This window comes from Ochlerotatus camptorhynchus, unplaced genomic scaffold, assembly GCF_037179485.1.
Source record: "Ochlerotatus camptorhynchus isolate MF236.1 unplaced genomic scaffold, CSIRO-AGI_Acam_v1.1 ptg000135l, whole genome shotgun sequence".
In the NCBI taxonomy this organism is placed as follows: Eukaryota; Metazoa; Arthropoda; class Insecta; order Diptera; family Culicidae; genus Ochlerotatus; species Ochlerotatus camptorhynchus.
This window is the reverse complement of record NW_027040625.1, coordinates 434,292-578,470: the sequence shown is the minus strand read 5'-3', so window position 1 is coordinate 578,470 and position 144,179 is coordinate 434,292. Positions and strand designations below refer to the sequence as shown.

Here is a 144,179-nt window from a genome sequence, read left to right as displayed (position 1 = left end):
CAGCTTTCGATACTTTTCGTTTCTGTTTTTTAATTTCTTTTATTTCTCTCACGGCCATTGATGTTTTCAGCATTTTTTGATGGGAGTTGGATGTGATAACTGTAGCTTTTTCTTTCCTCATAGAACGGGATTTATTCCTGGACACTATCTTCGGGACTGGCTTCAACTCCGATGGTAATGTTATGACCACTACATTCGAACATGAAGCCAGCTCACTGCTTGGGAGATGATCAACCGAGGTATTTATGCGGTTGAATGACTTTGGCTCCTTCTCAGAGTCACCAAACCCATAAAAGGGAGGCTCATCATCCACAGTTTGAGGAACATCCGAAACGTTGTTGAATGCAGCAAAATCGTCTTCACCGAAGATAAATTTGTTCAGTGGAACTATTCCTGTTTTCCTGAAGCCATTAATAGCGGTGGAAGGGGTCGCGATGCCATGAACGCTTTTCCAAAGAGGGAGCTAATCTCATTTAAAGTCACGACTTTTCCAGGGTTGGCTTTTAAAAATAACTCCACAGCCTGAGAGAATGTGACTTCAGAGATGTCATGTAGCTAACATCGAGAGGCTGCATTTTATGAGTGCAGTGTGGTGGGAACGATATAACAGTAACGTTGGCCGATCTGGCCATTTCTACAAAGGCCAAATTTTTCGTGTGCGAGCTATGGCCATCCAGCAATAAGAGGATAGGGCTCTCCGGTGTTGGTCTGGTATGTTGGATGAAATGTTGGAGCCATTTACAGAAATCTTTACCAGTCATCCAACCACTTGGATTACAACTACATAGGGTTTCAGGTGGAGCTCCGATTTTGAGCTGCTCCGTCATTCTTACCCTCGGAAAGATCAGCATGGGTGGCACGTAATATCCCGTTGCAGAGGTACAAATAGCTGCTGTTGTTAATACGCCTCTTTCTGTCGATGTAACGCAGCCAATTTGCCGCTTGCCTCGAAGTGCCAGAATCTTACTTTTATTTTTCGTTTGAATCTAAAATAAAATAGAAGGCAACAATGTAGATTTAAAATTAAAAAAGGAAACATCAACTTACCGTAAGAACCGACGTTTCATCCACATTATAGATCCGGGTTTGCGAAAATTTTCCTATTGTGTTGGTTTCCTCTAGCATCAAGTAAAACCGCTCAACAGCCACTTTATTGAAACCCTGAGCTCTTGCAACCGATGTAGCTTCCGGAGTTCGCAAAGTTATCTCAGGATGTCGCTTTTGGAATCCGGCCAACTAATCTTGTCCCGCAAACCCTATGGACTTGTGGAACGGATGAGGAATGTGGTTTTTTTTTCCGCAAAATCAAAAGCCAATTGACGAATTTCTTTGGTCGTAAGGCCGTAGAACGATTTTTCCATGTTTAACACATGCAGTACAAGCTCGTTCTCCTGTTGTTCCGTAAAAACGGTGCAGTACCGACCCAACTGACTCACTTTCTCACTACGTTTAAGATGCCGCGTTAGCGTTTACCGAGGAATGCCATACTCGGATGCAGCTCTGTTAACGGAAAATCCTTCCGAGACAACAGCTTCAACCGCAGCATGAAGATTTGCTGTGGCCCAAGTTTTTCTACAGGAAACGCGTTTATAATTTCGGACCATTTTGTAGATTTCAGATTTATTCACCGCACTGTTGTTTTGAAAATTTAACTTTGACAGCTGCTTTTGAGGTTAGGACACTGAGTAGTGATGTGGCGATCTTACCCCGGAGATAGGTGCTCGTTCCACCCCGTTTGGAGAACATTTATTAAAGTGTTTGTTTGGCTAATTAAATTGTTAAATAGTTAAAAATGAATTACACACACACACATCAAGTAAAGCGGACTTACCATGCTGGTGATTTGTTTGTGGTGCAATAAAACCTAATTTAATGGCAATAGTAGTAGTTTCTTATAGAAAATAGAGTATTTTTGTCGGTTTTCACATTTTTATTTATTTTTCAATAACGTGTGTATTTGATATTTATTTTTGAAATGATGTAGGTATCTATGAATCATCTTTGATGGATAAAGGTATGCATTTTTAAGAAAAATACCAATTTGGATGTATACATCAAGGGTGTTCATCTTGCCCCGTATGGCGATCTTGCCCCATCTTACCCTACTATCAAAGTTACCCGCATTATCAAAGATACCCTGTTTTAGGGTAACCATAAAACCTTCCCGATCTACCTCTAGCTGCGATTTTTACTACTGACCAATTCTCAGAATCGTTTCTCGAACGTACTTGCAGCCATTTCAGCGATGAACTCCCGGAAAAATTTTGCCCACATATTTTTCCCCAAGTTTGCATTGTCCCACTCATACAGCCGAACAATCACCGACACGCTTTCTGACGCATGCGTTGTTCCTGAAAAGTTCTAATTTTCATATCGCTTTCCACCGCAAACGCGATGCCAAAGCTCGATTTCTTTTTCCTGTCCATATTGTGGTGGCGAACGAATATCTGAACGTAGCTATATATCTACTCTCAGCCGACGAAGCTTATCACCCCTCGGGAAGTCACTCCGGAGGTAGTATCTTTTCGGTCCTTCAGTAAGTCGCAGCAAGTTCTACGGACGCGTCAAAGGTCAGTTTTTCAGTGTCGTGTTGAATTTAATTTAGAAATTTGAGGAGGATAATTCCATTCACCTTCCATGACCAGCATTGATTTAGGTAGCAAATAATACACGTTTTTTTTTCAATTGGTAATGGGTATCGCACTTTTTTTTTCACATTGATGACGTGGACGAAACTTGGTAATACCAGCCACAGATGGCATGCACAGGCAATGGCGAATTAGAAAAAAAAGCTGCTTTACTACAATAAATATATCACTTGTCAACAGTATTGGTTTACTGAATTGTTAAAGGTGAAATCACTAGCATTTGGTGAGAAAATCCAACAGTTAGTATGTAGAAAACTGCTTGTGCTATAAATAGTCTATATCTATGACAGCTGCGTTGATTATATGTTGGAATCCAAAGTGCATCCGCAGTGGTGGAGGGATTAAACTTCCCATACTTCCTGACGCAGCTGGTATGATGAAAACGATGCTGACGTCATCACATCTTGTACGATATTGATTGACTGCCACCCACAACAAGTGGGACGAACGGATATTTGGTTTCTGATTTAATGTCATACCTTGTGAAATGTAGCTTTTCCAGGAAGTTTTTCGAATCAAATTTCAATAAAATTGTAAATATAGATTTTTTTGTAATAACCTGGTGGTGGTCCGATGCGCATGAGAGTGCTCCATTAAGGATTAGTGTGAGCATTGGCATTTCATTCATAAGGTTCCAGCAATGTGGGATACTGCAACGTCATCAACGCAGCAACGTGTTACACTGAGATCTATGCTCCAGATGTTGTGTTTTTTGTTCTTCATAATTTAGTGCAGTGTGCTTGGGAGTGAATTGATTTGAAATTTTCCTCGTTTCAGGACTAACCCCGGTGCTTCTCCGTGTGTGAGCACCAGCAGATGTACTTGTTTTTTGTTTTGGCCTCGCTGATGGTTGCTAGTGCACCGGCACTGGCATACCTATCAGCGGGCTTGAAAGATCAGCTACTGTCGGATGTGCTGCTGCGAGAGATAGTGGATCGCATGGGCAAGGACATAGCCGAGGCGGCGGATTCCTACATCGATCCGATGGACGAGTTTCCCGGTCGCCTAGCGATGATGGCCCGTGCCAGCAAGGATCTAGAATCGGAACAACTGGACTACGATGCACTGCTCGATGGTAATCCGAACCCGTCACCCCGGGACCAAGAATTCCTACAGCATAGTTCACTCTGGGGTCACCAGTACGTATCCGGTGGGGCGGGCGAAGGCCCCCACATGCCAAAGCCGCAAGTGAAAACCGATGCCAGTCTACCGGCTTACTGCAATCCACCAAACCCATGCCCGGTGGACTATTCGGAAGATCAAGGTTGCACGATGGATTTCGAGAATACGGCCGCATTCAGCCGGGAGTATCAAGGGGCCCAAGATTGTATGTGCGATGGGGAACATATGTTCAACTGCCCGACCCAACAGCAGAACGAACAGGGAACGCAAATGGATTCGGATTTGGAAAACTTCATTGCCCGACAGTTCCACACCCAGGAGCACAAGAGCCTGGTTGCGAAGAAGTTCCACGCGAAGAAGGTGAGTAGATGGTATGATAGGTAGGGTTTTTGATCTAATTTCCATCCTACTAAGCACAACCCACGTTTTACCTCTCGTTTTTTAACGGGTCTGAACAAAAAATGGAATATTTCTGTCAAAGATGACTTCTAAATGTTATTCACCTTTCCATACACACTTATAGCGAATTCGTTTATTATCGGGGTTGGAACCAGTTCCAACCCAGTGCGAAACCGAACTTTTTGTCAGTGCGAACCTCAACCTGAGCTAGGTTTTAAAAACAAACGAGCAAACTGACGTTTGTCAGAAAACAAGCAGATCCAATCTTGATACCCGATCCAGGTTGGAACTGAATAATAAACGAATTCGCTATTAGAAATACCTAATTTTACACGTGACGGAATCCATCTTTGACATAAAGGATAAGACGTAAACAAACATGTCATGTAAAATTAAGTGCTCCGAGACTGAAAAGTTCGTTACTCGACGAAAAGTACGATTGATTGAGCTGAATTTCGCGTCTATTATGAATCAATTTTGTGTCATAATTGACGCTCGTATATGTCAGTCTCAGAGCACCTAAATTTACATGAATTTTTCTAGGTGTGTACGTACCGTTGGATTTGATAAAGAGTCACAAATTTTTGAGGTATTGCTTAAAATCTAATACTGCTTCTTAATTCTAATTCCGTCCAAACGCATTGAAACGTCATTAGATATTCTTCGTCCTGAGGATAAACGTCGAAAAATGGGATTCGCTAGGAGCGCTTCTTTTGTTTTGAGAACAATGAGCGTAAATATTCATACAATGCGCTCTAATAGCATTTATGTTGTAGCTAATGAACTAACGCATCGGAACAAAGCTAGGGGAAATGGCTCTAATGTTGGTCTATGGATCTAACATTGGAATCATCGCTAAAAATCTGCTATTGATCAATTTTATTTAGATGAACGCATCATTGGGACGGTACTAATGGATATTTTTGGTTGCTACTGAAAATTTAGTCGATCGCTGAATTTATGTATGGGCCCAAATTAGGGACACTTAGGCCCAAATTAGGGACATTGCCCCTATAATTGATTTGTGCACGGTGAAATCATTGATATTATTGATCTTTGCTGATCGATAGTACGGAAATGGGTAATTTCGACGAAGTAACGCTCTACCACAGACAAACAGATGTAACTCTTTGAAAAAGTTGTTCTTGAAAAGATAGTATCTCAAAACATAGGACCTCAGTAACGACATCTCTCTGGCTTCTCGCGGAAAATAAGCTTGCTCGCTAACTCGCAAAGAATATTGCATAAAAGTTCTATTGAATGTATAGAAACGTCAAAGTGATCCGATGCCAGCGCTGCGGCGAGTCGTTCGCGCAACTGATAATGTTCAAATCAACAGTTAAATGCGTGAACGAAGATACACAATGAAGAGTTACGTCTGTTTGTCTGTGGCTCTACCCTATTTTATTATTAATTATCCGTAGTTCTACGAAATTGAAACTTGATTTATAATTCTTTATCAAATCAAACGGTACGCATGGATAAAAATAATTTATTAGAAAATATCAATTCATGGGACGACACTTTACAATCGGGTAGCGAATTCAACCCAATTTTTTATGTCAAATCCCAGCCAGTTGCTGATCAAGGGAGGGAGGTGACTGTCAAATACGAACAATCATCGCCTACCTCGCATGACTGGTTTTAAACGAAAAAAAGTCATAAGAAACGATGGTTTGTTGATTTTTGGAACCAAATTCACGTATGGAAAATCAATGAGCATGAACAAGTGAGTCCAGTAAATCTGTCGACTCATTCGCTCTTCGGCCCATTAAATGGATGATGGAGTTTGACGCCACACTCCTTCAACCGTTTAAACAGCGGGAGAATGAAAGAGATGTCAAATTCATTGGGTCTTACCTGAGTACTGCGGACTCACTCAAGGTGCTTGTCACTTGGGAGCCAGTGTGAACTGTCAAGCGGGAGCCAAACATTCAGAAGCAGCAAATGCAGTTACTGTTCTTATCTACCGTCAAGCATTGTAATCTCATAAAAATGCTCTATACTTTTTCATAACACATTCTTAATTTTAAGCTCAAAGATAAAAACTAACAAGCTTAGTGATGAAAGTATAAAAACCAGCATAGTTTTTATGAGGCAGCTGAGTTTTCAATTACAGTAAAACATACTTTGGCGAAACATGTATGTAAACAAACTTTGATAGAATCATGGGGGCTCGAGCACTCCTGGCTTAGAGCTTTTGGCGGGAATCAACTGAGAAATAGCAAATCAATTTTAAACTTGAGAAAATTTTCAAGCAGTTTTCCATTGGCTTGCAAAATAAAATTGGTCGACTCCGCAGTACCCAGGGTCTTACATATTTACATCTCCTCCCTTTTTACGGCACAAACCAGTTGGTCCATTTTAAATATTTACATCTCATTGATGCATTTTCAGTAGGCCGATTTGACAGCACATCCCGCCACTGTTGCTGCTTGGCTGATTTGACAGTAGCAATAATAGAATAAAAAGGACAAAGGGATCACAGCAACCTGACTGGTAAAGAGACTAAATTGGGCATATACGCGACATCTTATACCCCGTTCACATTACAGCCTATATCACGTAATATAGGCTGTCTTGTAATGAGAACTCATACTCACTTCCAGTGAAAACTAGATGTATGAGTGCTCATTACAAGACAGTGTATATCACATGATATACGCTGTAATGTGAACGGGGTATTATCAACAATCAATACGAAATTATCGATTTTAAATTGGCTCACTACTTGACTAGCCTATTGGTCCCAAGCAAACGATTAACGTATCCCATTCTAATCAAAATTCTAGTACTACGCAATGTTTGTTTTGATTCGCTATGAATTTTGACAGATAAAATGAGGGGTTATTGGTTTTTCTTATGTTTCGAGGGGTGAATCGATTAGCTTGGGACCGAAGAGAGTACCAGAGCTGAGCCATAAAGTTGAGCACGTTATTTCGGGACCTTCTTGTCTTAGAGTTACCTCTATGGTATTATCTTTTTGATAGATCTTCTGCTCGATTGGAATAACTTTTCCTATGACTTTGACAGATAATCGATTGTTTCATATTTGACATGTCGTCTCTTTTTAAATTCAGTTCTATATAGAGATTTTCAAGTCCGTGTGATCGTGTAAGTAAAAATCAGAGGAAAATACATAACAAATCGCTGTCAAACTCATTTTGACAAATCTAATTTCATACATCATCAAAAATAATAAACAACATTACACGGCAATGTACCCGCTAGTGTATGTGCGTTAAACGTCACTAATCTCCTAAGAGGAAGAGGTGACAATTGGCTTCTTCCTCTTTTATTTCTATCTCTATCTCTATCTTTATCTATCTCTATCTCTATCTTACGCACATGAAATCGACCAATCAGGAAGTGGTTCGCGTTTGACAGAAAAGTGGTTTTTTTTCGCCCCCGTATTGTCACCTCTTCTCTTAGCTAATCTCTATAATGACTGGAAGTGATGCCGGAATCAATGATAACGCCAATGGCGTTGTTAACTGTTTACATTTGCGAAGGGAAAGTTGAAAATTTGAGTGCATTGCGTGTTTGTTTATGGTTGATTTTATTGTGTTGAGCAAAAATGATATACAAAGTGCTATACTGCGGTAGAAACTCCGATTCAAATCAAAATTAGATTAGAAAAATCATTCTGCAAACCTGGTATTATTGGTCAACTCCGTCAAACACCACGCACAAATTTTCGAAGGGCATTCATTAAGAAGAGTGCGAAGCTCGATTGTCAAGTTCCATGCTGGATCCATTCCATTGTTGCCTTTCTCGTACACCTATAGTGGTAAGCTCCATCGAGGATAATACATCAATCTCGAACTGTCCTTGATTTTGCAAAGCACCATGCCGTATTATCCTCAATTTTAATCTTGGTATAACTTTAATACGCCGATTGCGGCGTATTATAGAAAATCTCTCACTGCTCTCTCACACACATATGCACGAACATGTCATTTTTCTGCGAAATCTGATTCGCTGCAGCTGTTCCGACCACAGCTATCAGAAAGATTATTACGGCTTGGTCCCAATTAGAACGTCCTTGCGCGAGTACTGTTTTTCATCATCTTCGTGGACAATCCGATAGACTGAAGCAAATTAATTAGGAAAATTTATGCGCATCTTATTCGGAAGATAGTAGGGAGTGTTTGAATGTGTCGGCAACAATATGAAATCCGGACTTTTGCGCAACATAATATTTCCCCTAGTTCATGTTCTATGTTTGCCAACAAGCCTATTCAAGCTTCTGATTATTCTGCTCTTCTGGATGAACTTATCGTCGAAAGCAATATGAATTTCTAGTAGGAAGTTCTGACAATTAAGTAGTTCTTAGAATTTCTCCTTGGAAGTTCTCTGTACCTCTCCTCGGAATTTCTGCGGACTTCTCATAAGAGATTCTGTGAATTTCTCCTCGGAAATTTTGTGAAGTTGTCGTCGAAAGTTCTCTGAATTTTTCGTCGCATGTTTTCAGAACTTGTGTGATTTCGTTCTCATTACTCAATTTGGTGTAAATTAAACCTTTTCTGATAAGAAATTTTATTACTAGGTTATTTTCAGAATTCACACAAGCACAACATCAGCAGCTCTTATAATGAGAATAAATTAAAATACATACATTCATGATGGTCTTAGGCGACAATGTCGTATGAAAGAGCCTGTCATATGACATTTTAGCTTGGTACTGTACTATGATAGCTTGTTTTGCAAATGTCGGAGGCAAAGGCAGTCGATTATCACAGAAAATGTGTCAACTACCGTGACTGCTAACAAGACTGAAATAAACATCTCCTCCAAATTTGGTTCAAATCAGAAGAGGTCAATTACACTTTAGTATTTTTTCCCGGTCGTGGATTTTCTGAGCGCAGCTGATCGACATCATATACCTACCAACGAATATTGTAATCTAATTATATATGTTTCCATCTCTCCCCAAAAAACAAGAGCTCCAATCCCTTCCTGGAAGGGGAAAAGCTTCCCATCGCCGCCAAGAAAGGCTTCAACGTCCAGCTCTAAGCCTTTGGATCCACAATCTCGCGCCAGCAGTGAGTAGTGGCCAGAACATAATGGTGACGATGATGGCCACTACCCCGTTCGGCAGAGCACTATGGGGCACGGAAACCAATCAAACCGATGACGAACAACCGGCACACGCGAAAAACGGACTACGGCACAAGTACATCTAGGCATACATCTTAAAACAAAAATCAATATTTATAATGCATATAGCTGTAAATTACAAAACCGATAGTTGCTACAGGCAGATGAATATTAGCAATCGTAATTCGGGAGATGAAAGGCAACTTTTAGTCATAGCTCTGATTTCCCGCGCACGAACACAAATCTTCAAATGTTCCCATAAATCAACTGAATATTTCCTCTATTTCATACGCTTGATGCGTACTTGAGCAGTGCAGGAGCATTCCTTCAAATTTTTTCCTAGAATCCTTGCCAAAAAACCCAAACCTTTGAGATTGATGTTAATAATGTTAAGTAATCGAGAAGCGAACGCAGAGGGCGGTATTTCTACAATTTCAAGTGATATGTTCATCCAATCAATAGTAACTACGTCACAGTCACAGCATCAGATGATAGAGATAATTGTACTTAGTGAATACTAACTATTGTCTATTACTCGACGATCGGCCATTCACAAATGGAGCTGATTATGTAATTTTTGAAAGGAGGACAGGAGTTTGTGCGAGATCGACCAGTAGCACTGTGTATTTAGGGATGCCCCAAATTCCGTGATCTTTATGTGAAGGCAATCCGCATCGAAGAGGTAGGCGGACCTGTTGGCTGATCTGTGAAATCTGTGTAGTTCCGTTTTTGTTTTCATTTCAAGAAAGGTGTATTTTAGTTTGAAAATGGACAAAAATCGAAGTGTTGATAACAGTTTAACTTTGGAACTCACAGGCCGCTGAACATCTGGCGATTCCGGATTGAGGCATAGGGGCCGCAAGCTCTCGATTCGGGGTGCGTAGTGGTGAAAGCTCTACGCGCTCAGCAAAGAAGCAGCTTTTTCCTCTGAGGTATGCAGGAAGCTCTCCGTTCGATATGAACTGTAGACATATCATGGATCGTAAAGCTTCGTTTATGAAATAGTTAAATGATGTGAGTCAATATCTAAGCGTAGGCCAGTGAGTTGGAGTGATTTTGAGCTGTTGATGCTTTTTGGAAGCTGCTAAAAGGCCTTGGCACTGAAAATTGCGACCTCGCTTGCAATTACTGTATGATAAAACCAGTTTTACATTGAAACTTGGGAAATAAATAATATTTTTCGTAACATTGACTTCGAGCTAGAGAAAGCTTTAAGGAACGATTTGCCATAAAAAAAAAATCGATAAATATATACAAGATGAGGCATTTATTTTATCAAAGATACTTAAATCTATATGTAGTGTATATGAAATATAAGTCATATTGTTTAAAAACTTTATAATTACCAAATAACATCATCTTCAATTCGCAGACACAGATAACAAAGAGAACAATTAGTATTAAAGAAACATCGGGTGAAAATTACGCTCGATTACCAACAGAGTATAACGACCAGAACTAAACCAGACTAGAAATTTGACTATAACTTCTTCGCGCGAGTGTGTACGTTGAGGAATGGAAAAATTAGTTTTTGGTTCGCATTCGCCTAGCAAAGCAATCAACATCGAGCTCTTTCCGTTGGAATTTCATTCCTGGATGCATCAGAGTCGAACCAAAAGCTAGTCGAAAACGTACGGAATAAAAAAAAACAACATCCGAAAATATACTTAACCTTATCCAAACTTAACCAGAACATTAAAAAGTGTTTATAATCAAAAAGATAAAATGAGTCATTCAAGAACAAAACAAAGTAATGAACGCAAGGACAATATTCAGTGCAGCCCAAGGTGGGTTAAATAATTAAAAAAAAAGTAATGAAATTAACATCTTTGCTACAGAAACTTTTGAAACAATCAAAATAAATGCTGCAAATGAAAATTATGAAAGCTTAACACGTCTCCTTACTTATCACGATCTTCATCGTCAGAGGACGTTAAATTGAAGGCTTATGAGAAAATAACTGTGCATCGGTAACATCTAGAGAAAAAAAAAGCCATGAAATTACAATACATAATTAAAGAGAGCAACAACTACGTTATTGGTGTAATAAACAATATAATCCCAAATAAAAAAGTAAATAAATCCTTTTTGTGTTCTATCTCTCATCATTTGTGTTGCTTAAAAAAACGAAAACAATGATTGTTTAACATATATTTAGTTTGGTTCCTTGAAAACACATAACCCATTGCAACGCGTATAATCGTTGAATAAATGAATATGTATTGTAAACATACGCAAGTATTCTTATAACAATGCAAACAATCTCACATTTGAATATGTATAGGCCAAAAAAAAAAAAGTACCATATAATGGAGGTATATACATATATTTATTGAAACCCCCCTTTGTCACACAACACAAAGTTTTAACATCAACAAACCAATAAGAAAACAAATCAACTCTATTGTATTCCATAAATCTATGAGAAATAAAAAAAAAATGAGTGTAGTATTTCTGCAAAAAACATGACTGTCTTTAATTTACTTGTTTTATTAAGCCTCATATTGTTCTGAGTGTTCTGTTGCGATATCATGTGGGTGGGGATTAGAGTGATGCAAAATTTGAAATTTTCGTTCCACAATACTTAAACGATTCCAAATCGGATCCAGACTAACCTCTCAAAATTTGAACCCATTTGGTGAGAAACTGTGATGGCACAAACCATTTGAAGTTTGTATGGGAATTACTATGGTAAAACTAAGATTTTTGTTCATGTCTATCTAATAATTCACCATATCGGTCTGCTTCAAAAGCTTTCAACTTTACTTGTAGGAAATTTTCCCAGCTACAACTTTGCCCAAGACCACTTTTTGATTAAATGCAAGGATCGAAAGTTATTAATGGTTCAATGCACTGAAGTCTTATGATCATGCTCAATCAACTGCTCAGCAGGCAACATTGGTGTTTCTGGGGCGTTGAATAGGACACAAAAATTATGGCTACTATGTCACACTGCAAAATACAGTGTTGCCTACAGAGCAGCTGCTTGATCATGTCATAAGTTTACCAATCTCTTAAATAATTAATAACTATTTCCTGTCTCGTTTTACATAGAAACGATTTTCAGCAAAGTTGTAGCTGAGAAAATTTTCTATAAGAATAGCTAACGAGCTGTTTTGTAGCTTAATATAGAAAAAGACTAGAAGGCAATGAACAAAAATTTGAGATTTCCCATAATAATTTACATGTAAACTTCAAATGGTTTGTGCGAAGTCTGTTTCTAACCAAATGAGTTGTAACTTTTGCAGGCTAATCACGACCCGATTTGAAACCATTTAAGCACTGTGGAGCGAAAAAGTCAAATTTTGCATCAGTCTAGTGGGGATTCCCGTGAATCATGAAACAATGCCTAAGGAACTTTATTTAATGAAAGAGCATCGTGGTTGTGCGGCTGGAATTCAAAAGCCAGTTCAATGGTAGTAATAATCAGAGCACAGGATTATACTGGCCACATCTGGCCATGTTCCGGGAACCACGATCTTAGTTTTTAGCAACTCAGGACCAAACTCACTCATGCGTTACTTTAAATCAAGCACTTTAGTCGAAATTTCTATTAGTAAGAAGGGTCAGATTTTATCATTGTGTGTGTTTTTTTTTGGCTAGAAGGAAACCTTTAAAAGGCCATCATGCCACCGCTTGATGACCGGGTGCACGGTCGCGGTGACACGGTGTGTGGGATTCTTGCCGCACTAAAACCTCCTTGCGCCTTGCCCTTTTCCCCCAGGAACCACTTGTCGTATTACTTGGGGGGGGAGCGACCTGAATTTTGTTCCTGTGATTCCCACACCGGAGCTGCGTAGAGGATCGCAGGTGCTATGATTTGTTTGTAGACAGCTAGTTTGTTCACCCTTGAGAAGCGGGATCTGCGGCAAATCAGCGGAAACAGACACCTAACCAAGGTAGAACACTTGACTACTGTTTTCTCTACAAGCGAACGGAAGAGGAGCTTTTCATCGAACAACATCCCGAGATAGGTTACTTCGGCAGACCACTCAACCCTTGTGCCATCCATGATTACAGTACAAGATGGAGCCGGTTTCAGTTTGGTCGATTGCCGATGTAGGAACATGATCGCTTGTGTTTTGGAGGGATTGATTTTAATTTTCCACGTGGTGGCATAATCAGCAAAGGCGTTAAGGCATCGTTGAAGTTTGTTCGTTATTTCGCGAGGCATCCTTCCTTTGACGGCTATTGCGGTATCATCTGCGAACAGGAAAAACACGCAACCGTCTCCGAGGGGAGGAATGTCGGAAGTGTAAATGCTGTAAAGCAAGGGGCCCAGCAGACTGCCTTGCGGGACTCCTGCTGGGATGGAAAACGTGTCGGAAAGACAACCATTCAACGATACCTTAAACGACCTTTGCTGAAGGTAGTTACGGGTGATTTTAACCAGATGCAATGGAAAGTTGAAGTTACAAAGCTTGTACACAAGTCCGTCATGCCAAACATTGTCAAACGCCTTTTCAACGTCTAATAACGCCATGGCTGTGGACTTGGATGCAGCTTTGTTACTTCGGATGTTATTCATCATCCGTACTAGCTAGCGGTGGAGTGCCCCTTTATGAATCCAAACTGTTCCGGAAGGAGAATGTTATTTTGCTCGACAAACTTGAGCAAACGATTGAGAATGAGTTTCTCGAACAATTTGCTCAGCGTTGAAAGGAGGCTGATTGGTCTGTAGCTTGAAGGCAATGTTGGATCCTTACTGGGCTTGCGGATTGGTATGATTTTTGCTACTTTCCAGATGCTTGGAAAGTAGTGCAGTTCCAAGCATCTGTTGAAGATAGCGGTTAGAAGAGACTGCACTTTCATGCTGAGTCTCTTCAAGATCAAGTGGAATAAATCGTCAAACCCGGGAGCCTTCATGTTCTTGGTGCATTTCAGCGCTGGGCAAATCTGTTGTACTGTAATCATATCCGCCGGAGGCACGACACAAGGGGAGGTATCTAGGTTTTGAACGCATTGCGCAACCTGATCATTGAGCGGACTTTGGATAGTCGAGCCAAGCAAATGCGATGAAGCGACATGCTTGCCGATCGCATTTGCTTTCTCCTGTGAGGTGATTAAAAGCCGATCGTCATCATTTTCGACTTTGAGAGGTGGAACGGGTTTGGGATGATTTTTCAGGACCTTGGCTACCTTCCAGAATGGTCTGGAGCGGTCGTCCAGATTCTGGACAACACGCCCGAAACTTTCATTTCGGAGTGAGTCCATTCTGGAAGCAATCTGCCTGTTCAGATCGGCCATTTCACGTTTTTTGCCCAGATCTCCAGTCCTCTGAAACTGGCGTCTACGAACATTTCTCAGGCGAATTAAGAGTTGGGTGTGGGAATCAATGGCAATAAACTTACCCCTCACAGGAACTCGTCGGATGCACGCCTCGTCAGCCATGGTCATGGCTTGTTGGAGTCCCTCCAACGCTCGGTCGATGTCCTCCACGGTGTCAAGCGGCGGGTTGTCGATGATGTGCCTGTCTACCACGCGTCCAAACTGGGCCCAGTTAATGCGATGGTAGTCCTTGCGCAGGCTTGAAGCAGGAGCCACGTTGCAGCCCAGTTCAGCCACCACCGGTTGGTGGTCGGAGCTGAGTTCGTTCAAGGCTACCGGCTTGGACAAGCCGATATATGTCAGGAACAGGTCTAGCGTCGATGGGTTGCCCGCCGGTGAGATGAATGTTGGTTCATCCGAAAACCAAACGGAGTACAGCCCATGCTGTGAGTGGTCGAACAGGAGACGACCGTTTTGGTTCTGCTGGTAGTTCCGCCAGGCCTCATGGCGAGCATTTAGATCTCCTCCGATTACGAAGCGGGAACCGGTACGGGTGATGGTGGTCAGGTCCTTCTTGAATTTAGCCGCTAGTCCACTGCTGGCGGCACACTGTCGAGGGCAGTAGACGGCGATGAACTGGACGTATCCAGTCGACGACTCCACCTCCACACCAAGGGCCTCGATGATAGAGGTGCGGATATGGGACAGAGTGTGGTATTTTATTCCTTTCTTGACGACGACCGCAATACCACCCCCCCTGGAGCTGGTGCGATCAAGCCGGATAATGTTGTGGTCAGGCAACCAGAAGCTGTCGCCGGACTTTAGATGGGTCTCGGTTAGAAGACCCACGTCGATGCTGTGCTTGCGGAGGAAGTCGGCAAACTCAATCCTTTTTGCTCTTACGGAGCAAGCATTCCAGGTGACGATAGTTAGCGGTTTAGACGCCATACTGGATGATGAACTTACCGAGCACTTGGATCTGTTCGGGCTTATTTGCGGCACTTACGAAGAGCACCGGACATGTTGACGAAAATTTCCATCAGTGCATCCGCTGAGAACAGATCGGGGTTGTTGTTTTGCGCTGTTGGTTGTCTCCAGAATCCAGGGGGAGATGGAGAGCTTTGACCAGCAGAATCACCGGAAGCTGCTTGAGTGGGATGCACCTGTGAATTCGCTTGCCTTTGCTGAGGAGCACGAAGAGGCGGGAAATCCTCCGTCCGAAATGCCGGGACTTTGTCCTTCTTGCGTCCTGGTTGATTGTTAGTTGCCACCTGTTTTCGGATGCGTTTGAAGTCCTTGCGTTTGGAGCACTGTCTGTCGAAACCGTGATGAGCACCACCACAGTTGGCGCATTTTAACGCCACGGCTCCATCCGCAGGGCAGTTGGAAGTGGCGTGTTCTTAAGCGCAGTTGCTGCAGCGTGGCTTGAAGTTGCAGTTGCGGGTACCGTGTCCAAAATTGAGGCACCGCTGGCACTGCGTTACGTCACGATGGTCGCCACAGTATGGTTCCCATCGTACGATGATGGAGTAGATCGATCGGATGGCTTGCAGCGCATTGAGAGTCGTCGTCCCTTTCTGGAAGTGCACCAGGAAGAGACAATCCGGGTACGTCTTCACGTTTTCGTCTCTCCTTGTCATTCGGAAGACAGCGATTGGGGCTAGCTTGTACCGGTTGATTTCAGCTTCGACCATCTTGGGGTCGAAGTTTGGTAAACCCCTGATGACTACCTTGAAGGGCTTCTCACCGGGGATGTCGTGCGTGAAGAATTCCGCCTTAGAATCCTTCATATATTTCACGGCCACTTCGTACTCCGCTTTTGTTCGCAGCATCACCTTGGTGCCGATCCTGCCGAGCTTAAACTCAGCTGCAATGCCCAGCGATGAGAGATCGCCAATCAGCGTGTTGAGTGGTACTTGCTTCACCACCAGTGGAGGAAGCTTGATTTTCGCCGCACTCGGGCCGGTAGAATTCTCGGTTTCGACGGCGTCGCCGAAATCACCGATGTCGCTGGCGTTCGTCACGGTAACATCGCCGCGTCCGCTCGTACCATCGGACTGTCCTTGGTTCTTCTTCCTCTTTTTCGTCCGCTTCACCGGGACTGGGTTGGTATTTCCAACATCGGTGGGCAGAGTAGCGTACCTATTTGAGGTAGGTACCGAGCTACCCTCACCACTGTTTTTCTTCTCCGCTTGGTCACGAAGTCTGCTCCGGGAGCGCTGTCTTCCCATAACGCGATGCGACCGACGCTACTGACGACGCAACGTGCGGTATATCTGCGAACGTTTGTAACAAACTATAGGTTAATCGAACAACTCGACAGAGCGAGCAAAGACCGAAATGTACTGCTTGACGTTCAAGCAAAGAATGATCTTAAGCTGCGAAACAGTTCGATAGCCATTCTTATAGAAAATTTTCTCAACTACAACTTTGCTTTCTATGTAAAACGAGACAGGAAAAAGTTATTAATTATTTAAGAGGTTGGTAAGCTTATGACATGATCAAGCACCTGCTCTGTAGGCAGCACTGTATTTTGCAGTGTGATATAGTAGCCATGATTTTTGTGTCCTATTCAACGCCCCAGAAACACCAATGTTGCCTGCTGAGCAGTTGATTGAGCATGATCATAAGACATTAGCGCATTGAACCATTGATAACTTTCAATCCTTGAATTTAATCAAAAAGTGGTCTTCAGCTGTTGTAGCTGGAAAAATTTCCTACAAGTATAGTTGAAAGCTTTTGAAGCAGACCGATATGGTGAATTATTAGATAGACGTGGACAAAAATCTTGGTTTTACCATAGTAATTCCCATACAAACTTCAAATGGTTTGTGTCATCTCAGTTTCTCATCAAATGGGTCCAAATTTTGAGAGGTTTGTCAGGATCCGATTTTGAATCGTTTAAGTACTGTGGAGCGAAAATTTCTAATTTTGCATCAGTCTAGTGAGCATCTCCTCTCGCACAGCATCAAATCTAGCACATTCAAAGACCACGTGCTCTGGTGATTCTTCCACATTCCCACACTCCGGACAGAAGGGTGACATTGTGTGTCCGAACCGATGCAGGTACTTCCTGAAGCAGCCATGACCAGACAGGAACTGCGTCAAGTGGAAGTTGACTTCTCCATGCTTTCTGTTCACCCAGGTCGAAAGAATCGGTATTAGCCTGTGTGTCCATCTACCGTTCTCTGCTGCATCCCACTCCTGCTGCCACTTAGCCATCGACACCGTTCTCACCATTTTTCGTACTCCTCTGGTTTCTCTCGTTATATTGCACTCGTAGTCCTCCGCCAAGGTGATGCCGATTGGGATCATAATGGCGATAACGCATACTACCTCCATCGAAATGGTTCTGTACGCACTCACGACTTGCATGGCCATGAGCCGGAACGTACTGCTCAATTCCCTTTGGTTCTGCTTCGTTTTCAGCGCTCCAATCCAGGCTGGACCTCCGTACCATAATATCGATGAGGACACACTGTCCAGAAGACGTCTCTTGTTGCTGCTTGGATCAGAATTGTTCGGCATGATTCTGACTATTGCGTTGATGACCTTCGCCGCCTTCTCGCCAGCATATTCGATGTGGCTGTTAAAGTTTAGCCGGTCGTCGATCATCACTCCCAGATACTTCAGCACGCGCTTCGAAACAATGGTGTGCTCTCCAACGGTGATTTATGCCCGCTGCACTGCTTTGCAGTTACTGACCAACATCACTTCTGTTTTGTGGTGGGCTATCAGCAGCTTCGCTCCTTGCATCCAGTTACCAATCGTATCTATCGCCTCGGACGCCAGCATTTCCACTTCTTCCAGCGTCTCACCGGTTACCGTCAAGACGACATCGTCCGCAAAGCCAACGATCTCAACTCCTTTGGGCGCCATTAATCATTCCATTCCACAGCGTGGGACATAGAATGGAACCTTGTGGAACTCCCACCGTGAGCACTTGACACGTCGACGTGAGCCTTCTCACCGAGACCCACCTCAAGATCGGTGACAGCTTCTGGCTGCCCGACCACAGCATTGTCCGGCTTTATCACAGCAGCTCCAGGGGGGCGGTGTCGCGGTTATCATCAAGAAAGGCATCATGTACTGCACCCTACCCCACTACCGCACTTCCATCATCGAGGCCGTCGGCGTAGAGGTGGAAACATCGACCGGAAACGTCCGGTTCATCGCCGCCTACTGCCCCCGGCAATGTACCGTTAGCAATGGTACAGCACGGCAGTTCAAGAACGACCTTGCCATCATAACCCGCACCAATGCCCGCTTCGTAATCGGAGGGGACCTGAACGCCCGGCACGAGCCCTGGCGGAACTACCAGCAGAACCAGAACGGCCGCCTAGTATTCGACCATTCCCAGCATGGTCTCTATTCCGTCTGGTTTCCGGACGAACCAACCTTCCCATCACCGGCGGGCAACCCATCGACGCTGGACCTGTTCTTGGCAAACACCGGATTAGCCAAGCCGGTTGCCGTCAACGACCTGAATTCGGACCACCAACCGGTACTGACCGAGCTGGGCTGCAACGTGGCCCCTGCACCGTGCCTGCTGAAGGACTACCATCGAGTCAACTGGTTCCAGTTTCGGCTCGTGGTCGACCGCCACATCGATGACAACCCACCGCTCGACACAGTGGAGGACATCGACTGGGCCCTGGAGGGTCTCCATCAAGCCATATCCGTGGCTGACGAAGAGTGCGTCCGACGAGTTCCTGTGAGAGGTAAGTATCAAGCAAATGATTACCACACCAAACTCTTGATTTGGCTCAGAAATGTTCGTAGACGCCAGTTTCAGCGGACTGGGGATCTGCAGCGTAAATACGAAATGGTCGATCTGAATGGGCAGATCACTTCCAGAATGGTCTCAATCCGGAACGAGAGTTTCGGGCGGCTCGTTCAGAACCTGGACGACCGTTCCAGACCATTCTGGAAGGTTGCCAAGGTGCTGAAGTCTCACCCCAAGCCCATTCCACCACTTAGAGTCAATGACGAACGGCTTATCACCAACAAAGAGAAGGCCAATGCGATTGGGGAGCACATTACCCAGTCGCATTTGCTTGGCTCCACAATCCCAAGTCCACTCGAGAACCAGGTTGCGCAGTGCGTCGAGACGTTAGATGCCTCCCCTTGTGCCGTCCCTCCAGAAGAACGGATTACAAAAGAACAAATTTGCTCAGCGCTGAAATACAGTAAGAACATGAAGGCTCCCGGATTTGACGGAATATTCAATCTAGCGTTGAAAAATCTCAGCCCGAGGGTGCACTCGCTGCTGGCTGCCATCCTCAACAGATGCTTGGAGCTGCACTACTTTCCAAGCATCTGGAAGGTGGCAAAAATCATCCCGATCCACAAACCTGGGAAAGACCCTTCACTACCGTCAAGCTACAGACCGATTAGCCTGCTCTCAGCGCTGAGCAAGCTGTTCGAAAAATTGATTCTCAGCCGACTGAACAAGTTTGTGGAGGAACATGACATTCTTCTTCCGGAACAGTTCGGGTTCCGTAAGGGGCATTCCACCAATCATCAGCTAGTGAGGGTGATGAATAACATCCGAAGTAACAAAACTGTATCCAAGTCCACAGCCATGGCCTTGTAAGACTTATATACAAGCTTTGTAACTCCAACTTTCCACCATACCTTGTGAAAATCACCCGTAACTACCTCCAGCAAAGGTCGTTCAGGGTGTCGTTGAATAGTTCCCTTTCGGGACAATTTCCGATCCCAGCAGGTGTTCCGCAAGGGAGTCTGCTGGGACCACTCCTTTATAGCATCTACACGTCGGACATCCCTCCTCTAGGAGACGGTTGCGTGTTCTTCCTGTTCACAGATGACACCGCGATAGTCGTTAAGGGTAGGATGCCTCGTGAAACTACGAACAAGCTCCAACGATGCCTTGACACCTTTACTGATTATGCCACCACGTGGAAAATCAAAATCAACGCCTCGAAAACCCAAGCGATCATGTTCCTTCACAGACAATCGCCAAAACTTAAACCGTCTCCCTCCTGTACCGTAATAATGGATGGTACAAGGGTCGAGTGGTCCACTGATGTTACTTATCTCGGGATGTTGTTCGATGAGAAGCTCCTGTTCCGCTCGCATATAGAGAAAACCCTAGTTAAGTGCTCCGCCTTGGCTAGGTGTTTGTATCCGCTCATTTGCCGCAGATCCCGCATCTCAAGGCAAAACAAACAGGCTGTCTACAAACAGATCATACCCCCCGCGATCTTCTACGCCGCCCCGGTGTGGGAATCGTGCGCTCAGACCCACAGGAACAAAATCCAGGTCAAACAGAATAGAGTGTTGAGGATGACCTAGATCGTCCATTCGACACAAGAATAGCAGACCTCCATCAATAGGCAGAAATTCCCAAAGTAGATTCCAAAATTGAGGATATGACAACCAAATTTATCCAAAAATGCAATCTTTCTGAACATGCTTTAATAAGCAATTTGTACATAGTAGGTTAAGTGTATATAGTAGAGTAGGTTAGTTTTAAGCTGTAAATAGTAGTATTAAGTAGGGGAAATGACGGCTTCGGCATGCCAGACTATTTTCGGCAACCCAAATTGAAACACTATTTTCACTGGATTTTCTTACGAAAACACTTCGCTGAATGCATGCAAACGATTCTTTATGCTTTCAGCTTCAATTTGACTATATTTTTACCACTGAGAAAAAGCAATCTAGCAGGGTTTTCTTGAAATGAAACACACGCACTATAAATTGTAGCTGATTTCGAGTTGCCGATAATAGAACAGCAGATTTACATGCAGTTCAAATGGAACGGTTGCCGAAGAAAAACTGGTTGCCGACAATACTCGCTCTCACTAGAGAAGATTAGAGCTTTGTAAAAGCGTTTCAAAACAGTTTTTGACAATTCTTTCGACTGAAATTGTTAGAGCAGCTGGCAGCAGAAGATTGTAAACAAACCAATACTGCATATGTGTGCGTTCCTTAGAGAAAAAGGCTATAGAAAGAAGGTCGCTGCTTAGGTTGCCGAGAATACGTAAATTCCCCTAGTTTCTCTTCAAATTCTAAAAACAAAACGAACCAATCCCACCAAGGTGGTCGACCTTGTACTAAGTGTGGGACTAATTCTGTAAAAAAAACTTTTAATTTTGCCCATACCTAAAGATGAAGAAAGCAATTAAATCACTTAGAAAAATGTATATCGTAATCATCCAAGTTGAACTGAAATCATTTAAATCATTTTAAAAAAAGAGGTGATTTCGACGACACAGCTGATCCGTTTGATACAGCCTTCCATTCATCGGGAAATGATTTATTTTGCACTCTTCGAATGAGGACTCCTTCAGCTCTGCGCATTTCTGTTGTCGTTAAAGATTCCGGTTTCTTCCTCCTTTCTTTTGGTAGTTTGAGAAGATCCATTAGGCGCAGCCAATAAGCAGTACGACGGATCAGATCATAATATGAATCAAATTTAGATATGTACCAAACATTAAACTCTTCGTCGCAACGGCAACGCTCCTCTTCTCCTTCTTCGCTAGTTTCTGGACTTTGCCTTGGCCACTGTTCGCGATTGTTTTGTAACCAATTCGGACCGCTCCACCATATTTGACTGTCAATGATGTTGTCTGGATTCAATCCGCGTGATATGAGGTCTGCTGGATTTTCGATTCCTCTTACATGGCCCCAATGACATCCTTCCGACAAACCTTGAATTTTGGACACCCTGTTGGCCACAAAGATCGTCCATGTAGCAGGAATAGCCTTGATCCAACATAACACGCACGTAGAGTCTGTACAAAAGTAGACCTGAGCGTCGATGCGAATCGCCTTTCTCACCTTTTGGCAGAGTTGAGTTGCTAAGAGGGCGCCACAAAGTTAAAGCCTTGGAAGGGATTGTGTTTTCAAAGGTGCTACTTTTGATCGTGACGCTAACAATCGAACAAGGGTATGTCCTGATGCATCCTCGCTCCGTAGGTATAAACAGGTTCCGTAGGCCTTCAAGGAAGCGTCAGAGAAACAGTGAATTTGCAGGGATACTGCAGAAGGAATAACTATACAACGATCAACTTCAATCTCCTGCAATTCTCACTAACCTTCGAAGGCACCGGATCATCCCAATCTAGTTTTTCACCGTTTCCACAAGCGTTGCATAAAATTTTTGGCTTCAACGATAACAGCTCCAATCAGCCCGGTTGGCTCAAACAGTGTAGCGATAATCGAGAGAATCCTTCGTTTCGTGAGTTGTTCAATAGGAACCAGCTTGGGGATTTGGAACTTAAATTTCAACTTATCCGTTCCGGGAATCCAAACCAAACCTAAGGTGGGAATGGCTAAGTTTTCCTGTGGAATTCCTTCCAAAACCTTCGAACAATTCGATGCCCATTTCCGTAGATGAAAGCCTCCTGCTTCCATCATACCCTGCAGTTCCGCTCTTAGCCTCGACGCCCTTTCAATGTCATCTGTCCCTGTTATTACATCATCCATGATCCATGTATGTATCCTCTGCCACAGCAACGGCCGCTAAAGGAAATCGGTGACCTTCATCGATTGCTAGTTGTTTCAAGGTTACAGTAGCTAGGAATGGTGCCGGTTTAGTTCCGTAGGTGACCGTACATAGTTCGTAGGGTTTGATCTCATCCATGGGTGAAGCACGCCAGAATATACTTAAGAATCGAAGATCCGTAAGGCAAGACCAAATTTGCCGGAACATTTTTTCCACATCAGCAACAACCATGATCTGTCTAGTTCGTCCACGGATGATAATCGCTCGCAAATCCTCCTGAATCACCGGTCCTGCGTAGAGATTGAAGGTCATTTGTTTTTCTGACAGCAAATTATGCAAGAAATTATTAAAAATACCGTGTAATCTACTACTGTGCAGACTGTCTGATAGTATGTCTACGGAAACTGAATCAAATGCGCCCTTAACATCCAGAAAGACTGAGGCCAATTGCTCCTTGTGCACAAAGGCCAGTTGAACCGTTGAACTTTGAAAAATGTACTCGTTTCGATCAACAGCCGATGAACATCAAATTAATTCAAATTACATTTAACCTACACTTCGTGATTCGACTCTTTGAAGCATGATAATATCACCTGTAAAGGATTGTCATCTGGAAATAAACCATCATCAACAGTGTTATGTATTTACAAATTTTTCGTTTATTCCGTTATCTACATCTAAAAGTTTTGTTTTTATTTTTTATTTCTAGTGTCAGCTTCGCTTGACTATATCATATATGAAAAAGTTCGCTACCATAGTACATAGAATTACCTATCGTTGGAAATGAATTCAATAAATTTACAGACCATTTCAGTAGCAATGAAATACCCCTGCGTTTCTGAGTTATGTTTCCGCTCAAAATCCTCCCGAATGGATTGCACCGGTGATTATCGTAGCACCGAACGTATAACTGTGCAGTCATCATTGCTTTGCTCTAAAGGTACACGTGATTGTTTTCCACTTTTCTCTAAAATAAATACATAATGCTCTTGACCGCTCTGCCCTAGCTAAAATATAACATCATGAACTCGCTGTAATTCGCTCTCATCTCCCCACCTAGTAAACTCTTCTGCCATCCAGTACCAGTACCTATTATCAGTGGCGGCGACAAGCAGACAGTGGACCGGTAATAATTTATCATAATAGTAGGGTGTAAAAAAAACTAACGTACTTGTTGAAAATGTAGGACTAAATGGGAGTCTATCCGCCACATATGACAACAAATAAAATAATGACAACGATTACCGCTCTCTTCGGGTTCATCCACACGACTCTAATTAACATTCCTGCAACAGGTTACTTCTTTCATTACACAACACACAAAACTCATCTCGGTTCATGGTTTCGAAACAGTGCGAGATGTCAGTGTTGCCAAATCATCAGGATGAAATGAGTATTATTATAACTAAAATAAAGGTGTTTGCTTAGGTACAGAATTGGAGAGTTTGGCAACACTGACAGCTGTCGGCAGTTTCCAGCTGAAATTATTGGATTAGCAATGGATGTGGTAAATTGGATTACCCCTTCCCCCCAGCTGCACCCATGACCGAGTCAGTTCTCACACTCCACAACACAACAAAAAAATTGATCTGATATCGCATACATCATCACTCTCACACGTATCACCAATTTACCGACGCGATAGTTGAACTCGACTCGCACGCAAACAACCCATTCTCGGACACTCTCACTGCTCAATCATCATCAACGCCCAACATCTCGCACTCAACAGCTCACGCGCTCACTTTCTTCACCTGTGGAAAGAACGCCTCGATTGGCAAAATGGGATCTTCGGTCGCTAGGGTAAAGTACCCGGGGACCCGCCTCGACAGTAGGCCCTTGTTGACCGACTTGAACCCCTTGTCCTTGCTAGCCGAGAGCGTTAGCTCGACGACTCGTTTGGAGTAATCGGACGAGGCGCTGTTCAGATCCCAATCTCCATCGTTGTTGTTGTTATTGTAACCGTTGGGCGACGACGAGTCTTTGGGGGAGATTTTCATAATTGCCGTCTCCGGATGCCGGTAGCCTTCAGTCGTGGTAGTACTGGTGCTGGTTGACGACGGCGCTGGGTTACTACTGTCTTCGTAACGATTCTGCGTGTCGATCGTGCCCAACGTCGAAAGGTCGTCGGCGGATTTGACTTCGTCTGATGAGTACAGCAGGGTGTTGCTTTCCTGTTCCTGGTCCTTGAGGACGGCATCCGAGTCCTTCTTGCGGTTGTAGTTTTGAATTCGCTGCCGAAGACTGATCTTTGCCGGGCGACGGTTTGCCAGGGTGCTGCTGTTCAGGGTCCCTGGGATGGAGGTGCGGTTCGGTGTCTGGGTTAAAGGGAGAAGTGGAATTTTGTTTGATTATATTGATTTTTCGGTCACAAGGATAGGGTAAATGCCGGCTTCGGCACCAATAGACTGTTTTCGGCCACAAAAAATAAAACGTAAATTTCACTGTATTTTTCCTTCAAATTCTATGGAGATGCCGTTTGCCTTAAGTAACAGCACTGAGAAACCCGTGAAAAGTGTACTTTCGTCGTTTCGCTTTCTCATTATTAAAGTGAATAAATCGAACTGTTTGTTGCTAAGATGATTTCGGCGGTACTGAAATGATGAATGGGCTGCACGTAAGGAGACGTAATTGATAATTCTCCCGAATATCCTGGTAAATACACTTTGACTTAAGTAACAATAGGGGCCACCAAACGACGTATAATAACTTTTGACTCAAAAACCAGTATTTTTTAGCATGAAAGCTAGCGATTTGCATTTGTATGATTAAAACCCTGCTAAATATGTTAAACATTGCTATCACTATGAGATTATATGTGTTTACTTGGAAATAGGAATAACTTTTCGGTCATCAAAACAAAACTTTATTTTTCTCGGATTGGTGCGAATGTTACTTACGACATAATGAAAATTTGCTCTTGATTTGTCTTTGTATGAAATTTCCGATAATAGAACAGCTGAAGTTCAAATGGAAAGTTTGCCAAAGACAAAAAGGGTGCTGACAATAGTCACACTCACGTTGTAAAAACGCTTTCAAACAGTTTTGGACAATTCTGTCGAATTGATGGATAGAAGCAAGCAGCGAATAAATGTAAACACACAAACACGTCATATGTGAGCGTGATCCTGAGGAAATGCTAATAGAAGTGCGGGCGCTGCTTAGATTGACGAGAAGACGTAAATTCCCCTATTCTAAACCTGGGTTTCTTTGCAAACATGTTCAAAAAAATATACGATCAAAAAGTTCAGATAGGGGAAATGGCTCTAATGTTGGCCTATGGATCTAAGCAGCATAGAGCTCTCAAGGACTGTGTTTGTTTGGACGATAATAGAATAAGGTATTGCCGAAGCCGTCATTTACCATACCTAAAACTGACGGTTTGGACGCAAACATTTTTGTCTCCCTGAAATACCGCTTTGGAACCATTGTGCACTGTGCAGTGGGCAAACAATCTTGACAACATTCTCAGAACTTACCGCTTGAGTGGTGGTATCCTGCAACCGAATCCGTCCACGGTTCACCACTCGGGACGTAACCGTCGACGAGGGCTGCTGCTGGGGTGACTCCGTAGTGGCCTTCTTCACCGTGAACCTGTTGTAGTTTCTGGTTCCCGTCGGTCGGAACGAAGTCCTCGTGGTAGTGGTCTCATTAGCCACTGCTAACTTTTCCGTAGTCGTGCTGTTGTTGTTGTTGCTGCTGCTGCTGCCGATGATGCTGCTTCCGAAACCCGAGCTGGGGGAGATAACCTCGTTCGATTCGGTAGTTTTGTTCTGCCGAGAGTTCAGCATGAATCGATTCCGAGTTGGGAAGCGCAGCTTCGTCGCCGGTTGAGTTGTAACTTCAAGATCAAACGATCCAAACGCTGTTGTGGTGCTGGTGGATGACATCGTTCGGTTGGGCTTGTTTCGGTATTCTTTGATGCTGAAGCGGGGACGGTTCAATTCGGGTTTGGTTCGGTTGACTTCTCCGCTGGTCTCGTCTGACGTGAAACTGGTGAAGGTTGATGACGTACTGGGTCCGAACGATGGGGACGATGACGGTAGCCGTAGGCTTGGTTTGGTGTTAGGCAGTTTGAAGTTCAGCCGAGTGTTTTCGCTGTCGCGAGTAATCTCAGAAGATTTGAATGGATCTTCGAAATCGTCACTGAATTTTGATCTCGTTCGCGTTGGTTTGACGTCGAATCCACTGCTTGGACGGAAACGCGATCGCAGTCCGTTGTTGTCGCTGTTGAAGTTGAACAAAGAAGCTGGTGTACTGAACGCGGCGGTGGTCGTCACCGGTGAAATTTGCGTAACAGGGTGTTCATGTTGCTCTGGATCAGATTCGTCGCGGTTGTTGTTTGATGGCAATCGATTACGACTGAAGTTGTTTGGAAGCTTCTTACGTAATTTTTTCAGAGAACTATCCTCCGAAAGGAAGGAAGTAGGCGGAGGAGCGGTCGTGTTCAGTTCGTTTTCGGCTTCCGTTGTAGGTCGTGGCCGGAAGCGGAATCGGTTGCGGTTTGGACGCTCCGCTGGACTTTCGGTGGAATCGGAATCGATCGAATGTTCAGTGGATGGTTTTGGACGGCGTCTTCGGCCCTTGGCCTTGAACATTGGATACGGGGTGGTTGTGCCCAATTCCAGGGAATCTAAGAATGATGATCCAATGGTGACAATCTCCGATTGAGAGTCTTCCAGTCGGTTCTCTTCAGCTTCAGTTGTGTACTTGTACTTGTTGCGATTGTTTGGTGGGATGAGCGTTGGGTCGGAGATTGCATCTTCAATTGTGAAGAAACTGTGCGTGAAAACAGGTTCTTCCGTGGAGGCATCAGCTGTCGACAGGGGAGTTGTTGGCGAAGGCCGTTTGTTCGGCGGTAGCCCAGTGTAGCTCGGATGCATCAGCTTGTGCTGCTTGTATTCGTTATCTGGTTGCCTGAAGAGGTTTTTGAAAACGTTGGGTTTCTCGGTGGTGATGAATTTGTCTCGACCGATCCAGTCGTCGCTGACAGGAGTAACCATCAGCTGACTGTTGAAGCTATTGTGATCACCGCCGAAGGTGATTGTATGCCCATAGAATGGCTGGCGTGGGGTTGTGCTTGGTGGGGATTGAGATGAGGTAGAAGAAGGATAGAATGTCGTGCTTGGAGTTGTCGTAGGAGTATGATATGCAGCACTAGGTCTGGCGTATGATTCATAATTGAAGCGATTGGCGTCCTGAAGTGGAGAGTGTGATTTGATGTTGTACTTGTTGAGGATCTCTTTGGGGTCTTTGCTTGGTTCTGGGTGATTGATGATAGTGGGTATGAATGCTTGCTGGGTACTTGGAGGTGGTGGGACTAGATTCTTGCTGTATTCATCGCGAATTTCGTTGAATATGTGCTTGTTTTCATTGAATTTTATTGCCTCATGAGGTTTGTGTTCGAAAGGGGGTTGTTGATGATTTTGGTAAGCGGTGAATCCAAACGATTCGGTGCCGTGGTGTTGGAGCGGGGTTGGGTGGACCTGATGGGAGTCGAATTGATGTTGATGCTTGTGAGGCTTCTCTTGGAAGTATTGCGTGGGATTGGGAGATGCTGCTGGGGGAGCCGGATGTTGAGTCTTGAGACTGAAGCCGTACTTGTTCTGCTGCTGCTGCTGAACCTGCTGGAAGAATGGAGTCAGGACGCTTGGAGGGATGTGCGGGAAAAGCGGAGTAGACGGGGTGACAGGGGTCTTGGTTGAATCTTTCTCGACGGAAGAATGCAACTTCTTCGGGAGATCTATTTCGGCTGACGGGATGTGATTGAAGTAGGGCTGCAGCTTGCTCTGCTGCTGGAAGTAGTTCATCTTTTGGAGATTCTTGATCTGGGAAAATGTTTGCTGGTAGCCACCACCAACGCCAGCATGCAGTAAACCTTTGAGCTGTGCATCAAAGTTAGGATGGCTGGCGAGTTGGCTGATGAATTTGGATTTCGCTGACTGGAGGGGGCTTGAGGCCTGTCCGAATTGGATGTAGGTGCCATAGAGATGATTGGGGTTAACGTAGTGTTCCAAGCGATTCGAGGTCGCGGCAACGGGCTGCTTCTGCCGATAGCCTACCGCCATGTGCGTTTGAAGTTTGTTCATCACGGGATGCTGCGGGTTCATGGTGGACTTCTGGTGCGGTGCAGATGGTGCATTGTGGACAGGTTCCCTGGAAGAAGTTTTGCAAAATGGGTATTAAATAGTTGTGGCACGTACGTTGTCAGATGAGGAAAATGGGAAATCCTTAAGAAGTAGTGGGTGTTTTACAAGGAATTCTGAATTATCCGTATATGGAGCTGCACCGTAGGGTCAACCCTTTATTTACATCTGGCGGTAGTTTGTTTACTTGGACTTAGAAAAAATACTAAAAAATTGTATCAACTGTTTTTTTTTTAGATTTTTAAGAAAGAAAGATTTTTAAAAAGAACATAGTCGGATAACATATATTTTGATTCTTTTTATTTAAAACTCAAATTCAACTGAATAGACTAACAGGCAAAGCTGAATAAACCACCATTGGATATCGAACTGACGAATGCAATTCAATCGCGTTCATTCGTGACGTCAGTGTGCAGCATCCTACACGGATAGAAATCTCCTTATACCTTTTGGCAAATTTCTATTGCTGATTATTCATAAAATGTATAAGTCAACTAATATTAGCAGATGCCTTTCAAAAAGTTTATGAAGATCATGTTGCAAATGATATGTATAAGCGGCAACACATACCTTTTATGCGTTCTTATAGGACCTATGTGGTTTGTCTTATGGAATGTTTAAGGCTGATGTTTTGGCAAAAATGTATACGTTTTTTTTAAATCTTTATTTAAAAATGTATAAGTGACACATGAATAAAATAATTGATTTTCGTTTTGTGTATGCAAACATGAACAACAATCCACGAACGATGGATGGATTTTCACTAAAAAAAATGTTATTTCTAGACCAACATTTGAAAAAGGCGGATCAACCAAACGTAAACAATGGCTTTTACTCGAAGTTAACCGCCGCCAGAGAAACATTTATGTTTTTTCCTAAAAATAACAAAAAATACAAAAAATCCAAGAAAATCTATTTTTATTTTTGTGTTGTTTCATAAAAAAATCTACGTGCAAAAACATTTTTTCTATATCATGATGGTAAAAAGTTAGGAATAAAATACCGTAAAAGCAGACCTTTCGTTCTGCTTTTTACGTCACTCTTTAAATAGATATTTTTACGCGTATTTTTTTTTACGTAGGACTACGTTCCTTTTTAAGTTTTACACTTTGTGAATACTGAATAAGGAACATGTAACGGTACTATGAAAGATTTTGAACGTTATTAACTCAGTTGCCCATCGACCAATTTCAATAATTTTATCATCAATCGATCAGAAATATTTCTACGCATCGATAGCCAGTTTTTTTAACAAGTAACTATTGAAAAGTAGTAAATGTCAAGCATTGTACAAAAGCGTCAAAATTACTAACAAATCCACCAATTACGTACATGCATATGCTGCTTACCCAAAACAGTCATCAAAGAATCGTTTCTAGACAAAACATGTCGATGTAGCATTGCTACTTCCCCAGCACAGTCATCAGAGAGTCGTTAGTAGACGACTTGAAGGGGCATTCGCCTCCGAGCTTCAGGCATGTGCAAATAGGGAGGATGAAATTGCGAAACATTTTGCACACTCATCGCCATATTCAGAACCACACGCCCACAACGACCACACAAAATGATCTCCAGAGTTGTAATCCTGTAATCAAACTTGGAAGCAGGGGTACAAGTGATTTTGTTCGATTCACTTCATAGACTTTCTGTTTCGTTAAAAACTCGACGGCAAAACCCATTTATTGATATGTTTGTTGTTCTGGATAGAAGAGCATAGCAGAAATAGTGTGAAAAAGGTTAGTGAAGCCATAGTTATCAAAAGAGGAAATCGATGAAGAGAATTGGCTTTCACCACTTTGCTTCTAAGCCTCTTAATTTAGTTGTCGTCATAGCAATGAGAACTAGCATCGCACCGCTTTTGGTTCTTGGGTTACACTTGCTGGTTGCAATTCTGTACGATTTGCTGATCCAGCTGCCTACACGTCATCATCATATTCCAAAGACTTTACGCCTGTACTAACATCGGCCCTTTTCAGGGCCACCAAGGTTTTCCAAAAGAGTTAAATTTCTGAACATGTCCTAACTAAAATTCATATGAAAAGGTTCTTTTCAGGGCAATCATAGTCATACTAAAGAATATAAACAGAGAGAACCCTGCTCAAATTCCTATTCATACACAAAACACAAGCTCCTGCTGCAGTTTACAAATAACATTTATTATATAAGACCACGTAGCCCTACGTCACCATTATATCGTTTTGATATTTATTTACAAGTAGCTGAGTGTGCCCGGCCTTGCTCGGAATTCAATATTGGCTTGAGTTTATGCACAGATTTAAAAATCATACTATATTTTTCTGATTCATTTGCATGGGACCCATTCCCCTTTCCTTACAGAGGGGGGGGGGGGAGTGATCTCGAACCATTATAAAAAGCTTTACAGGCCCCAAAAATCTATGCATACAAATTTTCACGCCGATCGGTTTAGCAGTTTCCAAGTCTGTAAGGGTCATTTTTAAATAGGGGAAATGGCCCTACTGTTGGCCTATTGATCTAAGATTGGACCCATCGCTAAAAATCTGCTATTTATCAATTTTATCTAGATGAACGCGTCATTGGAACGGTACTAATGGATATTTTTGTCACTATTGAAAATTTAGTCGATTGCTGAATTTATTTATGGGCCCAAATGAGGGGCATTTAGGCTGACATTACATCCATTTTCCCTATATAGATATTTTAAGAAAATTTAGAAAGCGCCAAAGTTAAAGGCGAATTTTTCGAGAATAAATACACAAACACGAAAATTACAATTGATTTGCTGAAAAGTTAGGGAGTTTAGTATTATTTTAGACTTTAAACTTACATTTATTGATCATTATGAGACAACTATAAACAGAGCCAATAACATGCTAGGCTTTACAAAACGGCATCCTAATAAACGATTTCTAGAAGAAGGGATAACTCCAATAGTTCAATATAAAAATACCAATAAACCTGCTTCGGTAGGTTAGCAATAGAATTTAAATGTTTCACTGGTAAAACCTCGAAAAAAAGCAACAGGAAATTCAAAAATAGCAATATAAAACATAGGTTTGAGTAATCAATACCTTTAATGATCCATAAATAATTAATAAATTTCCAATTCAAAATCTAAAAGGAGCAATAAAAAACTGAAAATGAATACTTAAAACATCAAAATGAGCACTCAAGACTTTTGATTGCTACTGTTAGATTTTAAATTGGAAATGTATCAATTATTTATGGATCATTTAAGGTTTTGATTGCTCAAACATACATATACTTATACTGCTATTTTTGAATTTGCTCCGTATTCCCACAGATTCCGAAAAATTTATGCGGAGGATATGTATGCCATTTTATACCTAGTTCTTGGAAGAGAAAACATTATTGTTAAATAAAATCAGTATTGCTGAAACACGCACCAAACCAAAGCAAAGGTACTCCTCTTCCATGTGAAATTAGTATTGAAATGTTCTATTGATTCGCCCTTAAACAAAGCCGTCCTGTCTGTGACAACCGTGAATATGAACAAGGATGTTCGGTTTCATATAATAACGGATATAGAACTATCAATCCCGGATCTCGCGTTTTCGTGGGTTTGAATTGTTACAGTATCAATTTGATCATAAGTGAATATTATAAAGGGGCTCGGTGACCTCAGTGCGACCTTTTTTCTTGCTGAGCAGAAGCTCGTGGGTTCAATCAAATTCTTATCGCTATCTTTTTTAGCCCTTCTATCTCAGTGATTTCTTGCTGAAGTGCAGATAATTTCATTCCTACCCTTTCTCTAATTGACTTGCATTCTAATGTGGTCGGCGCTGGTAACGGAGTAGCAACCGTGGATGGTCAATCATGTTTATGCTCATTCAATAGATGATTTTCCTGAACTTTTTGAAAATTTCCCTGAATTTCTTAATTTCCCTAGATAGCTATGCTTTTGATTGAAGTTACCTAAACTTCACTTGATTAGGCTTAAACTCCTCTAATCCCTCAATGTTAATGTCTAAAGGAGCTTCCTGAGCCTTTTAGGAACGTGGTTTATATTTTTTTAGATGCTACCTGATCCTAACCGGTATTGCTTTTGAGTATTCCTGATCTTTTCTAGATGGTTTTTAACATCTTAAGATGGACTTTGAACTTATTCACATGTTACCTGAACTTCTTCCTAAAATGTTATGATGAAGCTCTGAGAAACTTGGCAATATCTGAGAATTTCAACAGAGAAGTTTCAGAAAACAACAACATATTTCAGTGAAACATTCCAATGGAATGAATTCTAAGGAAATTTTGACTAGACCTCCATGTCAAATGTAGAATTCCATGATAAGTCTGAGAAGAGCTTGAAATAAATTTCAAAGGGAGTTCAGAGTTGAATTTTTTGGTTGATCTGAGGAAAATTCCATGACGATTGTGCAGGATTCCTGGTTTATTTCTAACGAATATTCCAAATAAGTTAACTTATCTGAGAATAATTCCTGATTAGTTCTAGGGCAAATGCCAAGAAAATAAAAAAAAAATATTTCGAGGTAATTCTGAAGGGAGTTCCGAAACAGTTCCATGAAAACTACCAAGGGAATCGAATTTTGAGGGTAGAATTTCAAACCAATTATGAGGGATTTTTGAAAGAATTTCAAAGTTAATTCCAAGAGTATATGGAGATGATTATGAATAATTCTAACAATATAGTATTTCAAGACTACCCAAGTAACTAACAAGTGCGCCCTCTTTGCAATATAAAGCATAAATATGACTGATAAAAAGTTTGGACACCATATACTAACCTTGTTTTGCAAAAAGAGTGATTAGTGGATTATTATCGGGCTTGATGGTTACTTAGGCTTTCTGAGGTGCATTGCATGAACATTTTATGGAGGATTCAAGTGAGTTTTATTTATAATTTGAAATTTTTTTTTAGTGAATTCTTGGAAAAATAACTATCAAATATTCGAAGTAAATCTCTGTAAATGGCGGCTCCATCTCATTCGGTTTTATGCTTAATTATATGTATATCGTTCAACCGTGAAAATTTCCAAGTTTCCTGGAAACAAACGCAAATAGCTAGTTTGGAATTTGTTGTTGTGTTGGTGCTGCCGTGATGATTGTATTTGCTGAGCTTGTTCTAATTAAAAAGATTCCTCAGTTTGTTTCCTGCCGAGATAACCTCGATCGTGCGTGATCTATTTTATGGTTTTAGTTAGAACATAAGAAAAGCAATGCTTTTGAGAACATAATTTCATTAGAATAGCTTGATTAACCAGATTAAACAATCGTCACGTCGGTTACAGCTTGTTATGATAGCCTGAACAATGCGTAAAGATCAAATCGAAACATTGAATGTCGCGTGGATGTGGAACTTAATGCTTTTTCTTAGCCTTTTTTTTGTACTGAGCAGAAAAACGCGGTCCCAGGTCCTTTCATATTAAAGAGAATTGTGGTCAAACCGATTGTTTATCCTGTATTTTTCGAAATTTGTTGTCGTCGTCAGTGCCGGGTTTGAATGATTACAACAACTCGAGTAACGGTATGATGTGATAGGAGGAGCTCGGTGGCCTAAGAGCGACTGTTTTTGCTTACTGAACAAAACATCATGAGTCTAATTTCCGGCCCATTCACATTCAAGATTCGTCTATCGTTTTATTTGTTAAAATGACTACATGGTGATAACAGCAACTCGATGATTAAAAAGGAGCTCATTTGATAAGGGGCAAACTTTTTTGCTTACTGATCAGCAGACCGTGGGTTTAATGCCAAGCTCCTTTACGTTGTACCCAATCAACCATAGGCACGTTATTTCGCTTTTTTAGCTATATACAGCTGAACAACGGCTATTACTGCACAGTGGGAAAAAAAAATACAAAATTGCGAATAAATTGAATATATCGGCTGCCAAGCAGCTTCAGTCAACATGTTATACATATTCTGAAAGGAAAAACCCTACTGAATCGATTGGTGGTGCTCCCATTGGCCGGATACTTTTGCGTACCAAGAGGGCCGGGATCAACCCGAGTTCCCGGTAAAGTAGGAAATGCCACTATCTATCGACATAATTTTATACTTTACTTAACGTATATTACTGGAAATTGATAGTACTATGTATATATGGTGTAAAGTCACCATATACACCCTCAGGGAAACTCTACTGGCCTAAAGGAGGATCCGGAACGACCGATAAAGTGGCCACATTATAAAAAATTTCCTAGAACCTTGTGATTAGAGAACAAAGTTATATCTGCCATTATATCGATCGGCACTGTAAACTCTCCACTTTACCCCAAAATTTCAATTCTTTAAATTTTAAATTCGCTTTGATCTCCTGATTTTAAACAAACATAGAAAAAATTGCAAGGTTATAGGATCATTTTTATAATGTGGCCACTTTATAGGTCAATCCAGATTATCCGGGGAACCAGAATGCCACTATTTATCGACATAATTTTACACTTGTAAAATTCGCTCTCGGGAACTCGGTTTGATCCTGGGCCTCTATCTCGGTACACAAAAGTTTCCTGCCAATGGGAGCACCACCAATGGATTCAGCAGAGTTTTTCCTTTGAGAATATGTATAGCATGTTGACTGCAACCGTTTGGCAGCCGAGATATTCAATTTAGTCGCGGTTTTGTCAATTTTTGCCCACTGTGCAGTGTTTGCAAGTTCTGATGAGGCCCGTACATAGCCAAAAAGGCGAAATAACGTGCCTATGGTTACTTGCGTATGATCGTTAGAACATCAATTCAGCTTATCGTTTACCAAAACGAACCCTACTGCAAAGCCAACCCTCTCACCCAACATCCTCGTGGAAGTGCTGAGCAGTTCTCGGCTTCCATCAAAGCGAGTGTCACGTCAAAACATTCCTACTAATTCCTTTCATGACCTGCGTTCGGGTGCGGCTGTCGCTGGTATTGTCTAGTTTGAGATCACCAGTTTTTACACATTGAGGATGATTGCTAGACCTATGAATCGTCTATTGGTTCTCTGTGTAATTACAGCTGATTTGGCAATAGCAGAGTAGCAACCGTGGGCGCTCATGTTATAATATGGGTAGTTTTTGGAATCAGAGTGAAATTCAAGACGGTGGCGAAATGACATGTTTGAATTTTGCATCCGTGTTTTCTTTCGCGATTAAAAAAAAAACCCGAATTTATGCACCTATGGTGTGATCAGACCCTTCTTACTTATTCAAGTTTATTTATTTTAATGTCATTATCAGTGACCAAGCCCTCCAGCCCCGTGTCATCCAGTGAGGCTACGCCACTGCCTGGGGGTACCCGGAATATATCTGGGTGTAGTCTATTTGGTGAGGCTACCAATCACCTTATCATCGTATTTTAATGTGATTTAATGGGTTTTAATTCAATTCATATTCAAGCAACTTCCCCGGGGTACCCGGAACATGTCCAAGTGTGTCCAATGCGGTCTGGAACACTTAACACGACTGGCATTGATCTTATTTTTGAATTCTGTAGTAATTTGATGTGTCGCATGATGGTTTTGATACGTTTTCCGTTAAATCCAGCGTGAAGGCCCATATTCACCGGATCTTATTCCGGCCATATCTCCGGAACCGGTTCACCGATTCCAAAACCGTTCAATAGCGTTCAATGGGACCCCAAGACCTATCATTTGGCGCCGAGTTTGTCCAAATCGGTTGAGCGGTTGCTGAGAAAAGTGAGCGCATTCATTTCGTTACATACACACACACATACACACATACACACGTACACACACACACACACACACACAGACATGTTTAGATCTCGTCGAGCTGAGTCGAATGGTATATGACACTCGGCCCTCCGGGCCTCGGATCGATAGTCGGTTTTTCAAGTGATATCTATACGCTTCTTTGTAAGAAGGGTAAAAATGTGAAGTTTCTAGCAAAATTGTGGTTTTTCGTATTGGAAGTATTGAATCTGAGAGTGGATTAAAAGTGCAGTTTCTCGGCAGCAGTTTGAGCTGATTGGAAACGAGGAACTGAAGGTAATCATGGGTCAAGTGGGCCAACATCAGGAGGTACATAGTGACACTGAGCAATGCCGGTGCGTTTATCACGATGCACTTCTTCCCGAGGCCAGCAAGTGGGGACGGATTTTCTTAATGTCAAGATCATGGAGATGGTGATTCATTTGGGAGAACAATTGATCGCTTGAGAATCACGAGGCGGCCGACTAATTGCAGATCATTCGGGTGAGACCCATGCTTTTTATTAGTTTACATTATATTTTAACCAGTATTCATGGAAATTTTACTAAATAATAGCATAGCATAGCATAGCATATGCGATTGTACAAATCGTGGGTGGCTATATAATGGTCAACTAATACGTTTTGCAGAAAATATCGAGTGTTGACGCAGAAAATATCACTTGGGATTAGTGATTTTCCCCACACGAAAATAAAATCTACAATACAAGCATCGGATTATACACCTGGCCACATCCTTACAATCGCAGGGGAAGGGAGGGAAAGTTAATCCAACATCTACTTAAGAAGGTGCAGGGAACCCATACTACCTTCATAGGTGTCACAGGAAGGAAAGAGTTGTGTTAGTGGGAGGGTGAATGATTTGGCAACTCTATTCGTCAATATAGAGCATTTGATAAATCAGTGACAAAAAATAAAATATAAATAGATAAAATGGAAAGATCTCACCCGGTTGGCCTAGAGACTTTGCAGCGTCATGTTTTCAGAAATGCTTTATTTAATTTTCCTTGAACCACCGCAATCACTCTTGTGAAAACCAAAAATGGAACATGTAACAAATTAAGAAAGATTTTGAACGTTAATCACTCAACTGCCCCTGGTCCAATTTCAATAATTTTATCACTAATCGATCAGAAATATGGCTACGCATCGATAACAATGCTTCCGAATGTTGATTTTCAACTAGAAACTATTGAAAATTGGTAAATGTCCAGCATTGTCCAAAAGCGTCAAATTAACTAACAAATCCACCAATTACCTACATGCATAATGGAAATTTTACTAAATAATGTCCCAAAATTTAAATTCCCTCCCCTTGGCTAGTTTTTGCACATTGTTGCTGGTGGGCGGTTTTAATTTCATGCTTTATAGTGGAGTGTTGGAGACTGTAGGTTTAGGTAGAGCATCAGGAAACATAACAAACTTCAGGGCTGTTCCATTAAATTCATGTAAGTTGCAGAAAATTTAAAGTAGTTCCGACAACGTCAACAAATTTTCCGAAAACTTCAGCAAAGTTCCGAGAACATCAGGAAATTAGTGGAACTTCAAGAGAATGCGGAAGAAGTTAAAGGAAAATTCCGTAAACTTCAAAGCAATTTCGAAAATTTAAGGCAAAAATATGCAAAACTTCAGCAAAGATCAGAGATCTTCAAGGCAGTTCCATTAGTTTTAGAAAACTGTAAAAACTTTTAAGAAGTTCCGAGACCTTCAGGGTTTTTTTTTTTTAAATACTTTATTAAAGAGATTTTTAGCCGACTTTCAGGGTCGTTCAGACAACTCCTGAGAAGTTAAGAGGAATTAAGGACACATTTTATTAACTTTAAAGAAGTTTAGAGTACTTTGGGAAAAATCGGATAACTTTAAAGCAGTTACATTAATTTAAAACAGTTACAGGAACTAGCAAGAAGTTCAGTGGAACTATGAAATATCCCGATAATTTCAGAGATGTTCCGAAAACTAAAAAAAATTGCATGATCTTCAGAAGAGCTGCTCCATAAATTCTAGGATGATTTCCGGGACATTAGGCATGTTCCAAAAACTGCAGGGAAACCATAGAAGATCAGGGAAGCTTAGAGATATTGAAGAATGAAGAGAAGAACATTCAAATCTTTAGTGTAGATACAATAACTTCAGGGAAGTTAAAACTAATATCTCGAGTTCCCAACGAGATAGAAAGGTACTGTCTTCGGCATAGTTGTTCAGGAGGTCAAGGCTTTTTCGCAGGTGGACAGTAGTTCAGAGTTTTCTCACTTTGTGGCGCTACTATACATGTGAAACTCTTGCACATAAAATATCTCTAGATCCTGACCAGATAGAAAGTAATTGTATTCGGCAAAGTTTTTCAGGAAGTCAAGATCTTTTTGTTGGATGACAATAGTTCAGAATTTTTTCACTATAAGGTGCTAGTATATACGTGCCTTTCTCGCATATTCAATAGTTCGAGATCTTCATCAGCTAGAAAGTTGCTGTCTTCGGCAAAGTTGTTTAAGGGGTCAAGACTTTTTGGCTGGTAGACAGTAGTTAAGAATTTTCTCATCACGTGGCGTTAGTATACATGAACACTTATCGCATATGCTATATCTCGAGATCCTGATCAGATAGAAAGTTACTGTCTGCGACAAAGTTGTTCTGCAGGTCAAGGTATTTTGGCTGGTGGACAGTTGTTCAGAATTTTCTCACTTCATGGTGCTAGTATACATGTGAAATTCTCGCATATAAAATATCTCAAGTTCTTGACCAGATAGAAAATTACTGTCGTCGGCAAAGTTGTTCAGGATATCACACAATTTTTGCTCGTGGACAGTTGTTAAAAAAATTCTCACTACGTAGTGCTAGTGAAATGTGAATTTCTCGCCTGTGATATATCTCGAGATCCTGACCAGATAGAAAGTAACTGTCTTGAACAAAGTTGTTCAGGAGGTTAAAGCCTAGAATTTGTGAGAAAACTGCATATTCGAGAAGTGTACATGTATACTAACGCCACGTAGTGAGAAAATTCTTAACTACTATTTACCAGCCAAAAAGGCTATGACCTCCTGAACAACTTTGTCGAAGACAGTAACTTTCTATCTGGTCAGGATCTCGAAACAAGCCACATGCGAGAATTTCACGTGTATTCTAGCGCTACGTAGTGAGATAATTTTGAACTACTGTCTACTAGCGAAATCTATCTGATCAGAATCTCGAGATATTTTACATGTGAGAATTCCGCGTGTATACTAACACCACGTAGTGTGAAAATTCTGAACTATTGTGCACCAAGCAATAGGCATTGACCTCATGAACAACATTTTCGAAAACAGTAATTTTCTACCTGAATATTGAGCTTAGCATATGCGAGAATTGTGCACGTTTAGCGCCACGTGGTGAGAAAATTCAGGACTACTGTCCACCAGCCAAAAAGTCTTGACCCCCTGAACAAGTTTGCTGAAAACAGTAACTTTCTATCTACTCATGATCTCGAGCTATTGTATATGCGAGAATTGCATGTGTATACTAGCACCAAGTAGTGAAAAAATTCAGAACAACTGTCCACCAACTAAAAGATCTTAACTTCCTGAACAACTTTGCTAAAGACATTTACTCTCTATCTGGTCAGGATCTAGTGAGTTAGCACATGCGAAAACTTAACATGTATAGGAGCACTACCTAGTGAGAAGATTCTGAACTACTGTTAACCAGCAAAAATGCTATGATCTCCTGAACAGCTTTGCCTAAGACAGTAACTTTCTATCTGGTCAGGATCTCGAGATATTTTATATGAGAATTTCACGTGTATACCATCGCCGCGTATTGAGAAAATTGTGCACCAAGAAATAGGCTTTGATCTCATCCAAAACTTTGTCGACGACAGTAACTTTCTATCAGGTCATGATCTCGAGATATATCACATGCGATAATTTCACATGTATTCTAGCACTACGTAGTGAGAAAATTCTGAACTACTCAGCGAAAAGGTTATGATCTCTAGAACAACTCTGCCGAAGACAGTAACATTCTAGCTGGTCAGGGGGGAGAGGTAGCTCATCGATTCTTCCGGTTCACCTCCTAGCATCGTGCTATAAGGTACCAGGCGATAACCAGGGTAGTTGATCAATAGCTCGCTGACGTCATGTCGTTGGCGTCTGCAATGGGAAATTCTCATAGCAGGCGTTGACGACGGGACGTTGTCGAGTTGTTGAATAGCAACTATCGTGGTAACTCACCGAGTACCTGTCGATCTGCCAAATTTGGAAAGACGTCTGCATTGAATTGTCTCATATAATAATATTCCGCCCACTATATCACAAGAAATTGCGAGTAGCTGAGTGGAATGGAGATAAGTTAAGCATTGGGTACAGGACCAAGTCTCCCCTGGGTGGTGCCAAAAGATGAGCGCAATAGAATCATCAAGTTGCCATAAGGCACGGAATGAGACTTGCATGGATGGGTAGTCAAAGTCTTCCATTCGTTTCAGGTGGATTAGAACAGGTTTAGGTGGGCGTTGGCCAGATTTGGATTTTTCAGATGTAATCCTGGATAGGACCCTTTCATTGAACGTCGCGTGAAAGTGAAACTTAATGAAGGCCTAAGTACTTTTTCGTAGTTTTTAGTTTTCGGATTTGAAAGATCGTCGGTTACAGTGGCCTGCTTACTGAGCAGAAAAACGCGGTCCAAGGTCCTTACATATCAAAGAGATTTATGGTAAAATCGCTTGTGTATCGTGTATTTTGCGAAACTCGTTGTTGTCGTTGGTTCCGGGTTTGAATGGATACACAAATTTGAGCAACGGTATTATGTGATATGAGGGGCTCGGTGGCCTTAGAGCAACCGTTTTTGCTTACTGAGCAGAACATCATGAGTCTAATCTCAGGCCCATCCACATTCAAGATTCGTCAATCGTTTTATTTGTTAATATGACTACATGGTAATAACAGCAACTCGGGGATTAAAAAGGTGCTCGTCTGCCTAGTGGCAAACGTTTTTGCTTACTGAGCAGAAGACCGTGGGTTTAGTCCCAAGCTCCTTCGCGTTATATGATCATTAGGACATCAATTCAGCTTATTGTTTACCAAAACGAACTCTGCTGCAAACCCAACCTTCTTATCCAACATCCCAGTGATTCCTCGTGGAAGTGCAAAGGTGTTCTCGGCTTCCATCAAAGCGAGTGTCATGTCAACACAATCCTTCCCATTCCTTTCTTGACCTGTGTTCGGGCGCGGCCGGCGCTGGTATTGCCTAATTTAAGATCACCAGTTTTTACACATTGAGGATGATTGCTAGTCCCAAGCATCGTCTATTGGTTCTCTGTGTAATTACAGCTGATCTGGCAGTAACAGAGTAGCAACCGTGGGCGGTCAATCATGCCCAAGCTCAAGCTCAGGGTGAAATTCAAGACGGTGGCTTCCAGTTAGAGAAAAACTTGAAAATATTGTAAATTCTGCCCCACAATATCACCCCTCTCCCCTCTGAAAGTTTCCTTAATAAAGATAACTAACTAACTAACTATTTCCTTGGGACCAATAGGCTAGCCAAGTAGAGCCAATTTAAAATCGTTAGTTTCCACCAGTTGCTACTACTATCTCTACCCTTAGCATACAATAGCTACTGCACCTTCCCATAGATGTCACCACTTGTCCCCGTATAATTGTCATTGCTTGTTATGTACTCTTCTTGTTATGTTACAATAAATAAACTTCTATAGTTGTCATACCTCCGCCATGGCAGTTTTTTGCCATTTGCTATACAAAAACTAGTCAAACTGGATTAACTTCTAATCATATCCACAAGCCACATTTAAAACATAAGCAGTTTGGCTGATTTTTGTACAGAAAGAGACAAAACAGGCGAACATTCACCGTGACCTTATTCACTCATTTATGGATTAGCGCTAACCAAACCTTAACTATATTTTAGAACAAAGTCTAAGCTTTAAAAAAGATTAACTAGTTGATATTGTGCCCCGGTTTGCCACCTTCAATGCATATAGGTAGCCAGATACTGTCGGATAACTCGGCTCTGTAAAGTTTATTCAAATAAATACAAATAATTTTTATGACAATGAATTCTAGGGTGGTTCCTATTATCATTGAAATCAAAAAACTTTTTTATAATTAAGGTATACTTTTTTGGGCAAAGATATAGCAGAGCTAATTTCAAGCAACTTTGTTGAAATCAACTTTTTTGTACCTCTTAAATTGGCCGATTTAGAGCTATTTTCTTGAATTGAGAAAGGGTGGCACTTAAAAAAAACCGTTGTTTTGCTCTAGTTTTCTTATTTATAATTTTTCTCAGCAAAGGTGTCTTGAAATAACTTTTAGATATTAAGAAGGCGCAAATTTTTGCTGCACAAAGCTTGTCAATATCGTTCGCAGATCAAGAGTTATTGACGTTTTTATACTAAAAATATGCATTTTTCAAATGTTAATATCTCTGGTTGGAGCAAACAAAAAAAAAGTTTAAGTAATGAAATTGGGTTGTTAGCGGAATGCTTAAATAAAACAGCAAAAAAAGGTTATCTTCCATTTAATTCCACTTAATTAATGTTGGTATCCATGCTCGACTACAATGTGCAGTCTTTATCAGTGTCATTCCCACTAAAGAACTATTCAAAATTTATATAGGTATAAAAGTCAAGATCACAGGTATAAAAATGAAACTACAATGTGTTGTAACTAACTAATTAAAACCAAAGATTTAAGTAAAAAAAATATTTTACGGCATTTAAATGGGCGTATGTTATTCTCAATAATATGAAAAAAATTGAGGTATGTTATTTTTTAAACTCGTATTAAATCTATTTGAATTTATTCATGTTTTTTACTATATTAGGGCATATCTTTTTTTATAAGAAGATAATCAGGCAACAATTTTCGCTATAAAACATTCGTTTTAAAGAGTTTTGAAAGTCTCTAGAAGAAGACTTTCATGAGAAATTTCAAATAAAAAAGTTATTGGCAAAAGAGGGATTACATAGGACCACTCTAATGACAAATTTAAATAAAATGTGCTAGTACATTTGTTTGCATATTTGGACAATTAGTGTCTTCGAAGAAGTTTTTATTCTTAAAAATTACCTTCGTTTGGTGTTTGCAAACGTCAGGGTGGTCTTCAAATTAGGGAATTTTTAAAACTAACTTTTTTGTTTTACAAAGTAAAAACATGTGTTGTTTAAAAAGTTATAGCTAAGTTAATTGCAAGCAACTTTGTCTAAGATTTTTTTTCTTTCTCTTAACGTTCTCATTTTAGAGTAATTTTTCGTAGTTGATATAGGGTGTTCCTGGAAAAAATAGTTTTTTAGCTCTAACTTTTTTATTTGAAATTTCTCATGAAAGTCATCTTGTAGAGGCTTTTAAAAATCTATAAGACGAATGTTTTATAGCGAAATTTGTTGCCTGATTCTCTTCTTATAAAAAAGATATACCCAAATATAATAAAAAATATGAATAAATTCAAATTGATTTTATACGAGTTTAAAAAATAACAAAACCTCCAATTTTTTCATATTATTGAGAATAGCATACGCCCTTTCAAATGCCACAAAAAAACTTTTTTTTTGTTTGTCCCAACCAGAGATATTAACATTTGAAAAGTGCATATTTTTAGTATAAAAAACATCAATAACTCTTGATCGGCGAAAGATATTGACGAGCTGTGTGAAGCAAAAATTTGCGCCTTCTTAATATCTACCTTTGCTGAGAAATTCGAAATAAGACAACTAGAGCAAAACAACAGTTTTTTTTTGAGCCACCCTAACTCAATTCAAGAAAGTAGCTCTAAATCGGCCAATTTAGGAGATACAAAAAAGTTGATTTCAACAAAGTTGCTTGAAATTAGCTGAGCTATAACTTTGCCCAAGAATATATACCTTAATTTATTCAAACAAAATAGTTAGATTTTTTCCTTCAATGATAATAGGAACCACCCTAGAATTCATTGTCATAACAATAAGGGCCTAACTATAAGGAACAGCTTTCTAGCAGAGACTTTTAGTCTAAAGTTTCAATTTCAGGCTCAAAACATATCAATCTGCATTCTGGACCACTGTGCATTGCATTGTTACTAGAAATCCGATAGAAATCCCTACAAATGACCTGAAAATCTAATTTTCCACCTTATTCACATCGTTCAATTATACAGAAAACCCGCACCATGTACCCCAGTGTTCCAATTGTATGACAATGGTGTCCCCGCGCAACCGACCACACACCGGCTCATCTGGCCAACTGGCCTCTATTTCCAACAGGAAAGAAACCCCATGTAAAAGCAGACGAGCCTAATATGCATGCAGATATTCAAAACTAGATGACTACATTATAACACGAAACCGGTCACGGGTCCGAATTGTCATCATCACTCTCGCACCACCACCGCGCCACCACCGTGGAACATCTTCTTCCCAGGGCACCGGTGATGGTGTGTCTATTTTACCTAAATTGGCCATTGAATTTGGCTGCCTTGACTCCGACCGGAGCCAGATGCCCCGCCATCGGGGTTACGTGCTTCGGCGTGGGCGAGTGCACCAGATTAAGCGTGGTGACTTGATCCGACTTGGGTCCGAAGGGCTTGGCGTGGCGGGCCGTCGTTTGCATCGGCCCTGCCGGACTGATGTTGGTCAACAGGAGGGGTGTCGTCATGTACTTGGGTCCGGATGTGTGACCTCCATAGAGGGTGGACTGTTTGTGGGATTGTTGATGGTACTGTTGCTGACCACCCACCGGATGCACCTGATGAGTGTTCTGATTCTGGTACTGGGTGATGGGCTGGTTGAATTGCTTCAGGATATGCGCATTGTGCTGCGCTATATGGACTAGTTCATCCTTGCTGGTAGTATCAAAACTGGCTACACTGATCAGCTGCTGCTGAGGCACGTGATACGGGATGGGTCTCCATGGAACCTGAAGAAGTGGAAGAGAAAACGACAAAGAAGTGTTAATCGTACGTTTAATTGGCGTCTGTGTCAGCGAATAATGAGATTCAAATGAGAACTGGACTGGAGGAAGTCAATTTCGGGGAACCGTTAGGCTGTTGTTGCTCGGTTTATGACCAAATTCCAACCTTTTCTGCAGCCAGCGTTTAAAGTGGTTTAATGGTGCTCAGCTTAAAAGTGAATCATTGTCAGCTGGTATAGCCTCAGCCATTAACCTCAAATTAAAGGGCTATTGATGCGCTGGCCGACGGACGGTTTGTTGTAGCGGAGCAATTTGATCTTCTTTGAACACCAAAAGCGGCGGTGATCCTAATGTAATAGTTTCTCAAGTGACAAGGCTCTCAAAGCTCTCAATTAACTGCTGTGCGAATAAGAAGATGTTAAGCACCATTTAACAGTTTTCACTGTTCGGAATTGTTCGTATCAGAGCGTTGTTTGTATGGGCAGCCGGGAGTAATAGACCCCCTTATATCTGGCGCTAATCGTATTCATCATTCTTGCACTTTCTGCTAACGACGATCTCTAAATCACAGTCGCATGACCATTTCCCCCCTAAGTCAGACGCCAGAAAACGAAGTGAACCTCTTAAACTGCGGGTCGCCACGAATAAAACAAAAATGCATTTCGCACTACCCATGATGACTGATTGTGTTTTTGTTCGTTTGCTTTCGCATGATCAGATTCGGAAACAAAAATAGCCCACATTTATGGCCGGTTTTTTTTTCGCACTCTACGTGCACTCTTCTAAACACCTTCTTTGAAAGTGAAATGATTTTCTTTCTCAGTTTGTTTTCCGTCATAATTTTCTTCTAGCCTTCCACTTTCTACAACTCGACACGGCTCTCGGTATGCCCCCACCCACTGATGTTCCCAAGCTGTCTGCTGTTTATTATCGCGGTCTATAACTGCTGAATCCGCAGTCAAACAGAAAATCATGTAACGTTCAATTTGAGAAAATAGTGTTCATACTGCTCGGCTGAGGCAAGCCCACCATTCCACCTCCCGCAATGAACCACTCGGGCAAACAGCAACAATTCATCGACAAGTGCGATCAGCCGGCGGAAAACTTTTACCCACTGACGAAGGCAGCTGCGCGGTCGATCAGGCGGGGGTTGCGGTCGGCTTGTGTGCGTATTTGTGGGGAGTATTGTTGGCCAATTTTTTTTTTCTGTTATTATTTCTTTGACTGTGTCTTGCTGGTGGTACGTTTGCAGTGCGAGAGAAGCCATACTCAGCAAATCATAATAATTTCCCTTGTTTATCTGCATTTGCTCAACATCAGCTCAACACCTCAGAAAAAAAGCCTGAAGTGAGGTGGGCAGTGAATTTGCGAATCTACAGCTGATTCTGATCTCCAGTCATCAAATGTGATTTTGATAGTGTTTGGACTGAACTGACGTTGGGAAATTTTCTCCGAAAAGAAAAAGTTTTCTTTGTCTAATGGTAGTCGGGTTTATGAAAATGTTAAACAAAAAACACATACCTAAAACAAGATGGAAGTGTGTATCTTACCATAACAAATTAGCTTGATTGAGCCTTTCAGGATAAACTATCGATCACTAAATGAAACTTATAAAATTGGCTAAAAATCTGTTGAATAATGTATGAATCAAAAAGTGAATGTTTTAAAGAAATATGAAAATTATAATTGTTCCCTCATCGAACTCCAAATTCTCAATTATAGTCAATTCTCTATAACTCGATATTGAACGGATCATCGAGTTATAGAGCTGTAAGTAAATCCACTTTTTACGACGCAGAGTAAAATTTGCGTTAGAAAAACAGAGATTTATTTATTTATTTTAATACGTCTTCAGCTATGCTGCACAGACTGTGAATCACTTAAATAACTATGTTAGCTGTCTTAATCTAGTTTAAAAACTATTTTCACTTATATTGAAGTCAAAAAGTTTGGCATCATTAAACAAATTGAAACATGTCGCAAGTGGATGGTTTTGCCCGAACACGGTGCGATGTCTAGCAGGTGGGCTTTGGCTAGATTTGGATTTTTCAGATATACTCCTAAATAGGACCTAGATTATTTAATACTCTAGTAACCTCAAGTCCGTGCTCTGTCACAATGTTTCATTGTGATTAAGAGGCGAACCAGCCCCAGGCTGAAAGCCTCCCTAATAAAGATAAATTAATTAATTCATTGTGATTAATCAACACTCAAAGGGATAAAATATCAAATTTGGGGTGAATTTGAAAGAAAGGGAACTTGGAGTGCAGAGCGCACTGCCCACTGGACGATTCTGAAGCCTGGCCAAGTGAGTGGGGTATGGGTTTATTTGATTGAATGTCATTTCCAATGTATATATTACTTATGGGGCTACAAAATGGTGAGTTGACAACCTGGAAGGAGCGGAATATTTAGTCCTGGTCTTCACAAGTTCCTACTTCACGCCTCCTCGAGTCATATGATAACAAAAGACTACCAGTTGAAACATGGACACAGCTGGGTGGCGTAGCCTGGGCAATGTTGCCAGTCCGGCAATGTGAAGAGGTGCGACGCGAACACTGGCGCGGTAACCATAGAACGGTGATAGAGGAAATACTTCACCAAACCTGAGCGTCTGTTCACCATGGAGGTGCGGCTCAAAACGGCATCTGGTCTCCATGTAAGGAGCACCTGATCTCCGTCTTAGTGCCAGCGTGGGACTCTAAACAGAGCTGTCCACGATGATCTCCCGGCGAGGCAGGGGGTTGGGGCAGGCCCAACAAGCCGCCCTGGAAAAAAACAAAGTTGCAAATACTGAATGAAGAAATACGGATCGGAACAATCGGCACAGACCTACGCGACGAAATAAGGACTACGATTGGAAACTCGGAACATGGAACTGCAAATCGCTCGGCTTCCCGGGTTGCGATAGGTTAATCTATGACGAACTTCAACCACGCAACTTCGAAGTCGTAGCACTGCAGGAACTTTGCTGGACGGGACAAAAGGTATGGAAAAGCGGGCATCGAGCGGCTACTTTTTACCAGAGCTGTTGCACCACCAACGAGCTGGGAACCGGCTTTGTAGTGCTGGGTAAGATGCGCCAACGCGTGATTGTTTGGCAGCCGATGAACGCGAGGATGTGCAAGTTGAGGATTAAGGGTCGTTTCTTCAACTACAGTATCATCAACGTGCACTGCCCACACGAAAGGAGACCCGACGACGAGAAAGAAGCGTTCTATGCGCAGCTGGTGTACGACGGCTGTTCGCAACGGGACGTCAAAATCGTCATCGGCGACATGAACGCTCAGGTAGGACGGTAGGCAATGTATAGACCGGCAATCGGGCCAAACAGCCTGCATGCCGTATCGAACGACAACGGCCAACGATGCGTGAACTTTGCAGCCTCCCGGGGTATGGTAGTTCGAAGTACCTTTTTCCCCCGCAAGGATATCCACAAAGCCACCTGGAGATCACCTGACCAACACACAGAAAACCAAATCGATCACGTTCTAATCGACGGGAAATTCTTCTCCGACATTATCAACGTCCGCACGTACCGCAGTGCGAACATAGATTCGGACCACTACCTAGTTGCAGTATGCATGCGCTCAAAACTCTCGACGGTGCATAACACACGTCGAAGTCGAACGCCGCGACGCAACATTGAGCAACTACGGGACTCTGGAGTTGCCCAGGACTATGCGCAGCAGCTGAAAGTTGCACTACCCACGGAAGAGCAGCTTGGCGCAGCTTCTCTTGAAGATGGCTGGAGGGACATCCGTTCAGCCATAGGTAGTACTGCTGCAGCGGCACTAGGTACTGCAATCCCGGACCGAAGAAATGACTGGTTTGACGGCGAATGCAAACTGTTAGTAGAGGAGAAGAATGCAGCACGGGCCAGAATGCTGCAACACCGCACGAGATTGAATGTGGAGCGATACAGACAAGCGCGGAACAGACAAAACTCGGTTTTCCGAAGGAAGAAGCGTCAGCAGGAAGACCGAGATTGCGAGACGATGGAAAATCTGTACCGCGTAAACGACACACGGAAGTTCTATGAGAAGCTAAATAGTTCGCGCAAAGGCTACGTGCCGCAAGCCGATGTGTGCAAGGACTTGGACGGTAACCTTCTAACGAACGAGTGTGAGGTGATTGAGAGGTGGAAGCAGTACTATGACGAGCACCTCAACGGTGAAGCAGCAGAAAACGAAGGTGGCACGGCAACAGATCTTGGAGCACGCGCAGAAGACGACAGGCTACCGGCCCCTGATCTTCAAGAAGTTAAGGAGGAGATCGGTCGGCTGAAGAACAACAAAGCAACTGGTGTAGATCAACTACCAAGTGAGCTATTAAAATACAGTGGTGAAGCACTGGCTAGAGCGCTGCACTGGGTAATTGCCAAGATTGGGGAGGAGGCGATATTACCGGAGGAGTGGATGGAAGGTGTCGTATGCCCAATCTACAAAAAGGGCGACAAGTTGGATTGCTGCAACTACCGCGCGATCACACTGCTGAGTGCCGCCTACAAGGTACTCTTCCAAATTCTATGCCGCTGTCTGTCACCATTTGCAAGAGAGTTCGTGGGGCTACCACGGACCAAATTTTCTCGATTCAGCCGGTTCTGCAGAAATGCCGCGAAAACAACGTGCCCACACATCATTTGTTCATCGATTTCAAATCCGCATACGACACAATCGATCGAGATCTGCTATGGCAGATTATGCACGAGTACGGACTTCCGGATAAACTTACGCGATTGGTCAAGGCGACGATGGATCGAGTGATGTGCGTTGTTCGAGTATCGGGGACACTCTCGAGTCTCTTTGAATCTCGAAGGGGGTTACGGTAAGGTGATGAACTTTCGTGTCTGCTGTTCAACATCGCGTTAGAAGGTGTGATCAGAAGAGCTGGGATAGACACGAGTGGCACGATATTCAGGAAGTCCATCCAGCTCCTTGGCTTCGCCGATGACATTGACATTATGGCACGGAACTTTGAGATGATGGCGGAAACGTACATCAGACTGAAGGCTGAAGCTAGACGGATTGGACTTGTCATCAACGCATCACAGACAAAATACATGAAAGGAAGAGGTTTTAGGGAAGACAATGTTAGCCTCCCACCCCGAATTCAGATTGACGGTGACGAAATCGTGGTGGTCGATGAGTTCGTGTATTTGGGCTCACTGGTGACCGCCGAAAATGACACCAGCAGAGAAATTCAAAGACGCATTATGGCAGGGAATCGTGCCTACTTTGGACTCCGGAGGACGCTCCGGTCGAATAAAATTCGCCGCCGCACGAAATTGACTGTCTACAAGACGCTGATTAGACCGGTGGTCCTTTACGGCCACGATACCTGGACTATGCTCGTGGAGGACCAACGCGCCCTTGGTGTTTTCGAACGGAAGGTGTTGCGTACCATCTACGGTGGAGTGCAGATGGATGACGGAACGTGGAGGAGGCGAATGAACCACGAATTGCACCAGCTGCTGGGAGAACCATCCATCGTCCACATTGCAAAAATTGGGCGACTACGGTGCGCTGGGCACGTCGTAAGAATGCCGCACGACGACCCAGTGAAAATGGTTCTAGAAAGCGACCCAACAGGAACAAGAAGAAGAGGCGTGCAGCGGGCAAGGTGGATCGACCAAGTAGAAGGTGACCTGCGGACCCTTCGCAGACTACGAGGCTGGCGAACTGTGGCCATGGATCGAGTAGAGTGGAGATGACTTCTTCGGACAGCAGAGGACAACAAGGCCTTAGCCTGATTGGTAAGGTAAGGTATATTAATACATTCAAACCGTTGGCATTTGGTATTTGAGATAAGACAGAGATAGGCTTAGGGGGAGCGTAACCCATGTTATGGTTTCCATTTATTAAATAGTTCAGATAGGCTAGCAATGACAGGATCATTGTGAGGAAATGTACCATATGGTGCCCGTTCACTAAAAATCAGATTCACATCGTCAGACCCTGTTCACGAATAAGGGGATTGGACGATGTTTTGTCAAGTTTTATTTTGCATTTACATTTAATTGTAATTTTATTTTGCTCTTGTAATTATAAGATAAATAGTTTACCTTAATTGAAAGATTGAGTTGTATAAACTTGACGAATCATACATCTAACATAGTAGTAATTACAGTGTGGGGTGTGATCTAACAAACACTGCCCGCAACAAATGAATTGATTACGTTGGTTACTAACATAACTCTAACACTTAAATGATCCCGAAACTAACGCTCATTCATTGCACTTTAAGTCATAAAATAGTTTTATTCAATCCTTTAAATTTGTCGAACCTCTTAACGGAATCCCTTTATGAAGAGCTTTGAGTGAGTTGGTTTATTTCCTTTAAATTCAGTTAGAATTGCTTATCTTTTGACAGATACGCGTATTTCGTCTACTACTTGCAGACTTCATCAGTGCCAAGACTTCATGAGTGGTGTTGAGTACTTGGCACTGATGAAGGCTGCAAGTAGTAGATGAAATACGCGTATCTGTCAAAAGATAAGCAATTATAACGGAATTTAAAGGACAACAAATTCAAATGTACATATGAGATGCTTGAGAAAAGAGAATGATGAAAGCCTTGCGCTTGCACCACAGACGGAATAGGGCGTAGTTGTGCCAGGTTGGTCGTGGCACATTAAGAGTATGAGAGGGTGATTGCAGTTTGCTCAGAGGTGCCTGAGTGAAATGCAAGTACTTTCAATGATTACCCGAGGTTGTGATAGTAAAGATGTATAACCATATTCTCGTTTATGTACGGGTGGGTTTGACATACAGAAACCTTATTATTGGATTTGGTGTGGAAGATGGGGTTAGGGTTTGGACGGGCATATGGGTGATAATATTACGTTAGGATAAAGTTGAAACAATGAGAGATGTATTGCTTCAGTTTGGGAAATATTGCAACTCGAAACCGATGGACCATTCTGACCATTCTGATTCTTGCACAACATTTTATATGAGTATCCGAGTAACCAAATAGTCACAAAGTAGCTTTGAATGTGGGTTCCGAATGAGACAATGCCACTGAGATACAATATGGTAACTTAGGTATTTGGATAAAACTATTACTTATACTTTAAAAAAAATCTAATGTTGGTTGTATCTCTTTTTCGTTTGCATGCATTACGGGTGGTGAGCGGACATGATGAAGAAGAAGAAGATGGCTTTATATTATTTATTGTTGATGGACCTGGTCTACGATTCAAGATTGGTTGCTGTGATAATAAGTATCACAAAAAAGGTAAAATGAGTAGCACGATCATAATCATAACAATCAACTCGTATTTACATTGAAATACATACATAAAAGGGAAGGGACGGTCCAACCCAGTTGAAGCGATTTGGACGGGGAGAGTGGGAATGCCAACTCCCTGTTGATAACATATCGTGGATAAAGGGTGGGCTCTTCTCCCCACTCATTGGGGTATCTTCCTGTTTGGGGGCTTGTCGTTTTGACCAGTTGGCTGATCAAGTTGCTAGAAGGAGACTCTTCATTGTTCCTTAGATGAGTATAGGTGACTTTGCCTATCGATCTACCCAATCCGTTTTTGGCCCTTCATACAGCGACATGTTGAGGACAATCAGAGGTTATTAATCTCGATCAAGACAAACAGAGAAGAGAACCCACTGCTGTCGGAATTAGTTTCCGTGCTGTAATGGGTGGTAAACCACTATCATTGTATTTAGAGAGTAGAAAGCGAGCAAGGACAACTTTTTAGGAAGGTACAAATCGGTTTGATCATCTCTCTTTACGAAACTTCCCCGTTGGAGAGGGATGGTGAGAGGTAAACAGTTCTATCGATTGTACCGCACTCAAGTTATTATCTGAAGGAAGGCATCCAGTCATAGGTTTGAAAATTGCAGCTATTGTTTCCTCTACCACGGCATGTGCTCCTGTCATCGTCGACTTGACGATCTCCAGGAGACACGGTAGGGTAGGTGCTGCTATTGTACCTTTCGACCAATGACAGTAATTGATGGTAAACTCCAATCCAGAGTTATGTACTTAAGCTATTTGTTTGTATTACTTTTGCGTGAAGTTAACGATTTACATAGTTGAAGATGCTCATTTCTAATAACAGACTAAAGTGGTAATTTTCATACGATAGATGAGAAGATGAAAGTTTGAAGTAGAAGTTGCAGTTGCAGAAGATCAGGCACCCGAGCAAAGTCGGTTAACAAAATGATTGAAAATCGATTAATCGATTCGGGTGCACGACGTTAGGCATACGGTCGTTAGGCATACGGACGTTAGGCATACGTACGTTAGGCATACGGACGTTAGGCATAATGTATGATAGGCATAATGAACGTTGGGCATAAAGGACGTTAGGCATAATGGACGTTAGGCATAATCTACCGGATGAATTCCAGAAGGATGATAATGGAGACCGTCTATTGATTGCTGACTTCGGTGACAATAATGAAAGAGCCTTAATTTTTGGAACTCATGAACGACGTCTTGGACAGGCAAAGTATTGTGTTACAGATGGTACGTTTGCCACATTTCCTTTTTTTTTCGTCAACTCGTCACTGTTCATGGAAGTATCGCTCCCTCACATCAGCAGACGGTTCCGCTAGTTTTCATTCTGATGACAACAAAATCAGAATCGTTGTACCGAAAAGTATGGCAGGAAATCCTGGAAGCAGCAGGTAAACGATTTGCAGTTGTGGCCTGAAAACGGAACCATTCGTCACATCCTCGACGACGACGTTCCAAGTTTACATCGAAGAATGCCTGAAAAAGCGTGTATTGCTGTTCATCCGCAAGCATAGCGGCAAAGTCAAATTTTGGCCCGATTTGGCAAGCTGTCACTCTTCCAAACTGCTGCCAACAAGATCGATTTTTCCCCGAGCAAAATCGAAAAATACTGGGCAATTTCAAAGCAGCGGTCCAGCAAATGCGGGCAAAATGGAAGAAATGCGCTGATTCTGTGCTCATTTCCACTGTGCGGGCACTGATGGGCTCCATCAAGAGGAAGGTTCGAGAATTCGTCCGAACTGGAGAAAAGTAACCATCTAATGATGCAACTTTGAAGTTTTAATAACAGTACTGTAAAGCATGGATTTGGACTTTTATAACTTATTTGATCACGAATAACAGGTCTATTTGTGCCTACCAATTTGCTTTTAGTCAGCTTTTAATGTCTTGTTAAAAAATTAATTTATGTTCATCTATCTTTGAACTAAAATTGTTGTTTATTTGTTGTGTTTAACACGTTTTAGTTCATTCGTGGCCTGTCTGGGTGAGATTTGAACTCAAATCTTTCAGCGTGAGAAGTATTAATACTAACCATTAACGCCAGGCCCACATTCAGTTCAATATTATGAATGCAAATTCACTAATCAAATTGAAAGCAGGATTAGTTTTCCGTTTGATTCAATGGTGTAAAAATTTACTCTCATTTTTGCTGTGTAAATCGTTAAGTCAACCAAAATTAGACGATCTGGAGTATTCAAAATAAGCTACATCATAACAGCAAATTTTGATTTCACTTTGATCTCCAGCTTCTAGCTTCGGGCAGTCAATCCAATTACTTAGAATATCGAATGCAACAAATTTGTTTAAGATATCCGTTGACGTAGAGGTCCGGGCCTTCTCAATTGACACCGATGTTGCAACCAGAGCCGATCATTCCAAAGTAATCTCCGTAGGGCGAATCGAACGAAGCAACATTGCACTCTTTCAATTCGGGCTATATGGGTTTTGTGGAGAGGAGTCCAGATTTGCACAGCACACTCAAGAACACTTCGAACAAGTGAAAAATACAGACTCTTCAATGCATACACATCACGAAACTCAGATTAATTTCGGCGGATGAAACCAAGTACGGCAAAAGCTTTCGAAGTGGTCGTTGCGATGTGTTCGTTGAAACTTAGCTTGCAGGCCATCATCCGTAATACATGTTACATTTCCCAATCTAATGCCTGCATAGTCAAAGTCACAGTCACACTTCATCACGTTCATCTCCATTCCGTTTGAGACACACCAACTTGCAATGGAATCAATGTCTTGTTGTAAAGCAGCACAATCCACTGATTTACTGCCATGCCAATGTAGTTCGAGTACTGGAAACATTAGCAACCGCATAGTACGGATTCTGATCGACAATCCCAAGAAGGATTCACGACAGTCCCTGGGAGGATTCCAGTCAATTACAAAGGGAATTTATGACAGTCTCAGTAGGGGGAGATTCCGAATAAGCCTAGTGGGGATTTCACATAATCCCAGTGCGGCTTCCCAACAATATCCATAGATGGTTCCTGCATCCCTTCCCTTGGATATTTTAATGAATGAAAACTTAATCGTGAAATCATAACATTCTGTCAGACGGCGATTGTTTGAACATCATTTGATCAAAAATATTAGACTACATTGTTTATTTTTCAGTAAATACGAGTAACTCAAATGCTGCAAATATGTTAACTCTGAGTTAACAGTTGTCTTGCCCCTTGGACAACAGCAAACGCTGATGATAACCTTTAGACCTAACGGTTTATTAATAACGTCAACGGCCAACGTCAAGTGGGAAGACGTAAGTGTGTGTAGTCAGTTATCAGTAATATGTCATTGTTATCATAACCACAATCAACGCAGAACATAGAACATTTTAAAAGCTAATATTGTAGAAATTTGGATTATTACATTGTTGATTATAACTGTAATTGTAAGTAGCCTTAAAATAGACACATAACACTTATTGAAACATATAGTTGACTAAAGGCTGACTAAAAATAAATTGGTACGCACAAAAAGATCGCGATTTAATAAGTTTAAAAAGTCCATTAATCGTTGCTTTACAGTACTGTTATTTGAAGCATTAGATGGTTACATTTCTCCAGTGCGAACCAAATCTCAAACCTTCCTCTTGATGGAGCCCATCAGCGCTGCATAGTGGAAACCATTTTACCCACATTTGCTGGATGTCCTTGACTGCCCACCGCTTCGTCAAAGTCGCTGCTTTGAAATTGCCCAGTATTTTTCGATTTGTCGAAACTCCGGGAAATTCGGAGGATTCATTAGCTGGTGGACAAAATCGATCTTTTTGGCAGCATACCACTCCAGAACCACCTTGGAGTAGCGGTAGCTGGCCAAATTGGGCCAAAAGATAACTTTGTCCCAATACTTGCGGATGAACGGCAATACACGCTTTTTCAGGCATTCTTCGATGTAAACTTGGGATGTCATCGTCGAGGATATGACGAATGGTTCCGTTTTCAGGCCACAACTGCAAATCGCTTGCCAAATCATGGCCTTCTTCGCGAACTTGTTGGCAAATATGAACTTGAATCTTCGCGGCACATCCCCACGTCCAGTCGCGATGTAAGACTTAAAATCGAGTTTGACGTATATTTCGTCATCGATCAAACTGCAGCCCTTTTGTATCGTCAAAACACGGTCGTACAAGAGCCTTGCACGCTTTTTGGCCACGGAATTATGCTTCATGTGCCGGTTCGGATGTTTACTGGCTTTTTACGACTTGTATCCTTCCCTGGCAAGAATGTTCCGCACCGTTTGAAAGTTGGCGTTGTAAGTTGGGATTGGATTTAACGCACCTCAACACCTTGCTGCGCAGCTGACGATCCCTGGTTCCAGGTTTTCGTTGTTCCGCTGACTCCTTTCAACACTCAGGGTTTCCTTGTAGGTTTTGAGCACTCGACAAACTGTTTGTTTGTGCAAACGTCCACTACGTGTGGTACTACCCTACCAGCTGTGCATTGTATTGTGTCCTATATATTATCAATAAATAATAGTAGTTCTACCTCGGCCATGGCAGGACGGTCAGTAATTCGATCGTGTTTTATTATTTCTAACCATCCGTAATACACAACGTAGGGAAGTTCTGTCCGTGCACGATCACTGTTGTTTTCGGCATCTTCAGCACTTTAGCCAGCTTGGAACCGGACCACTTTGGATTTTCCAGGTGTTTGTGCACAATATTGTTTTTCGAGTTCCATTTGACGTTATTTATGAACGCGACCGACTGCTTTGATCAATCTTGCACCAGTTATTCTCTACAGAAGTGTAAACAAACCACTGTCAAAGATTTTCGATTTCCAGCACTAGAGGTGTGCTAGCGGCGTGCGAGGGGCGTACCAATTTACTTTTAGTCAGTCTTTAGGACTCAATGAAAAAACAAACAATTTTGTAACGTTACGATAGACAAATTGTACCAAGTGGATTAGAATTGTATGCAACCTAAAATGTGCTAAACCATGCGTTGAAACCGGGGTACTGTGGAGTCGATCAATTTTATTTTGCAAGCCAATGGAAAACTGCTTGAAATTTTTTCTCAAGCTAAAAACTGAGTTGCTCTTTCTCAGTTTATTCCGGCAAATTCTCCGAGCTAGTAATGCTCGAGCCCCATGATTCTATCAAAGTTTGTTTTTTCACTAAAGTATGTTTTACTGTAATTGAAAACTTAGCAGAGTCATACACATTTTTCTGATTTTCATACTTTTATCACTGAGTGATCGCGCACGGACGAGATCTCTACGTTGTGTTTTGTTGTGTTGTTTTAATTGAAATAAAACAATAGGGAGGAGCGTTACTTCGTCGTAATCGCTTATTTTCGTTCCATCGATACAAAAAAGATCAATAATACCAATGATTTCACCGTGCACAAATCAATAATAGGTTTGTTCCGATGCGTTAGTTCATAAGCTACAACCTAAATCCTGTTAGAGCACATTGTATGAATATTTACGCTCATTGTTCTCAAAACAAAAGAAGCGCTCCTAGCGAATCCCCTTTTTCTACGTTTATCCGTAGGATGAAGAAAATCTAATGGCGTTTCAATGCGTTAGGACGGAATTGAAACTCGTAGAACGAATTTAGAATCAAGAAGCAGTAGGGTTAACTACCCCATTTCCGGCCTATTAAGCACAACCCGCATACAGTCTTTCTTAATCTAGCGAAGTTTAGCACCCAACGGAATGTGATTAGAACAGATGGCTTCCAAATTTATTTACCTTTCCGTATGTACCGTAAGATTTGATAAAGAGAAACCAATCGTTGGGATATTGTCAAAAGTCTAACACTGCTTCTTGACGCCAAACTCGGTCTACGGATTCTAAACTTGGCCTAACTCATTCAAACGCCATCGAAACGCCAATGAATTCACTTCGGCCTATCGGATGAAGATAAAAATTGATCGGGTCGGAGCGCTTCTTTTGTTTTTGGAAATAATGGGTGCAAACCTTCATATCACGCGTTCTCATTGACTTCGTTCCGTAGCTTAATAGCTAAAGTATCGTACCAAACGCATTATTGACTTGTTAACTCTGAAATCATGGATTTATTTGATGTTTTCCTAGATAGGCCCAAAATGGGCGATAAAGCCGAAGTAGCTCTCTACCCTATTAGATTTTAAACAATATCTCAACAATTTGTGACTCTTTATCAAATCCAACGGTACGTATGGAAAGGTGAATAAATTTAAAAGTCATCTTTGACAGAAATATTCCCTTCTTTGTTTAAACTCGTTCAGAAAAGAGAGGTAAAGCGCGGGTTGTGCTTAGTAGGACGGAAATTGGATCAAAATCCCTAATGTTTGGAGATTGATTGGCCGTCCTGTCATGGTGAAGGCATATGAAGTACTATAGATCTATTGATAGTGTATAGGAATACACGTAGTGGAGGTTTGCATAAACACTGAGCTTGTTGGCTTTTGCGTTTGAGCTTACATTACATTACATTACATTACTTTGACATAGACTTGACCGCAAGTCCGCAAGTGACATCGTTTCAAAGTTATAGGCCGATTAGTGGACTCGTGTCCAGACGCTCCAAGCGCGCTCAGGTGAGCGCTCGGAGTACCCGCCCGTGACCGGCGAACCTTTTTTTCTAGTCTTGTACGTAGCCGATTTTCAAAAGAATCAAAAATGGATTTTGGTGCAAACTTTTATCTCCAATTTTAGGGTACAAAAACGGACTGTTTTTTTTCAAAACGTCGCCAAATTTTTATTTTTCAACCAAATCAAAAACGGCTACGTACAAGACTGGGTCATCTATCAGAGAATAACCACAAAAAAATCGTTGTTCCAGCTCCAGTGGTGTGACCGCCAGACGTCCCGCCCCGTGATGACTCAGACGGGAGGTCTCCTGGGGAACCTGGTGCAGCGGCTACAGGAGACATTCAATCTCGCCAAAAAAAAATCTCAATTAAAGAGGACATTTCAATTGACAAAACCATGCATTCCTCTTTTGAATTGATCGTTATTTACTCTCAAACAAAAATTCGTGAAAATGACCTATTTTTCATGCCGCCAGAGTGGACTACCCCCTTAAGAGTGTGTTTGTGGATCATTTTTATGATATTACAATGCTTGACGTTCACTCTGGCTCCGAAGTCACCAGCACATTGAGTGACTCCGCAGTACCCATGTTGAAAACACAACATTAATTAATAAATTACAGCTAAACGCATTCTCTAAATAACCTTAATACGAGTATGCCTTCAAGAGGTCCAAACGACTTTATTGTCTCCGTAACACTCTTAGTGACTTCCATCTTCCCAAGACAAATAAAAAATAAAATAAAAAAATAACTATTTTGACAATAATTTCGACTGAAGTTTTATTTTAATGAATAAACAATTTCGTCAATATTTTTTTTTCACTGTAAATATTTTACACGTTTTAAAACCAATTCCCTACAACCCATCTTTTGATACTATTACTTACAATCACGTAGTTCCCAAGTAAATACATAACCTTTTTTAAATTTATCGCAGAAGTGAAAATGGTGCAAATAGCTATGGCAGATTCATATTCCCTTCGGTCGAAAACACATAAAAAATTAATTTAAATCAGAATCTGACGTAAACAGATTTCAGTTTTTTTTTTTCAGATTTCACGTGGAACTGCATTGACTTAGTTCCCACATTTTCACTTTTATCACTAGTTTTTATTCCATCATCCATACGTAAATTCACCAATCTATTAAACTTTCAATAACGACCAAAAATATCCATAAGTACCGTCCCAATGACGTGTTCATCTAGATAAAATTGATAAATAGCAGATTTTTAGCGATGGGCCCAATCTTAGATCCATATTAGAGCCTTTTCCCCTAGTAAGTTCAAAATATGCGCAAGAATCAGAGCCTTGTGTTGATAAAAACTCGCTACTAAGCACTACATTGGCGATTCTCAAACATGTTCCATTCAAAACTAGATTCATGGGTTATCAGTTAAATTAATTTCAAAATTGCATTAGTTAAATAATAATTGCAATAAATCGCTACTCCGCAATGACATAAGCTATTTTATGACATATTACGGAACTTGAATAAGCCTGCCATAACCATACCAATTTTCGGACTGTTTGGCGCGACGAAAACCGTCTTAACACAATTCCAAGTACAATGAACTTCCTCGTCACGAACTATTATAAACCTAGTAGCGAAATGAAAGAAGCCACAAAACCACTTCGAGCGCGCCGTTAACTCCGCTGCGGTGCCTAAACGAGAATGAAAGTTGACTTCACGGCACCTTACCGGATGTTTTTGTCTGCTCGACCAATTTGCTTCCCTCTGTATAGTTTAAAAGTGCTACACTCGTTCATTGTAAGCTACCACGGGGTGCACTATCATACATTATTTTTTCGATATGCAAAGTACCGTGAACCGTGGCAATCAAATTTGATCCACCATCAGCCTTGGCAGCGTATTAATAACATATATTCAGAGAGCTAATCTGATTTCATATCGTGAGTACAAATAACAGCATTTACCGAATAAAGGTTCCTACCAGGAACATGCGTTGGCTAGACGAAGAAAGGGAGCCAAAATAAGTAAGTAAAATCACTCTTTTAACATTTTAATTATCATTTTCCGCTTATGTTTTGTGTTTTGTCTTTCACTGCATCGGTATTTGTAATGTTATGCTTGCTTATTGAGGAGATCGAGCATTCACATTTGTTGCTTTTTATGGCTTTTGAGTTCAAGCATCATCATTACAAAAGATTCGTTGTGATAGATGCACTCTTGATGATGGCCCCGAATTGATCGAAACTATGCCATAACAACAACGGGCGTAATGTGGCTTTGCATGACTTTAGTGGCACTATCGGTGTTCAATCAGCAGATTGAGTTGAAAGTGATTTGTTGTTGTGCGGCACTTACACGCGAAACAAAAGAGCTTACCGTACCGTGGATGTGTATCAGACAAACATGCATCTGACATATCTGAGACAGCGTGGTTGGCATGGCATGGTGCATTATTCAAACAAAATTTCTAAAACAACCATTTGTTTGCGCTAAACGAGCGTCAAACGTGAAAGATTGCATCGTTTTGCCGGATCAACCGTGCGTGAATGCAGTTTTTACTTTTCATCCCAGGTATGCGTGCTAGCAAAGCAATTGATTTGTATTAGGGAAAATTGTTCATGTTTAGAAAGAAATCACCCAGCGGTATGAAATTTACAACTGTTTTTGTATAGTTGGTCGCAAATTTTCACATTTGCGATGCTGGTGGGATGTGTGTTTGCACATATTTGTTGTATTTTTTTTTTGCTTAGAAATGGGTGAACACAGATTAGTCAGTGGAAGATGAAATGGAAAACAACAAACACTCTAATATAATACAATTTTCGATGTTTAGTAATCAGAGCGTGAAGGAAAAGTGCAGTTCTTTATGCGGGAATGTAAGGAGAAATTGGACACTTTTATTTGCAACTGCTGAGAATTATATTGGAACCAAGGTTGTAAAGACTCATTTCAGCTAAAATAAAACTGGAAACATAAAACCTGTAAATTTTGCTTTCTATAAGTCACAATCAGCGATTTGCTGATCGCTGAGTGAGTGAGTGAGTGAGTGAGTGAGTTTGTGAAAAATCGCTGATTGTGACTCTCATGAAGTGAAATAAACAGGTTTAATATGTCAAACACATTCTTTGCAACCTCTTCTTGTATCCTACCAATTCAAAATTTGATCATGGCATCTAATTATTTCATAATTTAGAAAAACATTGTTTTAGCTGAAATGAGTCTTTGCAACCTTGATTGGAACTTCTGCAAGAGCTGAATATACTGAAACGACCTCTGGGATACAAGTCAATCTAAAACATCATAAATCAATCATGAGTAAACCATCCAGTACGCAGTGAAAAAGTGAAATAAGAGAAAATATCAACCTTAGGCAGCGTGCTGATTCAAGTCTTCCTGCTATCAAAGTGTTAAATATCATATAGAAATAAAGTGGAGCACAGGGTTGTTTCCACTCACTTGCTATAAAACAATGGTTTTCTAATTTATGAGATCATAAGATGATATAATGATATGCTGTACTTGTAAGTAACAATAAAAGGGTGTAAAGAATGTGTTTGACTCAAAAAACTTGTCAATTTCGCTTTCAGAGCGTCACAATCGGGCATCTTATGATTCGCGAGCGTTCACTCTGAGTGAGCGCTCACGAATCGTTAAATCGCTGATTGTGACGCACTGAAAGCAATATTGACAGGTTTATTGTGTCAAACACATATTTCATGACCTCTTCTTGTAACTTACAAGCAGGGTTACTTCCACTCACTTGCTATAAAAAGATGTTTTTCGGAATTATGAAATCGTGAAATAGTATAATGCTAATTAGTACTTGTTAGTTACAAGAAGAGGTCATGAAGTATATGTTTGACACATAAAATCTGTCAATATTGCTTTCAGTGCGTCACAATCAGCGATTTTACGACTCGTGAGCGCTAACTCAGAGTGAACGCTCACGAATCATAGGATCGCTGATTGTGACGCTCTGAAAGCGAAATTGACAGATTTTATGAGTCAAACACATACTTTACACCCTCTACCTGTTACTTAAAAGTAGAACATACCATTATAACATCTAATGATTGCATAATTCCGAAAAATATTTTTTTATAGCAAGTGAGTGGAAGTAACCCTGCTTACAAGTACTAATTATCATTATCACATCTAATGTTTTCATGATTCGGAAACACATTTTTTTACAGCAAGTGAGTGGAAGTAACCCTGGTGGAGCATTTGTGTATTGGTTTACTTTTGGCAACTTTGGAAGTGCTTCTGGGAACCCTAAGCTGAGAGGACCTAATGATCATGATTAAGTATCCTGACCACCTCCAGTGCATATTTTTAGTATAAAAACGTCAATAACTCTTGATCGGCGAAAGATATTGACAAGTTTTGTGTAGCAAAAACTTGCGCCTTCTTAAGATCTAAAAGTTATCTGAAGACACCTTTGCTGAGAAATTTGAAATAAGAAAACTAGAGCAAAAAAACTGTTTTTTCAATAGCCACCCTAACTCAATTCAAGAAAATAGCTCTAAATCGGCCAATTTAAGAGATAAAAAAAAAATTATCTGCAACAAAGTTGCTTGAAATTAGCTCAGCTATAACTTTGTCGAAGAATGTATACCTAAATTTATTCAAACAAAAAAGTTAGATTTTTGATTTTAATGATAATAGGAACCACCCTAGAATTCATTGTCATAAAAATGAGGGCCTAACAATAAGGAACAACTTTGTACAAGAGACTTTTAGTCTAAAGTTTCAATTTCAGGCTCCAAACATATCATTCCACCTAAATCTGCATTCTGGACCACTGTGCAGTGGCTTGATCTGAGCCCAGGTCAAATGTGTGTCGACTTGCTTGATTCACTTGTTAAGGCTGCACCCTGAGTCCCTGGGTCTTCTTCTGCTGCGATGTCCTACCAATACCGGATAACAATGCAGTGCTTGTTTCTATTTATTTAATTATTGTCCAAAGTCTTCAACTACAATAATGTAAAGCCTAATTATCTAAAACTTCATGTCATGAATTGTCAATTTATTTTGATTTACTGTTAAATTTGTAACAGCAGTGATTTAATTTATTTAATGGGTTGATTTTCCAAAAGTTCGTACGATGCTTTGAAATTCATAGAGTGTGTTAATGATAGGCTCTTCGAGCAGAAACGTTGAAGTTTATCATTTGATGTATAAATGGACAGTAGGATAACCAGTAACGCTGGTAGATCACTGGGGGTGCGTTACTGGTATAAGGTCATTTCATGTAGTCTACACTGGCTTGAAGAAATGAATAAATAAGATCTACCTCCGAACCGTAGTCATGACAACTTCAAACTAAGGAACTGGGATTTTGCAGTAATCAAAGGAACACATTTTAATCCTTGTTACTTTTTATGCCTTGTTAATGGTGACAAGGCTCGGAGAAGTAGTCACAATTCTTTTTGAATAGTGAAGTTAATTTAAATCAAATAAAAAATTAAAATTAAAATTTATTGAAAGAAGGGATACTTTTGGAAAAGCTTCACTAGGTAAATTGCTGTGTGCTTATCTTCTATAGGGCAAGGTAAAAGTGGTTGTTGCTGATATATTTTAATGAACTCAGCGGCAAGTTGCGTATCAAATGGACGTCTGCTTACTCGTATTTTTATAAAGGAAAGTTGCGTCATAAATTTGATGTTTATAATGTGTTAGGAAGAGTGCCATTTGTGCCATGTTCCCTGTTTGTGTTTTTATGTGGTTGTGTATATTTTCTCCATTTCTTTCTTTACGAAATTTTTCATAATTTGGTTAAGGTTGTGTTGATGCTGCCAGGGTGATTTTATTTGCTGAGCTTGTTCCAGTTAAAAACAATCCGCTTGTTTCTTGCCGGGCATTCTTCACGGTACAATATTAGTGCGATGTACACGTTAGTTTATGCACTCGCTTGTTCTCCGCATTCTATGTTCGGTTATATTCAAGCCCATTTTTACACAAGTTTGAACGCAAGTACAACGAACAAATGCAAACTTCAGCTCGCACCACACCAATGTTCAAACTCACGTGCAAGCGCAAAAGCTCAGAAGAAGCGAATATAGAATGTGAGGAACAAGCGAGTGCAAAAACTAACGTGTACCTCGCACACATTTTGTTCCGTGAAGACTACTCATATAAGAAGAAGGTGCGCTTGAGCAATTGCATGTACATTTCAGTCTTTCGTTCGCAGTTTACTGACAGCGAGTGATTTGTTTACAATAATTTACAATTGTTAATTATTGTTCTCAACTGTTTTAAAAAGTGAAATTACTTTCGAGGTTTATTTTTTAGTTAGGTGCGATTCTAAGTCACTGTGGATTCTTAATAATGAACGGTATGTTATAATGATATTTTGTGATGTCACTGAAAATACACAACAAAGGCAAGTTCTACCAATAATAAAAAAAATCATCTCTCTAATGCTTCAGACTACGGAGTAGTATTGCAACATGCTACAGAACTATCTTGATGATATTTTTCTTGTCGATAATTAAACATCCTTAGCTCAGTAGTCTGAACAATGTATAACCCTCCTTACTATTTAAAATTCCGTCAAAATACTTCAATCTTGACGAGTTAAATGATGTATCTTGTTTTAAGTCGGATTTTGGCCACTTTCTCGGAGTCACAGAACATGTTCGAAAGTGGATGATGTGCTCTAGGGCACTATATGACATACAGCACAGCACATCATCCACTTTCGAACATGTTCTGTGACTCCGAGAAAGTGGCCAAAATCCGACTTAAAACAAGATACATCATTTAACTATATTATATACTACAAAAAAAAATATGATCTTTTCGTATTATTAATCAGCAGCTAATTCACAACGTTTACAATAGTTGGAAGCATGCTTGGCATGCACAGTTGTACACACCAACTGCTCATTTGTTAATAACTTTTCACTCAGTTGTTGACATTTGTTTTTCTTTAAAGTAATTGATAGATTAGGATGATAGCTTGCCATAAATATGCAAAGAGTAGGTAAATCTTAACATTTGAATCAACACCAATAAATTTTTACACTTAAAGTCCGAGATGTGCAGTGAGCATTTCTCACTTGATTTTTACAACACAAAAACAAATTCAGTTTATTACTGGAATTAAAATCTACTTTTTCTTACGTACCTATAACAAGCTTAAACTTTATTCTATCTACTGCTTCAATCAGAACTGTGTTTTATCCGAGGGGGGTGACTCTATCTTAAATGCAGGAAATTTTTTGCTTTGCTGTTGTGAGATGCACTCGCGCTTAGTAGATAGAAACACGATTGATAATGATTTTTAAGATTTCCTGCAAAAAGGTGGAGAGCGATGCAAGTAGATGGGCTTAGATGCAAGAGATGAAAAATGGTTTTTCGTAGATTGATTCGCTAGTGTGAGATTTTTCGACCATTTAAAATCGAGATTTAGATGTGTCGCACCCCTCGGTTTTATCAACTGTATGCAAAGTTATTAGCAAATGAGCAGTTCGTGACCAAAACTGTGTATGCCAAGTATGGTTGAAAGTTTAAAGCTCACGTTTGTTTATTTCCTGTATACTAGGTAATACGCCAAAAGGTAATCTAATTTTGTTTTATTACAATGAGAAAAATAATGTTTGCATAAGCAAATTTCCCGGATGCACCGGGAGTCTCAAAGGGCCTCCCTTAGCTCAGTCGGTAAAGGCGCAGCTACAAATCAAGAACATGCTGGAGGTGGCTGGGTTCCATTCCCGGTCCGGTCTAGACATTTTTCGAGTTGGAAAACTTGTCGACTTCCCTGGGAATAGAGTGTGATTGTACTTGCCTTGCCACACAATTATACTAATGGAAAAATGGCACAGGCATTTAAAGCTCTCAATTAATGGGCTACTATGTCAGAACTGGATCGCCATGGGGCATATCGGCAGAATTACAAAATTTCTTGCATCAGCCCTAAGAGAAGAGGTGACAATACGGGGGCGAAAATGAACCACCTTTCTGTCAAACGTGATCCAGATCCTTATTGGCCGATTTCATGTGCGTAAGATAGAGATAGAGATAGAGAAAGATAGAGATAGAAATAAAAGAGGAAGAAGCCAATTGTCACCTCTTCATATTGCTCGAGACTATTTATCAAGAATGGTAACAAGTGTTCCGTCAGAGAGGCTATTCTCTAAAACTGGTGAAACCACACAGAATCGATATCAGCTCAATGCAAAACGCATGGCTCAATTAGCTTTCTTGGAATCCCTCTCGGATGAGTATTGGGATATCTGAATTAAGTACTTTCCATACCTACCTGCTTGTTCACTCCGACCATCTAATCGTTTTGTTTCATATGTTAATCTTTTGTTTTTTTTAAATCGGTCATTTAAAACCAATAAAGCTAATATTATAACCTGTTAAATCACTCACCCCTAACCAAGTATCCTGAGCAAAAACTTCCACATGCCAATTAAATCAAAATTGTCATTTACTATTGGCAAATCAAAGTTGGCACTCGTGGAGAATAGATGTACTATGAGAGTGATGATGGTTTCAAAATTTTACACGGTGAGGTATTCTAGTGCAATCTTAAAATGCTTTTATTTTGCAAATGGAGCATTTTATTTAAATCTGGTTGATGCTATGTAGGAGCCTCATAACCTAGTCAGTAAAGGCACGGTATTACCAAGCCGGAGGCGGCGGGTTCGATTCCCCGGTCCGGTCGAGGGAATCTTTCGGGTTGGAAATTTTCTCGACTTCCCTGGTCATAGAGTATCATTGTGCTTGCCACACAATATACAAATTCATGCATTGGTATTGGCATCGAAAGCTCTCAATTAATAACTGTGGAAGTTCATTTAGAACACTAAGTTGAGAGCACGCAATAAGCTAATATGCGCTAAGCAATAAGCTTGAAATGCGAATAAGAAGAAGAAGAAGATGCTATGTTAGTAGAAAACTTAAGGACTACTCAATGGACATATTATACAGAAAAAATATTTTCTTTTCAGATTTTTCTTCTATTCTCCACGAGTGCCAACTTTGATTTGCCAATAGGCGAATCCAATAGAAATTAAGCGATTGTTTCAGCTTCTGGCGGTGAATAGGAGAGCCCTCAAAAGATTGAAGAGGGTGGAAATTTTCACTGTGAAGCATAGGAAGAGGAAAATATTTTCAATTTCGATTCAAAAGGATTGATCAAATCGGTGAATCGATTATTTTCAAAAAAATTAATCGATTCACTAAGATCAATTTTTGTCTCAAGATCGCCCAATGCTTATCTAGAACACTAATGGCGGTAAGCTCCAACTCGGATTTACTTTTAATACCGTCCCTGTTTGGATAATCTGCGAAGTGTTTGCATAGCATCGTGTTGAATAACTCTGATGTCGTCATCAAAGCAGCCGGACATTCTTGATCGGGATTTAATCCGAGGATAATACCGATTCGAGCTTACCTCCATAAGTTGAGAGCACGCAATAAGCTAATAGAGCAATTCTCTACGAATTCGCAAATCGGTTTCTTTTTGTATTTTTTGATTTGGTTGAAAATGTGCAGAAACGTCCCTTATGACCGACTATGCCATTTTGCATCTTCATATCGCCAATTTGAATCCAGCCTTATTTTGAAAAGGGCCTATAGAAAAATATCAAGCTTATCTTCACAAAATTTTTACTCGAAAACTGTTTGCCCGATCGGTTTGCGAACTCCTCATTTTATCTGTCAAACTTTCATAGCGAATCAAAACAAACATAGTGTAGTACTAGAATTTCGACTATAATGGGGTACGCTTCTAGATGTACTTGAGACCAATAGGCTAGTCAAGTAGTAAGCCAATTTAAAATCGTTAGTTTCCACCGGTTGATATAACCGTTTCTTGTTGTGTTTGTCGTATTAGATGCTAGATAAAAGCTTCTTTTATCGAGCTGTGTGCTGAAAATACCTAGGAATGTCTTTACATGGCCGACGGGATACAATGAGGAAGTCGACGAAGAGAATCTTGTCAATGTTAATTAGGACCTAGTGCAATGTTCAGCTTGAATTGTTTCGCTTAGCTGTAGCAATGTAAAGAGAAAATCAATGGAGAGAATCAATCATTGCAAGTAGGCCCTTTTGAACGCTCACTGTCGAATTTCAGTACCTAGCACTGAAAAAAACTCGCTCGCATCAGTAACAATCTGGGATTTTATAATCCGTTGTATAGCATAATTTTATAAGCATAGTTGGATGTTATTTCATAGCTTATCTAAATGCATAAATAAATTTTAGACTATTTTATATTAATATTTTTGAAATGTTAACGCTGCAAATATTAGTTCCGGTGCTCTAGGGTAGTGATGTCAGATTTTCCCAACTAATTAATTATTTATGAATCGATTACTTTTTTTATTGATAGTGATCGACATCGATTAATCGACATGAAATAATCGATTAATTTTTATACTCTCTGATAACAAAGAAAACCAACGTCTTTTAGAAAGTGTTTTAACTAGATGTTGATTATTCATCCGGATCATGTGTCAATTGTTGTTTCGAGATATAACAAATTAATAAAATACACTTTTACTCCTTAATGCTTATTAACATTTTTATTAAAAGTATAGTCGGAGATAAGACATCTTGCATCTTTATGACGGATTGATTTTGACTTTGGACTGCAATCTCATTACCCAAAAAAAAAAACATTTACTCGAACCAAACATCTTCTCCAACAGATAAACGGTTTCTCAGCTTTGTTATTGTCTGACCTGCTTTAGAGAATTGACGTTCTGAACTTTAAGTTGGGATGGAACCAGCGTTGCCAGGTCATTTTCAGAAAAATCTGGACCAGGTAAAATATAAAATCTAGAAAAATCTGGAATGCTCAAAAAATCCTCTTTTTAACCTAATGCTATTGAAATCAAAGTGATGTGCCAATCTTCCGTAAAAATAGTTCAGTATGATCATCTGGAATTTATTTAAAGTACTAGAATGGTTATAAATTACATGTTTAAATAAATTAAAAAAGCAAATAACTTGTTAGCATTGCTAAAATCATACAAAAGTTGAAAAGTATTGACACGGTGTGCCCAAAAAGTTCAAATATCCATTACGCAGCATTTCAAAAATTGAGTTAAATGTGGCAGCAGAAAATATGATTAGAATTGTTTTTTAAACTGTAACTTTTTTAAAAAGAATGAGAAGCAAAAAATCAAGGAAATTTGATGGGATGGATTTGTTAAACTAATAGTCGATGTAGTCCTTACTATTTGATGCAGTACCAGAATTTAAAGATTTTATTAGTTCTAAATAATGTCAATATTACTCTGTGGTTGATCAGATTTACAGTTTAATTCTTGACATCATACAGCACACAACACCCAGCAGACCAGTAGGCAATTTTATTTTGAAGCAAAATTCACCGGGCTGAAGTGGGAATCAAAACCTAACATCGTGGAACTCACACACAGTTTACCTAAACTACGGGTAACTCCACTATTCGCATGACCATTATGCCAAAGAATAATTTTATTATATTACAAAAATGAAAGTCTGATAGCTTCATTTTTGAAGTCTCAGGATCTTGCAATGATTCTAAATTTCGGAATTTATATTTCTCCTGCGTCCGAGATCATGAATTTTTTGTTAGACTGAATTTACTTGGAACTCTTTACAGGATATCTTCGCCTTTTTTATTAGCTTAATTCGAATCATCCTAGAATTCCATCATATTTCTCCCATCGCCCTAAAATAATCTTGAAAATATCTAAACTTTTCCAGTAAAATTCTAAGAGTTCTTAGCATTACCTCTTGTAATCTCTTATAAATCACTCTCCAATCCCACAACTCCCTCTAATTGGTAATAATTCACAAGAATTGGCTCAATTTTGTGTCCTTTTTTGCTCTATGAAATTCTTAAAATATTCTAAACAATTTAGTTGGTACATTCTTCAGAATGACCGTCACATTCTTCTCAGACTTATCCGATAATTCACTTTAAACTGCTTCGTAGGTAAGGTCAGACTTGTTTTGAAATCCTTTTCAGTATTACCTAAGTAGTCAAGTACTTTACCAAAATGGTTTTGAAAGTCTTCTGGGAGATTCCGCTTAAAATTATATTAAAATTAATCTCCATAGAAACATTAGACAGAATCCCATTGAAATTATTCTCACGATTCGTATCAGCATACTCCTTAAGTTTCATCATAAGAATTTTCTATGATTTCTCTTACGGATTGTATTTCCTTTATTAACAAAATCTCCATGCAATTGTCATCAGAGTTGACAAAACAATTGACACCGTCTTCAACAAGACGTTGCACAGACTGAATATTTAACACTAGACAACGAACAACACACCACACCCATTGGACCAGTAGGGAAATTTTTAGGTTGCCAAAATTTGCCCCGGCTGGAACGGGAATCGAACCCTCACTTCGTGGCACTCACAATACGCCTAAATGATGGGTGACACCACACGCAGCCCACAAATATGGATGTAGTTCTACTCAGAAGTAGCTTGAAATTCTCCTTTGATTTCACAAAGAATTCGCCTCACACTTAACTGTGAATTATTTTCAGAATTACCTTAAAATTCCAATAATGTCCAACGTCGATGGCCGTTTATAATTAAAGTAGCAAGTTTGGTATTTTATTTTTTTATTAGAGGGTTAATCAATTGTAGTGATATTTTTAAAGCAACATGTACAAAAAATCTGGGAAAATCTGGAACATATTTAAAAAATCTGGAAACATACGTGGTCTGTCTGTGTATCTTGCAAGACGACTAAAAATCTGGAAAATCCAGATAAATCTGGAATACTGGCAACGCTGGATGGAACATAGTTTAATCGATGCTCTGTTGGCTTGGTGCTAAGTTCTATATACACTAAAATAAATTCAGCTCCTACTTCCAATGAAAATTTAAATAATCATGCAATAATCGAAGCCAATTAATCGATTAGCAGATAATCGAGGCATTGACTAATCGATAAAAAATTAATCGATTATTTAAACAGATAATCGATTAGCTCGATTAATCGAGAAGTAATCGGCCATCGCTACTCTAGCGATGGTAGTGTAACAAAGCTTTTGAAAATATCTCGCCAAAATCGAAATGCGATTAAAAATAGACAATTGTGTCACCATTAGGAACCGCGTAAAATATGGTGCTGGCATGGTACCGTCTGATAATGTTAGTGCTTGGTACAGAAATCTGTGATCTCTGTAGGGAAATTTTTTTTACCACCACAGAAACATCCCGTTTTCTTATACAGAATCATGAATGTGCGTTCCCAAAACGCACGAAATCTAAAAAACAATATATAGTATTTTTAATTCAATCAATAGATAAAAGATGTATCGAGAATTAAATGGAGGGATTTCAAGCGAAAATGTTCTGATTGTGAGATATTCACGATCAATACCGAAATTTCGCATCAATGTCAAACCCGTTTTGTGTTTGTGCTGCTGATTTTCACTGTTGCCCAATGCTTGGGAAATTTTCATAAATAACGTTGTAGTTGAAGGAGCAGAGGGGTTTCAGAAGTTGTGACCGGCCATTAGGTATAGCAAAACACGCTACGAGGGGGAAAGGTGGTTAATTGGTCAAACAAATTCTACGTCGTTTATGAATGGTCTCTAATTTTACTTCAAAGGCTGTGTCCCATTGGGCGAGTTTAATTTAACTCGTGGTCAAAAGTGACAGATGAGTTAACTAATAACGCTAATAACCCTGCTATCCGAGCGTGGTTATTTCTGACTGACTAGAAGTTAAATTTTGGCAACCGTGGCTGAGTTCTGTTTGAAAATTTGATCAATTTCCGGGATTTTCGATCATTGAAAATAACTTTCGTAATTCACGTTTAACTACGAATTAAATTTAACTCGGCAATTGGGACACAGCCCAAGAAGTATTTCTCGATTGCTTTTTCGAAGAGAAGTATCAGCTTTTGTAAACAACGTATTTGATCGTCGATTTGGCGTAACTGGCAGCTCACCCACGCATGCTAACACTACCATCAGATGCGGGAAATTGTCCCTACCTGCTATAGTGGTGTTTATGCGTTGGCGAGCTATCAGTTACATCAAACCGACGATAAAATGCGTTGTTTACAAAAGCTGATAAGTATGTCCTTTCGAAAAAGTAATCGATATTTGTAGAACGCGGGATCGTTATCATTCAGGCAATCCAATTCGGTGGATCCACTTCGGATCGCTTGTGCCATTGAGGCGACGGCACTGCCAGCAGCCTTCCTACTTCTGCTGCTACTGCTGCTGCTGATACTGTTGCTGCTGCTACTGCTGCTGCGGTTGCTGCTACCTGCTCACCCACCGTCCGAAGCGCTGTTTTATAACTTTTCAGATTCAAACAGAACGATGTGCAACCAAATGGTACTCGATTATAGCAACTGGGTTTGGGGAGAACGTTTATTTCATGAAAACAGTTAAAATTATGACTTTTTATTTGTACACTTTTCAACAGCTTTTTATGGAAAATTGGAAAAGCGATTATTGCAGCAGAGTATGAAAGTTATTTCCTATCGATTGATGTATTTGGATTTTAGTTTCATCTTTTAATGACAAAGTTATAAGCATTCAAAACCTTACACCTTTTCGTGACGGTCGCAATTTTAGATTTTCGATTTACCCCCAGTACCTTCCCGTAAGACGTAGGGGCTTATTACGGATGCCTCGTCACGGTGAAGTGATTCCCATTTGATTTGTACGACAATCACGGCTCTTATTCTGAGTATCACTTCCTTATCACCGTGTAGCGATACCCGTAATAAGACCCGTAGTCTACGTAAAAAAAAACAGCAATATTAAGTTTTTTTTTTGCTCAAAAAGATGTACCGAAAACATATTGGAGGGATTTATGGCTAGTCGAGATATTCCCGATCAACTACGAAATGTTGCATAACATTGGTGCAAAATTGTGCATTCCGTTTTTGTGCACGTTTTTTTTAGCGTTTTGAAGTTGAATAGCTGTGGAAACCATATTTCTGATCAATCTCATTACCACATAAAAATTTCAAGAGTATACAAGGAGTTTCAATTTCATGAGTGATGTCACAATCGTCCAAGATTTGTACCCTAGAAATCTTGAAGTGATAGGGAATATAAGCCATCATGACGGTCATTGTTGGACGCTTCAACGAATCACCTGAAAAAAGCCTTACTCATTTCTGATTGTAAATTAGGAACCAAATGTAATAAAACAAGTATTCGCATTTTTATGAGGTCCTGAATTTAATCAAGTTTTTCTAAGTTGGAAATCCAAAATATGTACATAGGACCGAAACCATAGGTAACTTCTATTGTATTTTAAATTAATATCTAGAAAAAAAATGCACTAGAATTTCACTACACAGCTTAACGTAGTCTCCCAAGTAACAATTCTGAAATCATTTGGCATCCACTCTGATTTATGATGGTTTTAAAATGGCAATGAATAATCCATTAAGTTTAAATACAGCATTTCATAGTGTAAAACGTTCCTGCTTTGAAGTTCACCTCTTCGCTGTTTTAAAAACCTTTTACAGTCTGGCGAGAAGTCAAAACTGTCTTGTTTTAAAATTAAATTTAAAGTAGTTCTCAATCCCACCATAAAACTGTTCTATATATCAATCATAAACTTCATTAGCAATTTTTTATTAATGTCTTGATAAAATACTCTATAAACCTGTTATATCATTAAAAAAGCAATCATAAAACCATTAGGTTTAAAATGAGAGCAAAAGGCATATATTGTTGCCTTTTAGGCTTTTAAAAGTGTATCATAAAATCTCCTCTGTTTACAAATTGAATTTTAAAGATGGATCCTCACAGTGAATATAAACCAAATTTGTGAAAAGGATATCTCGAAGGATAAACGAAGTTGGAGGAAAAATTCAAGCGATGCTAACGACCGAAGGGAAGTCGATTTCAGTAAAATTTAGTTCTTTAGAAGAACCAGCACGTCCGGCGGAACGACTGAGCATCTGGTGGAGAAGAGTGAAGTGAGCGTGGTCCTCAAATTCATAAAACATTGAAAAAACAGTCTGAAAACAGACCAGCCTTCTCCAGACCTTGCGAATAGATGAAGGTCGGACTCTAACTTGTGTCAGTACCGACAGCAAACCACTGAAACTGTCAGCTAGCGGACACTAGTTGGTTTCCGATCCATAGCTTCGATTTTATTCGGCGAAAGGGTCATCACTTGGAAACAATTCATTCAACCGTACATTCCTACATCGTTTCCCCACAGCCACAGAACCATCCGGAAGAAGGGGATCTTTTCGGGAATGATCGAGGTTACAGCTGTGTGAAATGCGAAATGTTGTGAACACTTTTTGAGTAACTGCTTCCAAGCCATCGGGAGAGAATCGCCTGGAAGAACGCTGAATCGCACAGCGCAACTAACGAAAGATAAACAAACTTTGACGTTTAACTTTTTGCAGGCAACTTTGCCTCCATAAATGCTGCCATAAATCTGAACGGGTTAGGATCAAGCAAAATGGCTTTAGATAAATGCAATTCAGCCTGCAAGTTTTCTTCATAAAAGCCATTTTACAACATAAGGATTTTGTTATGGATTTCTTAAAAGCAAAACAACTTTTTCACAAATGACCCATGAAAATCAACTTTTATGCCACCGCCATGTTACAATTAGTACGCTAGTTTTTTTTTACAATCTTCGGTTTTCAATCTATAGTTCCTTGGATATAACTGTACTTTGGTAAATTTAGCAATGAGCAAACATTTAAATGCGAAAATCATTAAAACAATCTCGGTCTAGCTCGATCTAAAAAATAATTAATTTTTGTGAATGCAAAATAATAAGTCAAAGCCACGTTTTACGAGGGCGCACTTAATTTTTTCGATGTTTTCACGTACATTTCACATAAAATTTAATAAGATTAAGTGTCTTAACAAGCCACTTAATGAGAACTTTTGTAATAAATTTGAATATTCAACAAGATTTTTATGCCATCAGTTTCTATTTTAATTACTTTAATAAGATTGGATTTATAAATCCTTTTCTATCATCATTGATGCTTTCATAGTAGGTAGCTAGGGGAAATGGCTCGGAAAGGGTTTTATTGTTGCTGAATAGCTTTTGTTGTAGCTTTCAAATGGTTCTCAATGCGTTCGTCGTACAACCTTTTGCAGTAAATCAATCTTGAAGAGCTTCGAGATTACACTCTTCAGAACCTTCTCCAGAGTGGGCCAGCAAGACATATTCTAGTCTTAATGAGGTTTTGGTGGATGCATTAATGACAAAACAGCCTTGACCAGAGTTTTATAAATGTTGTTTTATAGTGGCTTTGTAGTTTTTCATAAAACTTAAAATGTTACGTGGGATGTTATTATCGTGTTGTAAATTTGTGCTATTGCTTTCCTTTTTGCATAATTTGTGTGCTTTCTGCTTTTTGTTCTTCAAATGTTTTAGTTGTGGATTGAACCACAGTGGCAGTTTGTTGTTTTGTGTTCGCCTTCTTCTAAGGTCAGAAAGTACATCAATGTGCCAATGTAAGTAAACAGAAAATTTGCTGTGTTGTTTTCAGGTTGCTTTCCGTTGCTTTTTGTGGCAAGATCACCTCCAAGTACCATATTACGAGAACCGCTGCTGATTATAGATGTGCCAAATGACACTCACAAGAGCAATAGAATAAACTCATTACATGATTAGCTAATAAATCCTAGAAAACAGAACTGAAATGAGTTGACTCCGACTCCCCAAGAAATGCGGATGATGGCATGTTTTACGATCTTCACTTGGTGTGTTTTTTTTTATCATAATTCAATGAGATGATAAAGCTATTATTATATTAATTTGATAGCCATTCGGGACTTTAATATCAAAATGTCTTGACATTAAATCGAGTGTCGAAAAACATTTCCCAGCGTGAATTTGGTCCAAAACGTTATCCAATTCAATCTTATCCGCCGAGATAAATTAAGATTTGAAATTGAACGATAACATTAATCACTTCATACTTTAGGTGTGTCTTTTAATGCATCCATTAATCGGAAGCATGTTTTCCAGTCCGTTGCATCTTATTCCCATGGTACAACGCAAACCGTGAGAACCATGACTTTTTATCACTTGTCCGGTCCGATCCGCATCTTGTTAGCCACCATTTCCACATCCTGAATTGCCAAAGACTGTCCAAATTATACGATGCCGGCGACCGCGGGGCAGTTTGTTCATCCTAAATGTAGCACCACGCCAACATTTCAATTCAATTTTCCCTGCCACGCGGAAACGGGTCGTGTCCTCCTCTGCTCCGATGATCCACACCTGATTAGGGCGGACAAGCGAAATCGAAAAATTCAATTAAGTGTCACGGAACCTATAATTAGGCCTCGCCTTTTCGGTGTTTTCACTTAACGTTGGGTCGTCAGTCGTGTTTCGCTCATGGATTGCGTGCTCTGCTTTTCGACTGGGATCATTTTTTTTTTACGATGCACGGATGCAGTGAGTAGTCCCATTCACCAGGAAGCAGTAGACATTTTTGCGCACCCAATTCACTGTTCTACATTTCTCCGTTTTTTTCTGTTTCGCTCTCCGGCTTATTTGTCTCACTGTTATAAACGGCCTAAACGGCGCGGTTTTGATAAATGAAGACGAACCGGATATCCTCATCATCGACCACTCAAACGTTTACTACCATTGACGAGGATTGGAGCAAAACCCCGCGCTATACTTCACAGCACCTATATTTTTTATTTATTTTTAATGTCAATTCAATGTTACTTTTTTTTTCAAGCAACGGACCGGTGCGAAATTTCACTGGACCGAGAGAATGGTCTTTTATTGTTGGGATTTGTCCACGCGAGCAACGGCCATAAATTTGATCGAAATTAATGATCGAAAAATAGCGTTTTGGGAAGTATTCACCAGCGACACATGCTGTGTTGTGGAGCTGCTGGCCGGTGGCTACGATCCCTTGGGGCTTTCTGTTGATGGATCGATCCGGGTAGCTACGTATAGAGGGCTTGTTTTATTTTCTCGTCCAGTGTGCACCTTATATGAAATAGATTTGTGCGTGCGTTTTTTAAGATTTTCGGTTGGTCATATTAAGGTATAAAATGCAAATCATTTTCTTCTTTTCGGCCTATTGATGCTGTATTAATGTGGGATATTTTTTAAACTACTATTATGCAGTTGATTATGATGTGTGCACAAAATAGGCAAGGATTTATCTGGTTATCCGTTCCTCCGTAAACATTTCTACAGTCAATGTTCCTTTAGCTCATTTCGGCTTTTCATCAGGCACGATTGACGATCTAACGCACACATGGAACGCAGAATAAAAAGCATGTTTTCCAATGGAAAAAAAAATGTTGTGGCAGTAAAGAATGATCCAACTGATGCGTAAATGAACGATGCAGGTGTGACATCCAACTAGCTTTTCTTTACCTGGTTATAACATTGCTATAAACAGTTTTCACATGGAATACACTGAAACCTCCGTTTACGTAGTCTTTTTTTTACGCAGTATTCAATTTACGTCCCTCTTTTTACGAAGTAAATCCCAAATAACGAGGTTTCGTTTTATTTACGAAGTTAATCCCAAATAATGAGGTTTTTTTTTAAGAAGTTAATTCGAAATAACGAGTTTTTTTTTGCGATTATGGGAATCTGGGAAAAACTATGAAATATCCCACAATATGGGTATCTTTGGAATCGGAGTGAGATGTAGGAACCGGAAACCCATGTCTGACGCCAGTTTGAGATCCAAGATGGCGGCATCCGGTTCATGAAAACTGGAAGATACTTTCAATACCCCACAATACGTGTATTTTTGGAATCGGAGTTACGTGTAACAACCGGAAATTTATGTCTGACATCATTTCGAAATCCAAGATGGCGGCTTCTGGTTACAGAAAAATTGGCAAACACCACCACGTCACCCCGATTCTTAAGATACCCGTATTGTAGGTTATTTAACATTATTTTTATGTAACCGGAAGTCACCATATTGAATTTCAAAATGGCGTCATACATGGGTTTTCAGTCCTAATAAGTCACCCCGATTCCAAAAAACCCATATTGTGGGGTATTTGACAGTATTTCCCAGTGTTTCTGTAACCGGATATCATCATCTTGGATTTCGAAATGGCGTCAGACATGGAATCTAGGTTATCTCCGATTCCAAAAATATCCATATTGTTGTGTATTTAACGGTATTTTTCTGTTTTCCTGTAAACGGAAGCCGCTATCTTGGATTAAAAAATGGCGTAACACATCGATTTCCGGTCCCTACACGTCACTTCGATTCCAAAAATACCCATATTGTGGGTTATTTGACAGAATTTCCAAGTTTCTCTGTAACCGGAAGTCGCCATCTTGGATTTCGAAATGGCGCCAGACATCGATATCCGGTCCCTACACGTCACTCCGATTTCAAAAATACCCATATTGTCGGGTATTTGGCAGAATTTCCAAGTTTTTATGTAACCGGAAGTCGCCATCTTAGATTTCAAAATGGCGTCAAACATTGATTTCCGTTCCCTATACGTCACTCCGATTCCAAAAATACCCATATTGTGGGCTATTTGACAGAATTTCGAAGTTTTTCTGTAACCGGAAGTCGCCATCTTGGATTTCAAAATGGCGTCAGACATCGATATCCGGTCCCTACACGTCACTCCGATTTCAAAAATACCCATATTGTCGGGTATTTGGCAGAATTTTCAAGTTTTTATGTAACCGGAAGTCGCCATCTTAGATTTCAAAATGGCGTCAAACATTGATTTCCGTTCCCTATACGTCACTCCGATTCCAAAAATACCCATATTGTGGGCTATTTGACAGAATTTCGAAGTTTTTCTGTAACCGGAAGTCGCCATCTTGGATTTCAAAATGGCGTCAGACATTGATTTCCGTTCCCTATACGTCACTCCGATTCCAAAAATACTCATATTGTGGGCTATTTGACAGAATTTCCAAGTTTTTATGTAACCGGAAGCCACCATCTTGGATTTCAAAATGGCGTCAGATACCGATTTCTGGTCCCTGCACATCACCCTGATTCCAAAAATACCCATATTGTGGGGTATTTGACAATATTTTCAAAAACCTCTTTTTACGAAGTAAATCCCAAATAACGAGTTTTCTTTTTACGAAGTAAATCCCAAATAACGAGTTTTTTTTACGCACTAATTCGATTTACGAACCCCCGTTTTGGTTCGTAAATGGAGGTTCCAGTGTATCATGCACTATCCCGTATTACGAAGTACGAAATGCATATCGACTCTCGAGAGGAGCTTGTGAATATTTTTACAAGCTTCAACAACGATTTTGGGTTAAATTTCTGAGAAGGTTCCACCAAAACCTTCCCTAATACTAGAATATGTCTAGTTGGCCCAGCCTGGAAAAGGTTCTGAAGGGTGTATTCTCGAGGCTCTTCAAGATTGATTTACTGCAAAAGGTTGTATGACGAACGCATTGAGAACCCTTTCCGAGCCATTTCCCCTAGCTACTTGCTAAATCCACTAGAAAAGCATCAATCAAGATAGAAAAGGATTTATGAATCCGATCTTAAGAAAATAATTAAAATAGAAACTGTTATAAAACCATCATAAATCAGAGTGTATGTCTAGTTTTTGTTTGTCTTGTCCCCCGTCTCGATGAGTCTCATCGTCGTCCACTGGTCACCATAGCCGGTTGAACTCCAGACAAATCTAGAACCACACTACCGTTCATACTGCCGACATCGCTCTGATGAAACAATGAAACCCTACTACCAAGCTCCTCGCCCTTTTCTATCCTTCGACAATGCACCCCTCTAACCTCGGGTAAGCCACGAGTATTCGGCCCAACTCCTACTAGACATAGAATTAAGTGAATTTTATTACAAACAAAGAACAATGAATTATCGGCTCCGTAAAACTAACGCGATTGAGCCTTACAAATAAACGAACTAGATAAAAAAGAGTGTATGCCAAATGGATACTTAATTGTTACTTGACAAGAGGGTACTGGCTGCCAAGTTCCATTTTTGCTTGAAATCCTTTAGGTCAATTGCAGTTCCACCCTTTTTCTTTAATATGTGCTTTACAATTGATCAGTATTCCTCAATTGGTCTTAGTTTGTTAGTTCTCCTTGTGAACCACTGTGACGCCATTTTTTTTGTACCAATGTTTGGTGGAATTTGAGTAGTGGTAGCTTTTCAATTTTGGCCAGAATAGGGCATCCACCGCATGCTGCTTCAGAAAAGGCAGTAGTCGCTTTCGTAGGCATTCCTCCTGGTAAATTTGCTGGTTCATGGTCCCAGAAGTACCGAAAGTTTCGCTTTTCAGCCCCAACTGCAGATTGCTTGAAATTCTTCCGGGGCACTCTTAAGGTCAATCGAGGCATAAAATTACTGCCTAGGAATTTGTTCGAAAAATGCCAGGAGCGGATAGACCGGGTTTTTCGTTTCGAGCGTGCAGGATCGAATCGCGACGTGCTTGCTCTGGTGAAGCCATGATGTAAACGAATGAACTTATCCTGACAACCAATGCCTGCTGTGATTCTATGCACTCTTAGCTTGATTCAGTGATGGCAGCGTTTTTAATGTGTCCGTATTTTTTCGTGTTCAACCTTTACTTTCTGATTCAGATTCTGAAAGTCTTGGAAGAATACCTGAAAAACGACAATTTAATTTTAGAACAGTTTGATCAACTTTAAGTCTTAAAAAATAACCAGTGGATCTTGTTGATATCATATTGGAAATCTGTAAACATCAACAAAGTTCTCTTAATTTCCACAAAGCGTATTGAACTTCTACGAAGGTTCCTGTTTTAACCCAAAGTTTCTTGAGCTTAAACTCTGTTCCATGAACTCAAACGAGGCTTACTGAACGTCTTTCTAATCAATGGAACTTATCCGCAGTTCTTTGAGCGTCTATAAAGTTTCCTGGACTTGTGAGAAGTTTGGTAAACTATGAGAAAAATATAATTTTGCTAATGATTATGCCATCACTGGCTATTAATATAACATACTGCCATAGCCAAATGCGTTACACAAGTAGTAGATCGTTTGAAGTTAAATGATACCCCTGAAAATAGTAGCAGTTAAAAATTATAGCATTTTAAATTCAGAAATATTGATGACTATTTAAAAAAATGATTTTTCAAAGTATACATTCAGTGTTCACTCGGCTGTCGACAGAAACAGACCACTCTCAACAGTCCTTTCAGTCAATGCGTCGTCGACTTTGAAAAGCAACCGTTTCGTGATCAATGTATGAGTGCTGACCACGTTTTGCTTCCATTGCTGCAATGGAAGCGCTCTGACCCCCGTTGGCGAATCTGCCATACAATGAAACCACTGAAAGTGGTTCCCGTTCTGGTGGAGGAGGCTTATTGGATAGGGAAAGATGAAATGTTTATAGTGTTGTACCTTTTGACTATGTTGAACAAGAATCCTCGGCTCTGCAAAGTTAGTTCGGTTGAGCCTTATCAAATAAATTAATTAAAAAATACAATGTTTCAAAGTATACATTAACTGTTATACATTTGTCAGTGTATATATTTTTTATAAATGTAGTTTTCTTATTATTATTTTCCGGTCTAGAATATGGAATGAAAAAAGCTATTCTTATATCAATGAAACCATTTCCTAATTCTGCTATGAATATACTTTAAAGTACATGCCTTTAAATATTAAAAAAAAGCAACTGTTTGGCCAGTATTCGACTAGGCCCTACGTTGAGTTGAGAAGTTTCATGGCAGCGGAGGATAGAAATTGGCATACAATACAACACACTTTTCTACACCACAATCCTTACTTTGCATTGCAAATTTTTCGAAACAAATTTGTATATGTATTTGTATTTATTTGGTGATACGTTAGCCTGTAGTTGACACTTTTTAAAGGGCGAACACGAAATTATTGCGACACCGAAAATGTCATGCCAATTTTCTTATAATGTTTAGAATCAAACCAAAGTTTTAGGGTAGTTTTATACATATATTTACTTCAAAAATCAAAAGAAAAGTTAATCGATGGAGCCTTGAGTGTAAAATTGAACGCATTTTCGCTTGATGCCCTCCATCAAAGTCTTTACAGTGTCATCCGGTACCAGTTTCTCAGTTTTTTTTTTTTTTCTATTTTCTTAACATGTCCTTCTCATCTTTGACTGTCTTCTTGCTCTTCTGAAGTTCCCGTTTCATTATTGCCCAGTACTGCTCCACCGGGCGCAGCTCCGGACAGTTTGGCGGATTCATGTCCTTTGGAACAAAATGGACAGAATTGGCCTCATACCACTCCAGGACACTTTTAGAATAGTGGCATGATGCCAAATCTGGCCAAAATACCGCAGCTTCGTCGTGCTGCTGCAAGAACGGCAAAAGGCGCTTCTCGAGGCACTCAGATTTGTAGATCTCGCCATTTACTGTGCCCTTTGTCACGAAAGGCTCACTCCTCAGTCCGCAAGAGCAGATGGCCTGCCAAATGAGATATTTGGAGGCGAACTTCGACATTTTCTTCTTCTTAAATTTGTCGTCCACATCGAACTTGCTCTTGCCGGTGAAAAACTCCAACCCCGGAATTTGCTTAAAATCGGCTTTTATATACGTTTCGTCGTCCATCACACAGCAGCCATATTTTGTCAGCATCTTCTCGTAGAGCTTCCGTGCCCGAGTTTTAGCCGTCGATTGTTGCCGCTCATCGCGGTTTGGGAAGTTCTGTACCTTGTATGTATGTAGTCCAGCTCTCTTCTGTACGTAGCTCTGCGACATGCCGATCTTTTTAAAGGGTGATACGGTCAAAATTTGGTCAAGGGAAAACGCGTGTAAATCGGTGAAATCGTTTATTTAAAAAATCAAATTAAATTTCTTTTTCAAGTTCAATTAGTATAAAATTCAGGAAAAATATTCAGTTAGGCTTCCGCTTTTCCAAATCCGAATTGCCGGGCCTTACGCTTGACCCCTGCCATCAGATTTTGTACAGCCACCTTGTCCACCTTCTTCGCCGCAGAAAGCCAGTTTGCCTTGAACTGCTGCTCGCCCTTAGCAGTTTTTTTGGTCTTCTTTAGGTTCCGCTTGACAATAGCCCAGTATTTCTCAATTGGGCGGAGCTCTGGCGTGTTGGGAGGGTTCTTGTCCTTGGGAACCACCTGCACGTTGTTGGCGGCGTACCACTCCATGGCCTTTTTACCGTAATGGCAAGATGCCAAATCCGGCCAAAACAGTACGGAACAACCGTGTTTCTTCAGGAAAGGCAGCAGACGTTTATTCAAACACTCTTTCACGTAAATTTCTTGGTTGACAGTCCCGGAAGCTATGAAAATGCTGCTTTTCAAGCCACAGGTACAGATGGCTTGCCAAACCAGATATTTCTTTGCGAACTTTGACAGTTTCATGTGCTTGAAAACATCTGCTACCTTTCCCCTTCCTTTTGCCGTATAAAACTCCTGTCCCGGAAGCTGCTTGTAGTCGGCTTTGACGTAGGTTTCGTCGTCCATTACCACGCAGTCAAACTTCGTCAGCATCGTCGTGTACAGCCTCCGGGATTGCGCTTTGGCCGTCGTATTTTGTTTATCATCGCGATTTGGAGTCACTACCTTCTTGTAAGTCGATAGTCCGGCTCGTTTTTTGGCTCGATGCACGGTTGTAGACGATACGCCCAGCTTATTTGCGGCATCTCGGAGAGAGAGGTTAGGGTTTCGCTTGAAACTACCGGCAACTCTCTTTGTCGTCTCAGCGGCTTCCGGTTTTCGATTTCCCCCCGATCCAGACTTCCTGGCTGTCGACAAACGTTCCCCAAACACTTTAATTACATTTGTAACGGTTGATTTGGCAACTTTTAGCGATTTTGCCAACTTTGCGTGCGAGTAGCTCGGATTTTCGCGATGCGCGAGCAAAATTTTTATACGCTGCTCTTCTTGCTTAGACGGCATTTTGACAACTGAAGAGTGAATTCCAAAATCAAAATAGGAGCAACATTCTACACACACACACCTTCAAAATGAGGGGTGTTCAGGTTTTTTAAATGCAAAATTGAAAGAAATACGTCAAGTTGATATTGACCAAATTTTGACCGTATCACCCTTTAGCCAAATCACGGCTTGAGACGTTGGGATTTGCTTTAATCATCCGCTTCACCTTTCCCTCCGTCTTTTTGTTCTCCGGTCCCGGTTTTCTTCCAGCTCCTTTGCCGTGGTCCAACGGCAACCGCTCTTGGAACCGCTTCAACACTCTGGAGACGGTTGAATGGTGAATGTTCAACATTTTTCCCAACTGCCGGTGCGACAGGTCAGGAAATTCCAGGTGTTTGGAAATAATTTGTTCTCTCAACTCGCGTTGGTTCACCTCCATTTTCGTTGAATCGAAAAACACGACTTCGAGTTTGACAGCATGTACACAATACACATCAATGAGAAAGTGTGCAAAATTTGGTTGATTTTCACCCAATGGTAAAAAAGTTATGCCCTGTTGAATGTGTCGCAATAATTTCGTGTTCGCCCTTTACCAGGTCAAGGAAGAATACATTTTTTGAAAGAAACTCACTTTACGAAAAACTGAAAAAAAAAGCTACAAATCGTGACAAATGTAATTGAAATTGAAGTTAATGTAGTGCTATAACCTATGTTTGAACGCCAATGCTATACCTATGTTAACCTCTACCAGGTGTGTTAGGACATCGCTTAAATAGGACTCAAGTTGGTTGTTGTTTGGCTGCAAGTGGCAAATCGTTCCAGGTGAGCGTCCCTGACACTAGCAAACTCCTTCGAGCCGATTTGGTGTGTCTAGGAACGATGAAGCATCGAGATCGGTCGTGCAATCCGCGTTGCAGGTGTTGTTGCAGATAATCCGGAAGTACCTCAAGATACCCCTGTCTTATGAAGCAACATATTCGATTGTGGTAGTTCTTTGAGCGGTCGTGCCCTAAAATGGTATTACGTACAGCAGCAGTGCTTTCTCGATGTCTAATGTTGTACACGAAGCGTACCGAAGCCTTGAAGCATCGGTTTAATTGTTATTTGAAGGCTACAGAGAGTCCATTATAGTAGACCACGTCGCAGTACGTAAAGAACGGTATGATAACTGACTGCACCAGCTTCTTGCGTGTTTGTGTAGATAGTACCGGGGCGAATCGCCTGAATGTTCTTAACGTTCCAAACACTTTTGATGTTACATCGTTGATCTGCGCATACCAGTTCAATTTTTTGTCCATTCGGAGTCCAAGGTTGACGACAGTATCTGAGAGAACAATCGGTTCTCCGCAGAACACAATTTGGCAAGGCGCAATAATCGTGCCATCTTTCGAGAAAACTATGGCTTGAGACTTTTTCGGATTAGGGTAGAGAACGTTAGCCTTAGCCCAATGCTCGATTGCTGCCAGATCCTGATTGATAGTTGCAATGAGTCTTCTGATATCATCTGTATGCCCGGAAATATAGATTTGAAGATCATCGGCGTACAGTTGGTATTCACACTTCAACTGTGACGAGAGGATGTTTATATATAAGCTGAATAATAGTGCACTGAGGCAGGATCCTTGCGGGGTGCCATCGGGTACCAGGCGCTCAGCAGATATCTGGTTTCCAATTTGTACAGCTTGACTACGATTGCTAAGAAAAGCTGTAATCAATTCCTCTGCTTCATCTGAGAAATTAAATTCCGCCAGCAATTTATGTCTCAGCCGTTGATGGTCTACGCTGTTGAAAGCTAACGAAAAATCAACTAGGACCATAACGGTGCAGTGGTTTTGGTCTAGGTTGCTATATATGTCATGTGTCACTTTAGTAAGGGCGGTTGTGGTGCTATAACCTTTTCTATATTCAGATTGATGTTTTGCCAGCAGTGACATACATATATGGGTTGTCTAGGTGCTCCGTGATCTGACCGAGTAGAATCTTCTCTAACGCTTTAGACACTGCCGGAAGGACACTTATTGGTCTGAAGTCTTTCGGTTGACCCGGGTTAGCAATTTTCGGAATCGGTGTTACTAGTGCTTTTTTTCCAGATTGAAGGGTAGATCCTAGCGTCAATCCCGTTGAGTTGGTCTGGATTTCAGCAATTTTCCTCGATACTTCTTCCACGTTGGTGTGATTAAACCTTAATCGTTGTAGCGGGTGATCAGACGATGTGCGTTGAACTTGTTCGCTACTTACAGGAAGAGACGGATCACCTAGACCCGGACTAGGAACAGAACGAAGGAGCTTGTGGCCTTCGGCAAAGTACCGGTTAAGCATATCTGGATCTGCCTGTTCAACAGCGACATTCTTCTTTGCGTTGTTGTGTATTCCTTCTCGGCGAAGATTATTCCACAATTTCTTCGCTGTGAGATCACTGGAAAAGTTCCTCTCGGCGTACCGCTTCTTGGCTGCAAAGATGAGTGATGCAACACGATCCCTTTTTGCAGTATAATCAAGCCACTCGTTATTACCCCTTCTTCTGTTAGGATTACGCGAATAAAGTGCGTGAGCGAGATCTCGGATAGAGATTGCGTCCTCTATTTCCCGAGTGATCCATGGTGTTCGTTTGTCGTGAATAGTGATGACGCTCTCTGGAACATGGGTTTGCATGAGGTTATGCAGGATGCCAGAAACTTGCTGCGCTTTCATCTCAACGTCGTTGGTGTTGTAGACGTTTTGAAGATCCAGCTCTAGGAAATCAGCTTGCAGACGTAGAGGCATCCTGCCTGCTCGGTGTTAGTAAGTTTACATAACTAATTACATGGAATTTTGTCATCTCGTAGATACTACGGCACAAAGCAATTCAATATCGATCACAATATTCTACTTTTCAAAACATAAACGTAATATTGAAAACATACAAAAACATCTACAAATGGAATGATGAATAAAACACTACTTCCATAGAGGTAACTCTAAGACTAGTAGGTCCCGAAGAAACGTGCTCAACTTTTTGGCTCAGCTCTTTTTGGCTAATCGATGCACCCCTCAAAACATAGGAAAATCCCCAAGACCCTCATTTTATCTTTCAACATTTCATAGTGAATCAAAACAAACATAGTGTAGTACTAGAATTTCTACTAGAATGGATAACGTTAATCGATTTGCTGGGGTCCAATATGCTATTCAAGAAGTGAGCCAATTTAAAATCGTTAGTTTCCACCGGTTGCTACTACTGCAGAACAGATCGCTACCATAGCATCGGGGGGTTTGTTGCTGCCGCTATAAACTTTCAAATGTGGTAGAGCCCGACGCTGATGGTGCGATCCAACATACTGCCCACCAAAACGAATGTTTTTAATAAATAAAAAAAAAAAGCAAAATCATTACCATGCTGAATTTACTATATAACACTGCGGTCCGATTGGCTAATGTTTGTTGACGCTGTGGTCCAAGAGTGCAGTTCAACTGTAAACGGTCCGATGACGCTAGAGTTCACCAATGATGCTACGTTCCGACGATGAGAACACTACGATACTACGATGGATGCAGGGATCCGGCAGTGGACGCATCAGTCCGGCAGTGGACAGGAACGATATCCGTCCAACAGAGACACTGGGCGATCCGACTAAAACGCTGAAGTCCAACAAAGGCACTGGGTTTCGCCAAGTATAATCCATAATCCAACAAGCATATGAATATGATATAGCACTGCATCTTCTCAGTAGTTAATGATTAAAGTAAGTTGGAACAACGATGGCGGAATGTTCCATTTTGCACAAGATGCAGTGATAAAACAATAGCGAAAATTATCCAACTTCCAATGGCGATGACGATAAACTTCCTCCAAGTACAATCCTGGTCACGGCACCAATGTTTGGCCATGATTCGACTAGGCCCTACGTTGTGTTGAGAAGTTTCATGGCAGCAGAGGATAGAAATCGGCGCACAATCAAACACACTTTTCTACACCACAATCGTTACTTTCTATTGCATCCGAGAGGCATTCTACCTGCTCGGAGTTAGTAAGTTTATTTAACCAATTACATGAAATTTGGTCTTCTTGTTTTTTATTTGATTTGATTTGATACTACGTTACAAAGCAATTCAATATCGATCACAATATTCTACTTTTCAAAACATAAACAAAATATTGACAACGTACAAAAACATATATACAGATGGAATGACGGATACAACACTACTAAAGCCCTCTAGTTAAAGTATGGACGACTGTCACCACAAAACTGAAAAAAGCTGTTCCAATCGAGCAAAGCGGTGCATTTTGACGTTTCGATTGGAACAACTTTTGACAGACGTCCATACTTTTACTGTAGGGCTTTAAACACGGTGGAAACTAACGATTTTAAATTGGCTCACTACTTGACTAGCCTATTGGTCTCAAGCAAATCGATTAACGTATCCCATTCTAGTCGAAATTCTAGTACTACACTATGTTTGTTTTGATTCGCTATGAAAGTTTGACAGATAAAATTAGAGGTTCGTGGATTTTCCTATGTTTCGAGGGGTGCATCGATTAGCTTGGGACCGAAGAGAGTACCAGCAACAATCAATACGAAACTAACGATTTTAAATTGGCTCACCACTTGAGTAGCCTATTGGTCCCAAGCAAACGATTAACTACCCTATTCTAGTTGAAATTCTATTACTACACTATGTTTGTTTTGATTCGCTATGAAAGTTTGACAGATAACATCAGGGGTGTGTAGATTCGGTAGATTCATGCAGAACATGCAGGGGTGAGTGAAATAGCTTGGGACTGCTTGGGACCGTTGTTCTGGTACTGAGTGAGCCAAAAATAATAATGATTTTCTTCGGGACCCAGTGGTCTTAGAGTTACCTCTATGGTACCAGAGCTGAGCCAAAAAGTTGAGCACGTTTCTTCGGGACCTTCTGGTCTTAGAGTTACCTCTATGCTACTACTGCAGAACAGATGGCTACCATCAATGAGGTACAGAAAGAGGTGAAGCAGGTCGTGAAATATGGTTGTATTAGAAATAAAAAAAAATCAACGTAAACGCTATTAGTGACGTCACTAATTGCATGTATCGTACAGGGGTTTTACTCACACAACTTAACCGACTGCTTCACCTCGGTAATCCAGCTCATTGCGCTACCATAGCATCGGGGGGGTTTGTTGCAGCTAGAGTCGGTGTATAATGAGTCACGCCAAGAGTGAAGTCAAGTCTACTTATCGAACTGTCAAACCAGCTACCTATCGTGCAAAGCAATCAAACATTACGATGCTATGAAAGGTCCACGAAAGGTATTGCAATAAAATATAAAATATAATCGAAGAAATGATAAAAAAAACACGCAGTGAGCATTCAATTGTCATGGAATACATTTGGTAATGATCAGTAATGAGAATTTCTACTATTTTTTGCAGTGGCGTCTCGTCCATATGTGCACCTCGTGCACTGCACAGTCTCAAATTTTCAAAAAGTAAAATTTATATTTCATAAAAATTAAGAGGCAAAAATTTAATACTCAATTAAAACCATTTTTGTCTGCCCTATTTATTGGTTTCATGTGGATAGTAACTGAATTATCCACCACATCAGTGGATAGTAGCTTAATTGTTTACCACATCGCTGCTCAACCTCCGTTTTACCCACCACTGAAAGAAATGTACGTAAAACAGAAGCGAGGTTTAGCGATCTTGTTTTCACGTACGGGCACGCTGGGATTTTACCACGTGCAGACAACACTCTTTTTGGGCTTCTATGGCGAATGAGCGACACAATACAAGCAAGGAAAATATCCCTTCGTTCTACCAAAGCCACCGCATGCTAAGTTCTCCCAGTCTGAGCACTTATGCTTGTGCACCAGAAACGCTCGTATTTACACCCAGATCAGTTGTATATGTATTGAAGTTCCGTAAGCATAATTGCCGCTGTGTTAGTGTTTATTTTGTGCACTTCTATCTTTGCACAGTTTAAAGAGAAGAGAATAAATTGGCACGTATAGGATACGTCGCATTTGAGTTTCTCTCTGAATTGATTGAATCTTGGAGAGCCGTCATTCGTTGTATACCTACCTACCTGCACACATCGAATTTTAAAATTTTTAAATTTTCTCACTACCATGTCTACATTTGATTCAGTAGCCTTAGAGCATTGATGGAATATTGTTCATAGCATAGTGCAAAATTAAATAGGAATCATGGAACAGGATATTGTTGATGACCTCCTGAAAAGACCGTTTGCCAGAAGGTGAGTAACGATGACAAATATCATAAACATGAGACTTAAAAAGAAAATCAATGTTTCTATGCAAAAAGTTTCCCATCATCATTTCGTTTATTTTTTATGCAGGTACCCCCGTCGAAAGATTTGTATCCCATTTTTTTTATTATGCATGAAAATTGGCTTCTACTGTTACAGACAAAATATAAATAAAATAGGTGCACAACTAGTGAATTTTCTCACGTGACGCCACTGATTTTTTGTTAAGATAATTTGACAAAATCACTGATATAATGATTTACTACAGCCGCTATTATTTTTTCTCACTAGAAGTCATTTTAAGTTGATGTAGAAGTCCTCTGTTGCCAAGTTAAAAGAAAGGGAATCTTTCGAAAACCGTGATGCGAGTTCAACTGTTTTTCTCTTGGCGTGACTCATTATACACCGACTCTAGTTGCAGTCGCTATACATTTTCAAATGTGACAGAGCCCGACAGCAACAGCAACTTTTAATAATTTTGAGCAGCTTTATACTCTTTTAAAAACATATTACAAGTTTAACTTATGTAAATTAAACACGTTTGTGGCATTTTTTCAATTGTGTTATCCAGAATAGTTCTCAATATTTAAAAAAAAATCTTCGAAGTCCAAATTGACGGGAAAGATAACTCAAAAATTTCTCATCCAAATGACTTGAAACCTGGCGCATCTTAAAGGAAATAGATTTTTACTCTATGTGAACCACTGATATCATGAAAAAATAACAATAAATAATTTTCAGGTCTGCCTAAAGTGGAAAAAAACAGTGAGATATTTTTTCTAAATTTTTAAATCGTTTTTTTTTTTTTTGTTTTAGAGGTTCACATAGAACAAAAATCTTTTCTTAATAAGGTCCAATTGATAAAAGTAAGTTTTGTCTATTTTTCAGGTCTCTAGAACGCCCGCCAATTATCAATCCCCACCGTAGGCGACCTCCTTCCGATGTGACCCCAAGGAGCCACAGAGGTCACACACCAATGAAAAAAATCTCAAATTTAAGCAATTTAATGCAAAAAACCCCAAACGTTTGCGTTGTTTCATTTGCTCACAAAAAAAATCCGAAAATCTTCGAGTTTTTAACGTGTTACTTGTATATCCCCCCTTAATGGCCCTTCGATAATTTTCAACTTCTATCCAATTTTAATACTGCCGTACTCTAACGGAACAATTTACCTACCCTCTTCTAAGATCATTCTCTAGCTAATAAATTATCACACTAAGGCTTCATGTTAGATAGCATTTCCAACCAGCTCTGAAAATCGCAAGCTTCGCGTATGAAGACTTTGAAAATATGTTTTGTTAGATAAATTTAATCTAGGTAGACAGGTAAATAAATAAAAGTAATAAACTACTGTGTCACTATTCCCCTAGGCCCTTATGTGAGTAACCAGAGCTTCTTATATCTTGATTGAGGATCAGTTGTCAATCTGCTGCATAGCATGCACTCATTCACATCGGAAACTCAAACCAGCAAACAAATGCCGCTCCATCAAGCAAAACACTTATCTTGTGAGAGCACCGCTAGCGTGCATTTCTGAGGAGGGCAAATTCACTCTAGATTACTCTTATACTTGTGTATCAATTTATGGTTCACCAAAGGCCCAAAAACAGCTATCAAATGAACAAAATAACTAACGGAATCAGCATGACAACCCTGATGCACACGTTAGTGGAGAGCACTGCAGCATATCAAGCGAACACATCGCTCAATTCCAGTAATGATAATGGCTCAAACCTCCCCACGAGTTCCAATCCAAGCTCCAGCCAGCCACACGACCGTATACTGCGCGCGCTATATCGGCGGCAACAAGCAAGAAATATATGTTATCGCATACTTCAAAGCGCACCCTGCTGGTATTTCTTCCGGTAGCGCCGAAAAAGAAAAAAAGAAAAACACACATACACAAAACGAGTGGAAACAGATAAGATAAAATAAAATGAGATGCGGTCAACTATTTTAATATTTAACGATAACTGCTTCCGTACACATTTTCTCAGCTCGAACTCTCTGCTGTATTGAAATTCACTCACCACCATTCCCGGAGCCGAAATCAAAGCTCAACAGAGTGGAGAGGAAATTAAGCCCCTTTAATATAATTATTATTTCTTTATAAGCGATGAGATGCCGACCGGCACGAGGTTGATGGATCCAACTGATAGAAGGAAAGATAAAAATATGTTGAAGACGGGGGACGCATGAGTGTGAACAATATTTATGTTCCACCACGCTCTGGGACGGTGTGACGATGTTTAGCGGCTTTTTTTATGTTCGTCCCTACTAATTGGGTTAAGGTCGTAAAAACTTTGAAAGACAAACTGACGAAAAAAATAAGCATTAGTTTTGACCCCGACGTGATTTGAACACGCAACCTTCTGATCTGGAGTCAGACGCGCTACCGTTGCGCCACGGAGTCACTTGACAATTGGGTGGAAGCCGTACCTACTTGATGGTGTGTTGTTCAGTGCGAATTGATGATTGAAAATAGCAAAAACTTGTTTGCAGTTCGGTGTGCGGCGAGTATAAATAGCAGAAAGTGATTGTAAGTGAGCCTGTACTTAGAGGTGCTGCTGTTGGGTAAGTAACCTATCGAAGTACTTATTGCCGATAGAATGGCAGCACCGTGCGAGATAGGCAGGAGAAACCTATCGCATACCGCATAGCAGTGATTGACTTGGAAGCACGTTCTAAATTGGTTAACGAAAATGGAGAGGCATCGAAAATCTTTTTATAATGTAAAAGGTTGTCAATAGTTTCAGAAAAAAATATATTTCCAAATGCGTTTGTTGGACTGTCGATGGCACTGAGGAAGGAAAAGTTGCTCCTGAGCAATAGAAGCCCATTCTAGAATTATTTAAAAGGAGCTTTGAGACTCTACACGGTAAAAAAAAACATCATGTTCATGTAAAGTGATTTGTTGTTGAATTTTCACTACTTGCCAAACATTGCAATTCGATGTGCAAATCCCTTGGAAGAAATCATTTCGAAGCACGATGAAATCAACAGCAAGTCACTTCATTTTAGATTGTATTGCACATCGTTGTTGATGTGCTGTGCTTTGAACTCGAAATGTCAACCAAACTGATATTAACAATCTATCACTTTAAGTTTAACTAATTTATCCTTGGAAATCATGTTTGCTGAAAATGGTTTTAGATAAATATATTGCCTTGTTCATACTGCAAGCCTTGTTATATGTTTTTCAGAATATGACCATAAAACATGTATCATATTACTACCCAGATAACATGTTTTCAAGCGATATTGAACAACATGACAAGGTTTATAATAGAAGCAAGACGAGAATTGAGCAATAAATTTGATAAGTTTGACAATGTTTTGTAATAAAACTTATCTGAATAATAAATTTTTATTGAATACAACAACAATTTCGCAATACTCATGCTCTAGAATGCAAATTATTACGGGTGGAAATGGAGAATTATCGCTTTCCTGCTCTGAATTCATTTGTTGTTGACCTTGCCATCTTCGCGAGTAATGTTTGGCATGTGCGTTTTTGACATTTGCTTCCAAAAGCAAAACTAATCAAATTCAATGTATGAACAACGACTTTTTACCGTGTAGAGATTCGGGTTGATAACCAGACAACCAGAAATCGTATAACAATGTACACACAGTATCGTAAATTGCTACGTTTAAGTCAAAATCGCATATAAGAATGGCATACCTCGCATTATGTTTAAGTTAAATCGTATAGAATGCAAATTTCCGACCTATATGCGATGACTCATTTTTCCGTCGTACTGTATCCCAAATTAAATCGGATTACATCGTAAGACTTTTCAAAATGAATTTGTTATTACAGATTAAATCGTGTATGATGTTAAATCAACTCGTTTAAAATAAATTTAAAATATGCACGTATATGGCCTCCACTTTTGTACGTATAAGCCATTTATTTGCATTCTATACGAATTGTTCGTTTGTATATATGTTTGTATATCACGAAAACAACTTTGAATATACGTGCATTCTGGTTGTCTATTAATTGATTTATCTGCTTTCGAGCTAGGGATTCTAAAGAATGTGCATTAGTTTAGAACACCCACGTTTAGTTCACCTAAAGTTTTTTTTTGCTAAAATCGACTTCATTGACCGTTTTCTCGTTTTCTGGTGAATCAAGAATGTCTGAACACAATATTGCACAAATTAACCACTTCATTAGAGCAGTTCAAAATGACGATTTGAATGAAAAAAATGTTCACAAATTTATTCTACCACATCACCGAAAAAAACATTTTTTTACATTAAATTGTTTTGTTTTACCATAGTTTTACAATGTAAGTGATCAACATTTGCTATTGATTATTTAATAAAATTACTGAAAGCCATTGGCTAATTTTTGCTGATTGGTATTTATTATTTTGCAGTGTGAACATTTGTTCTATTTCAAATTTTTAAATTTTAAATTTCCTATCTAACTACATTAAATCCTAACTAAACCAACTATTTACAAAATTATGGGCAAAGATTTCTAATTTTTTCGTACTCTGAATTTAGAGTCCTAGTTTGGTGCCTACTGGCGAGCGCAGGCATTCTCTGGTCGATTTGATCGAGATTTGCCAGCCGATGAACGTCGGCTATCCGTGTGCGCGGAGGCAGATTCAGAATCATCTTCAGGAACTTGTTCTGCAGGAATTGGAGCTTCTTCCGATGTGTTTTAGCACAACCCTTCCATACCGGAGACCCATACTCCAGCATAGGCGCAACAATCTGCCTGTAGACAGCCAGCTTGTTGACGGTGGATGCTTTCGAGCGACGGTTGATGATCGGATACAGACGTTTCAGCATGATGGTGCCTTTTTTGACTCGGTCTTCCACGAGCGACCGGAAGAGGAGCTTACTGTCGAGAATCAGGCCAAGGTAGCGTACCTCGGGTGACCACTCAGTTTCAGCGTTCAGAACCTTTATCTTTGATGACGGTTTGAGCCGGTCGGTGTTGCTATGCGGAAACACAATGGTTTGCGTTTTGGCCGCGTTCACACATATCGTGGGGCATGAAGTAGTTCGCCTCCTCGTGGTGTGCCCTGGAAACGTTAATTATCGAACCCAAGGGAGAGATATTGCGGCTAAACGAACTACCGCAGAGTAAGGACGCTGGAACCCCATCCAGCTCGTCCCAATAGGTTGAGAAGCCCTGCACAAACCCTCGTTGTGCAAAGGCAGGAGTGACGCTGGGTTCTTAGAGTGCTTAGCACACGCAGCTGGTAAGCGGTCACATCTGTCCTAAGCTGCCCTGTTGGACAGTTGGCTGGCTATCACGTCTGCTCTAGAACTCGGGCGAACAACGAACAGCGAACAACAAGAGGAAGGCCCTGCACAGCTGCTCACTGAGCAGTAGCGAGTGTCACGTCGGACACAACACCAAGTGATGCGCCATAGCGCAACCGGCCCCCTCCCATGACGTAATGCTTTCGGGCGGTTACGGGGAGGGCAAGGGCCTAGAGCACAGGGTAAGGTTTAGTGGGTCGGGAGAGCTATTTCTCCCATCCCCACACCCTGAGTTATCTTCTCAGGAGTCTGGGAGCAGATTCCCCCCTGTAAAAAAAAAAAAAAAAAACACGTATCTTCCAGTCGGTGAGATATATGCTGTATGCATCCAATCCGTTTTGGAGCTTCGATACGAGAGTGCGCAATACTCGTCCCTTGTAGCTGATTGCCGAATCGTCAGCAAACAGCGACAGTGTTCCACCTTGCGGCAGTGTCGGTATGTCCGATGTGTACAGATTGTACAATATGGGTCCCAGGATGCTTCCTTGAGGGACACCAGCGGGTACATCATACGGTTCCGAGAGAGCACTGCCTACGCATACTTGAGACGTCCTGCCGTCGAGGTAGTCTGAGATGATCTTCACCAGGTAGCTGGGGAAACGAAATTGCAGAAGCTTGTGCACCAAGCCATCGTGCCACACGTTATCGAATGCCTTTTCGATGTCCAGTATCGCCATGACCGTTGTCTTCAGGACCGACTTCGCCTGATTGATGAGGTTTGAGACCCGCTTGAGTTGGTCCACCGTCGAGTGACCTCGTCGGAATCCAAATTGCTCGTCCAGTAGGATGTCGTTCACCTCGGTGTGCTCGAGGAGTCTGGCATAAATTAGTTTTTTCGAACAACTTGCTAAGCGAGGAAAGCAAACTGATCGGTCGGTAGCTTGACGGGTTGGTAGGATCCTTTCCCGGCTTCGGTATCGATACCACCTTGGACCGTTTCCAGGTCCCTGCGCTTCGGTCAGAGAGCGTATAGGGCGTCGTTGTGCCAATTTGGTCGTGGCACATTTCGAGTATGAGAGAGTAATTGCAGTTAGCTCAAAAGTGCCTGAGAAAAATGCAAGTACTTCCGCAGATTACCCGAAGTTGCGATAGTGAAGGTATGATCACAGAAAAGCAGACATAACACTCTTAAAACGTTCATAAAAATCGTTTTTAACGGTCAATTTAAATGTTTCTTAGTTGGTAGTACTGCCATTTGTGGTGCACATAATCAATTCCATAGCGTTTGACGTTTACACACTACAACCATCTGTTGAGTGTATTGCCCATTAAAGTATATACGACAGATGGCGGTAGGGTTTATAATTATAAATTTTCAATGTGTTGTGTATGCTTGTCTGTGAAATAACATTGAGGTAACGTTAGGATAAATTCAAAACATTGAGAAATATTACGCATCACTTTCAGAAATACTTCACTTCGCAACCGATGAACCATTCTGACGGCCATATGAGTACCCAAGTAACCATATAGTCGCAATATAGCTTGTATATTCTTACTTTGCTTGAGTATGGTTAGTTGGGGAATCTGATGAAACTGTCACTTCTTGAAACTGATCCCTTTCGTATTTCTTTCATTCTCCTTTCGCAAACGGAGCGCTCGATGGACCAGTGACTTTGGACGTGGGCCTCGTCCCAGATCACCATGGCAATTCAATAACATATGGTGGACATCAAACCGACCAAAAAATGCGGAATCATATTAGAACCAACCAACCAAGGACGGTCTACGGAAGGAAATTGCCGGTGAAGCACGGAATGAAATACGAAGCGTTAGAGAAAAAGTCCAAGGGATTCCAAAAGAAGCAAATAACGACGGCGAAAGAGCAGAATATGGTGAGAGCTTTCCATTTATTAAAAAAAAAAAAAAAAAAAAAAAAAAATTACGCTAAATACATGCCAGGGTTGAAAAGAATATTTTCGAACCTGGAAGTGTGTATGTATCACCAATATCCATTTGATAACGGTGATGCATACATGCGGGGCTTATTGTGAGTGAAAGTAACCTCGGAATGGGCGTGACTCTCCAGACATTCTGAAATGGGTTGCTGGATCTGCAATAGAGCTATCACCTTCTAACTCCCGGACTAAAGCTGTCTACAATGACCATAAATGCGACATTGTAGAGAGAGTTCTTCCATAATAACACTGCCTGCCAGTGGGGGTTAGAGGGAATACACACACACACACCTTGGACCGTTTCCAGGTAGCTGGGAAGTGTCCAAGCTCTAGACAGCGATTGAAGACGTTCACCAGAAGAGTATGCGCTTTCGGTTCCAAATTCTTCAGGACAATGTTGAAGAGTCCGTCGAAACCCGGTGCCTTCATGTTCTTCGTCGACTTGATGGTGTTCACCAGCACATCAAGTGTGATTTTACGGTCCACCGGAAGCTCGTTAGGCTCAGTAGCTCGCTAGTAGACGCTCTCAAGCACCGGACCTTCCATCGGGCTGACAATATCTCGACCCAGATTATGCGAAGCCATAAAATGATGAGAAATGGTGTTCGCCTTTTCGACGGCTGTTTTGTGAACCTCATTATCAACTCTAAGAGGCGGCATGGGCTTTGGTTTGTTTTTAAGCACTTTTGTTAAACGCCAGAAGGGCCTAGAGTAATTTGGTAAACTACTAAGGTCTTTTGCAAACTACCTGTTCCTAAGTTTTTCTACCCTAATGGCAATAATTTTGTTTAATTTGTTATATAAAACTTTCCTACTAACGTTTTGCGTTCTTTGGAACTGCCCCCTAACACAATTCCTAAGAGATAGTATACGCTTGGTCTCATCATCAAGGTTGGTAAACTTACATGTCACCGGGGTTGTCGGGATGAACCGTTGTTCCGCTTCGCCTATGTCATCGGAGAGCGCTTTCAGCACGCCGTCGATTTCTTCCGTCGTCGTTAACGCAGGATTTTCGACCACTCGATCCTCCATAAACCGCTGGAGTTGAAGCCAGTTCGCTCGATAATAGTTTCGCCTACGATGCTGTTTACGTTGGTTGATGGTTTGATTAATCTCGAAAACCACCGGTAGGTGGTCGGATGACAGATCGGTAATGGCACGGGGCTCAGAGCAACCATCCGCCATGTTGGTGAGAACGATGTCGAGGGTGGATTCGACACCGGCTGGTGATTAGAAGGTAGGCGAGTCCGGATGGAGGACCACGTAGTGTCCCGCCTGCAGGTCCGTGGCCAGCACTGCTCCGTTCTTGTTACTTCTTGCATTGCCCCACAGCGAGTGGCGTGCGTTGAGATCACCCGCGAGGATAAACTTACCCTTCCGACGAGTCAACTTCTGGATGTCATTCTTGAGATAGTAGATGGCAATGAGTGTGATGAGACCATCCGGCGATGCCAGCTCGACTCCAATGGCTTCCACGAACGATAGACGAAAGTCAGGCAGCATCCTGTACTCCAGTCCTCTCCTGATGGCAATGGCAACGTCACCACCCCTCTGTGCTCGAACTCGGTCCAGTCTAGCAATTGTGTGATTTGGCAGGCTAAAGTTGACCTCCGGCTTGAGATACGTCTCGGTTAGAAACGCGACATCGATGTTATGTTGGCGCAGGAAATCTACGATTTCCGGCTGTTTTCTTGCCACTGAATGGGCGTTCCAATTAAGGGCGTTGATGGTGAACGTGAAAGTTCGTCATGAAGTGCATCATTTGCACCATCATTTTTTGCGTTTCACTGACAAGCGTCGTCAGATGACTGATTACCTGCATCAGACCATCGGTTGGAGGGACCAACGGTGCAGCACCAGGCTGGGTTCCCCAGAATCCATGGGGAGTGCTGCTTGGTTCGGCTTGCGGCGAATTCCTATACTGCCTTCTGGGCAGCAGAAGGGGAGGAAGATTTGGTGCGCATCCTTCGGTTGGAGGAAGTGGTGGAAAATCATTTTCCAGATCTATTCCGGGTAGTTGCTTCTTTTTCTGCTGTCTCGGCTGGCTTGCTTTCTTCCGCAGTGCGATGAATTCAGCCCGCTTGGGACACGATCGACTAGTAGATGTGTGGGCATTCCCGCAGTTGACACAGGTTGGCTGCTTGTCCTTCATGTCCACGATGCATTGGGCAGTGACATGTTGTTGGCCGCATTTGGAGCAACGCGACTTCATATGGCAGTTGCGCGTGCCATGTCCGAAATTCAAGCAGCTGGTACACTGCGTCACTTCACGGTGGACCGGCTTGTACCGCTCCCACTCGACGACGACACTGAGCAGCGTTCGGATGCTTTGAAGCTGCCTCATGTTTGTGGATCCGCCAACCAAATGCACCAGGTACAGTTGGTCGCGATACTTGATCGCCTCGTTGTGGCGTTTGATCACGAAAACCTTCACGGGTTGAAGGTTGTTGCGTTTCAGCTCTTCTTCCACAACCAAAACATCCAGCTCATGCAGCCCGCGTAGAATGACCTTGAAGGGCTTCGTCGACTGCACGTCGTGGGTGAAATATTCCACCTTCCAGAGTTGCAGTGTCTCCGCCACGGATTTATAATGTTCCGCCGAGGGGACGGTGATTTTCACGCCATCAGCGCAGAGACGGAATATGGCCCGTAGCCCTTTACGGACTAGCACATTCAGATTGTCAAGCAGCTCGCGTGACTGACCCTTGACATAGAAAGGAGGCTCCTCCTTTTCCTCAACGCTTTCACGCCTTTCGCCTTCATCCTCCTGGAGCAGTGAGAACTGGTTGAGGGCTAGCACCCGCTTCGTATGTCTGGCATCGACATTGTTATCCGCCGGCCGCTTGCCGCCTTGCTTCTGGCTACCGCTTGGGCCCGGTTTACCCATGCTTGGGTTGAACGAAAAAACGTTCGACAACGCGCGAGAAAAAACTTGCGAAAACACGGGAGAAAAGAATACTTGCGTTCGACCACACTGAGTGCTGATCGTAGTGTGATGATGACTGACTGCCGGTCCTCTCACCGAAAAAACGGTCATCATTTACTATATTTACAAAATAATCCTAAAACTGCTTGCCAAAGTGGTCCAATGATAATTGTTAAATTGTGATATCATTTTGGATTTAAGTACTGACGGAGACCGTGTCAAATCTCTCTTTGGGTCAAATTTTGTTTCACCTGACGGCGGGTCAACTTTCAATTTTTCACATTCACACGTTTTTCCTCAAACTTAAGATGTAACCGATTCGGGTACCTTCACCCAGAGTTCAACAATCATTCGATTTGACTAGGCTGAGTCACCTTGCTCGCTAAGATGAGCACCAACCCCTCCCTTGCGATCCTTACCCGCCGCGCACCGGTCAAGCCGAATTATTTATGTGAGAAACTCTTCTGCCTTGGTTAAACACACAGCTCAACTGATGGCTGATTAGTACCCTTCGCCAGCGCAGTCAAACATGAATAAGTGAGTACTCTGAGTACCCACCACTTGATAATTTATCAGTGGCTGTCGTCCTCTTGGCCGAATCATAAACGTAAATACGAAAGAGAAATTTCCATAATAATTACTAATGGCGTCACACGATGACCGTGGTTGAACGAAAGTATTGCAGAAAATTCATCAAGACTCTGCGATAATAAACTACCTGCCACAGTTCATTACTACCGATCACGAGTCGCTGCGGTTTCTGGTTGAGGTTGAGGTTGTTGGGCGTACTCAACCAGGGGAAATAATTGCGATCTTGAACTTGGGGGCAGGTGTTTAGCTTGCAGCCGGTTTGGGTGGTTTCCTTTTGGTTCGTTGATTACCGGTGCTGGTGTGGCCAAGTGGTGATCACTTTCTAGCGATGGGAAGTTAATAATTACCGGCGGAATTGGGTAAAGGGAAATTAATCAAAGTATATGTAATATTTTATTTTCAGGAGGGCGGCTTTTGACCATCTCGTAGCTCTGCGATCATGCAATCGGAATATCGATTGTCAATGGTATGAAAATAAATCAAATTTCGGTTACTTAACTATACTGATTGATATATCAGAGACTTCAACTAGAGGAGGTGTACCAGTTATGGCACTACTTTAAAATGTATCAGTTATGGTATGATATTGGTATATGAGAGCCACTCAGTCCGCATCGTGCTCTCTTGCCGTGCGGATCTATTTGCTTTGCTGCGCCATGGCGCCTAAAAGCAAAAGAAAAGGGCAACCTCTTGATGCCACTTCTGATGAAATTTATTTGAGCAATCAATTTGATATGCTGACGGATGATAAGAATGATCCATGATTCAAGCAAAATTCCACTTAACTTTCCAAGCTTAATGCCAATAAGGAAAAGATTCTCCAATCGTGATAATCACTTCTGATTTCCATTCTCTTCGGACGGAACTTCTGAACTTCGTTAAATTAAACTTCTCACTTCAAATAAGCGGTCAGGGTAAATGCCGTGTATGGGATGAAGCCTTGGACGGTTTCCAACGTCTTCTCGAGTATCTTACTGAGCAACACAACTTTTTCACTTACGACACCAAAACTGAACATCTGTTTAAGGTGTGCCCAGTGGTGAATCCCTGGATCAGATCAAAGATGAATTGAATAAATTACTTGGAGTTGAGCCACACAAAGTAATCAAAATGAAATGATATCTCGTCCTGAAGATTCACGCAACGGGATTTCTAATAATTTTTATTTAGTTCACTTCAAGTCTAGTGAACTAAACAACCTTAAGGCCTTAGAAAAAGCTAACCTTATGCTTCATGTCCGAGTGAAGTGGGAACGCTTCAGGAAGACTGGAGGAAATTTCCAAAACCTCACCCAGTACCGTAAGTGCCAGGGATGGGGTCACGGAACTAAAAATTGCTACATGCCTGCAAAATGCATGAATTGTGGAGATTCCTCTCACGCAAAGGACGACAGTCATGTGAAGGAAGTTCCTATAAAATATACAGTGTATCGCAAATTTGAGCATACACCCTAGTGGACAATTTTTTTGAAACATGGTGAATAGATATATTTTTTAAATCTCGGCTGGTGGTTGAACAAATGTTTATTGATTTATCGCTATAGTTTTGGACTTTATTTGGAAGAGCCTGTATGAACACTCCGGTGGCAGAAACGACATCCACGAACATTTTGCTTGAAGCCAAAGCTGTTGGTTTTTTGGCTCGATTATCTGCCTATCTAAGACAGCTGATGCAAACATAGAGAAATTATGCTCCGTCTACATAGATGTTTGATTTGTTGCGCGGCAAGATAATCGTGAAAAATCTTTAAAAAGCGCGTACCTGATGTAATAAATAGTTATTATATTATTATTTTTTAATTGGGCAAGCTAATCATGAAAAAATCAAGTTTCATTAATGATTATTCACTCAATATTTTTAACGCATACGTGTCGTCAATACACATATAAACATAGCATAAAAACTGTAGGCTACAGTGCTGACACCACCAATGGTGGTGGCTTCAGCAACCCTCCTTCTTGGCAAAGGATTGGCTATGAAGCTAGATTTATTTTAGTAAAACGCTTGATTTTCAACTATTTACCTGGTGGAATAATTTTAGTAAAATTAGTGGCATATGAATTTGAATTTGAATTTGAATTTTTTTTTAACTTTTAGGTTGATTTAATTTCAAGAAAATAAATATTTTCAAGAATAGGGCGTTTTTTTTAATAGCCCTATAGTTTTATAAACTCAACCGAAAATGACGAATACTTTACCAATAATTGTTAAATGTATGATGACTTAGCAGCCAATAATTTAGAGACGTATCTTTATACCTTGTGCTTTTAGAGCCGTTTTTCTAAAATTGAAGGACAGCTGTACGCTCAATTTTGAGATACACTGTAAATGTTCAAATTGTGGTGAAAACCATAAATCCAATTTTTGGCAATGTAAGACTAGAAAAGCGATCCTACAATCTCGTTCTAAACCACAGGTAGGAAACGCTCCATATTCCCGACCAGGTACTAATCTTTGCTGCTAACAACGGTCAGCGAGCAACAAATTCTACATTCGTACCCGTAGGTACAAACATCATCATAAATTGAGCTACCTATGCTGCTATTGCAGCTGGTAGAAATCAAAATACTAGCCAACGTAATTCTAACGGAAATTTTGAAAATTTTAACTTAGGAAGCATTACTGCTCTCAAAATGGAATTTTCACAGAAATCATTAATTAAGATGATTACTGATAGCTTAAATCTAACTCGATGTTTGATGTTATTCAAACTGGAGTAAAATTTGCGAACAATATGGTCATGACCAGTGATGGAAAAGATCACAAAAATTCTCTATGACTCGCGAACTTTTCCCTTGGTGAACTTCGTGAAATATCGCGAACTTTTCCAACACTGGTCATGACTTTGAAATTCGGTAATGGATTTTAAATCATTAAATACTTTAAATAGGAATGCTCGATCTCTTAAAGATAATGAAGACGTGCTATTTAACTTGTTGACAGTTCATAACATGCATATTACCATTATAAATTAAACGTTCCTTAAACCTGACCATAAGATTGATGGAGCCTGTGGTGGCGTTGCCATCATTGTTCATAGACGAATCAAACATCAATTTATTTAACCGTTAGAAACCAAAGTTTTTGAAGCTTTGGGAGTTTCGGTTGAAACAAAATTTGGACAACTTACGTTTAAAGCTGCCTATTTGCCATCTCAATGCATAGGCAAGCAGAAGAATTTTCTCAAAGGTCTAAATTCTTCATTATTGGTTATTTTAATGCAAAACATCGCTCATGGAATAATGCTTAAAGCAATTTCAATGGTTATATTTTGTTTGATGATTGTTCTGCAGGTTATTACACTTTTCAACATGCTTTTCTTCAGCAAGAAATCCCTCAACTATTGATTTTGTCTTAACTGATTCATGTTAGCTTTGTAGCCAATTGGTTACCCATGCTGACTTCAGCTCTGATCACCTTCCAGTAACTTTTGAAATATCCCAATAAATAATGTCTTATCCCAATTCCTTCACAAACCAAAGAAGAAATTATTTATGCTCTTGAATCTCTGACAAATTCTATAGTTGAAGCAAGAGCTGCCTCAGTACCAAAATGCGGGGTTAAATTCAATTCAATTATAATGTGCTACGGTCTTCAGCTCTTAACGCGTCTGGAAAATGTCCGTAGGAGACAATATCAAAAAACACGCGATCTTGCCCTGAAAGTTGTTATCCGGAGAGATTTGCAAAAACAAATTAAAAAGCAAAAATTGGTAAAAAATTATCAGCAATTCAAGAAAATTAGTTTTTTTTTTCTTTGGTTCTTGAAAAAAATAATATGTAAAAATATTTTTTTTCTCTCTCTGAATAAAAAAAATGGACTCTCAGCACAACCAAAAGGTCGATGATTGCGCTATGATAGCCTACAATAAATGTTTTCGCACGTGATGCTCTTAGATTTTTGATATCTTATTCCATTACGTTTCAAAAATCAAAACGTAATTATTTTTTCGGAGCGGTGAGCTTCCCCTTAAAGAAAGTGATAAAATTTTGATGATAAATTCGGGAAAAGCTTGCTAAGCAATTCCAGATTTCCCATAATTTCAGTTTGGGTCTTACTAGTCCTATTGAGAATCAGGTTGCTCGGGATTATCTGAATATTTTCTCTCGGGAAAATATTTTTGATGATTCCTGGGGGACTGATTTGGACGAAGTAAGGTATATACCTAAAAAGTTTCATAATATGAAAGCTCCAGGTGATGATGATATTTTCTATATACTCATCAAAAAACTCCCAGAGAGTACCTTGTCTTTCTTGATAAAATTAGTAAACAGATGTTTCCATTTGGCATACTTCCCTGATAAATGGAAAAATGCAGAGGTTGCTCCAATTTTGAAGCCGGATAAAAATCCAGCTTAAGCTTCCAGCTACAGTCCAATTAGTTTGCTTTCATCAATAAGTAATTTTTTTTTTATAAGAGAATTTTGAATTGAATGATGCTTCACATCAATACTCGATTTTAGCAGATGAACAGTATGGATTTCGGCATGGGCATTCAACTACTCACCAATAGCCACCACTTTAATTCGTTCAAACAAATCTGAAGTTTGCTCAACTGGAGTTGCATTTCTAGACCTAGAATAAGCATTCGACAGTGTTCGGCATGAAGGTTTGATTGCTAAATTGAAAAAAGTTTTATGTTCCACTTTATATTATGAAATAAGTTCAAATAATTATTTAACTGACAGAACTCTGCAGGTAAATTATCAAAATTCCAAATCTGAACGACTACCTTTTATAGCAGGAGTTCCAAAGGAGCATTCTTGAACCTATATTGTATAACATTATTACTTCGGACCTCCCTGATTTGCCTCAGGGTTGCCACAAATTTTTGTTCGCTGATGACACAGGCATTTCCGCTAAAGGAATAAGTCTCCGTGTTATTTGCAGCAGACTGCAGAAAAGTTTAGATATTTTCTCTTCTTATTTACCAAACTGGATGATTTCTCCCAACGCTTCCAAAACTCAACTTATAATATTTCCGCATAAACCTAGAACTTCCTTTTTGAAACCTAGTAGTAGCCACATATTCACTTTGAACGGAGTTCCAATTTCCTGGTCAAACCAAGTGAAATATTTTGGGTTAGTACTTGACCAAAAATTAACTTTTAAAGATCACATTGAGGACATTCAAGCCAAATGTAACAAATAGAGGAAATGGCTCTAATGTTGGCGTATGGATCTAAGATTGGGTCCATGGCTAAAAATCTGCTATTTATCAGTTTTATCTAGATGAACGCGTCATTGGGACGGTACTAATGGATATTTTTGGTCATTATTGAAAATTTAGTCGATTTCTGAATTTATGTATGGGCCCTAATTAGGGGCATTTAGGCCGACATTACATCCATTTTCCCTATAAAAAAACTGTTTGTATCCTCTTATAAACAGGAAATCCAAACGTTGCCTGACGAATTCTAATATTTAAACAAGTGTTTAGACCGGCCATGCTTTACGCTGTGTCAATATGCCCAAGTAACAATAAGGGTTTTATGAGGGTTCTGTATACTATGAATTAGACTTGTAGCATGCTTTAAAACCGTGATAAAACTTGCAATGTTACTTGGGTGGTCTAGTTGTTGCACTACCTGGAAAAAGCACTTCAAAGGATTCAGAACAAAGTTCAGAAGTTGGTTTTTAAGTTGCCTCCTTGCCCAAGTAACAATTCTACAATCATTTGGCATCCACTCTGATTTACGATGGTTTTATAATGGCAATGAATAATCCATTTATTTTAAATGCAGCATTTCACAGTGTAAAACGTTCCTGCTTAGTAGTTCACCTTTTCGATGTTTTAAAAACTTTTACAGTCTGACGAGAAGTCAAAAACTGTCTTGTTTCAAAATTAAATTTTAAGTAGTTCGCAATCCCACAAAAAAAAAGCAAACATAAAACCATTAGGTTTTAATGAGACCAAATGCATATATTGTTGCCTTTTAGGCTTTTAAAAGTGTATCATAAAATCTCCACTGTTTACAAATTGTATTTTACGGATGGATCCTTACAGTGAATAAAAATCAAATCTATGACAAGAATATCTCGAAGGATAAACGAAGTTGGAGGAAAAATTCAAGCGATGCTAACGACCGAAGGGAAGTCGATTTCACTAAAATTTAGTTCTTTAGAAGAACCAGCACGTCCGGGGGAACGGGTACCATCAACGACTGAGCATCTGGTGGAGAAGAGTGAAGTGAGCGTGGTCCTCACCTTCATAAAACATTGTCAAAACAGTCTGAAAACAGACCAGCTTTCTCCAGACCTTACGAATAGATGAAAATCGCAATAACTTGTGTCAGTACCGATAGCAAACAACTGAAACTGTCAGTAAGCGGACACTAGTTGGTTTCCGACCATAGCTGCGATTTTATTCGGCGAAAGGGTCATCACTTGGAAAAAAAAATCATTCAACCGTACATTCTTGCATCGTTTGATGGTGCACTTCCAGAACCATCCGGAAGATGGGGATCTTTTCGGGAATGATCGAGTTTACAGCTGTGCGAAATACGAAATGTTGTGAACACTTTCTGAGTAACTGCTTCCATGCCATCGCCTGGAAGAACGCTGAATCGCACAGCGCAACTATCGAAAGATAAACAAACTTTGACGTTTAACATTTTGTAGGCAACATTGCCGCCATAAATGCTGCCATAAATCTGAACGGGCTAGGATCAAGCAAAATGGCTTTAGATAAATACAATTCAGTCTACAAGTTTCCTTCATAAAAGCCATTTCAAAACCTTATGAATTTGTTAAGGATTTCTTGAAGGCAAAATAACTTTTTCACAAATGGCCCATGAAAATCAACTTTTATGCCTCCGCCATATTACAATTATTTTGATTGTTTTTTACAATCTTCGATTTTCAATCTATATTTCCTTGGATATATCTTTATTTTAGTTAATTTAGCAATGAGAAAATATTTAGAACGCAAAAATCATGAGAAACAAAAATCTCGGCTAAGCTTAATGATCGGTCTGAATAAAATTTTTTTTTTCTTAATGTAAAATAATTTGTAAAATCGATGTTTTCCGTGGGCGAACTCAAGTTTTTCGATGTTTTCACGTACATTTCACATCAAATTTTATATGGCACATAAAACTTGGCCACTTCATGTGAACTATTTTAAAATTTTGGAAATTCGGCAGGATTTTTATACGATCAGTTTTTATTTTATTTATTTTGATAAGATCGAATCCTTTTTTATATTGATTGTTGTTTTTCTAGTGAACTTTGCAAGCAGCTAGGGTAAATGTAGCTTTTATTGTAGTCTAAATACGATTTTAAAATGGGTCTCAATGCATTTATCGTACTACCATTTTGTAGTAAATCAATCTTGAAGAGCTTCGATAATATACCCTTCAGAACCATCTCCAGGATGGGCCAACTAGACAGACTCTAGCATCAATGAGGTTTTGGTGGATGCATCAATGGCAAAGCAGTCTTGACCAGGGTTTTATGAATGTTGTTTTATAGTAGCTTTGTAGTATTTCATAAAACTTAAAATGTTACTTGGGTGGTACAGTACTACCGAGGTACATAGAATTTTGAATGTTGAGACTTTAGAACAAATGTCCAACAAAATAATTAATAATTTCAGGCAAAAATCGTCCTCAATTGCAACGATTAATTCCCTTTATACTTAGATAATATTTAGATTTAGTTTTTAGTTTTTAAGATGTATATTGTTATACTGACATGCAGGTTTAAAAAAAAAACCTGTTTAAAATACTGAATTGCCAAGACAGGAACAATGTAAAAACACTAAGATATATATCATAACTGTAGTAACTGGAGCACCTAGGTTAAAATGAAATGGACAAATAAAGAGTTAAAAAATGGATGTTCTATTAGTGATCAGGATCACAAGCGTGTCGTGAAAGCGTTTAAGCAAAATCGCAATGCTGCGGTAAGGGATGTGGCTAAAAATTTGAATCTGTCCAATTCTTTCGTTCAGAGAACCAAGGGCCGGGAGCGACTGCATACGTACAAAGTGCAGAAGGCTCCAAATCGTGACGAAGGTTAAAATACGGTGGGAAATTCACGGGTCCGGAATCTGTACACCCAGATGCTGACGAAGCCTCACTGTCTCATCATGGATGATGAGACCTACGTCAAGGCGGACTTCCGGCAGCTTCCGAGGCTACTGTTTTCACCGCCCAGCACAAGTTTGATGTTCCGGAGGAAGCAAGGAAGCAGAAACTTTCAAAGTTTGCCTAGAAATACATGATTTGGCAAGCGATCTGCTCATACAGCAAACGGAGTGCGCCATTCATGACTACCGGGACTGTAAACGGGGAGATCTACCTCAAGGAGTGTCTACAGAAGCGTCTGCTTTCTCTGTTGAAGCAACAAGAGGGCCCTACGATCTTCTGGCCGGATCTAGCTTCGTGCCACTATTCAAATGTTGTCCTGGAGTGGTACGAAGCTCCCAACGCACCAGAACTAAGGCCCATCGAAAAATACTGGGCTATTATGAAGCAGGCACTACGAAGGCATCCCAAAGAGGTCAAATCTGAGGAAGACATGAAGAAAAAGTGGGTTTCCGTACAGAAGAAGCTGCAGCCACATGTTGTACAGAACCTAATCGATGGAGTATGGTTATGGTATTGAAGTTAATTGAAATACGTATGCCAAAAGCTTACTAATAGGTTATATTTGATGTCTGAAAGTTTGAAAAGAATCGGTAAAAAAATTAATTTTCTACAGTGTTTTTTTTTTTCTGTGATGCAATTTGATGTGGGACACCCTTCAGAGCACTATTTTGACATAGGCGCCAATTTCCGTCATATTGAACAGTTTGGTACAATAGTTTAGTTCAAAAGCTACAAGCTCTATAAAAACGCAAAATATGAATATTTACATTCATTTGAAAACAATAGAAGCATTCCTAGTGCATAAATTTTTACTGCCATCATCCGTGAGCCGAAGTGAATCCAATGACGTTTCAATGTGTTTGGACGGAATTGAAACTCGTATGACGAAATAGAAATTAGTTAAATTTTCAAAAATATTTCAACAATTTGGGTCTCTTTATCAAATCCAACGGTTCGTATGGAAAGGTAAACAAATGTAAAACTCATATTTGATGAATAGAAACACTCCATTTTATGTTCAAACCCATGCGACAAATCCAAGTAAAGTGCAGATTGTGCTTAGTTTGGCGAAAATTAGACATTACCCCATACTTACCAAACACAGTTATCCAAATATTGTTTTCTTAAATTGAATTTCAACTTGCATAATCAGATGACCTATACGTTACCGATTTTTTGAACAACCCTAATGGCCGCTAACTGCATAATTTGCTCCACTCCTGTAGGTATCGATTTAAACGAACAACGGCCTCCGTCGTAGGCATAAACTAAGATGATCAGCAGTGTTAGAAACACCACATGAGGTAACTATTATTTTTGTTTTTTTTTTAGGTTATCCCAATACCTGGTGGGTAATTTCCCAATTTGTACGTGGTCATTATTAGGGGAAGATAGATTCGTAAATTGATATAGGCAGCTATAGCTAGAGTAGGTCCATCAACAGGCACTTGAGTTTCAATCAACCGTAGCTCAAATTTTGGTTCGTTAAATCGATTGATGAGTCGTTCTGTTTTTCCTGTGAAGCAGGTGAATTTCAGTGCTCTCAATATCCTCAATTGTAACCGTGATTGCCCGCATTTTTTAAAAGAGAAATGCTTATAAATTATGTATGGAAGAGATACGATTTATGATCAAAATAAATATTAAACAAACAGATACTTACTGATAAATCTAATGCTCTGGGTTCAGCATTCTCACACTGACTGGTTTTGATACTAACTAACACTAGCCATATTCCTGAAAAAGAGAAAAAGAAAGAAAGAAATCGTGAGCGATCACAGGCCTGTCATATAGTCGTTAGCGACCTTAACCAGTACATGTCGTCAAAACACTTTCGTGAAAATGTAGAAACTAGGTCTAGGCGTAGGGAAAATCGACCTTGCCCGAGAGTATTCATTGTAGAGATGAGCAGACAAATTCACACGGCCACTATCTGACTCTCTGGCTGGTCGTCGACGGTTGCCCCTGGTTGTTGTCGAAAGCAGATCGAAACGCAACTCTCTGCCGTTTCGACCACGTAGCGAGCGGTGAAAATTCCGAAATCATCCACGAGTCACTCGCAAAGTGTGCCATTATTATCGGAGATCGGAGACCCCCTTTAATCGTGGGAAACTACCACTGTGGGGGGCCCTTCGATGCAAAAAGTGGCAGGGAAATTTGGCTCATTTCCTTCCCGGCGCGCTGATTATCACCCATAATCATCTAATTAATCGATTGTTTTGGTCGCATGGCTAATTCAGTAGGGCAACCACACAGCCCCACCACGGATTAAAGGTAGACACCCAGCACAAACAACAACAACGCATAGGTGCTCATGTCGATCGCGGGAATGAAATATTAGTTTCGATTGAGCTGCTTTTCTTTTTCCGTCAGGGCTTAAACTGGTTCAGAATTCGAAAGTAGTAGTTTGTGCGCATGTCAACTCTGTTTAGACCTGTGCGCCGGTCATTATATTAGAGGTGGCGGCGGCGGGAGCCCATTTTTTGATTTACTATAGAGACTTTCAGCCTGGAGCTGGATCGTCTCTTAAAATTAACACGTTGAATTAATGCGTGTGACTTGATACAGACAACGCAATTTTTAATTTGGTGCTTTTTTAGTTCAATTTGGTAGGGTAGAGCACTACTTCGTCGTAGTCGCCCATTTCCGTTCTATCGATCAGAAAAGATCAATAATATCAATGATCAATGATGTGCAAAAATCATTAGAGTGCATTGTATGAATAATGACGCTCATTGTTCTCAAATAAAAAGAATCGCTCCTAGCGAATCTGGACAAACTTGCTTGTACGCTGTAGTTTATTGCAAAAACTGGCATTACATTTGTTGCATAAAACATATGCAAATGTAATAAATCTAACCTCACATTAGATGCAAGAGAAATTTGTTTTGCCTGTAATTTTCAACTAAATATCTCTACCATACCCTTCCCGTTACACCAAACAAAAAGGCAAGAGGCCGTTGTTATCAATACTCAAAAGTTTGAACCAGTCTAACGTTACTCTTCCCGTCGATTATTGAGCTTGCGTTTGCGTCTGGGACGAATCCATGCGACAACACAAAACGTGCCTGTGCTGGCAGCGTTCATGCCACACCGTGTGCCAATTATCGACGGCGAGGCAACAAATCTGTATCAAGCTGACACCCGATAATCGATGAGTTTCATGTTGTTTCCTGCCATCCGTCGCCGGTCGAACGAACGATGATCGCTCTCGCTCTGGGGTGCGTGCTGGACAAGCAAAAGCCTACCGGGCCTTTTTCGCGACTTTTGCTATCGTTTTCGATTAGAAACGCCGTCAGTTGATGTGACCAAAGTAATAGAATAACTCACTTGATATCAGAAAACCATTGAGAAACACAACCTCGGTTTCGATAAGCTTGGTCCATTTCGAACTGGTCAGAACTTACGATGCTTTTTATCAGATGCCTCTTGTTGGTTTTAACTCAGAATTGACAACCCAAGTTCCTGCCATAAACAAATTAAAATTCGTGATCTTTTGATCATATCTCGTGTCTTCATTCTTTTAATAAAATTCTCTCACATCTACCATTCTCCCGAATGCCACAAAAATGCATGCAGAAGATCGAGTCGTTGTTTTGATCTCCAGCTCCAGCCCCTTTGCCAAAACGTATATTGAAATGCAAAAGAAGACATTCCCCCAAAAACCCGTCCACCCGAGCAGAGAATCTGGAGGCGGAAACATAACTATGTCAAAGTGAGATCGGTGATGTCCCGGTGCTACCGGCACTCATCAACTTGGAATTATTAAGTGGAATTTTATTGGCCGGATGAATTTTCACTTTATGGGCTTAGATTTGTATAGCCAGTGTTTGAATGTGATAAGCAAGGCTATATTCGAAATTTATGACTAAATCTTCTCGAACGATTCTGCTTTATGAGCAGTTGGGCTTTGCATATTTAAGAATATATGCATCCTGTCCGGTATAGAAACTTTTCCAGGATGGAGAGATTGAATCAAGTTCTCCTTTGGAATTTTATGAAGCTTGTTCATTTGCTAAATTTTACAATACCTGGAACGTAGATTGGATAAACTATGCAGAACAACTTTGTCGAAGTCTGCAAATCGGCATTTAGCGGGGCACCCCTTGCTCAAGCTAGCTGAACACTAGGCCAAACATAGATGGTAAAAACTGTTTGCACAGAATTCTAATCAATTGGTGGTCTTCCTCGCAGTTCTTTTGAATAGTTTGTTTGCATCTTAGTTTCTCTCAATATCTCTGGATCCTGGCTGTATACATACAAACTTGCCGGTTTTGTCAATGTTGTTCAGGAGGCTAAGACTTTTAGAATTGTGAATTCATTAGTAGACTCTAGTGTCGCGGTGAACTTTGTGTACATACAGGATCAACATCTCAAGATCCTTACTGCATATAATGTTTTGCTGTTTTTGTTCATTAGGCTAATAGTACGTTCAGACTACAGAGTTATAACATGTTATAGCGCTTTCTTGATGGTGGTTTCTGTGTTACAATTATTTGACAACCGTTATAACATATTTTAGTTTAGTTCGATATTCGCTCAGTAGGCAGTACTAGTGTTCTGTAATGCATCGTCACATCTTTGTTAACTTATCATTTGCATGGATAATATATTAAAATATATCTCGATATATTCAAACCAATTCTTCCATCCAAACTTCGACCAGGAGGACTCTATGACATTTTTTTGTTATGATCAGAAAATTACTATAGAGAATCGCAACTTTTTTTCTGCTTCAACCATTGTGCTGTACCGGCAGGGTGGCCCGATTATCTTTTTCATTATCGGTAGCTTCTCAAAACTTTTATCGGTAGTTATCGGTAGGCCGTCTTAAGAAGGCTTCCCGAAACTTAAAACCTTTGTGAGCGGGGGAAGGATAAAAACAAATCACGCACAATTTTGAACTGTCGAGCCGAGCCATCAGTCCTTTAACCTCACACATTGGATTGTCTAATCAAGAGTCGGTGTATAATGAGTCACGCCAAAAGTGAAGTCAAGTCTACCTATTGAACTGTCAAACCGGTTGCCTATCGTGCAAAGCAAACAGGCATTACGATGCTATGCAAGGTCCACGCAAAATTTTATATCACATCAAAGTGGACGCACTTCAATTGTGTCAAAAATATGGTGTAATAGGGGAATTTACGTATTCTCGTCAATCTAAGCAGCGCACAGTGGTTGAAAAGTCCATTTTGACGCTCTTAATTAATAGCACCATGGAGAGCGGATTTAGAGTAAGGACGTCTTCAACAAAGTTGATGAATATGACATGCTTCATATTTTAAAGGCATGGGTTTTGTGATTAATCCCCCTAAAAGTGAAATGAAAAATTTATTTTTTCACAATGTCGAGATAAATGGTTGACGTTTTCAGCAAAATTGTAGCAAAAATGATTACAAACAACTTTGCTGAAGACATAAAAGTCCTAAATTTCACTCAAATCGAGATAGAGAGCGTTGTTTGAGGACGGACCCCAAAAAACACGTTTTTCATAAAAACATATATTTTATTTAATTTTAGGTCTTCACTATGTTCAACAAAGTTGATTGGTATACTAAAATATACATCTTTCTTGAACATACTATACCTGCATCATTTTAATAGGATGAGTTATTGATAAATTTTATTCTATTTTCCTCATATTTTGGCCTTGCGTATCTTTCTGAGGTGCAAAAAGGTGCAGATGAAATCAAATGCATCTAGAACTACATTAAAAGAGCTTTCAAATGGTGGTTAATTTGTCCGTCCACGACCGTTTGCTGGAGAGTTATGATCAAAACAAACACCCGTAGATAGGCTTTATAGAAGTCATGTCAACAACAAGGGGATAGTGTGTTTTATACCGCGTAATAAATTCGTTTCCATAGTAACCGACTCAAAACAAATTTCCTACTTCTCAGAGCTTATCAAATTCAAGAACGGCACATTTTCTTTCCAAAAATTGCCCAGAAGGCAAAACTGAAGCATCAAGAATGAAAAAAAAAAAACTGTCAAATTCAGTTAAACTTGTGAGTCGATAAGTGTTTTTCCATAGTGCTCATCACTGTTTTTCATCAAGCGTGAAGCAATTCTAGATGAAAATTTCAAAAGCTCTTATCTGCATTGATCGATTCTCTTCATCGACTTTCTCTTCCGTTATTAACTCAGCTTCAAAACCTTTCGCTATTGTATTTCACGTTTTGGATGCTAGATAAGAATCTCCTTTATTAAACTATGTTGAATAATTAGTGCAAAATCTGTTTGCATAACAGTGGTTATCAAAAGAGAAAGTTGATGAAGAGAATCGATCAAAGTAGATAGGACCATTTGAAATGTTTATCGAGAATTGTGAAAGTACAGGGTGATTCAGAATAAATGTCACCGATTTCACAAATATGCAATTCTCAATGGGTAAAATGGGTATATGTTCAAGTATTTTTGTTCTAAGTGTGTACAAATATCAGCTTGTATTGATAGTAGGATTTGAAATTTCATTCGTTTGTGATTTCAAGCAGCCATTGACGTCAAAATAGAGAATGGCATAAATCTTTAAAAAAATCGTGTGTTATCTTTTAGAAACTGAAATCTCCTCGAAAGAATGTAACATTTATTTTTGCATCATTATAGAGGTACAAAGGAACCATGCTTGGAAAATCCATTCAATATCAGAGCTTAAACGCATCACCAGGACTCAAAAAGTGCTGGAACTAAAGCGTGCGTGCCAGCTGTGGTTAATTTTCATGACAAATGTGGCTGATAATTAAGGTAAAGGGAGAGAGATTTGAAATAAACTATGCTTAGTTGAAGATTATATATGTAGAATATGTGGAATATAATGATATCAAAAATTCACGCAAGCGTTCAATCGTTATGACGATTTTAAAAGGGACAGTTATTCCGAATCACCCTGTATATGAAAGCATGTAAGATAGAAGAACTGCGGAAGCCAAGTGAAGGAGAGAGAGACTAATTCTGTCAAAGAAACCGGACAGCAGAGGAAGCTACGAGATCAGGGCTTTGAAGTAAAATGACATTATCTGGAAGGGCTTAATTTCTTTTAAATTTTCAATTCATCGTTAGATCACAACAAGTGCCAATGATCTTTTTTTTTTTCTTGATTCAATTTAAATTGAAATTGATAAGCGTGATCTCTTATCACTCTGGTCAAAAACGAGTGGAGACCGATCATCAAAATTCAACTGCGTTTATAAGAAGGTACTCCAGTGTTATGCCATAAATGTGAATATTATGCCGGATGTGGCTGCACATGTCGGAAAACCCGTGAAAACGATGTGCGACTTTTTTTGAAAAGCTCTGGACCAAACATGCTCTTGCATGGTTGAAAAGTGTCACGCCGAGAATTTCAGTAAGCCGTTTACGCTTCCTGAAAACGTTTTAAACTTGCTTCCGTCTACTTCTGAAAATGCAAAAAGTGTGGCAGGACGGAAAGTTGCTCCTTTCGAAGAATGTTGTGAAACAACGTAGAGGAATTTTCTTCAGAGGATCGGAATAGCTACCATCTTAATGGGCTAGCATTTGCGACACAAATGAAGATGAGAGAATCAGGTGAAAAAGAGGTGACGGACATCCTGAAAACCGTTTCTCACGCAAGTCCTGCAGATGAAAATAAGTTGGTTCATTCTTTGAAGAAGTCCTTGAGCAACCCTATACCCGAATACACAGATCTACAAGCTTTGTCTTTGTTAATCGACACCAACCTATCGAACCTGGTATTACTTGCCAGCTAGTATTCATAAAATATTGATACATGGATCAGCCGTGATTGAACATTTCCTTGTTCTAATCGGTCAGCTTTCTGAGGAAGCACAGGAGGAAAGGAACAAGGATTGGAAGAGGTAAATGTATTTAACCAAAATAACAACGAATAAATTAATAAAACTTTTATTTAACAGATACCAAGAGTTCAATACCCGCAAGCATTCAAGATCGCTTACAAATCGTGATCTATTGAACTGGCTCCTAGTATTATCAGATCCATTGATTACTAGCATTCGTGGATGGCCTAAAAAGCACGAGAAGCCATTGTCGAACGATGCTAAACAGCTGCTAGCAGAAGAAGCTGAAGGAAACGATAATGATTATATTAATGGTTATGATTATGATAATAATGATGATAATTGAATACAATACAAAATAATGACAACAAAAATGCAAAACCAATCGAACAAAAAGAATTAAATCAAGAAAAATATGTGGATATATTGAAGTTGATTATCTTTTTTATACTGGTTATACCATAAAACAGAGTAAAGATATAGATACTTGTTTTGATCACAACTCCCCAGCAGACGGTCGTGGACGGACAAATTTACCACCATTTGAAAGCTCTTTTAATGTAGTTTTAGATGCATTTAATTTCATCTGCAACTTCCTGCACCTAAGAAAGATACGCAAGGCCAAAGTATGAGGAAAATAGAAGAAAATTTATCAATAACTCATCCTATAAAATGATGCAGGTATAGTATGTTCTAGAACGATGTGTATTTTAGTATACCAATCAACTTTGTTGAACATAATGAGGACCTAAAATTAAAGAAAATATGTGTTTTGATGAAAAACGTGTTTTTGGGGGTCCGTCCTCAAACAACGCTCTCTATCTCGATTTGAGTGAAATTTAGGACTTTTATGTCTTCAGCAAAGTTGTTTGTAATCATTTTTGCTACAATTTTGCTAAAGACGTCAACCATTTATCTCGACATTGTGAAAAAATAAATTTTTCATTTCACTTTTAGGGGGATTAATCACAAAACTCATGCCTTTAAAATATGAAGCATGTCATACTCATCAACTTTGTTGAAGACGTCCTTACTCTAAATCCACTCTCCATGGTGCTATTAATTAAGAGCGTCAAAATGGACTTTTCAACCACTGTGCAGCGTCCGAACTTCTATTAGCGATTTCTCAGCGTCACACACATACATGACAGGTTTTTTTGTTGACATTTATCTGCTGCTTGCTCATCTACTAATTCCAATCGACAGAATTGATCAAAACGGGTTGAACATGTTTTTACAACGCTCCAAACTTCTCAGGTGAGAGTGATTATTGTCGGCAGTCTCTTTTTCTTCGGCACCCTTTCCATTTGAACTGCGAGTTAACCAGCTGTTCTATTATCGGCAACTCGAAATCAGCCGTATTTTGTAGTATGTATATTTCATTTAAAGAAAAATATGGTATAACAGAAATTCACAGTCGTAAAAATGTAATCAGATTTAAGCTGAAAAGGTAAGGAATCGGCTTAATACATTCAGCGAAGAGTTTTGATGGGAAAATACAGTGAAATAAACGTTTCAATTTCGGTTGCCGAAAACAGTCAATGGGTGCCGAAGCCATAATTTACCCTATTACTTGCCAAAAAGGACAAAATTATCATTAATACAGTGCATGAACTGACATTAAACTGCTTTTACTGCATTTTTTTTTTTTTTTTTTGTGACCATAAAAATTACATTAGATTTTCGATATGATTGAAGTGCATCCTCTTGGATGCAATATTATTACTTATTTTTTGCTGTCAAGGTATTGCAATGAAATATAAAGTATAATATAAGAAATGATCATAAACATGCAGTGAGCAAAAAATTGTCATGGCATACGTTTGATAATGATCAGTAATGAGAATTTCTACTATTTTTTGTTAAGATAATTTGACAAAGTCAAAGGGGTAAGTCACTCAGCAAATTGTACCGAAATTAGATTCGGCACAGCTTGGGCACAATCTCGTAGGCATTGGATTGTTGTAAATAAAATGGGAGCACTGCTGGACAACTGTCATTGAAGTTGTTGACAACATTACGTGCTGTTTGACTGCATATTCAGGAACATCCTCTAATTAAATATACCAGAGGAACTCAGACCAGCAGTTCACTTATAGATCTAAATACGAAATATAGGTTCTAGAGTGAGCTCAAGAGGAAGAGGCATTTAATCAGACCCCATTAGTAGCCTTAATTCAAATAATGCTGCAACTCACACAAAACAAACTACAGAAGTCTATTCATCATCCTCTATAGACAAACTCTAAAAATGTTCCCTACTTGTTCCGGCCGCTGATAGACCGTTGCTTTTCACATTACGAAAGGCTAGGATTCTGGTCTACCTTTAAGGACATTATAATACCCTAAAACACAGGAATTTTATTATCCTATTCACACAAAACAAAAAAAAAAACGCAAACCCGCAACTTCCCGCGTCATCCTCAATCCGATTTATCCTAAATGCGATTTCAAACCAAAACATTCCAGGTGTCATGACCACCACAATTGGCACACCTGCGGCACACTGTCAAAAAAGATGACCCAAGATTGGTGTGCGGAGTAAACTACCTCTTGACAAAATCACTGATATAATGATTTACTACAGCCACTATTTTTTTTCTCTCGCTATAAGTCATTTGAAGTTGATGTAGAAGTCTTCTGTTGCCAAGTGAAAAGAAAGGAAATCTTTTGAAAGCCGTGATACGCGTTCAATTGTTTTTTTCTCTTGGTGTGACTCATTATACACCAACTTTAGCCTAATCATAACAAGTAAGTGGGAGTAGGACGAACGGAATACGGAACCAAAAAAATGGATAAACAGAAAATTACATCTCCACCAGGAGACAGACAGAAAAATTTGATTAAACGTTAAAAAAAACTCATCCATTAGTATTGAAGTTGCAAAACGCATCGCGTTCTATCAAATAGACTTACTACATGGAAAACAAAACATATAGTAGGTATTGAACATTTTACAAGATTACTTAAAATCTGTGATTCTCGGTAGGAAAAGTGATAAATCGGTAGTTTTGAACCTTTCGTCTGTGAATCGGTAGGCATCCCGAAAATCGGTAGGACTATCGATAAATCGGTAGGTCTGGCCATCCTGTGTACCGGCAGTGCCAAGAAGTCATTGAACTGACTTTTGTTTTCTTGTGAATAATGCCTTGTTTGGCAACCCGGTATTTTAACAACTCTTGTTTTTGTTTTATTTTTCAATGTTTTCTAAAAATTCAAATTGCATTTCCCAAGCAGAACTACTTGTCAGAATCCACCAACCCGTACACCCTGCCGGACAATTCGATCAGCTTCAAGGTCTATAGCGCCTCCAAGAACAATCGCTTCCCAGGGCAGCAAAAATCGCATTCTCCACTTCGTCCGAGGATCTGCAGCCGACTGCATTCACCACCAAGGACAGCCAACCGTCGCAAGTGCGAATGTCCCCGCTGAAATCGGAAAGTTCCGCCTCCGGATTGGTCGATTTCCCGTAGCTCTGGCGGTGAACACCATCATGAAGTGCAGCCACAGCGCGATTATTATGAAGCTGTGCTTCTCCTCCTCCAAGAAGATGAACGGTGCGTGGAGCTACGAGAACATCAAAAATACGTTAGCTTTGAAAAAGCGGAAGCTTTTTTTCTGAGAAAAGAAAGGATTTTCCTTTTTCTGTAGTTAATGTTATGATTCATAATTATAATTTCTTATTGTGTTAGTTGGAAGTGCAAAAAGGCAGGAGAATAAAAATAGTTTGTTAAACTATTTGAGATTTTGCCAAGACGGTCCTCCAACATTATATGTTGGACAATGGAATGATTGGTGTAGCAGCCACCGCCATGGATGTATTCGAGCAGTTCGAATGGTCGGATGGTATAGTTTTTGTTTGGTTGTTGACTTTCCGATTAAAACTCAAGCACCGCTTGTCGTGACCGGCCCGAGATATCCAGCGTTGGCCACGGCTACTCGAATTAGCGATGCAGCTCCCACGGCTGCGGCTGCTTCTGCTTTAGTTGCTGCTTCTGCTGGTCCGTCTCCTCTTAAATTCGTAAAAAAAAAGACGGACCAGCAGCAATACTAAGTCGGTTTTTTTTCCGAATCACAGCAGAAATCCCAGCGTCTCGTGTTTTCACCTAGAACGGCTTCTATTCGAGCTCCACTTTAATCGGGTTAATCCACACCATGAGTCTTATTGATACGGCAGTCAAGACAGCTGAAACGGGCTTCCTCTAGCGATGGTTCGTTTTTAAATCAGGATGGAATCATTGTGAAAAAATGACCGACGGTTGCCTTTGATGATAAATTGGAAGGCCACACAAACAATTTCATCAATATCAAACAAATGGATCCCAACAATACGACTGAGATGGCTGAACACCTACACTTTGCTGTTATTCGTACGAAAAGATGAATACAATGCATCCTGCGAAGATCGAATTCAAATTTTGAACGGTGAACATCGAGCATCTCTAGCTCGGTGAATCCACAAGTATTGGAATAGTTCACCAAAACTCACTACGACTCACGAACCTTTCACTTGGTGAACTTCGTGAAATATTGCGAACTTTATTCCAAAATACGCTTCTTATTTTTGAACAAAATATTTTGTACTGTCGTTTGAGTCCAGTCTCGAAGTATAATGTAGACGTAACAATAAAGAACAAAAAAAAGCTTATCATAGGGAGGCTGGCCACCGATTCGAATTCCGGTCTTGCTGAGGATCATCTGGGATGGAAACGTTCACAATTTCCCCTGCCTTTTTCCTCGGATATTCTTGCTAGTCATTAGTCTCAATTGGTATGGACTTCGGTGAGATATCCACAAGACTTTACAGGTGTGTCCATAGAATTTTGAAAGAAGTTTCAGTACTGTTGGGGAATGCCAATACGGATTAACCGCAAATATATCGTCCACGTTTTTTATTTGTGTGGAGCTGAGTGGTTTGTGGCATACTAGTGGAGTTCTATACAGACCTACAGGTGTCGGATAAAGCGCTACCAGCTAATGTCTATGGTGGTCAAGAATCCTATTTTCGAAACATGACAGATCTTAAGAGGGAGATGTTTGACAGTTTTCATCGGTGGTACATTGCCGAAGGTTCCACAACTGCATCAGATCGTAGCTTGGTAGGCTTGAACGATTGGTGGCGTGTAATTAAGAGGTGGCATAAGGCATTATAATCAGCGATACGATAGGTTTGATAACTGGTTCGATGATGTTGCTCCTAAGGTGGGATTGCACTTTTGCCTGTTCGAGTTGTGGGTATGCTTTAGTCGTGTAGATTCAGGAATTTCATTCATCATTGAGTGGGTTTCTGCTTTTTTCTGTTCACATTGGACATTGAACCAAAATCTTGTGGACGGGTTTAATTTTCTTGAAGTCCATATAGCATAGCAGTCATCAAGTCCAGCTCCTCTTCCCCCTTCCAATACGCTAACGGTCTAATGAGAATGAAGATGAATGCTTGCCAAGATCCATCAGAGAAATTGAGAATGTAAACATAATCACAACAGTCATAACTTTCAGGGTTGCCAAACTCATGGAATATTGACACCTTGATAGGCACACTTTGATTGACCTTGATGGGCACGTTCAGCACAGCGCTTGGCACAGCTCACGGCACAGCTCAGTTACTCGGCACGAATTAAAGTGTGCAGAGTTGAATACCCCTTATCACAGTCTTAAAACCTCCCCTTGTATTCCCATTAGGACCCAATGTATCGAGATGAAATTGCGAGGCCGTACAGTTGATGAACATCACTAGCTCAGCCAAGCAGAAGTCCCCGTGAATCGTTATGGATAGTAATCTAGGATCCGAAACCCTCACTAATTTTTCTGAGCGAGCATCGCCACGCTATTTATCAAACTGTCATCACAGTTCGAAAAAGTAGTGTAAATTTCTGTTACTATGATGCACATAAAAGGAGCGTCACATATCACACAAGACTACATAATAGATCATGTAAATTTATGAGACATGTCATGAGATATTCCATATATTGTATGCAACTGTCTATCTTTGTAAGCAACATTTCTTGCAAGTTGCTGGTTTCTGCGAAAATGAAGCTTACGTTTATGAATGTTTGCATACATGGATGCTTACGTCACCAGTACAATTCAGCAGTTCCATTTCAAATGACGAATTTTTTTTTAATTTTTTGATCGACCTTCTGCGATTATGTTGAAACTTTGCACAGTTGTTTATTATTGTCCAACATGCCATTTTACATATTTGGTTCCCTAGTTTGTACACGACTAACACTTGAAAAGGGCTTATGCAAAAATGATACGCATCAATAGAAAAACATATATCTTGCGAACGATTTGTTTGATTGAGATGGTGTCTTCGAAGAAGTTGCGGACAAGTATTGTGTCTTTCAAGAAAAAAATATACACTGTAAAAAATTATAATTATAAAACTAGGGAACCATATATGCAAAATGGCATGTTGGGCAATAACAAACAACTGTGAAAAATTTCATCATAATCGTAAAAGGTCGATCCGAAACGATTTGCGAATCTGTGTGGAACTGCTCAATTACGATGTTTTTTTCTGTGTACATATACCTCAGATACACTTGTATGACAAACTATAAGCATGTTCATTATTTGTATAATAATTATGAGCACTATACAAAAACTTTACAAGTGTGACCATGGATGAGCATGAGTTATGTTACACAAATAAGGCTCATGCTCATAGTTTGTAATACAAGTGTATCCGCGGAAATACGATGATCAAATCCGATCCTATCAACCCACCAACTGCACCCCTTACCAACATTGGTCAAACATCTTCCACACGTACACACTCTAACACATCACTATGTGAGTGTTTGCGTCTCAATGGCGAGTAATTTTTAAAGTTAGTATGTTGAAAAATCATGGCAGGTAGTTTTCGTATATGTATGTAGTTTTCACCGTCAGTAAACCTCCCTTGCAGGCCAGAGTAGAGCAGCCTACCGTAATACGCAGCCATCCACCCACCGAAGTCTACAAAATACACCACCAGATGGAGTAACAACAGCATGTTAGGCGACCATGAGAGGTGGCAACAAAAAGGTCATTATGAACGGCATAACGGGCACGAAGACTGGCGAAACCGAATGGCCTGGGTCACAGACCAATAGTCAAAGGACAGTGACCCAAAGAATGTCTTTCAAGGCTACGTACACCGATCAATTATCAAACAACCAGCGAGTTTCAAGTCTCTGATATCATACAAGATTAAGCCTAGATATTAGAAAGGATTACTGAGCAGACAGCAGATCGATAGAAATAGTGAGAGGAAAGTGAAGGAGAGTGAGTGGAAGGATCCCGCTGTAATTTTTAATAAGATCCACTGAAATATACCTGGTAGACGTACCGGTAGACTACGCCAATCCCCAGCCAAATAAGGACATTCCTGCACGAACCGCCGAAGCCGAGTCCGTCAACATACTCGGTGGGCCAGCCAGCATCAGAAGAGCGAGAAGAGAAACCTAGTTCGGTAATCGCGCCGACCCTGAGGCCATTCCCAACAAACAATTTTAGCTGCAGATTAGCTTATACAGCTAAAATTTGCCTTATGCAGCTAATTTTTGCCTGTATAAGCTAAGCTGCAGCTAAAATTGTTTGTTGGGATTATAGTCTCAGGATTGCTCCTTACTGAGGAGGCTAGTACTTACAACTAATTTGATTATTTAGGACAAAATGAAAGATATGAGAAGTAAACATGAAGGAGTTTACTCCTGTTCAGCGAAGATCTGAGATTGAGTGAGTTATACCTCACTGTACGGGAGGGTTCAACAGGGTACCCGATATAAGCGAAATGGATGGGGAGAGTGGAAATACCAACTCCCTGTCTTTAACATTTCGTGAATAGAGGGCGGGCTCTTCTCCCCACTCATTGGGACATCCTCCTGTTGGATGGCCTGTTTTTTTTACCGGGTGTGTGATACTGTTGTTGGGAGGGGGTTCTCATTCATCCCGTGGATTCACGTGGGCGATGTTGCCCACGGATTCACCCAAACCGTTGTTGGCCGTATACAATGGCAGGTTGAGTACAATTAGTACAATTAGAGGTATTGATCTTGTCAAGTCGAACAGCGAGGATAGTCCACAGACTACCGACAATTGTCTTGATACAGTGAGTGGCAGTTTCATATCATTATCAAATCATACCATCGAACTATAGCCCAGTCTAGATGGCGGCCCTAAGGCTTGACGAAATATTGGGATCTCTTATGGCTCGTCACCAACTCTCGCTCGATATGGAGACATTTTTTTCTTCCATTTGCTGCTCTGGGGCTACATTGCGCATCTCGAAACGAAATACTTTTTGTACGAACTCTTGTATGAAAAAGTTTTTCGTTTCGAAATGCGCAATGTGGCCCCTGATTTTAGGATTGAATTATGTCTCATAACATTGACTGCATCTATATGCGATTGGAACTTAGATTATAGTTTATATTCAGGTGTTCAAACAAATGACAAATTCAAATATCTTCAACGCGTAGTTTTTTATTTTGCTCTAATTTGATTGTGCAGCTTTGAATTGATGGAATGATGATGATGATGAACTATCAAAGTTTGAATGTGATATTACGTTGCTATAATAATATCATTTTAGCGTAGATATATTAAAATATGGGAAATATATCAAAATAAGTTGATATTGTCTTGCCCCTTGGTTCATGCAGAAACAAAATCTCGAGATCCTTTCTATACACAAGGTTGCTGTTCAGCATTTTTTATCAAATGGCTAAGAGCTTTTTAGCTGTGCATAGTTCAGTAAGGAATTATATCACTAGATGGCACTATTTTTCTGGAAGACTTCATCGAATAGAAGGCGACAGAAAAACAGCAGAACTATTTTTTTTTTCGAAAGTGAGAATATATCGAACTATATGTCTTAGCAACCTTTTCAAAGGAAATATCAAAACAATATTAGCAAAATGCAAGAAGAATTATGTTTTGGGTAGATAGGATGAACATTAACAATTTAATTAAACTTGCAGAATAACAGAATCTACATATATTTGGATGCTGTCATAATACCAACCGGTGGAAACTAGCCTATTGGTCCCAAGCAAATCGATTAATGTACCCCGTTCTAGTCTAAATTCTAGTATACGCTTTGATTCACTATGAACATTTGCCAGATAAAATGAGGAGTTCGTGGATCTTTCTATGTTTCGAGGGGTGAATCGATTTGCTTGGGACCGAAGAGAGTACCAGAGCTGAGCCAAAAAGTTGAGCACGTTTCTTCGGGACCTTCTAGTCTTAGAGTTACCTCTATGCTAATACTGCGGACCAGTGTTAACTCGGTTGTCTCAGAAACAGACCACTCTCAATGAGTCCTCCTCATTGTTCTTCATCGGCAGTTCTTTCGGTCGATGCGACATCGACTTTGGAAAACAACCGTTTCGTGATGAATATGTGAGTGATTACCACGTTTTGCGTCCATTGCTGCCCCCGTTGGCGATACTGCCATACAATGAAATCACTGGAAGCGGATCCCGTTCTGATGGAGGAGGCTTATTGGATAGCGGAAGTCAAAGTTTTTATTGTGTTGTATATTTTGACTATAGTTTTACGATGTTTTGTCTAGTGAACAAAAATTCTCGGTTCTGTAAAGTTAATTAGATTGAGCCTTATTAAATAAACTTATAAACAAACAAAATAATACTGCGGACCGAAATAAAATGTAATATTTTTTGAGCATGGATAAGACTATTAAATGTTAACGTTTGTGTAAAATAGATGTGAGAACCTTAAAGGATTGTTGAGCTACTTTAGCGAAGAACTATAAGGGCGTTCACAGAGAATCTGAACTTGTTATTATAAACGAATTAGGGTGACCTGCAGAAACTAACCCGTCATAGTTGTAAATTCTTCATTATTGGTGATTTTAAAGCAAAACACCTCGCATGGAATAATGTTCAAAGTAATTGCAATGGTAATATTCCGTTTGATGATTGTTCTTCATGTTATTGCACTATTCAATATCCAAACAGCCCAACATGCTTTTCTTCAGCAAGCAATCCCTCAACTATTGATTTGGTCTTAACTGATTCATGTCAACTTTGTAGCCAATTTGTTACCCATACCGACTTCGGTTCTGATCACCTTCCAGTAACTTTTGAAATATCCCAAGAAATAATTTGTAATCCCAACAGCTCTACTTTCAATTACCATAGAGCTGTTTGAGACCAATATCGAACATTTATGGAATATAGCTTCGATCCAAACATTTCTTTTGCAAACCAAAGATGATGTAAATTATGCTCTTGAATCGCTGACTACTTCTATAGTTGAAGCAAAAGCTGCCTCAGTACCAAAATGCGAGATTAAATTCAATTCAATTCTAATAGACGACGATCTTCTGCTCTTGATCCGTCTGAAAAATGTCCGTAGAAGGCAATATTAAAGAACATACGATCCTGTCATGAAAGTGATCTGACGGGATTTGCAAAGAAGCGATTTTCTGCCCTGAGGAACAAAATTTTAGAAAATAATGTTTCGAAATTAAACCCTAGTTCCAAATCCTTTTGAAAACTCACAAAAACCTTAAAGGTCTTTTCCAACGGTTTAAGAAGGTGGTAAATTTTGATCACATATTCTGAAAAAGCTTGCTAAGCAATTCCAGATTTCCCATAATTTCAGTTTGGGTCTTACTAGTCTCATTGAGAATCAGGTGGCTCGGGATTATTTGAATATTTTCTCTCGGGAAAATATTTTCGATGATTCCTGGGGGACTGATTTGGACGAAGTAAGATCTATAACTAAAAAGTTTCAAAATATGAGCAGTTTGGATTTCGCCCTAGGCATTCAACTACTCATCAACTCTTAAGAGCTACCAATTTAATTCGTTCAATCAAATCTGAAGGCTGCTCAACTAGAGTTGCTCTTCTAGACATAGAAAAAGCATTCGCAAGTGTTTAACATACATTTTTATTTTCAACTCTATATTATGAAATTAGTTCAAAATCATTTTACTGACAGAACTCTGCAGGTAAATTATCAAAATTCCAAATCTGAACAGATACCTGTTAGAGCAGGAGTTCCTCAGGGTAGCATTCTTGGGCCTTTATTGCATAATATTTTCACTTCGGACCTCCCTGATTTGCCTCAGGGTTGTCACAAATGTTTGTTCGCCGATGACACTGATTTTCGCTAAAGGAATAAGTCTTCGTGTTATTTTCAGCAGACTGCAGAAAAGTTAATACATTTTCTCTTCTTATTTACAAAAATGGAAGATTTCTCCTAAGGCTTACAAAACTCAACTTATAATATTCTAACATAAGCCTAAAGCATCTTTTTGAAACCTAGTAGTAGTCAAATAGTCACTATGAACGGAGTTCCAATTTTCTGGTAAATCAAAGAGAAATATCTTGGGTTATTACTTGACGAAAAATTAACTTTTAAAGATCATGGAGGGCATTCAAGCCAAATGTAACAAGTATATAAAATGTTTCTGTTCTCTTATAAACAGGAAACCCAATAATGTGAGTGATTACCATGCCTGAAGAATAAACTACTAGTTTTACTAGTTTACGGCGTATTTGAACTTTGGTGTCATCTCAGTAGTTATTAAAATTCATCAATTAACCTTTGCTCATTTGTTGTGATAATACAAGTCTTTTATTTGCTACAAAATTAAACTCATTTAACTGCCAAGAAAATTTTCAAAAGTTAGGAGCTATTTGTTACCATTACTCCTCAACCATACCAATAAATCAAACAGCTGTAGGTTCAGAAAGCTCTTTATTCAAATCTGTATAAGTTCTCGCAGGAAATCAAATGAGTTCTAAAGATCCATATAGAGAAGTCAAATTATTGCTATGACTTCATTAGATGACAAGAGTTTTCGCTAAATATGATGCTCATCTAGCCCCTTTCTGATTCCATCACTGTAACAGGAATTTCAATTCAAATTTCAATCAGCGTCAAAGTAATCACATCTGCGAAATCATAAATTCAACCCCCAGTAAGCAACGACAGCCAAATTGAAACCGCTATCCATAGAAGAACTTGGACCACACGAGATACCAGCTCCTCCCTTCGCATTGAGACCCTAGCACATTCGGAAAAAACCGCTGTATTTTATTGTGAATTTTCTCACAATGGTCCAAACAGTTATCTCTCGTTAGCGGAACCCCGATTCAAACCGCACAGGAACAACAAATTGTTGTGCGAGATGTGACCGCGCTTGCTAAACCATGTACCGAAAAGGAATGCGTGATTCAGCAGACATCTGCACTACATTCGAGTTCTTCGCAGCGTTGATGGGTCCTACAAAGCAGTCACCTGGTGGGACTGGGCCAAATGATAGCGAGCTGCGTCGTCGCACCATCTCTTGGAGGGCATCCATCCACATACCGGTCGTGTGCAAAGTAAGGCAACAAGATGATGATGATGATGGTTGATGTTGCTGCTACGCACTAAGTGATGGCAGTGAAGTGGAATCGTGTGAGGAAAACAGAAAAGCTTTAAGTATATGAGGCACATGGGAAAAGCCATCACAGAGGCATTGTGGATAACTGTAGTTCAAGTTTTTAACGATATTATCATACAATTGAGATCTGATGATCCCCCGCATTGCCGCCGTGCAGTTGCCCTAAAGAAAGTAAAGGAAAGCGAAGGAAAAGCTTGCGAGACGCTTGACCTTGGCCAACATTCCATCCGGTTTGCATGTTTTGCTTCCATATCTGGACGTTGTGTGATTTATATTGGTAGGTACAGATGGAAAGAAACACGTTCAACTCGAATTCGGTATGCCATTAAAGCCGATGATAGGGTTTATATCTAATGTTGGGCCTATACTAAGCACTACTCTCACTTTACCTTTTTCGAGCAGATTTAACTCTAAATGGAATGTTTCTACTACAGATGACTTCTAAATTTATTTACCTTTCCACATTACCGTAAGATTTGATAATGGGTTACACATTGTTGAGATATTGTTAAGCATTGAGATTTCATCGTCCTACGGCTGAAGGCAAAAATGGAATGGAAAATGGATATTAGACTGATGCAAAATTTGAAATTTTCGCTCCACAGTGCTCAAACGGTTTCAAATCAGGTCCTGATAAGCCTCCCAAAATTTAAACTCATTTGGAAACAAACTGACTTGGCACAAACTATTCGAAGTTTATATGGAAATTACTATAGGAAAACCAAACTTTCTGTTCATTGTCTTCTACCAATTTTCCATATTGATTTTTGAAAATTGCAATAATTATTCTTACGGGAAATTTTCTAAGCTACAACTTTGCGGAACATCGTTTTTCAGTCAAATGTAAAATCAAAATGTTATTAATTCTTTAAGAGATTGATAATCTTATGGCATGATCAAGCAGCTGTTCTGTGGGCAACACTGTATTCTGCAGTGTGACATAGTAGTCATGATATTTGTGTTCTATTCTTCGCACCAGAAATACCAATGTTGCCTGCTGAACAGTTGAATGAGCATAATTATAAGACATCAGTGGCTTGAATCATTAATAACTTTTGTTGCTTACTTTTGATTGAAAAGTGATTTTCACCAAAGTTGTAGCTGAGAAAATTTTCTACAATCACTGCTATGATTTTTAAAAGCATAGTGATGTGGTGAATTGTCAGATAGATATGAACAAAAACATAACTTTTCCCATAGTAATTCCCATATAAACTTGAAATGGTTTGTGCCAAGTCAGTTTCTTACTAAAGTAGTTCAAATTTTGGGAGGCTAACCAGGACCCGATTTGGAACCGTTTAAGCACTGTGGAGCAAAAATTTCAAATTTTGCATCAGTCTAATGGATATGCTTGGACTGCTTCTTTTGATTTTTGAGATTTTTTGTTTAAAGCTTTATTAGCGAGATTTTTAACAATCTGGCATCTCGTATTTGTTTTGGAGAAAACAAGGGGTAAACATTAATACTTCCCGTTCTTTAAGACTTTATGCTGTAGCTTTTGAACTAAAGTGCCGTATCAAACATATAATTGACTCTTTCACGCCAAAATCATACTCGATAGGCCGAAAAAGGGGCGATTGGGCCGAAACCGTTCTCAACCCTATGTACGCGAGGGAAAATAAAAAAGCAAAATGCGCGCTAATGGTATGATCCAATCATAAATGATTGTGTTCTGCATTGTTGGGTAAACCGGGAAAAAGACTGAATGAAACACGCTCACACTGTCACATACCCACACACGCGATGTGAGATGACGTTTTCAGCAGGAACGGTTCTTTTTGAGTGTGATTTCCGAAACGAAGTTGAATCCATAAAGTGATAGCAACTCTGCATTAGATGTTGAGCTGGGAAAAAAAGTCACGCGGAAGAAAGGAAGTGAAATAAATCCCATGGCTATTGACACTGCCGCAGGGCCTGGCAGTGGTAACGGTATAAATGTAGACATTATGATCAATTAGGCATGATGAACAAACTTTTGAAGAATGTTCATTAGCGAAGAGTTAGTAATTGGTCGCAGGGCAACGATTTAACCAATGCACTTTTACGGTTACACTTTTGACTGACAAGTCGATATATCTATAATAGACAAGTAAGTACAAGTAAATACATACAGTTGTTGCTACACACTTATAAATAACTATAATTAGACGAGACGTAATCCATCTTGGACGTAAATCATGGAACGTAAACAACCATTTCATCTAAAATTAATTGTTCCGAAACCGAAACATATGCAACGAAAAGTGCGTTTGCTTCAATTTATGTATTTTTAACTCTTTATTTGTTTCAAATTCAAAGTAAATTACAATTCATTTTAACCTATGTGCTCCAGTTACTATAGTAACTTACCAGCCTCAATTGATCTGATATATAACTAAGTGTTTAACATTGTTCCTGCCATGGTAATTCAGTATTTTAAACAGGTTTTGTAAACCTGCATGTCAGTATAAAAATTAACATCATAAAACTAAAAAAACAAAGTTAAATCTTATCTGAAAATAAGGGGAATTATTTGTTGCAATTAAGAATTGTAATGATGTTAACCTGAAATTGTTAATTATTTTGTTGGACATTTCTTTCACTGGCGATCCCAAAACCCTGATATTTCCTGACCTTTTTCAAAATTTAAAAAACGTTTCAGGAGTTCCCTGATTTTTTTTCCAGATGTTCTTATTTATATCTAAGCCACGTAGACGCTGTAGGGCAAGTGTGGCGAGTGTCTACGGCCTATACATATGTGCCTTGAATTTTTTAAAGTTTTCTTGAAGTTATCCAAAGCATGCTTCTGGTACTTTCCGAGATTTCTCGGACTTCTCGCAAATTTGCAATTTTCAGAGGGTCTCTGAGTATTTGTGAAATACCATAGAATGATCTGAATATTGGAATCTTAGATACCAGATTATAGTTACTTCTTCCAATTCAATTTTTTTTTAATAGTATCAATGTAAAACATATTTGCCTTTGAGTTTTAATTTAATAAATACTTGTACCAATAGACCATTATATATTCATTATATAGTTATGAATGTCTAAGCTCATTGGATTTGCATTTATGTAATGACAACATTACAGACGATAATCATTGCCACTGAACCACTCAATAATGTGACATAATTATTTAATAAATTATGTCAAACTCCACAGGAGATGAATAAGCCTCTCCATTTAAAAAAACGGCAGACTGAAGTTGCTATTTATTAAAACGCTCTAATGACCGAAAATGAGATTTATTTCTTCAGTTCTGAAACATCAAAAATGACAATCGGCAAAAGTAACCTGGATTTGTCAAAATAGCTCCAAAACGCCAGGACTATAATATTCAAGAGGATCCTAAACCACCGAAAGTTGTCCAAGCCAGAATATCATTGAAAATGACAAACTGATCTTGAAAACGTGAAAAAATGTTCTTTCAAACGTCAAACGGCCTACCATCTTCAAAATGTTTCCAAAGTACCTAAAAAGAGAGTCATCGCAGAGCACATAATGCCCGGTAAAATCCATAAACTTCAACTAAAATTAATAAAGAAAACGAACAAATCTGTTTTTTTTTTTTTTTCGTACATACAACCATAAACTCTTCCTGTTAGCAAAATATCATAACATTGTGGACCCTTTGGCTCAAATCTGTCAGACGATAAAAAAATCGAATTGTCCTTTGGATATTCTTTATCTTATATTCTTTTAGATCTTGCGTAGTATCTATTTAATTTATCCTCAGAATTGGCTATACAGCTGTGTTCCATAAAATAGCAGCGCATGCCGTTGCAGTCCGCATCGTGCTCTCTTGCCGTGCGGATCTATTTGCTTTTCGCTGAAGGAAGTGTTACTACTACCTAAAGCTACAACAAATTTAAATAGCACTTTTCAGTGCTCAACCTCAACCTCAACGTCAAAATACTAACCAACGTTCTAACGAAAATTTTGACAATTTTGACTTAGGAAGCAATACTGCCCCTAAAATGGAATTTTTACAGGAATCATTAATTGATTTGATTTCTGATATGCTTAAATCTAACTTCATGTTTGATGCTATTCAAATTGGAGTAAAATTTGCAAACAAATTATAATAGCATTAAATATTTTAAATTGGAATGCTCGATCTCTTAAAGATAATGAAGATGAGCTATTTAACTTTTTGAGAATTCATAACGTGCAATACTTTCAATTACCATAGAGCTGATTGGAAGCAATATCGAACATTTATGGAATATAACTTCGATCCAAACATTCCTTTGCAAACCAAAGATAAAATTAATTATGCTCTTGAATCTCTGACTACTTCTATAGTTGAAGCAAGAGCTGCCTCAGTACTAAAATGCGAGGTTAAATTCGATTCAATTATAATAGACGATGATCTTCAGCTCTTGATCCGTCTTAAAAATGTCCGTAGGAGACAATATCAAAGAACACGCGATCCTGCCATGAAAGTTATCTGGCGGGATTTGCAAAAACAAATTAAAAAGCGATTCTCTGCCCTGAGGAACAAAACTTTTGAAAATAATGTTTCTAAATTAGACCCGAGTTCCAAACCCTTTTGGAAACTCACAAAAATTTTGAAAAAACCTCAAAAGGCTATTCCAGCGCTTAAAGAAGGTGGTAAAATTTTGATCACAAATTTGGAAAAAGCTCAGAAACTTGCTAAGCAATTCGAGAGTTCCCATAATTTCAGTTTGGGTCTTACTAGCCCTATTGAGAATCAGGTTGCTCGGGATTATCTGGATATTTTCTATCGGGAAAATATTTTTGATGATTCCTGAGGGACTTATTTGGTATATCCTCATCAAAAAACCCAGAGAGTATCTTGTCTTTCTTTGTAAAATTATTTAACAAATGTTTCCTGATAAATGGAAAAATGCAAAAGTTGTTCCAATTTTGAAGCCGGATAAAAATCCAGCTGAAGCTTCTAGCTACCGTCCAATATGTTTGCTTTCTTCAATATGTAAACTTTTTGAAAAGATAATTTTAAATAGAATGATGCTTCACATCAATACGAACTCAATTTTTCAGATGAGCAGTTTGGATTTCGCCATGGGCATTCAACTACTCATCAAGTCTGAAAAGCTACCAATTTAATTCGTTCAAACAAATCTGAAGGCCACTCAACTGGAGTTGCTCTTCTAGACATAGAAAAAACATTCGACAGTGTTTGGAATTAAGTTTTGATTGCTTAATTGAAAAATTAAATTTTCCACTTTACATTATGAAATTAGTTCAAAATTATTTAACTGACAGAACTCTGCAGGTAAATTCTCAAAATTCCAAATCTAATCGATTACCTGTTAGAGCAGGAGTTCCTCAGGGTAGCATTCTTGTGCCTATATTGTATAACATTTTCACTTCGGACCTCCCTGATTTGCCTCAGGGTTGCCACAAATCTTTGTTCGCTGATGACACAGGCATTTCCGCTAAAGGAAGAAGTCTTCGTGTTATTTGTAGCAGACTGCAGAAAAGTTTAGATATTTTCTCTTCTTATTTACAAAAATGGAAGATTTCTCCCAACGCTTCCAAAACTCAACTTATAATATTTCCACATAAGCCTAGAGCTTCCTTTTTGAAACCTAGTAGTAGTCACATAGTCACTTTGAACGGAGTTCCAATTTGCTGGTCAAACCAAGTGAAATATCTTGGATTAGTACTTGACCAAAAATTAACTTTCAAAGATCACATTGAGGGCATTCAAGCCAAATGTAACAAATATATAAAATGTTTGTATCCTCTTATAAACAGGAAATCCAAACTTTGCCTGACGAATAAACTTCTAATATTTAAACAAGTTTTTAGACCTGCCATGCTTTACGCTGTGCCAATATGGTCTAGTTGTTGCACTACCAGGAAAAAAGCACTTCAAAGGATTCAGAACAAAGTTCTGAAGATGATTTTGAAGTTGCCTCCCTGGTACTACTGAGTACTACTGAGGTACATAGAATTTCGAATGTTGAGACTTTAGAACAAATGTCCAACAAAATAATTAATAATTTCTAGCATTTGAGGATTGCAACGATTAATTCCCTTTATACTCAGATTAGATTTAGTTCTAGTTTTAGTTTTAAGATTTCAATTGTTATACTGACATACAGATTTAAAAACCTGTTTAAAATACTGAATTGCCAAGGCAAGAACAATATAAAAACACATAGATATATATCATAACAATTAAGGCTGGTAAGTTACTGTAGTAACTGGAGCACCTAGGTTAAAATGAAATGTAATTTATTTTTAATTTGGAACAAATAAAGAGTTAAAAAAATTTTTTGCGGCAAATACAACGCAGTAGGCCTGGCCGTATTGATGTTTATATCATATCTCAGATATGCTGTAAACATCAATTAGACAAGAAAAATGATTAGACCTCATATAACCTAATCATTTTCCAGGATGCTTTCTCGTACTGGCTGCGTTTGTATTAGATTAGATTAGATTAAATTAGATGATTGGTCGAAGTGAGGGGCTAGGCATGTAAATATTTTAAAAATCATAGTAAATTCATTATTATTTTTTCAAGTTAAAATCAGTTGCAATGCAGCTTGCATGATTTATTATATCTGCGAAAAATATGGCAATTCAAAGAAGACCTGTGCGCTGATCAAAATATTCTCGGCGGTGGCGTGATATGTTATTTTCTGCCGGCGGTGGCGGTGCGGCGGCGTCACGCCGTTTGCTTTCGGCGGCGTGGCGACGTGGGTCAGCTGAGTTTATTTTTAATGATTTAGAAAAAAATATATTTTCCGAACCATTTACGCATGGACAAAAAGTTCAAATTACTCAAAATCGCTAAAACGTCGGTCATTCATAGTTTGAATAAATTTCCCGACACTTCCCGGGAAAAACTTCTGATGATGATGATGGTCCCACCTCTTACCCCTACAAAGGTTTGAGCTGGGCGATTAATCTATAAGATAATGAAATATGACATTTTGTCCAGGTTTGCTCGAACTGGTTACAGTTACATATATAAATTCCCTCCAGAGTTGCTTCACAGCGATATAAATGTGGAAAAGCTTAGTTCGCCTTTTTGTCCACCTAAAATATTCATAAGTATTACAAGCAATCAAGAGTTAATGAACAATCAACAAAGCATCCTATTACACTAGCAACCCCGCAATCTGATGCTATCATAATTTTCAGCAATGTCAGGAATGCTCACGAACCCCTGACATTTGCCAGAAAACTTACAACTAACTCAAGGCATCTTCCAGATTACCTTTTCGTGGTACGATTTGTTTTCTTTTATTCGGGACCTAACACTACTGCGACCAGTAAATTGATCTATTGTAGTATATCCCGTGTCATTAGTTTAGTGCATGTCGTATTACTCCATCACTATTGATAAGATCTTGAAACAAGGAAAAAATGAGTAAATCTTCATCTATGTGGTTCCTAATCTTCTATTCGTTGTTCCCTAGTTTGAAGTGGTTAAGACTAGGGTTCTGATGCATGGTCACTATCGGTGTCATCCTTTAATTTTGTTGCTAAGGAATTCAATTTTGACTTACAAAGGGGTGCGCCTTTGGAGGGTGTTCCAACACTCCAAAGGGTATAAATAGCGGGACCTTTCAATTAGAATCGATTCCTTGCGATGAAGGCAAGAATGACAACTGTATCTAAACCGAATACTTCATCATTTCTCAATAGTGATAGAGTAATACGACAAGGACACGGGATACACTACAACAGATCAAATTACTGGTCGCAGTGGTGTAACGTCCCAGACAGAAAAAAATACATCTTCCTAATAAGCTTCAAAATTGCATTTGTTTTAATCAGATTTTAAATTCAGTCTTCCACATCCGTAAAACGTTCGCGAGGCTCAAACCTTAGTAGATAACTTTTTTTTTAATCTACTACTATTAAATCAAATATTAAAATCCATCATTACCATCGTGACGAACAAAAATAATTTTTGCAGTGCAACTGCAGTGACAACTATTCATACAAAATAATCCGTTAGAAATAACTTTGTCAAGATACATAATTTGCCAATACATAAAAAAATCACTGGATAACTGTTCCAAAGACAGTTTTAACGTATGAAATGCAGTGTCTTTTAAATTATGTAAGTGTTGCTGAACGTTTGATATGTCTAGGCATCGAATTGAAAACATTTATTCCTTTAAAATATAATGTATTTTGTGAAGCACAAGTCAAGAAATGTGGTGTTCTTATTTCAACCGCGTTTCTAGTATTATATCTATGAAAGTCCCTTCCTCTTTCAATTCGATCACACAAATATCGAGGCAGCAAACCGTTAACTACTTTAAAAATGAACACCATAGTCAAATATACAAATCTTTGCTTCACCGACAACCTTTGTAAGTTGTCTAGCATCAAAATTGAGGAAGTGAATGTATTATATCTCAATATCAAACGCATTATTTTATTCTGCAAGCGGCTGTAATATCGATATTTGTGTTGCATTGGCCAGAAATAAAATGGAAGGGCAAAATTCTAGATGATGAGAGATGATTGATTTGCATAGCTGTATTTTACTGACACTAGTTGAATCGTTTTTCAGTCGACATATAATTCCATACTTCTTGGCAATTTTCTTGATGACATTGTCAATGTGAGAGTTGAACTTAAGTTTGTCATCAATAATCGCGAAAAGATATTTAATCTCCCGAACGTGATCTCATTCAATCGATTCCGCGAAATTACAATAAATTTAGTTTTACTTGTATTCAATTTCAACTGCTTATACTTCAACCATCTACTTAGAGAATGCAAATCTTCATTCAAGTGTAAAACGGCATCATATAAATCCTTAGCTGCAATGAATAACACAGTATCTGCAAAAAGATTAATGCCGCAAAATCGCAAAACACGTCGCAAGTCATTAGTATACATAATAAATAACAGGGGCCCTAATACACTTCCCTTGGGCACTCCAAGGTTATTCCCCACGGTACTGGAAACAGAATCATTAAAAACAGTCCGTTGAGTTCTGTCAGACAAATAGCTTTCAAACCATTTATATGCAGTACCGTAAACGGGGTAACATGGATAGTTTTTTAAAGTTAATTCTAAATAATGTTTACGGCAATCAATGTTTTTCAAATTTTATATTTTTAGAACAAGTACTGAGGATCCAAGAGTCAATTCGTTAGTAATATATTTAACGAAAATTAAAGCATATGCACTATTTTTTTTAGTTGTGTGACCGATCTTCAGCATTTTGATTTGGAGTTACTTTGGAAATGCTCGATGAATGTAGAAAAAATGGGTGAAATTCAAACAATTTAGTTCTTAAAATATGAATCATTGAATGACTATATAATCAGAAAACCTCATAAGCAATAAGAATACAACATTGAATTTTTTATGGCTCTACCAGAAATACTTTTCATAAGTGAGGTTTGAGTGCTTTTTCAAACGGACGAAAACACGATTTTTTTTTAATATGTTTCACATACTATATAAAAACTATATACGATATCAACGGAAACAGTCTAAGCTACAATATGGATCCAATGTTTCTAATTTGGGAAAAGCGCAGCGAGTAAATTTAATCTTTATATTAAAGTTATCCGCATTATCAAAGATACCACGTCTTACACTACTCGTGTGAGGACCTACACAGCAAACAATTAATTTTGATATCACATCAAAGTGGCTGCACTTCAATCGTGTTAAAAATGTGGTGTTATACCTCGATGAACATTTTAAATGGTCCTATCTGCTTTGATCGATTCTTTTTATGGACTTTCTCTTTTGATAACCACTGCTATGCAAACATATTTCGTGCTATTTTAACCACATATTTTGATAAAGGAGGTTTTTATCTATCGTCCAAAACGTCAAAAATAAAAGGAAAATGTTTTGCTTCTGAGTTATTAACGAAATAAAAAGTCGATGAAGAGAATCAATCAATGCAGATAGGACCTTTTGAAATGTTTTTCTAGATATAACGTGCCAAAAAAGACTAAATTATCATAAATACAGTACATGAACTGACATTACACTGCTGGTCACAAACATAAACTAATGCAGTAATAGTTTATTTTTGTGACCATAAAAATAACATGAGATTTTCGACATAATTGAAGTGCATCCTCTTGGATGGAATATCAAAAATTATTTTTTACTATGTAGAAATTGTTTCAAAAACGCGTTTAAGATCAAAAAACAGCAACAATCGTATCTTTACACTCCAAGTTATTTGTCCACTCCTCTAATACCAAATTCAACGCGGTTTCACAAGAATAACCTTTCCGATATCCCGATTGTTCTGCTATTAACAAACTATTACTATTTAAATACTCCAACAGCTGGCCTTTAACGACAAGTTCTAAAAAAATTTCTATGTTACCGGCCACAAATGGAAAATCCACGCTCCTCTCAACAAGATTTGAAACTGCTTGCTTCGAATATTTCCTCCAGCACTTCAATTTTACAAAATTATCGTTATCGTTAACATGGTCTAAGAGATTAATCATGATCGGTTATTTTCAAATCAGTATCCGTAACTGAACAAATAGAATCAAAATTGGAATAAATGTGGTCAATTAAAGTTCTACTGTACCTGGAAATATGCCTATACTCATTTATCGTTTGCTTTAAATATAAAAAAAAAACTCAGCGTTTAGTTCAAATGATTCGAATTATGGTTATCACGCCAATTAATATTAAAGTCACCAGCCAATATATTTAATTTACTAGAATCAAGGAATGTCTCAAACCAGTTCTCTAAAACTTCAACAAAACGCTGGTCACTAGAACTGAGAGAATGATACAAAACACCATAATTACCCATCTTCATGCCACGTACAACTGTAATGCCCAAGAACCAGTTGCCATCAATAACTTCGTTGGTACGAAGGTTAAATTGAACTGATTCTTTGACATAAATAGCAACACCGCCAGTGTGTCTAGAATGTGATAAACAAGCAGCAACAATATATCCCGCAATACTATACTGATCAAAAGCTTCGTTTTCTACAATATGAGTTTCAGATAATAAAACTAGACGAGGACGTTTTTCTTCAACAATCTGACGTAATACTACGTTACTTTGTTGACAACCCCGCAATATTAAAATAAAAAAAAATGAACATGGGGAAAAATTAAGAAAATTGTACACATGTTAGGGACTGTCCAAAAACTACGTAGACAGTTTAGGGGGGGGGGGGGGTTGACAATTATCCACGGACCATACAAAGGCCCTTAGAAGTGTACGAGTAAACATACTAAAACCACAATCAGTTTTCCTCGGAAAAGCGTCGGAAAATTTACTCATTCTATGAGTGACCTACGTTTTAGCGATTATGAGTAATCTGATCTCAAATATGAGTAACTCTTACTCAATTTGAGTCGTTCTCATTAGCCGTGTATGAGGAATTTGTTTAGAAAAGTATGTCAAGTGCTTGTTGGTGTAGTCGTATGGCAAAGTGTTACAACCCTTGTATTAAGAATAATAAAAGTACGCTATCCACCCCTACATAGTATTAAAAAAGCAATCTGTTGAATTACTTAACATTTTAATGGGCCCTAGGAATTCTTTCATTTATTGAGCAATGGATAGCTTTCATTTATTAATATGTCGATAGCGATATGCTTGTATTACTCTGATACATATTTGAATGTACACTCATTGTAGTCATATAAGTTTTTGTTTATGTATTTGAAGATGTATTTCAGATATACGTAGAATCCCGCACAACTTGGAGCTGTGAGATATTATAAAAATAGCTCAAATATCAACGTATCAAGAGCTCAAATATCAACGTCACTCATTCACCTTTATGCCTAAATCTGATCCAAATGATTCATTCCTGTGTGCTAGATCAAGAAAGTGCGAATAAACGTCAAAAAACTAAATGATAACCGCTGCACCACACACAAACTTTAATTTGCATTTACCTAAAAGCATTGCATTTTACCGAAAAGATGCTAGGGATTTCTTATCGCCGTGACATAAATTTATTCGGCGGCGTGAAAAATTTTACTGCGGCGGCGGCGGCGTATGAAAATCGTCGGCGGCGGTGGCGTGGCGCGGCGGCGCACAGGTCTTATTCAAAGAGCAGAACTGTAACTTGACCTGTGGACGATTGAATTTCAGGATGGGACTGATCAGGCTGACAAATCAGAACTTCAATCATTTTTTAGACAGATCCACCTTAATAATTTAATTTAAAATACATCTCATCCATAATCTTATGCGTCATAATTCAAAAAGGCTATGTCTTCATTAACGGTTCTCCCAAAATACTCGACAAATATATTTACAATGGGCTGTAATAAACCCACAAAGCTTTCTGTAGCTCTTAAAGTCTTAACCAAAATGCATTATGGTAGAAAGCAATATAACAATATAAGTTACGACTCCTCAAAAGAATAGCTAAGAACATCTCAATAATACTCACGGATAATAAAACTTAAGTCGACACGGTGCCCCATTTTGAACATTAATTATTCATCTACAGCCACCGTCCAAGAACTTCTTTTTCCACTAAATCCACTGATTGCCGTTGATGGCTTTTCCTCTGATGCTGCTGTTAATTCTTCTTGTTGTTCTTCTCCGTCAGGCCTTAAACCGACCAGTCACAATCGTTGTGTAGTCGTTCTTGATAGTCACACCCGTTAATTCCTGATTGTCCGATAGAACAAATGCACCAATCTTGCTCTCTCATTAGTATTTGTCAACAATGTTTCACCTGATGGGATGATGTGTTTATCGCTCTCACTAAATCAAAAGAAACAGAAGGAGGGAATTGCTAGCACGTCTCACTCGAGTGGTTCGTTTTTTTTTGTTTTTCCTCCTAATGGGAACCGCTTCAACACCAGCACAATTAATTTCCACTGCCCAACCAACGTTTAGAACTTGGCTCGGCAGAAGAAATGGAAAGTAAGTAGAGAGAAAATTGCACGCAGAACACCGTAAATTGAAATTAAACTTTTGATTAACACTTTTCAACGACAAATGATGAACATGCGCGTTTAGAGCGCGCGCGCTCTCAAACGATGATGATGGCCTGTTCTTGATTTGAAATTGTAATTGGAATTGTGTTTCTTTGAAGTCGGTTTTCCCAGCTGCGCCGTTCGTGGTTGGCTTGTCAAATCGTCGAACAATCAAGGGGATTTAAAGTGGTCATTTTCCGGACGGTTAGGTCCCGCTGCACGTCTCTTGCTCTTCTTTGCTATGACGCTACAACAAGCATTTATCAAATATTAACAGTTGTTCCGTCGGGCATCGCACACACACACACGGTTTGTCTTGCCGAAAAATAAACGGCACTTTTTCACACATCGCTCATTCATTTGCTGTTCAACAGCTCCCGAAAATGAGCCCCGCTCAAACAAAACGACGAGTCTCTGCCAAAGGAAAATTGAAAATTCCAACGCCGCCTTAGACCTGCATCTATTAAACGAGCGTCGTATGAACGAACGAACGAACGAATAAAAAAAAACTATTTGAACTAATTAAATCACTGGAGCAATGAGTAGAAATCAAGTTTGATCGGAAAACAAGAAAGTAAAAAGAGATTTCCAAGGGGCACACTGACATATACACACACTTTCCGATGAAGAAACGCGTCGTTTTGCGGGGAAAATCGCGCACTTTTTGAGCTAAGAGGCCTGAAGAAAAAAACAAAGTAAACACATATAAGCAAAACTAGTTGCACCGAGCCGGGAGCAGGTTGTACCTGCTTTCTTCGAGACCGCTTAATAACTTATAAAAACTGAATCGAAACTCAAGAGCATGCAGAGTAGGCAGCGCGAT

General features: G+C 39.8%; 2 protein-coding genes and 1 non-coding gene across 3 annotated transcripts; 1 reads left to right on the top strand and 2 right to left on the bottom strand.

The window, feature by feature from the left end:
• Positions 1-2,455: 2,455 nt before the first annotated feature.
• Positions 2,456-11,500, top strand: 7B2 (Secretogranin_V domain-containing protein 7B2). Its single transcript, XM_065220878.1, has 3 exons — positions 2,456-2,570; positions 3,426-4,130; positions 9,114-11,500. Exons 2-3 carry the CDS (start codon positions 3,465-3,467, stop codon positions 9,183-9,185), a joined length of 738 nt encoding a protein of 245 aa, XP_065076950.1. The 5' UTR covers positions 2,456-2,570; positions 3,426-3,464; the 3' UTR covers positions 9,186-11,500.
• Positions 11,501-24,698: 13,198 nt separating this feature from the next.
• On the bottom strand, positions 24,699-143,024 carry LOC135700370 (mucin-2-like). Its single transcript, XM_065220858.1, has 5 exons — positions 142,822-143,024; positions 111,939-112,012; positions 45,234-45,700; positions 26,493-29,169; positions 24,699-25,331 (listed from the first exon to the last, which is right to left on the bottom strand). The coding sequence occupies exons 1-5, from the start codon at positions 142,862-142,864 to the stop codon at positions 24,747-24,749; spliced, it is 3,846 nt and encodes a 1,281-aa protein (XP_065076930.1). The 5' UTR covers positions 142,865-143,024; the 3' UTR covers positions 24,699-24,746.
• TRNAW-CCA (transfer RNA tryptophan (anticodon CCA)) lies at positions 93,820-93,891 on the bottom strand. The gene has a single exon. It is a non-coding gene; the product is annotated as a tRNA-Trp (tRNA).
• Positions 143,025-144,179: the final 1,155 nt, after the last annotated feature.

Bases quoted from the DNA above. Each gene is read 5' to 3' on its own strand.
- LOC135700370 (XM_065220858.1), bottom strand. From the start codon at position 142,864: ATGTTCAAAATGGGGCACCGTGTCGACTTAAGTTTTATTATCC. The intron at 112,013-142,821 runs GTGAGTATTATT...TCTCTTTTTCAG, and splicing joins CGACTTAAGTTTTATTATCC to GAATATGGCTAGTGTTAGTT. The intron at 45,701-111,938 runs GTAAGTATCTGT...CCACTTCTTCAG, and splicing joins CCAGAGCATTAGATTTATCA to GTTCCATGGAGACCCATCCC.
- 7B2 (XM_065220878.1), top strand. From the start codon at position 3,465: ATGTACTTGTTTTTTGTTTTGGCCTCGCTGATGGTTGCTAGTGCACCG. The intron at 4,131-9,113 runs GTGAGTAGATGG...CCAAAAAACAAG, and splicing joins AGAAGTTCCACGCGAAGAAG to AGCTCCAATCCCTTCCTGGA.